The sequence below is a fragment of the Dermatophagoides farinae genome, chromosome 6 (genome assembly GCF_024713945.1).
Source record: "Dermatophagoides farinae isolate YC_2012a chromosome 6, ASM2471394v1, whole genome shotgun sequence".
NCBI lineage: Eukaryota > Metazoa > Arthropoda > Arachnida > Sarcoptiformes > Pyroglyphidae > Dermatophagoides > Dermatophagoides farinae.
Window position 1 is genome coordinate 3,712,392 of NC_134682.1, and position 132,763 is coordinate 3,845,154.

The 132,763-nt window shown below is 29.9% G+C and overlaps 38 protein-coding genes across 73 annotated transcripts in view; 23 read left to right on the plus strand and 15 right to left on the minus strand.

The window, feature by feature from the left end:
- Window positions 1–7,054: 7,054 nt before the first annotated feature.
- Window positions 7,055–12,018, plus strand: Cat (Catalase). Of its 11 annotated transcripts, none has more exons than XM_075732327.1 (6): window positions 7,055–7,381; window positions 8,556–8,816; window positions 9,397–10,108; window positions 10,181–10,511; window positions 10,582–10,990; window positions 11,820–12,018. In XM_075732327.1, the coding sequence occupies exons 2-6, from the start codon at window positions 8,739–8,741 to the stop codon at window positions 11,829–11,831; spliced, it is 1,542 nt and encodes a 513-aa protein (XP_075588442.1). In that variant the 5' UTR covers window positions 7,055–7,381; window positions 8,556–8,738; the 3' UTR covers window positions 11,832–12,018. The 11 variants fall into 11 exon arrangements, with proteins under 11 accessions (XP_075588442.1, XP_075588445.1, XP_075588443.1 ...); XM_075732330.1 differs by having other exon boundaries at window positions 7,058–7,381; window positions 11,133–12,018; XM_075732328.1 differs by lacking the exon at window positions 7,055–7,381 and adding an exon at window positions 7,470–8,334 and having other exon boundaries at window positions 11,133–12,018.
- Window positions 12,019–12,768: 750 nt separating this feature from the next.
- On the plus strand, window positions 12,769–19,791 carry LOC124494073 (inactive dipeptidyl peptidase 10). 5 transcript variants are annotated; one of them, XM_075732334.1, is made up of 11 exons: window positions 12,769–13,161; window positions 13,278–13,390; window positions 13,463–14,686; window positions 16,192–16,833; window positions 16,942–17,174; window positions 17,247–17,993; window positions 18,072–18,224; window positions 18,293–18,372; window positions 18,431–19,182; window positions 19,240–19,383; window positions 19,458–19,791. In XM_075732334.1, exons 4-11 carry the CDS (start codon window positions 16,383–16,385, stop codon window positions 19,637–19,639), a joined length of 2,742 nt encoding a protein of 913 aa, XP_075588449.1. In that variant the 5' UTR covers window positions 12,769–13,161; window positions 13,278–13,390; window positions 13,463–14,686; window positions 16,192–16,382; the 3' UTR covers window positions 19,640–19,791. The 5 variants fall into 5 exon arrangements, with proteins under 5 accessions (XP_075588449.1, XP_075588448.1, XP_075588452.1 ...); XM_075732333.1 differs by having other exon boundaries at window positions 12,869–13,161; window positions 16,195–16,833; XM_075732337.1 differs by lacking the exons at window positions 12,769–13,161; window positions 13,278–13,390 and having other exon boundaries at window positions 13,519–13,541.
- Window positions 19,792–19,910: 119 nt separating this feature from the next.
- On the plus strand, window positions 19,911–21,858 carry LOC124494076 (beta-glucanase). Its single transcript, XM_047057226.2, has 3 exons — window positions 19,911–20,852; window positions 20,915–21,238; window positions 21,344–21,858. Exons 1-3 carry the CDS (start codon window positions 20,120–20,122, stop codon window positions 21,685–21,687), a joined length of 1,401 nt encoding a protein of 466 aa, XP_046913182.2. The 5' UTR covers window positions 19,911–20,119; the 3' UTR covers window positions 21,688–21,858.
- Window positions 21,859–22,090: 232 nt separating this feature from the next.
- LOC124493522 (UDP-glucose 4-epimerase) lies at window positions 22,091–23,612 on the plus strand. Its single transcript, XM_047056611.2, has 2 exons — window positions 22,091–23,169; window positions 23,248–23,612. The coding sequence occupies exons 1-2, from the start codon at window positions 22,306–22,308 to the stop codon at window positions 23,464–23,466; spliced, it is 1,083 nt and encodes a 360-aa protein (XP_046912567.2). The 5' UTR covers window positions 22,091–22,305; the 3' UTR covers window positions 23,467–23,612.
- LOC124493521 (uncharacterized) lies at window positions 23,473–29,913 on the minus strand. 8 transcript variants are annotated; one of them, XM_075732339.1, is made up of 4 exons: window positions 29,806–29,913; window positions 28,274–28,681; window positions 24,502–25,549; window positions 23,473–24,431 (listed from the first exon to the last, which is right to left on the minus strand). In XM_075732339.1, exons 3-4 carry the CDS (start codon window positions 25,437–25,439, stop codon window positions 23,717–23,719), a joined length of 1,653 nt encoding a protein of 550 aa, XP_075588454.1. In that variant the 5' UTR covers window positions 25,440–25,549; window positions 28,274–28,681; window positions 29,806–29,913; the 3' UTR covers window positions 23,473–23,716. The 8 variants fall into 8 exon arrangements, with proteins under 8 accessions (XP_075588454.1, XP_075588453.1, XP_075588455.1 ...); XM_075732338.1 differs by lacking the exon at window positions 29,806–29,913 and adding an exon at window positions 28,987–29,690; XM_075732340.1 differs by lacking the exon at window positions 29,806–29,913 and having other exon boundaries at window positions 23,473–24,428; window positions 28,274–29,711.
- A 2,305-nt stretch (window positions 29,914–32,218) lies between these two features.
- On the minus strand, window positions 32,219–45,136 carry LOC124493917 (stearoyl-CoA desaturase 5-like). 4 transcript variants are annotated; one of them, XM_075732345.1, is made up of 5 exons: window positions 34,845–35,056; window positions 34,138–34,494; window positions 33,680–34,041; window positions 33,033–33,602; window positions 32,219–32,980 (listed from the first exon to the last, which is right to left on the minus strand). In XM_075732345.1, exons 3-5 carry the CDS (start codon window positions 33,966–33,968, stop codon window positions 32,766–32,768), a joined length of 1,074 nt encoding a protein of 357 aa, XP_075588460.1. In that variant the 5' UTR covers window positions 33,969–34,041; window positions 34,138–34,494; window positions 34,845–35,056; the 3' UTR covers window positions 32,219–32,765. The 4 variants fall into 4 exon arrangements, with proteins under 4 accessions (XP_075588460.1, XP_075588461.1, XP_075588459.1 ...); XM_075732346.1 differs by lacking the exons at window positions 34,138–34,494; window positions 34,845–35,056 and adding an exon at window positions 44,997–45,136; XM_075732344.1 differs by having other exon boundaries at window positions 34,138–35,074.
- LOC124493451 (retinol dehydrogenase 7) lies at window positions 37,272–38,637 on the plus strand. Its single transcript, XM_047056528.2, has 2 exons — window positions 37,272–37,967; window positions 38,035–38,637. Exons 1-2 carry the CDS (start codon window positions 37,370–37,372, stop codon window positions 38,517–38,519), a joined length of 1,083 nt encoding a protein of 360 aa, XP_046912484.2. The 5' UTR covers window positions 37,272–37,369; the 3' UTR covers window positions 38,520–38,637.
- LOC124493452 (retinol dehydrogenase 7) lies at window positions 38,837–40,241 on the plus strand. The gene is made up of 2 exons (XM_047056529.2): window positions 38,837–39,602; window positions 39,684–40,241. The coding sequence occupies exons 1-2, from the start codon at window positions 38,999–39,001 to the stop codon at window positions 40,157–40,159; spliced, it is 1,080 nt and encodes a 359-aa protein (XP_046912485.2). The 5' UTR covers window positions 38,837–38,998; the 3' UTR covers window positions 40,160–40,241.
- On the plus strand, window positions 40,554–43,733 carry LOC124494022 (short-chain dehydrogenase/reductase family 9C member 7). 2 transcript variants are annotated; one of them, XM_075732343.1, is made up of 3 exons: window positions 40,554–40,586; window positions 42,135–42,779; window positions 42,850–43,733. In XM_075732343.1, exons 1-3 carry the CDS (start codon window positions 40,580–40,582, stop codon window positions 43,332–43,334), a joined length of 1,137 nt encoding a protein of 378 aa, XP_075588458.1. In that variant the 5' UTR covers window positions 40,554–40,579; the 3' UTR covers window positions 43,335–43,733. The 2 variants fall into 2 exon arrangements, with proteins under 2 accessions (XP_075588458.1, XP_046913112.2); XM_047057156.2 differs by lacking the exon at window positions 40,554–40,586 and having other exon boundaries at window positions 41,860–42,779.
- On the plus strand, window positions 40,586–41,836 carry LOC124494024 (retinol dehydrogenase 7). The gene is made up of 2 exons (XM_047057157.2): window positions 40,586–41,226; window positions 41,282–41,836. The coding sequence occupies exons 1-2, from the start codon at window positions 40,623–40,625 to the stop codon at window positions 41,755–41,757; spliced, it is 1,080 nt and encodes a 359-aa protein (XP_046913113.2). The 5' UTR covers window positions 40,586–40,622; the 3' UTR covers window positions 41,758–41,836.
- On the plus strand, window positions 43,531–44,982 carry LOC124494025 (retinol dehydrogenase 7-like). Its single transcript, XM_047057158.2, has 2 exons — window positions 43,531–44,387; window positions 44,454–44,982. Exons 1-2 carry the CDS (start codon window positions 43,745–43,747, stop codon window positions 44,924–44,926), a joined length of 1,116 nt encoding a protein of 371 aa, XP_046913114.2. The 5' UTR covers window positions 43,531–43,744; the 3' UTR covers window positions 44,927–44,982.
- A 126-nt stretch (window positions 45,137–45,262) lies between the features above and the next one.
- Pex2 (peroxisomal biogenesis factor 2) lies at window positions 45,263–46,928 on the plus strand. Its single transcript, XM_047057159.2, has 4 exons — window positions 45,263–45,308; window positions 45,549–45,599; window positions 45,676–45,744; window positions 45,812–46,928. Exons 2-4 carry the CDS (start codon window positions 45,549–45,551, stop codon window positions 46,562–46,564), a joined length of 873 nt encoding a protein of 290 aa, XP_046913115.2. The 5' UTR covers window positions 45,263–45,308; the 3' UTR covers window positions 46,565–46,928.
- Window positions 46,929–47,020: 92 nt separating this feature from the next.
- On the plus strand, window positions 47,021–47,764 carry LOC124494027 (uncharacterized). The gene has a single exon (XM_047057161.2). The coding sequence runs from the start codon at window positions 47,183–47,185 to the stop codon at window positions 47,669–47,671; it is 489 nt and encodes a 162-aa protein (XP_046913117.2). The 5' UTR covers window positions 47,021–47,182; the 3' UTR covers window positions 47,672–47,764.
- Window positions 47,651–50,007, minus strand: LOC124494021 (uncharacterized). The gene is made up of 2 exons (XM_047057155.2): window positions 49,739–50,007; window positions 47,651–49,670 (listed from the first exon to the last, which is right to left on the minus strand). Exons 1-2 carry the CDS (start codon window positions 49,792–49,794, stop codon window positions 47,771–47,773), a joined length of 1,956 nt encoding a protein of 651 aa, XP_046913111.2. The 5' UTR covers window positions 49,795–50,007; the 3' UTR covers window positions 47,651–47,770.
- A 40-nt stretch (window positions 50,008–50,047) lies between these two features.
- Window positions 50,048–58,751, minus strand: Sbf (SET domain binding factor). Its single transcript, XM_047057154.2, has 9 exons — window positions 57,726–58,751; window positions 57,542–57,646; window positions 57,389–57,474; window positions 56,462–57,325; window positions 56,086–56,391; window positions 55,886–56,014; window positions 50,792–55,825; window positions 50,613–50,714; window positions 50,048–50,539 (listed from the first exon to the last, which is right to left on the minus strand). Exons 2-9 carry the CDS (start codon window positions 57,597–57,599, stop codon window positions 50,447–50,449), a joined length of 6,672 nt encoding a protein of 2,223 aa, XP_046913110.2. The 5' UTR covers window positions 57,600–57,646; window positions 57,726–58,751; the 3' UTR covers window positions 50,048–50,446.
- Window positions 58,752–59,094: 343 nt separating this feature from the next.
- Window positions 59,095–60,911, plus strand: LOC124494280 (alpha/beta hydrolase domain-containing protein 17B). The gene is made up of 3 exons (XM_047057454.2): window positions 59,095–59,752; window positions 59,829–60,501; window positions 60,572–60,911. The coding sequence occupies exons 2-3, from the start codon at window positions 59,879–59,881 to the stop codon at window positions 60,792–60,794; spliced, it is 846 nt and encodes a 281-aa protein (XP_046913410.2). The 5' UTR covers window positions 59,095–59,752; window positions 59,829–59,878; the 3' UTR covers window positions 60,795–60,911.
- A 236-nt stretch (window positions 60,912–61,147) lies between these two features.
- Window positions 61,148–62,746, plus strand: LOC124493242 (alpha/beta hydrolase domain-containing protein 17B). Its single transcript, XM_047056310.2, has 3 exons — window positions 61,148–61,432; window positions 61,506–62,158; window positions 62,248–62,746. The coding sequence occupies exons 2-3, from the start codon at window positions 61,542–61,544 to the stop codon at window positions 62,486–62,488; spliced, it is 858 nt and encodes a 285-aa protein (XP_046912266.2). The 5' UTR covers window positions 61,148–61,432; window positions 61,506–61,541; the 3' UTR covers window positions 62,489–62,746.
- A 4,719-nt stretch (window positions 62,747–67,465) lies between these two features.
- Window positions 67,466–73,385, plus strand: AcCoAS (acetyl coenzyme A synthase). 3 transcript variants are annotated; one of them, XM_075732348.1, is made up of 8 exons: window positions 67,466–69,325; window positions 69,460–70,277; window positions 70,374–70,522; window positions 70,923–71,162; window positions 71,282–71,741; window positions 71,852–72,098; window positions 72,361–72,606; window positions 72,835–73,385. In XM_075732348.1, the coding sequence occupies exons 2-8, from the start codon at window positions 69,759–69,761 to the stop codon at window positions 73,047–73,049; spliced, it is 2,076 nt and encodes a 691-aa protein (XP_075588463.1). In that variant the 5' UTR covers window positions 67,466–69,325; window positions 69,460–69,758; the 3' UTR covers window positions 73,050–73,385. The 3 variants fall into 3 exon arrangements, with proteins under 3 accessions (XP_075588463.1, XP_075588464.1, XP_075588465.1); XM_075732349.1 differs by having other exon boundaries at window positions 67,466–69,133; XM_075732350.1 differs by having other exon boundaries at window positions 67,466–67,635.
- Window positions 73,386–75,675: 2,290 nt separating this feature from the next.
- Window positions 75,676–77,476, plus strand: LOC124493631 (serine hydrolase BPHL). Its single transcript, XM_047056731.2, has 2 exons — window positions 75,676–76,439; window positions 76,521–77,476. Exons 1-2 carry the CDS (start codon window positions 76,346–76,348, stop codon window positions 77,168–77,170), a joined length of 744 nt encoding a protein of 247 aa, XP_046912687.1. The 5' UTR covers window positions 75,676–76,345; the 3' UTR covers window positions 77,171–77,476.
- A 164-nt stretch (window positions 77,477–77,640) lies between these two features.
- On the plus strand, window positions 77,641–78,729 carry LOC124493627 (putative sugar lactone lactonase YvrE). Its single transcript, XM_047056726.2, has one exon. It carries the CDS (start codon window positions 77,655–77,657, stop codon window positions 78,678–78,680), a length of 1,026 nt encoding a protein of 341 aa, XP_046912682.2. The 5' UTR covers window positions 77,641–77,654; the 3' UTR covers window positions 78,681–78,729.
- LOC124493621 (spectrin alpha chain) lies at window positions 78,646–87,320 on the minus strand. Of its 2 annotated transcripts, none has more exons than XM_047056719.2 (8): window positions 86,270–87,320; window positions 85,641–86,217; window positions 82,463–85,578; window positions 80,540–82,399; window positions 80,164–80,472; window positions 79,771–80,093; window positions 79,099–79,696; window positions 78,646–79,031 (listed from the first exon to the last, which is right to left on the minus strand). In XM_047056719.2, the coding sequence occupies exons 1-8, from the start codon at window positions 86,798–86,800 to the stop codon at window positions 78,906–78,908; spliced, it is 7,440 nt and encodes a 2,479-aa protein (XP_046912675.2). In that variant the 5' UTR covers window positions 86,801–87,320; the 3' UTR covers window positions 78,646–78,905. The 2 variants fall into 2 exon arrangements, with proteins under 2 accessions (XP_046912675.2, XP_046912674.2); XM_047056718.2 differs by having other exon boundaries at window positions 79,771–80,102.
- Window positions 87,320–88,679, plus strand: LOC124493626 (coiled-coil domain-containing protein 174). The gene has a single exon (XM_047056725.2). It carries the CDS (start codon window positions 87,322–87,324, stop codon window positions 88,657–88,659), a length of 1,338 nt encoding a protein of 445 aa, XP_046912681.2. The 5' UTR covers window positions 87,320–87,321; the 3' UTR covers window positions 88,660–88,679.
- Window positions 88,680–90,838: 2,159 nt separating this feature from the next.
- Sec61alpha (SEC61 translocon subunit alpha) lies at window positions 90,839–93,169 on the minus strand. The gene has a single exon (XM_047056724.2). The coding sequence runs from the start codon at window positions 92,339–92,341 to the stop codon at window positions 90,917–90,919; it is 1,425 nt and encodes a 474-aa protein (XP_046912680.1). The 5' UTR covers window positions 92,342–93,169; the 3' UTR covers window positions 90,839–90,916.
- A 502-nt stretch (window positions 93,170–93,671) lies between these two features.
- On the plus strand, window positions 93,672–95,785 carry LOC124493630 (uncharacterized). 3 transcript variants are annotated; one of them, XM_075732352.1, is made up of 5 exons: window positions 93,672–94,069; window positions 94,132–94,167; window positions 94,252–94,412; window positions 94,482–94,649; window positions 94,728–95,785. In XM_075732352.1, exons 1-5 carry the CDS (start codon window positions 93,796–93,798, stop codon window positions 94,767–94,769), a joined length of 681 nt encoding a protein of 226 aa, XP_075588467.1. In that variant the 5' UTR covers window positions 93,672–93,795; the 3' UTR covers window positions 94,770–95,785. The 3 variants fall into 3 exon arrangements, with proteins under 3 accessions (XP_075588467.1, XP_046912685.2, XP_075588466.1); XM_047056729.2 differs by having other exon boundaries at window positions 94,132–94,412; XM_075732351.1 differs by having other exon boundaries at window positions 93,712–94,069; window positions 94,132–94,649.
- Window positions 94,846–97,232, minus strand: waw (Translation factor waclaw). Its single transcript, XM_047056720.2, has 3 exons — window positions 96,982–97,232; window positions 95,836–96,908; window positions 94,846–95,780 (listed from the first exon to the last, which is right to left on the minus strand). Exons 1-3 carry the CDS (start codon window positions 97,135–97,137, stop codon window positions 94,985–94,987), a joined length of 2,025 nt encoding a protein of 674 aa, XP_046912676.2. The 5' UTR covers window positions 97,138–97,232; the 3' UTR covers window positions 94,846–94,984.
- LOC124493623 (uncharacterized) lies at window positions 97,140–99,210 on the minus strand. Its single transcript, XM_047056721.2, has 6 exons — window positions 99,000–99,210; window positions 98,807–98,940; window positions 98,641–98,747; window positions 98,246–98,588; window positions 97,507–98,187; window positions 97,140–97,442 (listed from the first exon to the last, which is right to left on the minus strand). The coding sequence occupies exons 1-6, from the start codon at window positions 99,208–99,210 to the stop codon at window positions 97,272–97,274; spliced, it is 1,647 nt and encodes a 548-aa protein (XP_046912677.2). The 3' UTR covers window positions 97,140–97,271.
- Window positions 99,211–99,231: 21 nt separating this feature from the next.
- Window positions 99,232–100,164, plus strand: Trmt112 (tRNA methyltransferase subunit 11-2). The gene is made up of 2 exons (XM_047056732.2): window positions 99,232–99,464; window positions 99,541–100,164. The coding sequence occupies exons 1-2, from the start codon at window positions 99,387–99,389 to the stop codon at window positions 99,823–99,825; spliced, it is 363 nt and encodes a 120-aa protein (XP_046912688.1). The 5' UTR covers window positions 99,232–99,386; the 3' UTR covers window positions 99,826–100,164.
- Window positions 99,864–101,714, minus strand: LOC124493624 (uncharacterized). The gene is made up of 4 exons (XM_047056723.2): window positions 101,429–101,714; window positions 100,634–101,367; window positions 100,150–100,567; window positions 99,864–100,089 (listed from the first exon to the last, which is right to left on the minus strand). The coding sequence occupies exons 1-4, from the start codon at window positions 101,581–101,583 to the stop codon at window positions 99,864–99,866; spliced, it is 1,533 nt and encodes a 510-aa protein (XP_046912679.2). The 5' UTR covers window positions 101,584–101,714.
- A 160-nt stretch (window positions 101,715–101,874) lies between these two features.
- On the plus strand, window positions 101,875–102,921 carry LOC124493628 (beta-1,3-galactosyltransferase 1). The gene has a single exon (XM_047056727.2). It carries the CDS (start codon window positions 101,875–101,877, stop codon window positions 102,859–102,861), a length of 987 nt encoding a protein of 328 aa, XP_046912683.2. The 3' UTR covers window positions 102,862–102,921.
- On the minus strand, window positions 102,853–106,034 carry LOC124493633 (uncharacterized). 2 transcript variants are annotated; one of them, XM_075732354.1, is made up of 4 exons: window positions 105,743–106,034; window positions 105,572–105,672; window positions 104,903–105,504; window positions 102,853–104,359 (listed from the first exon to the last, which is right to left on the minus strand). In XM_075732354.1, the coding sequence occupies exons 1-4, from the start codon at window positions 105,817–105,819 to the stop codon at window positions 102,923–102,925; spliced, it is 2,217 nt and encodes a 738-aa protein (XP_075588469.1). In that variant the 5' UTR covers window positions 105,820–106,034; the 3' UTR covers window positions 102,853–102,922. The 2 variants fall into 2 exon arrangements, with proteins under 2 accessions (XP_075588469.1, XP_075588468.1); XM_075732353.1 differs by having other exon boundaries at window positions 102,853–104,632.
- Window positions 106,035–106,287: 253 nt separating this feature from the next.
- Window positions 106,288–107,532, minus strand: LOC124493529 (uncharacterized). The gene is made up of 3 exons (XM_075732039.1): window positions 107,380–107,532; window positions 107,259–107,321; window positions 106,288–107,196 (listed from the first exon to the last, which is right to left on the minus strand). Exons 1-3 carry the CDS (start codon window positions 107,530–107,532, stop codon window positions 106,384–106,386), a joined length of 1,029 nt encoding a protein of 342 aa, XP_075588154.1. The 3' UTR covers window positions 106,288–106,383.
- Vps20 (vacuolar protein sorting 20) lies at window positions 107,518–108,792 on the plus strand. Its single transcript, XM_047056620.2, has 5 exons — window positions 107,518–107,769; window positions 107,831–107,940; window positions 108,011–108,251; window positions 108,315–108,465; window positions 108,541–108,792. Exons 1-5 carry the CDS (start codon window positions 107,518–107,520, stop codon window positions 108,606–108,608), a joined length of 822 nt encoding a protein of 273 aa, XP_046912576.2. The 3' UTR covers window positions 108,609–108,792.
- Window positions 108,793–108,894: 102 nt separating this feature from the next.
- On the minus strand, window positions 108,895–112,026 carry LOC124493527 (sodium/potassium-transporting ATPase subunit beta-1). 3 transcript variants are annotated; one of them, XM_047056619.2, is made up of 5 exons: window positions 111,282–112,026; window positions 110,775–110,870; window positions 110,394–110,693; window positions 109,943–110,336; window positions 108,895–109,864 (listed from the first exon to the last, which is right to left on the minus strand). In XM_047056619.2, the coding sequence occupies exons 2-5, from the start codon at window positions 110,829–110,831 to the stop codon at window positions 109,518–109,520; spliced, it is 1,098 nt and encodes a 365-aa protein (XP_046912575.2). In that variant the 5' UTR covers window positions 110,832–110,870; window positions 111,282–112,026; the 3' UTR covers window positions 108,895–109,517. The 3 variants fall into 3 exon arrangements, with proteins under 3 accessions (XP_046912575.2, XP_046912574.2, XP_046912572.2); XM_047056618.2 differs by having other exon boundaries at window positions 111,832–112,012; XM_047056616.2 differs by having other exon boundaries at window positions 111,160–111,894.
- Window positions 112,027–112,847: 821 nt separating this feature from the next.
- On the plus strand, window positions 112,848–115,042 carry LOC124493723 (glycoprotein 3-alpha-L-fucosyltransferase A). The gene is made up of 3 exons (XM_075732037.1): window positions 112,848–114,037; window positions 114,110–114,234; window positions 114,305–115,042. Exons 1-3 carry the CDS (start codon window positions 113,159–113,161, stop codon window positions 114,846–114,848), a joined length of 1,548 nt encoding a protein of 515 aa, XP_075588152.1. The 5' UTR covers window positions 112,848–113,158; the 3' UTR covers window positions 114,849–115,042.
- Window positions 115,043–115,059: 17 nt separating this feature from the next.
- On the minus strand, window positions 115,060–123,484 carry LOC124494284 (ABC transporter G family member 20). 3 transcript variants are annotated; one of them, XM_075732036.1, is made up of 4 exons: window positions 122,273–123,484; window positions 117,311–117,708; window positions 115,727–117,237; window positions 115,060–115,641 (listed from the first exon to the last, which is right to left on the minus strand). In XM_075732036.1, the coding sequence occupies exons 2-4, from the start codon at window positions 117,652–117,654 to the stop codon at window positions 115,343–115,345; spliced, it is 2,154 nt and encodes a 717-aa protein (XP_075588151.1). In that variant the 5' UTR covers window positions 117,655–117,708; window positions 122,273–123,484; the 3' UTR covers window positions 115,060–115,342. The 3 variants fall into 3 exon arrangements, with proteins under 3 accessions (XP_075588151.1, XP_046913413.1, XP_046913412.1); XM_047057457.2 differs by lacking the exon at window positions 122,273–123,484 and adding an exon at window positions 121,100–121,451; XM_047057456.2 differs by lacking the exon at window positions 122,273–123,484 and adding an exon at window positions 118,438–118,998.
- Window positions 123,485–126,251: 2,767 nt separating this feature from the next.
- LOC124493494 (uncharacterized) lies at window positions 126,252–127,577 on the plus strand. Its single transcript, XM_047056571.2, has one exon. It carries the CDS (start codon window positions 126,262–126,264, stop codon window positions 127,564–127,566), a length of 1,305 nt encoding a protein of 434 aa, XP_046912527.1. The 5' UTR covers window positions 126,252–126,261; the 3' UTR covers window positions 127,567–127,577.
- An 82-nt stretch (window positions 127,578–127,659) lies between these two features.
- LOC124493492 (nose resistant to fluoxetine protein 6) lies at window positions 127,660–130,592 on the minus strand. The gene is made up of 4 exons (XM_047056570.2): window positions 129,603–130,592; window positions 128,930–129,533; window positions 128,663–128,859; window positions 127,660–128,598 (listed from the first exon to the last, which is right to left on the minus strand). The coding sequence occupies exons 1-4, from the start codon at window positions 130,307–130,309 to the stop codon at window positions 127,854–127,856; spliced, it is 2,253 nt and encodes a 750-aa protein (XP_046912526.1). The 5' UTR covers window positions 130,310–130,592; the 3' UTR covers window positions 127,660–127,853.
- A 1,819-nt stretch (window positions 130,593–132,411) lies between these two features.
- The window catches only part of LOC124493393 (uncharacterized), a 1,513-nt gene continuing 1,161 nt past the window's right edge, over window positions 132,412–132,763 (minus strand). The window contains exon 1 of the mRNA XM_047056472.2: window positions 132,412–132,763. This exon is cut by the window's right edge and continues 1,161 nt beyond it. Coding sequence (XP_046912428.2) covers window positions 132,653–132,763 — 111 coding nt within the window. The 3' untranslated portion in view covers window positions 132,412–132,652.

Sequence of the window (132,763 nt, forward strand, 5' to 3'; positions counted from 1 at the left end):
CTCACTTGATGAACATTCGTGTTTTTTTTCTCAATACAGCTTTATTAAAAAAAATCAGAAAAATTTCTCTCTTTCTAATTCACATTCGTTTTGTACTTGTTGTTTGTTTGATTGATTAATTGATTTATATGTTTGATGAACGATCGAATCGAATTGTTGATCATCATTTCGAATGGTTCAATATGCAGTAACAACAAAAACAGCCAAACAAATGACAGGAACAAATCGATTCGGCTATTATAACAACTATTATTACTACTGTATATATCATTTATTCTACATTTAGGTTAAAATAGAAATTTTTTTTATTTCAGATCATCATTGAATCAATCAATCAATCAATCGATCGATCGATCGATTGATCGATCCATCAGAGCAATGGGGTTTTTTTTTGCTGCTGTTCATCCTGGTTAGAATCAATCAATCATTAATATGGATGAGAACGCTTTTCGTTCATTTATAAATGTCATCACTTTTATCGATCAGAAGAATTGGATTTATTTGGGATGATCGATAATTTTTATTTTTATTTTCATTTTCATTTTTTTTCTCTATTTACTTCGATATTATCGAAAAAAAAATCGATTGATTAATCGAAAATCGTTATCGATCAAACGAATTTTGGCTAAATTTCCAAACAATTTCACACACACACACACACATACACAAACAATCGAATCGATGACATTTATGTGTGTGTGTGTACCATTTTTTTTTTGTAAAGAAAATAAAAATTTATCAGGTCATTGAAATGTGATGATGATAATAATGGAAAGAAAATATGTGCATCGTGCATGTGTATATGTAATCGAGAATCATTTAACAATCAGAAACTCGTTTCAAGAAAAAAAAATCCATTTTTTTTCTTCTTCTTCTTCGTCTTCATTTTAAATTGTTCAAGTTTTGACTTTTGGGGTATTTCAGTACAGAAATCCAAATCGATTAAACTCGATTTTCAACAACAACAACAACAACAAAAATCAAAATTTCTTTATTGTATTAACACACACACACACACACACACACACACACACACAATTGGATTTATTGACCGAAATTATCATTTTCCTCAATTTATTTGAATTGTTTTTTTTTTGCTATGCAGAAAAAATGATCAGTGATGGACGAAAGTAAAAATATGAAAAAAAAATTCGAATGTTTGAATAAAAAAAAACTAGTCGCCCATCACCGAATGGATTTTACCCGAAATGGTGTGATGAGAATAATGATGATGATGGAGCAGACAAAAAAAACGTTTACGTAATGTATCCCATAGTTTCCATTTTTTTTTTATTTATTTGCTCCAAGATGATGATGTTCATTGTATATTCTCAATCCATGTGTGGGTATAAATTTGAACAAAAAAAAAATTCGTCCATTTTGCCTTGTGTGTGTGTGTGTGCACGATTGTTCCATAGAAAATCTTTGTTTTTTTTTCATTTCCTTTTTTTTCGTATAAATTTCAATAGCAATGTTGATGAAGATAATAATAATCATCATTATTACAATCTCGTGATCAATTAGAAAATGATCGATTGTTGTCAGCCAGCTATAGAATAGAAATTCGAAAAAAAGTGTTCCACAACATCAACAAGATCAGCAGCAGCAGCAGAAGCGGCAGCAGTTGTTTAAATTCCCATGGCCATACGTGTGGTGTTTGTTTTTATTTGTGGTGTGTCAACGACTTTGATAATCGATGCCCCCAAATGATAATGATGATCACGAATCTTCGATTCAATAATGGGAGGCATCATGGCAACAAATAAAAACAAAATAAAAAATCCTTGGCTTATACAACACAGATTCACCCATCCACCTACATTATCAACATAACAATAATGATGTTGTTGTTGTTGTTGTTGTTCATTGAATGATTTATAATGATGTGTCCCGAATATCAATGCATTGAAAAATTTGTTGTTTGGCCCAAATTTTATTTCATTTCATTTTTTCTTAATTTTCAATTCACGATATATTATTATTAGTTTTTTTTCATTCAGGTTTGTATTGAATTGATTGAGTGTTTAATTAATTAATTAATTAATTAATTCATTAATCAATTGGACAATAATGATGATGATGATGATCATTAATTGTGTTTTTTTTCCCCAATCGAAGGCTGTATTTTCTACAATCAAATTCGAATGAAGAAGCGAACGATGATTATCAAATCATTTTCTATAATGATGAATTGAAACTTGAATTCGATTTCGATATTTTACTCATCATATTTCATCACCAGCATCATTTTTCAACATTTTTTTTTGTTTGGTCGTTGTATAAATATCCCGTCAATTGTCGTAACGGACATTATGTTTTGTTTTCATCATTCATCACATTGAAAATATGAAATGAAATTGACTTTTTTGAACGATGTGTTTACATAATCTCTCGGTCTATTTTAGTCTCTCTCTCTCACACACACACACAAAAACATCGACAATTTATACACACACACACAAAAATGTCGCTTGATTGATTTTTATTCATTCATTTTTTTTTTTGAATATCAAACACATTCATTATTATCATTGCTCTCAATGTCTGTCTGAAAATTTTTTTTTTTACTGTCATAATGAAGAAAATGTTCAAAAACAACAGACAGATGACAAAAAAAAAATTGTCATTCGAATTAAAATTCAATTCACTATGATGAACGAAACAATCGATTATTGTGAATTCGAATTTGATAATAAAACGATTTCAATTTTTTTCCATTGTTTGTTTACTCGCTTGTTTTGGGTATTAATCGATTTGAATAATATTATGCAAAACAATCACCATATGTCAATCATGTTTTGTGACAAATATGCAAACAAACAAACAAAAAAAAATTAATGTCAATTTGTGATCCATTTTTTTTTGTTGAAACTAGTTCCAAATGAACACATTCATTATTATCATATAATGGCTGCCATTTAAAATTCATATGTTATGAAATATGATCAAATTGATTACAAATTTACCCAGTGAATATATATTCATTTATTATTCATTATTCACCAGTAAACATATATTTGAATAAATATAATATTCATTCATGAATTTGAATTATCATTATATACAGAGTGTATTTCGATGGATAAAATAACGATAAGTTTATTATTATTCACATTGAATGTCAAGATTATTACTACTACTACTGTAACTACTCAGTCCATTTTTCATTTGTTTTCTTCTCTCACTTTATTTTCCTTGATTAAATATTACATCGATATCAGATATATATGAGATAATTGGATTAAAAAACATTAATCCAAATTAGTTGTTGTTGTTGTCGTTGTTGTTGTTGTTGTTTACATCATGCGATAAAAATGGCCAGACATTGAATAAAATAATCTATAGAAAGTGAAAAACAATTTTTCGAATGTTGTTGTTGTTGTTGTTGTTGTTGCTGTTTTTTTTAACATGAGCAAAAGTTCAGCAAGTTTTTTCTTTTTAATTTCATGATCATGATCAACAAACAGTTAACATGTTATCATACACACACACACAAAATATTATTCAGGTTATTAGTGAATGAAAAAGAGAAAAAGGTAAAGGAGGAAAAAAAATAATAATCAACAGCTTAATAAATGATTGGAAAAATGAATTACACGGAAATTGTCATCATCGTCATCATCGAAAAGAAAATCGATTGTATCGAAAGATAATGATTTAATGTTTTTTTATTTTGAACAAAAAAAAAATCACGTGCACTAGTAATAATAATCAGGTTTTAATGATGTAGATTATTTTAAAATTTAAATCAAAAAAAAAAAAAAATTCAATTACGTGTCAATGTGTCTGTGTTGTTCCTGTTGGATTTTCTTTTTTGTTTTCTTGCAAGAAAAAGTTCATGTTCCAGAAAATTGTGTCGAAATATTAAATTTTTTTCGGGTTGTTTTTTTCGGTGTCACCAAAATTATCATTAATCTACCTTCTTCTCAGTGCGTGCGTGCACATGTGTTATTAACGTTCAAGTTAATTTTTGAATTTTAACACTGGCTGCCTAATTCAGATATATGTGACAGAAAAAAAATTGGGGCAAAATATAGACAGGAACAGAGAAACAAAATAAAAAAAAAATTTTTTTTTTGACCTTTTTTTTCGTACGACTTTTGTTGTTGTTGTTGTTGTTGTTTTTCATTTCTTCAATCAGTCGATAATTATCTTCATTTTACTATGTCACCACCACCTCTGCCACCATCAACAACAACAACAGCACTGTGTCAGGATCAAAGAAATACAAAAAGAAAAAAAAAACACACAAATCTTATGAGACAAATTGCAAACAAAAAATTTGTCACCAATTCCATCCACAAACAGCCATTTTTGTCCACATATCGGGCATTAATCTGAATTATTATCCAGTACTTTCTATAGTAAATGGATGCTTCGTTTTTATTTTGTCCAACATCATGAATTCACTTTGTTTTTTTTTTCACTGGGTTCCCATATGGGATTAAAAAAAAAAAAATTTTTTCTTTCATTTTCATTCGTGTTTTAGTTTTTCAATTTAAAACTTTTTTTTGCTTTGTTTTTCATTGTTGTTGTTGTTGTTGTTGTTGCACACTTGAATTCACTCGAATTTTGGCTTGTCTTTTTTTTTCCTGAAAACATTTCGAAAAACCATATTGATCCAATCAAACAACAAAAAAAAAAACAAAACAAAAACAAACTGATACGGATATTCGAGTGTGTATCTGGTTGTAAAGATGACAAAACAAAAAAAAGAAAAATGTCAAACAAATGTGAATATATAAATCTTGTCACGTCATTTACGAGTAATAATAAAGAAAGAACTGTCATTTTGAATCTATTATTATTATCATACTATTTGCACACAAAAACAAGATATCATTTACATAAACAACATGTCATCTGTGTGCTGTACCGGAAAATCATGGTATTCATACACAATCGGTAATTGGTTTGTTTGCCCATTTGTATAGGAACAACCGAACAAACAAACAAACACACACAAAACAAACGAAATTTTTTTTTTGTTTCCCGAAACAATTTCATGTCTCTGTGTGTGTGTTTGTGTTTGGTATGTAAGTTCCGGATATTGTTCCTTGTTTGTTTGATTTTATTCACTGGCCTATTATTATTATTAGCAATATGATGATGATGATTTGTTGTTGTTGTATGTTTTTTTTCATTTCACGATTATCATCGTCATCATCGTCATCATCATCATCATCATCATCACAGTCGAATGATCTCATCTTTGTTCTGTTCTTTTTGTTGATTGTTGTTGTTGTTGTTTCACAAACAAACCATGAATTATATGCTTATTTTCTTTCTTTCTTTTTTCACATTTGAAAAAATTGAAATTGATTACTGGAATAGTTTTTGTGTAAAAAAAAAACAAAACGAAACCAACCATACACACCCATTTTTATACCTGCCCAAATTATTATTATCGAATAAACACTTGTTAGACAGCAGTGTGTATAAACATTCATCATTATATGACCGATACGACATCTATGAATTTTCATTTGGAATATTCGAATGTTTTTTTCTTTCTCTTTTTTTTGCCATGACCATTCATTGAACATCATTAAATCTATCATCGATCAAAATCAATCGGTGTGTGTTCAATTCACAATGTATTGTCAGTCTGTTTGTCTGTTTGTTTTTTTTTCTTTATAATAATAATTCAATTAAAGTTTTTTTTTCATTCATTCATTCATCATATTCATGTTTGTTTGAAATGAATGATTAATTTTTTTTTATTATAAATCAATTAAGAATGTGTCAATCCTAATCATTAATTGAATTGAATTGAATTGAATGTTTGTTTTGGGTTTTTACCCAGAAAATTTTTACCCAATAATCGATTGGTTTTTTTTCTGTCCAATCATCAAATACATCCATCCATAAATTAAGGTGTTGTTGGACAACAACAACAATAGCAACTTGAAATTTGTTTTTTCATTGTTTTTTTTGTGTGTGTATGGTTTATAAACATTGTTTTCAAGCCAAAAACAAAAATTATGAATCAGAAAAAAAACGCTAGATGGATGTTGAATGTTTCCAAATGATAATGATGTTAATTGATGATTTAAATCATCATCATCATCATAATCATCCTTTGTTCAGTGAATAGTGATTAATTCAATTTTTGCTGTTGTTGTTGTTGTTGTTGGTGTTTTAGTTCCTGTTTTAGCACCACCACCACCACCACCACAACAACAACAACAATGAATTTGTAATTCAACAAAAAAAAAAGAAAATGAATACAGAATTCAAAATGAACAAAATTCAGAAATTATGAAGAAAAAAATTTTGAATTCCTTTACAACCAGATGATTAATTAATAATAATTATTGGATAATGAAGGTGAAATTTTCTTTTCTCTTTTTTTTCATCATCATCATCATCATCTATTTGTATATTTGTCATTCATTCAATCAGGTTTTTATTTTGCAACATTAAGATACAAAACAAAAACAGAAAAAAATAAAAATTGAAATCATATGGCTTCAGGCTTTTAATCTTATGATGATCGCATAATTTCTTATCACATCACATCACATCATACGCACACAGACTGTTAGAGAGAGAGAGAGAGCGAAAAAAAGACAAGAAAAAAAAACAATCATTTTCCACATGATAAAAAGTCCGTGTGCGTGTGCGTGTTAATCAAAATTATTATTCAAAACAAAATGAATGAATAGAGAGACAGCAAACATTCAATATCAACATTGAAAATTTTTTGTTTTTCAAACAAAAAAAAGATTTTATCTCAAAAGATGAACCAAAAAGTTTTTTTTCGGGTTTTTCCAATTCAATTCCGATTTCTTTTAAAAAATTTTTCTAATTTTTTAATTGGAATTGAATAGAATTCAAGGTTGAAAATGAGCAACAACAAAAAAAATTCGAATTTTTAAAAGTACATGCCCGTGGCTACAGATGGCGACACTGGGGCCATCATCATCAATATTGATGATGATTCGAAATTTCCGGCTAGTCAAGATTGTTGTTGTTTGGTTTTTGTTTTTTTTTTTTTTTTGAATCAAAATCAAATCAAATCACCATTGGATACTACAACACACAAAATACTGACCAAATCGGTATTATAATAATTACTATATGCATGCATCAACATAACAACAAAACACGCCTTCCAAACGAACGAATGATGAATAATTCCCGTGAATATTGACCGAAAAGAAAGAGCATGCCTCATATGAATCTGAAAATCTTTTTTTTCTCATTGCTGGTCAGTTTGTGTGTGTGTGTGTGTATATATATGTCCGGACGGTTTTAACCATTTTTTTATCATCATCAACATCATCCAAATTGCATTGTACAATTGTCCGATTGAAAAAAATCAAATATTTCATTTTGCCATTCTTTTTTTTTTCTTCTTCTTCACATTGATTTATTGGTAAGTTTTTTTTCTCTTTCCCATTCTTTGTGTTTTATCTAAAAAGAAATTTTTTTTTTTGGGAGAAAGATGAAAATAAAAATCTTTTGCCATGAATCTTTCAAACATTACACACACACCGAGAGACACGAATTTTATTGTACGAAACATTCAATTATCATTTCAAAAAAAAAAAAAAAAAAAATTACAATGGCCAATGATGATTTACAGTGTAAATTTTACATTCTATGTGATCATCATAATCATCATCATCGATCATTCGATTATTTGTTGGTTGTTTTTTTCAATTGCTTTTCAAAATAATAGCAATTTATGAACAAACAAAATTGTACAAGAATTGAACTTTAATCATAAAAAAAAAATTCAATTGAATGTCACGAACACACCATGAAACGAACGATGAACAACAAACGGTGGACAAATTGTATGTGTTTGTGTGTGTGTGCGTATGTCCGACAGAAATTAAACCAATCCAACCGTAAATTTATAAATCGTCATCATCACACAGAGAGAGAGAGAAAAAAAAAGTTGACAATTGTTGACGACAACATACCGACACCACCATATCGACAACAGAATTTATCCATCCAACCAATTTTTGTGACAGGAAAAAAAAGTTGTAATTTTAATTTGTTGTGTGTGTGTGTGTAATGTGTGTGTTTCTATTTTCTTCGTGGTTGATCAAAAATCCAATTGCATTCAAAATTATCTCCTCTGTTTTCTAGTGGATAAAAAGAGGATGTATTAATGAGAGAGAAACACACAAATGATTTTTTTTTTTTTGATACTTTGGAATTGTTTTTATCATTTTTTTTTCTGGTTATCACATTGACAACATTAAAATCAACGACAACTATCATCAAGAAATCAAGCTTTATATTTAATGATGATGATGATGATAATGATGATCCATAGTGTGTTTTGAGTTTATTCATGTTTTTTTGATTGTCAATGTAATGATTTTCAATTATTCTTTGCTGCTGCTGGTTGTTGTTGTTGTTTAGACTAGTTTTTCTTGTTTTTTTTTCTTTCACAACAATTGTGTGTGTGTGTGTGAATTTTGTGTTGTTGTGTTTTTTTATGCAACTGGTATTATCAGTTTATACCACACCTTTATATGTTAAAAATAAAATTTTTTCCATTCTTTTTTTTTATTTGGATTTTAATTTTCCAGATTTGATTGTATATAAAAGTTCATCCAGCTGTAAGGTGTTTATTTATTTTTACACCCCAAAAAAAAGGTTCATCAACACATCATATCCGAATTGACCATTCGATATAAAGGACGGACGGACAGATTTTATTGTTTTGTTTATTTATCATTTTTTTTTGACATTTGAAAACCGTTCGAAAAAAAATGTCATCAAAAGATTATGCAGCCGAACAATTGGCGCGATTGAAACGAATGAATTTATCGAATCATAATGATAACAAGGTATGTAACCTTTTTTGATTTCATAATTCTTTGATTTTTTTTGTGTGTTTGTGTTTGGGTTTTTGGGTTTTTTTTTGCATTATGTATACAAATTGTATATTATATTATATGTTTAATAATAATCACAAATCGATTCGATTCGAAATCCAGGTCAGCCACTAATAAAAGTATAGCAAAAGCAAAAAAAAATTTTCTAGTCGCGCTTCAGGAATTTCTTGATCCAATTCCATCACAAACACACATACATACAGACATATCAAAACTTCCATGACAACCGTGATTATCAAATTTGTCAAGTGAAACATTACCGATTATAACTGTGGTTAATTTTTGTTATCATAATAAACTAGTTCATAAGGTTCATTGTAGTTCCAGGATCTTTTATAGTAAATGGAACAAAAACTGTCAGACGCCACAGAAAAAAAAAATTTCCATTAACCATTGTAATTGGTGATTGAAAAATTCTTAAGAATTCTCCACTATCGAAACAATCGCGATTGTTATTAATTTTTTTGACATTTGATTAATTGATTTTTTTGACTTTTATTTTTTTCAAATTTATAATTTATTTATCATCAAGAAAATGGATGAAAAAGAAGAAAATATGACAACCATATTCGGTAAACCGGTTGCAGATTTAAAAAATTCACTAACTATTGGACCACAAGGACCTATTCTATTGCAAGATGTTCAATTTTTAGAACAACTTGCACATTTTGATCGTGAACGGATACCGGAACGTGTTGTACATGCAAAAGGTGCCGGTGCTTTTGGTTATTTTGAAGTGACATCCAATGCCATTACCAAATATTGTAAAGCTAAATTATTCGATACTGTTGGTAAACGTACACCGGTTGCTGTAAGATTTTCAACTGTTGGTGGTGAATCTGGTTCCGCAGATACTTTACGTGATCCACGTGGATTTGCTGTTAAATTCTATACGGAACAAGGCAATTGGGATCTAGTTGGAAATAATACACCGATATTTTTTATTCGTGATCCAATTCTATTTCCATCGTTTATTCATACACAAAAACGAAATCCACAAACAAATCTTAAAGATGCTAATATGATTTGGGATTTCTTTTCACTTGTACCAGCTACTACACATCAATTTTCATTTTTATTCTCCGATCGTGGCATACCCGATGGTTATCGCCATATGAATGGTTATGGATCACATACATTCAAATTGGTCAATGGCCAAGGTGAAGCTTTTTATACGAAATTTCATTTTAAAACACAACAGGGTATTAAAAATTTGGATGTCAATACTGCTACACGTTTGGCAGGTTTGTGTTTTTTTTCAATTTGAATTTTTTTCCCATTCATCATTGATTTTTGTTGTTGTTGTCAATATTTAGGTGAAGATCCTGATTATTCTATACGTGATTTGTACAATGCAATCGAGAATAAAAATTTTCCCAAATGGAAATTACACGTACAAATCATGACATTCGACCAGGCAAAAACATTTAAATATAATCCATTTGATTTGACTAAAATTTGGCCACATAAAGAATATCCATTGATTGAAGTTGGCGATCTAGTTTTGGATCGAAATCCACAAAATTACTTTGCTGAAGTTGAACAAATGGCTTTCTCTCCGGCTAATATGGTACCTGGTGTTGAACCATCACCTGATCGAATGTTACTTGGTCGTCTTTTTTCCTATACTGATACCCAAAGACATCGGTAAATTTCACTATTCAAGTTAAAAAAAAATTTATTGAAAATTAATTTTTTTTTATTTAAAATTAACTAGACTTGGAGCAAATTTTCATCAATTACCAGTGAATCGACCAAAATGTCCGGTTATGAATCCAACAATACGTGATGGACCATATTGTTATGATGATAATTGTGGTGGACAACCAAATTATTGGCCAAATTCATTTTCAAATTGGAAAACTGATCAATGTCATCGTGACCATTGTGATCAGACCGCTGGACATATTGATCGTCATGATAATAACAATGATGATAATTTTGAACAGGTTACTGAATTTTGGAACAATGTACTATCGAATGATGAACGTGAACGTTTAGTGAATAATATTGCTGAACATATGAGTCAAGTAGATCCAATGATACAGGAAAAAGCAGTACGTAATTTTGAACGTGTACATCCGGATTTTGGTGGCAAATTACGTACAATACTAAATCTTCATAAAGTAAGTTGCCACAAACATACATACAGAAAAAAAAAACAATTGTAATTTCTTTTTGCATGAAAATTCGGTTCCATTTTTTTGCTAATTTTTTTCTGTTTTTTATTTGTTTTGCATGATCATTTTTTTTTTCGTTTTTGTCCAGTGAATGTGTCCAAACAAAACAAAACAAAACAACAACAAAAAAATTATCATCAAACCACATCATAATTTGCCCACAAGATTTAACGTAGCAGTAGATGTTCCAGAAAAAAATCATAGATAACATTCCATTGTCTTCGTAACAAAATAACTAAACTAAACTTTTATTTCATATTTTCTTCTGTCTTTTAATTCGATCGTCATTTTAATTGAATCATTTTTCACATTAGTAGAATATAATCGATGATGAACATTTTCATTCAAAACGACATCATAATAATCTAGAAACAAATCTAAATTTTATAAACAATAACAATAATAATGATGATGATGATGATAATCATAGAATACATACATTATATAATCTAGCTCGTTTGATCTTTACAACATCACAACGTTTAGCACCGATTTGTCGTACAGTTAATTGTTCATCAATATCACAAACACAAACACAATCATCACCAGCATCAAGAGCTATTTCGGAGGCAGCAACAGCTGCCACACGATCATTGTTACAATCAACAATATGTGGTAGTACAAATGATATAAATGAAACAACAAAATCAAAACAACGATTCAAATAATAAACTAATTATACTAATACCGTAATACAGGAACCGGAATGACAGGAAAAAAAACTTGAAAAACTTTGATTCATTTCAATGATTTCTTTTTTTTTTAAATTTTTTAGGCAAAATTTTAAAGTCAACATTTTTTTTTTGGGGCCGGAAATTTTCAACTATTTTAACTCAGCCTGACACACACACACATTTATGATTGTAATAATAATAAATAAATAATTGAATCATCATGTTCGATGTTTGAAACAATTTATTGAATGATTTTTTTTTCTGAAAATAAAATAAAAAAAAATTTATTTCAAATCAAAATATTGTGTCTTACCATTTGTTTACTTATCGTTTATTTATCCATGAATTCAATTTTCTATTACTACTTATCATTTCAAAATTTTCAATCAAACAACGTGTTTTGAATTGTACATTGGAAAATTTATGTGTATACACAACATGATCAATAAAATAATAGTTGAACAAACAAACGAAATATGTTGATGGCAACAAAAAAAAAAAAGAAAAAATTCTTTGTCGAGGACACAAAATGAATGAATAAGTTGAATTGAATTGAATTGAATCTAATGTGAAATGTATGCCATTATTCAACAAGTTTATTTTCATTTGTTGCTGATCAATTCATTTATATATACAGGTTTATTTTTTTTTTAATTGCTGCCCTGGCCGATCATGTTTCCGCAATTTCAAGAACATATAATAATGCTCATTGAATCGATTCATTTCATTCAACAATATGATTCATAGTTGAATGAAATTCATGAAATATAATGGATTAGCATATATATTCATTTTTTTTATTCTACATCAAATCAGACATTTCATTTACAGCCAAAAAAAAACCAAAGTATGAAATGAAATTATCATTCTTCTGGTTTGATAATGTGACCAAATCATATTCGAAGAATTAATCATGTTTCAATGTTAATATTATTATGTGTTGGTAAATATCATTGTAAACTATTCTTATTGTCTTCTCATTTTTTTTCTCTTTCCATTCTCTCTCTCTCTCTCTCTACAAATTCACAATCATCAATAATGATGATCAAGGTTGATCAATCATTCATTCATGCAACTTTTTTATTTTTTAATTATTACTCATAAAGTAATGATGATGATAAAGCATGATGAACAACGAACAAACGAGGAAAACAACAACAACATTTCATATTTATTTTTCCTTGAACATTACTGTAGAAAGATGGATTCAATTTTTTTTTTTTTTTTTGGTACAAATCAAAATGACCAACGATGAAAAAAAGATTGTCAATTTTGACATTATCTAAAAGCGATATGTTCCAAAAAAAAAAAATCATCTTTTTTTTCAATAATGGTCAAGACATTGAAAGCCTGATAGATGAATGGATAACATGACATGACAAAACAAAAAACAATCGAGAACATTTTTTTTTCTGTTTGTTTGACCGCCAACGAACTATGTATGTATGTTTTTTTCGCTGGGATTTACAAATTCAATTTTCTGTGCGCATCTTGTTTTGATGTCGAAATTTTTTTTTTTGTTAAATTAAAAAAAATCATAATTTTCGTTTCATAAAAAGGTCATCATCAAATTTTGCAAGAAATCTTGAATCACATCACTATTGAAAATCCAATGACCACACCGCATTGACTTTGATCCAAATTTTTTTTTCCAATGATCATCATCAAATATGTATTTTTTTTCAATGATTTGATTAGTTTTCATTGTTTTAATTTGATCATTTTTTTTTCTTTTGTTGTCTAGATAAATTGGATCGAGAAAAATTGAACAAAATTTGTTTGGAAATCAAAGAAAAAAAAACCAATTATATGGATAATAAGAGGTGAATCAACTTTTTATCATCATCATCATCTTTATCGTTTTCAAGACCATTTAATGATCATTAGCTTTAATTTTTGTTTTTGTTTTCCCGCTTACAACTCTCTTCGCTTCATCTTATTTTCAGAACAAAACAAGAATTTTTTTTTCTACAAATCAAACAAAAATTATCTGGTTACAACGATCAAATGAATTAAACGAGGCGCCTGCCATGATCGAAGTTTTTATAATTCGAATCATTAATGATCATCATCATTACATATCATCATTTTCAATTCTAAGTGAAGAATACACACACACACACACACACATAACTTTCTCCTTTCATTCATTATCATCGTCATTATCTTTGAGAATGAATGTTTGTTGTTGATTGGTTCTCTTTTAATTCATTCATCGTCTATATGTACAAACACGAACACACACACACACACACACACATAAATTATCTTGACGAATCTTTTTCAATGTCTTGGACATCATCATCATCATCCTCACATAGCAACGACGGCTACGACAATAATAAATGGTGTATAACCAGCAAAAAAATAACAACGACAGACGACGACTACTATGATCATGATCAAACTAAGAAAAAATTGTTCTGTAGATTGATCATATTCATTGTAATCATCATCGTTAATATAATTATCATTATATATGACGGTGTTTGTCTGTTGTTGTTGTTGCATCGGAAACAAAACATTGATCTCATCTCTTGTTCGGTTGCAATAAATTTTTACCTGTGAAACAGATTTTGTGTGATGAATAAACCAGATTTCAATGGGGAAAAAAATGGGCAACGACGATCATAATGTTTGTGTTTGTGATCAATAATGATGGTTATCATCAAGGATAATGTGATTGTTTGTTTCAAAACCAAAGTGTATTTTTTGTTTTACCTATGTAAATGTTGAATTCAATCAATTTGAACATCACCATTGTCATCATCATCATGATTGTTTGATTGTGGTTCCGTTTTAAACATTCCGATTGAATTTTCAAATCGGAAAATAATTGTCACCATTTGAAATTCTTTTTTTTAAAATCGTTTTTTTTTGTCATTCATTCAATCATTCAACCATCATCATTGAAATCACCACATGAAACAAATATAAACATTTGAACATCTTTGGTTTCGCATAAAAGGTTTGTTTACGTTTTTTTTTGTATCTCTTTTTGCACTAACCACAATCAACAATGACGATTGATGATGATGGTGATTGACAAATAATCCGGTATGCATAAATGAAAATGGCAAACATTTCCGAATATGAAATGAAAATGGTAGTAAAAAATAAATTCAATTTCAAATTGAGTATATAAAAATGATTCAAGCAGAGAGGCAGATGTTTGAATTTGTGTGAGTAAAACAGCAGAAGCAGCAGCAGCCGCAACAAACAAAAAAAACCGTTCCAAATGTGATCCATAAAGAAAGCCCTAGTTTCTCTCTCTTTCTCACTCTTCCATTTTTATAATCAATTTTTCCGAGCATCTTCATGATGGACAAAAAAAAATTTTTTTTTCATTCAGTCGATTTAAATTGATTCGATGACTAGCTACTAAATCCAGAAACGTCTATTCGTGTCTGTTTCACACATTTGAAACAAAAAAGTTTTTTTTCTTGTATTTTCGTCACACCTACACACACAGTTTTTTTTCATATATATTGTCCGATTGAACGAACATTGAAATTATTGAACGACTAATTATTATTATTTCATTGATTTCAAATTAATTTTGTATATTATGTAAGTTGACATTTTTTGCCCATTAAAATTGAAAATTAATTAATTTCATTGTTTCCACATCATAAAAAAGTCACAATTATCCATTATCATTAACGATCAAAGACTCATGGCCGGTCTTTGATTATTTATTGATTAATCAATCAAAGAATGTTGTTATCCTCGATATTCATTGCTAAACTGTAAATGTAGTAGTATATAGTGATTTTTATTTTCTTTTTTTTTCGAAATAATTTGCTTGTAAAGAGAACACATAGTGTGTGTGTGTTTTGATTTATTTATCAACAACAATAAAAACTGCCACCATTCGATCAATCAGTCAACAACAACAACAACAACAACAATAACCGTCACCCGAAACAGATTGGATTTTTTTTTGCTGAAATGGAACAAAACAATTTCGTCTTTGCTTGACCAAAAAAAAAATTATTCATTTCATTTCATTTCTTTTTTATTCATCTCAGTACAAATTAATTTGTCATTATTTACAACCTGACCGACTACGACTACGACGGGCAAGTGAACCGTTTCCATTTTATCATCAACCTGGTTTCTTTTTTTTTTTTTTTTTGGTTCTCATTCCTTGCAAAAAAAAAAATCTGATCAAACTTGAAAAAAAGAGTTTTTTTTCACCACCAATTTTTATCCATGTGTGTGAAAAAAAATGTATCAAGTTTTTGTTTTTTCAATTTATATATCGAGATAAAAGAAAACTTTTTTTTCTATTTTGAATTTAATATGATTCATTTTCTATTCAAAGATCATGATGATCGCATGAATATTTTTTTGCGATTTATTCATTTTTTTGCCACTTTTTTTTGATTCATAATCTGATAATCAATCAATTTTTTTTTGGTTTTACTAATAAAATGCATCCATTTTCATTATATTTTACTGATAATATAGCAGATAATGATGATAATCGCCAAAATACAACGGTTATTACGGCAATAGCTGAAAATAGGACAAGAGAAAGATATTTATCATCATTGTACAACGACGATCGTAATCAATCAATATTTATTCATAATCCGATTAGGCAGAAAATTTTACAACAAAATTTCAGTGATCAAGCCGATAATGTTCGATTGATTTCTATGTCTCGTTTTCATCCATCTGATCATAATGATTGTATATTGGCCACTGAAATTATTAACGATAATAATAATCACCATCAACAAACGATTTCAACATTGAATCAAATTCATCAACAACAACGTAACCACCGATCAACAACACAGTCATTATCGTCAACCATATCTACATTATCATATCATTCTTCTCGTCATAATCATTGTAAAAACATTCCAATAGAATCAAAATTCTTTCTCATTAATCTAATACGGAATGTATTCTACATGCCGTCGACAATACCAAAAAAGAGAAAATTTTTATCAGCAATCACATTGCTTATACTGGTTTCAATATTTTGTTTGATATCCAGTTCATTAGTCAATGTATTGATCTCATCATCATCATCATCATCGTCATCGTCATCGTCCGCATTACAGCATTCATCATCATCATTATTTCCATATTTAGCTAAAGGTAATCACAATTTGATTACATTTTTTTTTTTTGAAACAAATTCAATTTCATAAAATCATTTAATGACAATTATTTTTTTTCACTTTGCTTTTGGCCTGAATTTATTAGCCAATGATAATGATAATGATGAATTGGCCAACAATATTGACACCCGACTACAATCATCACATCAACAGCCAATTCAATTGAATGAAATATTTCGTGATGAATTATCAGCAAACTATTTTAATGGTTCATGGATTTCCAACAATGAAATCGCCTTTTATGATGTCGAATACAATCTTTGTTTGTATAATGTTGAACAACAGATAACGAAACAATTTATTCATTTTATACAGGTGGTAAGTAATTCTAGTCATTCTAATGCATTTGATTTTATATTCAATTCATTCATATTACATAATCATGTTTAGTTGACCAAAAATCTTCGTGGATTACAGCTATCGAAAGATAAACAGTATTTATTATGGTCAAAAACGGAGCCAACCGAATTGTTTCGTTATTCGAAATTATCTAAATTAAAAATCTATGACATTCATAATGATACGATCATACAGTTATTTGATGGACCACTATTTGTTGATGCACGTTTTCAATGGGCTGAATGGGGTCCAAAAAATTCTCAACTGGTATTTATTTATGATAATAACATTTATTATCGCCATTCAGCACGTTCGGATACGATTCGATTGACCGTGACCGGTGTTTCTGGTGTTATATTCAATGGCCATTGTGATTGGCTTTATGAAGAAGAGATTATGAATCAGGCTAAAGCATTTTGGTTTTCACCAAACGGTGATTATCTAGCCTATTTACAGATTAACGATACATTGGTCAATATGGTTGCATTCAAACGTTTTGGAGAATATTCAAATGTAACAACAAATCAATATCCACATTTACAAACGATTCGTTATCCAAAACCTGGTCGACATAATCCACAAGTAACAATTTATGTGGTTAATCTTCATTCGCAGACTGAACATATTCGTATGGTACGAATTGATCCACCGATGAAAATATTCAATGAACGTGATTATTATGTTTCCCGTGTGATTTGGTATGATGATAAACGTTTATTGATTGTATGGACTAGACGTGATCAACGGCGATCATTATTAACAATTTGTGATAGTAATTATCAATGGAAATGTCAAGAGGTTTGTGTGAAACTGAATATCATTAAACTAATAAGTAAAACTAATCCTTCTTTTTATATTTAAAAAAAAACCACTAAGCTTTACGATTTATTTTCCACAACCGGTTGGGTGGATGGTTTCGAAGATGGTTTATTGAGCGCTGCATATGTTGATAAAGTTATTATTCGGACACCGAAATTTGGTAGTAAAATTCGTGGTGATTTTTATCATATTGCTGCCATTAATATTAAGGTAACATTGTGGAAAAAATTTATCTGATTTTATTTTCCATTGAATGAATCTTGTGCATTTTTTTCCAGGATAAATCGATTAATTTTCTCACACAAGGAGATTATGATATTATCAAATTGATTCATTACTCGCCCATCACCAATGAAGTGTATGTTTTTTCCTAATCGAATAAAAAAACTTGTTCACCATCTATATTTTCATTTCAGATATTATGCATCAACATTGAGTAATCATCCTGAAGTACAGCATATAATGAAAACTTCATTAACAATTAAATCTGATACAGTCTGTCTAACCTGTTATCTTGGTAATAGTTGCCGTAATAATGATGCTCATTTCAATGAATTAGGCACATATTATATACTCGAATGTAAAGGCTACGAAATACCACGTGTTGAACTTCGTAATGCACAGACAAATGAATTGATTGAAATATTTGAAGAGAATCGTAAATTGTATCGATTTTTGCAAACAAAATTTATTCCTAGATATGAAAAAATTTATGTAAAATTAGCAGATAATTTTGATGCTATTGTTGAATTTATTTTACCACATGATTTTAATGAAGAAAAACGATATCCAATGGTGATTGAATTGTATGGTGCACCTGGTACACAGATGATCAAAGATAAATATGAAATGAATCATTGGAGTTCATATTTGACTAGTAAACATCAATATATTTATGCTAAAATTGATTGCCGTGGTACTTCGAATCAAGGCCTACGTCATTTACATCAATTGTATAGGAATGTTGGTCGTATCGAAGTTGATGATTTAATCAATGTTGTTTGGTTCTTGAAAAATAACCTAACCTATGTTGATCCGGATCGTATTGCTCTTTGGGGTTGGAGTTACGGTGGTTATTTTTCATTGATGGCTTTAATTAAACAATTTGATCATCGATTATTTTCATGTGCCATTGCCGTTGCTCCGGTTTCCAATTGGATGTTTTATGGTATGATTTCCATTCGCGAGACCATTTTGTTGATTTGATTTATTTTTTTTTTTACAGATTCTGCTTATACGGAAAAATATCTCGGTTTACCAAACAATGATGATCCCAGCAGTATTCAACCATATCAAGATGCCAATCTATTAGATTTTGTTGCCGGTTTGAGAAATCGAAAATTTCTATTGATATACGGAACAGGTGATGGTAAGTTGAAAAAAAAATCTAATTCAATCAAATCAATAAAATGATGAATACAATTAAATTCATTCTATTGACAGATAACGTACACGATCAACATACATTATTATTGATGAGACAATTGAATAAATTAAATATTGATTATGATGTACAAATCTATCCTGGTGATAATCATTTTCTTTCACGATCAAGTGCACATCTTTATCCACGAATGACAAGATTTTTGCAAGAACAATGTTTTGGCCAATCACATCAATTATAATAATAATAATTTATTTTAATTGATTAATTTAATCGGTCTGTTAATTTTTTAATCTTTATTTATTTGAATTTTTTTTTTGCTGGTTGTTTTCGTTTTTTTTTATTTCTTTTGAAATTTGAAATCAATATAAATGTCACATTATTATTGTATAATACTATACAAAGCAACTAAAATTTGATATATCATATCCGTGTGAAAGGAAATAAGGCATTTTTTGATTTTATCGACAAAGGAAATCTTCGATTTTGATGCTTTGAAAGTTGTTGTTGATGGTGATGGTGAAGCTCGTTCGATTTTGGGCTTCGTTTTCTTTACGATTGAACGCACAACCACACAACCAAATTGAATGAAATAACATTGATTGAAAAAAAACTGCTAGATCCATATTGAGATTTTTTTTTACTGTGAATCTTGTATGTGTGTGTGTGTGTTATGTGTCTGTTGTTTTTTTCTGTTTTAAATCTCTCAACGTAATCAAATATGATCATGATTTTTTCCCATATAATTCGATTGTTGTCATTATTATGGCCATCTATCATCATATTGGCTGATCAATCTTCATTGCCCAGTTTGAAACAACCAATTTGTAGATGGACTACTAAACCATACTTTGATAATGATGATAATAAAACAAAAATTTCCGAATGGAATCTAGTATGGCATGATGAATTTGATTCGAAAATAACATTGGATAACCAATGGACAATTGAACATGAAGTGAGTACCTGTACTGGTAATTGGTTACAACAAGAACATTGTAATACAAATCGTCCAGAAAATGTACAGATTATTGATGGTTATCTAATGTTAGCTGCACGGCGTGAATCATATTATGATCATGATTTTACGGCAGCATCAATGACAACGAATCAATATTTTACACACGGTAGATATGAGATTCGTGCATCGAATCCTATTGGCAATTTTCTTCGTACATCTATATTCACTAGAAATCATGGAGAATCATATTGGCATGAAAATGGACAGATCGATATTTTTTCCTATGTACAGGGAAATAACATCATTCGTGGTATACATTATGCTGATTCTACTAATTTCTATGAACCTGTTGATCAATCATTGGAGGCTGTCAACATTACAAATGCTAGTTCTATGAATGATTTCCATCTTTATGGTGTCGAATGGAATAATGGAAGCATACGATTCTTTTTCGATGATTATTATAGCCATAAAATTTGTTTTTGCAATGAAAGTAAGTGTGTTAAATACATTATTATACAATTTTTCTAATGAAATTTTTTTTTAACCTCATAGAAAAATATTTAAAACCATTTCATCAGCTACGATTACAGATTGGTGTTGGTGGAATATTTTTTCATGTTAAGAATTTATCCGAAAAAATTCATTGGAATTGTCCAACATTAGTTGTCGATTATGTTCGAATTTATCAATATGTTGATCATATGAATAATAATGATACACAGATTCCCGATTGTCATTTTAATACATTGCTAGAATCAACAACAAAATATGATATAGTTTTGAATAAAATCTGTACAATGACCAGACAATTAGATCAAACGGATTCATCACTTTCTGATTATCCTTCATCATTTAAATTGACAAATTTTCAATTCGGTATGTTTGTTTGTTTTATTATCAATATATTATTTTTATTATTACTCGGCTAATTTTATTGATTTGTTTTCATTTGTAATTCTATTTCTAAAAAAAAAAATCCAGTAATAATATTGATTAGCATATTAATCATCCTATTTGTTGCCGCATTGATCTATCTAATTGTTCAAATGAAAAAATTTGGTGCTAAAGTTGAACATCAGATTGATTATTATAGTGTACCACCGCCAAGAAATTCCTATACAATTCCTGAAGATCGTGATGAAATCTATGAAATACCTGTCTATGATTATGATGCATTAGAAACACAATTGGAAAGAACCATACAGAATACCATAACCAGTAAAAATGAATATCTAGAGATTAAACCAGCCACCGGACAACAATCAGATCCACCAGCATATGAAACAATTATTTCAGAAAAATCATTTACCATTGATCATTACTAGATGGCGGAACATGATGGTTGTCAACCTTGAAAAAACAACAACAAAAAAATGTTCAAAATTAAATTTCGAACTTTGATTTTTTTTTCCACAAACACTCCGCACAGATGCTTGGATATATTGTCATTGACATTAAACTAAATAAAATAAATGAATGATGATGAATTTATCATTTATACTTGTTTAGATTATTTGAATGATGATTGACATTTCGAATGTGTAGAGAAAATTTTGTTTGCCAAAAAACTGTCATTTAATGTATTATCGATGTTTAGAACCAAGAAATTTATCTAATCAATGATGATGATCGAATTGAATTGAATTGATAATATTCATGGTCACTGTTATCGTTTCAGGTGTTGGCTCAATACGTTATTAACACCATCGGATTTTTTTTTCTGGATTTAAACATTATATTGAGTGGCATTTGTTGTTGGGGTTCTCTGTTCTATATAATTTTCAGACAAGCCTGCTCCTGGTTAATTCGATCGAGTCGATTTGTTTTTGTTTTTGTTTTGTTTTGTTCGTTTTTCGGTTTCGATTTGCGTTGTCGTCATTATTGTTGTTTTTTGTTGTTTTTTTTCATCAAAAGAAATTAATTGTTTCAGTGTTTGTACATAGATGGATGCTGCCAAAATTCTAATTACCGGTGGTTCCGGATATGTTGGATCACATTGTGTGGTTGAATTATTGGAAAATAATTTTAATATTATCGTAATCGATAATCTTGTCAATTCTATACGTTTGGATGGTGATCCGTTACCCGAAAGTTTACGACGTGCACAACAGATAACTGGAAAAAATATAGACAAATTTTATAATGGTACAACAGAAGATGCTGAATTATTAGATAAAATATTCATTGAAAATAGTCCTATCGATGTTGTTATACATTTAGCTGCACTTAAATCTGTCGGTGAATCCGTTCAACAGCCATTACGTTATTATCAAAATAATGTTGGTGGATCTATCACACTATTGAAAGCTATGGAAAAATATAATGTTAAAAAATTCATTTTTTCATCATCAGCAACCGTTTATGGTGAGCCACAATATCTACCATTAGACGAATCACATCCAATCGGTATCAAATGTACAAATCCTTATGGCCGTAGTAAATGTATGGTTGAACAGATTCTTGAAGATGTATGTCAAGCCGATTCTGAATGGTCCATCATATCGTTACGTTATTTTAATCCGGTTGGTGCTCATCAATCAGGATTGATCGGTGAATATCCAAATGATATTCCGAATAATCTAATGCCTTATATTAGTCAAGTAGCGGTTAAGGTTCGACCATGTTTAAATGTATTTGGCGATGATTATCCTACCGTTGATGGTACCGGCGTACGTGATTATATTCATATCGATGATCTATCCAATGGACATATTGTAGCCTTAAAACATATGCTATCATCGCCAAAAGAATGGTTCGGTTATAATCCTATTAATCTTGGCACTGGTTCTGGCACAACTGTTTTACAGGTGTGTTGTGGTTTGATTTAGAATTTTCCATTTCCATTTTTCATTTTCAATCCTAATTTTTTCATCCAAAATATATAGCTGATTGAATCATTTGAAAAATCTACGGGCATTAAAATTCCATATAAAATTGTCGATAGACGACCAGGAGATTTAGCCATTTTATTTGCCAATGTTAATGTTGCGAAAGAAAGACTTGGCTGGAAAGCAAGAAAAACTATCGATGAAATGTGTTCATCCACCTGGAATTGGCAATCAAAAAATCCAAATGGTTTTCGTAATAATAAAATTGCTCAATGAATAAGATTTTCTTTTTGCATAATTTATTCAATTAAAATCTCACTCCTATAAATATTTTGACAATTGAAATTTTAAAGATTGACATAATTTTTAACAAACATCTTTTTTTAATTTAATAAAAATACAATTGAATTAGATATCATCATATTTAAATAGGATCTATTAATTATTTGAATGAATCAGACATTTGAAATATATAGGATGATAATTAGGACTTGATCAATCATCGGTTGGGCCATGATTCAATTGATCAATTACTTGTATAATAATGACGTGGTGTGATCAATGATTCTAATTGTCCATCAATTACTGATGAACCACCACCACCACCACCAACGCCACCAGCACCAATATTTGAACCATTCGGACCATTATTACGGCCAAGTAATGATTGATCAAAACGATCTTCACCCGATTGTATATCATCCAAATAAGTATGAGTGATTAATTCAGCGCCATCGCTCATCATATTCAATAGACTTTTTAAACAAATTAAATGATATTCCAATTTTTCTTTGATTTTCAACAATGAACAATCAGTTATAATTGGTGTACCATATTGGCCACCTGAATCATTATTGGCTCTCATTTGAATAGATAATAATTGGCCATTATTACTTGAAGCATTGCTATCGGGGCTATTACTTCGATATTTATTACCATTATAATTATAACTTCCTGTTGTTAATTGACGAACAAGCGAAGGTTTTCCACCCATTATAGATGATTTACCATTATTATATGTGTTTATTGTTGATTCATCTTTGATGATAATCGATTCATCGCCCCCAGTTTCATTTGATGATATTTTGCCACTATTCTCATCGATACTTGCAATAGTCAATCGTCGTCGTGGATTGTTATTTTTATCATATCCATGTCGATGATGATGATGATGATGATCAATGTAGCCACCACAACAATTTGTTGTATTTGATCGTATCGATGAAGGAAAATTTCGGCTACTAAATAAGATCGATGAAAATCGGGTAAAACATAACGAAAATTTTTTTTTAATGCATTCATATTTCTTACTTTTGTGACAAAATTGTGTCAGATGATAGTATTTTATCGATCAATTCTAACAATTTAAATTGTTCATAAAGATTTTGTTGCTGTCCAAGTGGTGTCGTCGATGCTGTCTGTTGCTGTTGTTGTTTAATGAGAATCAGATTATCATTATTGTTGCTGTTGTTTCTACCAACAGCAACACCACCACCATTAGGCAATGTTTGACTACGTTGTAATATGGAATGATGATTCTTATTTTGATTACCATCGCCATCATCATAACAATCATCATTATGATTATTAACCGTCGATAAATTATTATCTAGATTTGAATCCGAATATCCATTGGCAATTTTATCATCATTTTGAAACAATGTATCATCCATTGAAAATCTTGGTTTCGTTTGACGATGATGATGATTATGATCATCCATAGGATTATCAGATGTAGAACCATTATCGATTGTTGATGTAGCCAAATCATTTAAACGTGTAGGTATCAATACCGTTTCTTTCATATTTTTAACCGAATTTTTAAAACGATTAATAGCCATTATCAATGATAATGATGATGGCGATGATGATGATGATGATGATGGTACGGATGTAGATGATGTTGATCTATTATTACGGCTAGAATTATGATTTTGTTGATTATAATTATTAGTCTGATGATGATGTCCATTTAATAAATGATTATGATGGTTATGATGATTATTTGTATGATTATTATTAATACTAATATGGCCATTCATCGTTGATGATAATAATGCTGATGGAACAGACGGTGATTGTTCATATATTATCATATTTCTCATCATCATTCGTGATCGATTTGAATTTATTTTATTTTGTTGTTGTTGTTGTTGATGATGATGACCATTCATCATCGCAGTATTCACAATGGTCGTATTCATATTATTAGCCATTGATGGAATCTTTACATCACAATTGATGGGCATGATGATGTTTTTTTTCGTTGTTTTTATTGTTCAATTGGAAAAAAACAAAGAATATAAAAATGATTCGTTCGAAGAAACCCCACAACAGTTGACAATAATATATCAGGCGTCTAAAAACGAGAGAAAAAAAAAGAAATTTTGTCAATAAAATTGGTGACAATACATTCTTTTATTATTGGTGGATAAATATGAGATATTTCAATTTTGTCAACACCCAAACACATACATCGTTTAGTTTTTCATCCGTTGCTGAAAACAATATCTTTACTACTTTTATTTTTTTTTTCATTTCATTTTCTCAAATACAAACATCGATTCGTTACGGCGTAATATTATTATTATTAATATAATATAATATATATAAAAAAAGAAACGAACAAAAAACCCATATATACAAAATAACAATTAATCAATCAATCAATCGAACAATCTATAGCTATAGCTAGCTAGCTATAAATGTGTCGAAGCCGGCTGTAACATCATCATACACAAAGAGTGAAGAGATCGATTTGAAAATAGGAAGAAAAATCACAAATACGATCATATTTTCATAAGTAAAACTCACTTTTTTTGAGAAAAAAGCTCTTGAAATTTTTGTTTTGTTTTTTTTTTGTTGAAGGCGATGATAAAAATTTTGAAGAAAACAAAATGTGTAGAGATAAAAGAAAATCAAAACATAAAATGAAAAAATTGAAAAAAAATGAAATGGTTAAATCATCATCGTCATCATCAAACTATATGTGGTGGCTGTAACCATCATCAGCATCATAATGATGATTTAAAAAAAAAAATTTGAATTTGACTCATCAAACAAAAAAACAAACAATAGCTACTTTTATTTGTCGAGATGTTGATAATGCAATTTAACAACAACAACAACAACATATAAAGAAGCAAAAAGAGCTTTCGAATCAAATTTCAAACATGATGATGATGATGATGATGATGATGGAAAAGAACAAACCAGAAAAAAAACACCGCTCATAGCATTTTGGTTTTGTATTTTTCTTGACGATACTTGGAACATACAAAATATTTATCGACAAATGAAAGGGAAAAAAAATTATTTATCATCATCATATGTGTAGACCAACAATGGTGGTGGTGTGGCAATAGGCCCTTTGGCAATGATGGTGGTTATTAGTTTGTCTACCACATTGTTGTTATCATTAAAATTTCGATTGCTGGTTCGATAATAATAAAAGACAATAGGACCAGTACATTATGTGGACAAGTCACCACAACTTTCGAAAGTTTATATGTGCACTATTGCTCTCTCTCTCTCTCTCTCTTTTTCACACACACACACACAATGACCTAATAACTCATTATTTTTTTTCGATTCGTTTGTTTCAACATACACACACACAAACACAATCTTCGTCATCATTATCATAGTAATAATCACCATCATAAGATACAAAAAAAAAACAAAAAAACAAACAAAAAAATGGTAAATAATCTTTTTTCTTCTGCAAATATTCCAAGAAATTGTCACACCACCACCACCAATGATAAAAATCGTTTCAACATCCAACACCAACACCCACCACCATATACTTACACAATTCTCTTATAAAGGAAAAAGATGTGATGAAAAAAAATAAAGTTTTGATATTTATGATGGGTAGTATCTGAAAAAAAATCAGATTGAAAAACCCAATCATACACAGCAAAAACACAAAAAATTTGATCAAGATCTCTAAAATGAAATGATGATGTTTATGAAGAATGTGCGTGTTTATAAATAAGTGTGTGTGTGTGTGTGTAAATGAATGAATTGATTCTCAAAATACTGCTAAAACAAAAACACACACACACACAACGAGAATCGAAAAAAAATCGAAAGAAAAAACTTGAAATTTATTTTTCTATTAAAAAAATAAAATTCATTGGCAGTTTTTTTTAACTATAAATAAAAAAAAGATGAAATTACGAGGAATTAACCTGAAAATGTTTCAACTTGTTTACAGACACACACACACACAAAATCTTATGTATTGAATAAAAAAAAACGAACCAGTTCAAATGGAATGATGACGATTTAGAAAAATTCTTAAAAAAATAATTATCGAATTTTGATTTCATTTGAAAGAGAGAGAGAGAGAGAGAGAGAGGAGAGGAACTGGAAATAACCAGATGTTATTTTCATCAACAATCGATTGTTTTCGGTTCGAAATCGATAGTCAATTTTCATGAACATATATTTTACTCATTCATTCATCTTAATTGATTTGTAATTTTGAAGCAAAAAAAAAAAAGAATGCTTTAAGATAAAAAATGGCAACAATCAATGATTAACACCATCATCATCATCATCATCGTCAAGAGGGAAAAATGATTTCCGTAATATGAACCATTACCATTACCTGGTCGACAGTAGTAATCAAGTTATCGACATCATCATCATCATCATCTCGACAAAAAAAAAATTGAGAAAATTTTTACTTTCGGAAACACACACATGGCAACAAGTTGTTGCCAGCTAAGAAAGCTTACCTCACGATAAAACAAACTGAATGATTCGATTTAAAGTTATTTTCATTTTTTTTTTTTGAAACTTGAAACTCAACTCATTCCACACAAACATGATCACATTTATTTTCACTTTCTCTAAAAAAAAAACTTTTTCTTATCATTGCAATAAAATCATTAAAATCAATAATTTGTAGAGCCAATAGGTAATATGACTATTGCAGATTGACTGACTTACTACTGACATAAACGATTCATCGGAAATCAATAATCAATGATAATGGATGTTGATGAAATGAAATGAAAAAAAAACAGGAAAAAAACAGCAAATTACATTCAATCCAAAGCATATTACATACCTGGTATATTAATAATAATAATATATTTTAAAACGATAATTGATTATCATACGATGATGCAGTTCAGTTGTGGATGATGATCATAACGACGATTTTTGTTTCACCAGAAAAAATTTAATTGAGAAAATAATGGTGATGATGAATACTTCTTTGGCGTAGTTTTTTTTTGTTTGTTTCAATTGATGAAAACAAAAACAAAAAAAATTATCGAATATTGGTAATTGAGAATTTGAAATTTGTTAATTTGATCATGTTCAATATTAATCTATATATATATTCGAATTTGATGATATAAGATTTTGTTCGATTCGATTCGATGATCAATGATTCGAAATTCTAATGAAATCCAGAACAACAACAATTATGATGATGATGATGAGGGAAAAAATCACATTTATAAAAAAAAATCTAGAATTGAAAAACAAAACAAAAACAAAAACAAAAACAGAATAAAAAAAAACAAGATCAAATCAGAAAAAAAATCGATTCGAATGTATGTTACTAGGGGAATGTTGTTGTTGTTGTTGTTGTTGTCGGGATAAATGCATGTTTGTGTGTGTGTGTGTGTGTGTGTTACTGATGATCAAAGGCAGAAAGAAAAAAAAATGCAAACAAAAAAGGATAACAAGGAAATCCAAAGACACATAAACACACACACAAATAACCGGCTGTCCGAGAAAAAAAATAACCAACAAAAACAGCAAAATACTCACACACACATTAACCGTGAGTATATACGCGAGTATACCCGTTGTTATAGCGGCTCGGCAGACAACATTCAATCCAACAAATATGATGATGATGATGATGACGATAATTGATTCAGGAGAAGGAAGAAGCAAAGAAATTACGGATATTCTAAATGCAGCACACAAAATACACACTAGAAAAAAAAACATAGACCGATCCACCGACAATAATAACGATGAACAGAGGAAAAAAAACCCAACCCGACTCTGTTACTGCTAATGTTATGTTATTATTATAACCGACTCCAGAAAAAAAAACTTTGGCGTCGGCGTCGTAAAAAAAACCGAAAAACAGACAGAGAGAGAGAACAGAAAACGAAAATAAAAGTCAAACACACACACAATAACAACAACAACAACAACAATATAATGGAAAAATAGATACAACAAAAACTTTGAGAACGTGTAACAAAGATATGCAAACGATGGAAAAACGAGAGAGAGAGAGAGTGAAAGAGCACGAAAAAAAAGATCCAAATTATTGCAATGAAATTTTGTAAAGAGAAATTTATATTTGCATGAATCGAATCGAGCACACACACAAACAAACACAACACAACACTGCACAACATTGACAAATGGATTGAAATATAATAAATATATATATATGACTCACACATGTAGACAGGCACATTTATTCTACATTCTTAAATGGATAAATAAATATCATTTGTGACAGTAATAGTAATAACAATAACAATAAAAACAGAAAAAACAGAAAAAATGGAATGGAAATGCACGCGAAAATAAAAAAAATATGAAAATGTTAAGTTTTTCTCTCACATTTTAACTGTTTGTTTGTCTCAGTAATTTTTTTTTTTTTTTTTGAATATTGAAATCATCATCGAGTGAACGAAAATGAAAACGAGAAAGTCAAAAAAAAAAAAAAAACCCGAATGATCGAAACACGCAGTCGCATCGAATATTTTTATTTTCTCATTTTTTTTTTTGAATTTTTTTTTTAAACTTTTTTTTTCTCCCTACATAACAATGAAATATGATGAATATGTTTTTTTTCTGAATGAGGCCGAATAATAATGATGATGATGATGGCAATTTTTGTGTAGAAAATATTCAAATTTGGGAATATCCTCTATTGTGTGTATGTGTGTACGTATGTATGTACAATGTACATCATTTCAACATCCGAATTTTTGTATTATGATCGTGTGTGTGTCTGCGTATGTTTGGCGACAATAATAATAATAATCAAAAAATCATCATGATTGATTGATTAGTTCAAAAAAAAAAAATTTGAAATTTTGTTTATTCCATTCATTCATTCATTCATTCATTCATTCATATGATTAATGTTTTATTATATTTACCTATTGTGTTTGTATATATTTTGTCGCAATTGATCAATTGTCCTTGTCCACATTGTGTGATCACTATTATCATTTTGATTTATATGAATGAAATCAAGTAGGAAAACAAAAAAAAAAAACAAAAAAAAACTGACCATGATGATATTTCCGAATCGATTAGTTTGTTTTTTGTTTTTTTTTAGATGCGTATTTTTTTCTGATGGATGTCGTATTTCTGCTGTAATTAAAAAAAAAAATAAAAAATTTCTCGATGTTCGTGTGTGTGTGTGTGTGGTGACATTTCCGATTTGTGTGATGTTGATTGGTGATGGTGATGGCGTGTTGTCGCCGGTACAATATATTAATCCAAAATATAAAACTACCCGTGTGTGTGTGTGTGTGTGTGCATGTGTTTGATGAATTTAATTTCCGGTATCAAAAAAAAAAAAAAATTAAATCAGTAAACGGTAATGTCATCATATGATTTTTTGTGGTTTTGCTCGAAATTTTTTTTTTTTGTTGTTTGTTTTGTTTTATCTTCTTTTTCTTCTTCTTCACACACACACACAACATCCAAATCATCATCATCATCATCAGATTATATTGGATTGCTTTATTGGAATTGAATATAAATCTTGTGTATGTGTGTGTGTGTTGTTGAGTGCAAAAAAAAAATTTTCGTTTTTTTTTCAATTTAAAATTGTTGATGATGATTACCATAAATGACATCAACAAAAAAAGAGAGAGAGAAAGTGAAAAAAAACAAAATTTATTAAATATTATCCATCAATGTGGAAGGATTATTATCATTATTGATTTTCATCATTGACGTTTGTTGCGCTCATTTCTTGTTCTTTAATCGATGATGATGATGATGTTGATTTTTTTTGCTTTTGCTTTGTCGACAAATTCTGTAGATAATCGCTTAATGAACTAAAACTTTGTGATGATACACCAATACTGTTATCATCATAATTCTCATCATAATCATCATCAACATCATCATCATAATGATGGTCTTTTTCGATGTTAACCAATGATAATGTTGTTGATGAAATTTTTTTTTCTCGTACACATTGACGATGATAATCATGTGATAATAAATTGATTTCATCATCATTATGATGAATATCAGAATCATTTTGATCATCATCATCATCATCATTGATGGAATCACTTGAAATCAATGTTGATGGAAAATCATAATCATCAATAAGAATATTTAATGATGGATGGCGGTCATTTTCTTCACCATATTCTTTTGATGATGATCGTGATAAAATCGGTGAAATATCATTAAATATTTCATCATCATTATTCAAATATATTACCTTTCCATCTATGCGGCTAAATCTGATTTTTGTCTTGTTGTTTATCATCAAATTCAATGTACGATTATCATCATCATCATCATCACCGTCATCATCGTCAACAATAATATGGTTATAATTATAATCAGTTTGATGATATTTATTAATTGTCACTGTCGTTGTTTTGATTTGTTTTTTCATTAGAAATAAATCATTTTGAATAACAGGTTTCTTCGGTGTAATATATGATGATGGTAATGGTTGTTGTTTTCGTTGTTGTTGTTGTTGTTGTTGTTGAATTGATTGGAATTTTTGTTGCAATCGTACATCATGATCATGATGATCATCATCATCATCGATCATTTGATTTTGTCCATTCAATGGTGTTGTTAATGTTGGTGATAAATTTATACTGACATCTGGATGATTAAAATAGAATTTATAATCACCATAATCACTATAATAGACAAGTTGATGATCCAATGGTTCATTTCGGCCAATTTCAATTTCATCATCATCATTATCATCAATTTCATTATGATTATCAATGTTAGTAAATGAATCGTCCATATTACAAAATTTTGTTTGAATAAAAAGTATATAAATATTTATATTCTGCGACGATTAAAAAAAAGAATGAAATTCATTTTCTAACGTTTTTTTCGTGTGTTATATAATCCATAAAAAATGTTGTTGTTGTTTGTTTGTTTGTTTGTTTCTTTTATAAATAATTTGATAATTAGGAAAAAAAATTGGAAAATTGAAAAAGTAATTAAGTGTGTGTGTGTGTGTGTGTGTGGGTGTTTTTGTTCCAAATTCAATGTAATTATTCCTTTCCATCACCAATATACCGGGTTACCACCACCACCACCAACACCCAGAAAAATTACAATTTAAAAAATTACAAAATGGAAAGAAAAAAAAATGTCTAATCGTGTAATCGTTTTTTCATATCTAAATTAGTTGCAATAATTGAATTTCAATATAAATTATCTTAAATAAGGACAATTCGTGCATGTGTGTGTGTGTGTGGGTGGGTGTTGGAAATTGTTTTTTGTTTTTTTTTTTGCTGAATTGAATTCGAAATAAAAATTGGAGAAAAAAAAATCAAAAAAAAAAAGAAAAACTAATAACCAAGTTCTTGTGCTTCGTAATGTTTTGTATTTCCTGTACGATTTTTTCGTGATAGTATCATCTCTTTGGTTGCAAAACGACGATCAAATGCCCAACCAATACGTGAAAATTGATCCAAAATGAATGTAGTAAGATTAATGTTCCAACCCCATTCGGATGTAGAATAATCCCATGGAAATACATGATGATAATTATGATAACCTTCGCCTGTAATATGAAAGTGAATGAATGAATGAACAGAAAATATAGATAGTCATACCTAAGGTCAAAAATGAAACGGTCTTATTTTCAGCTGGTGCAATATTAATATCATAAGGACGATTTCCATACATATGTGCAGCCGAATTGACAAGCCAAGTGGATTCCAATGCCAATGTATAACGAAGAATGGCACATACAAAAAATGCGGTCCAAAAATTTTCACCCCAATAATACCATGGAATAATGGTGGGCAACAAGAAACACATAACAATTACTGATGGAACATAATATTTATGTTGATAATAAACAACAGGATCGGCTTTAAGATCGCTAAGATCTAAACGTAAACCAAATGTTTTTACATCCGGATGTTTACGACACATAAGCCAACCAATATGTGCAAAAAAGAAACCACGTTCAATATTAACAGGATCGGCATTAGTTTCCGAATATTTATGATGTACACGATGATCTCTAGCCCATTCAAATATTGAATTCTGATAGGCCATTGAATTACAGAATGCAAGTAATATTCGTAATGGTAGTTCAGCTTTATATGCACGATGAGACCATAAACGATGTACACCAGCCGTAATACCAAACAATGAAATATTATAGGTGAGGATAGCTAAATTGAATTTTGATCCATAGGAAAAAAAAAGAAAGATTATCAATCAAGAAAAAAAACAATGAAACCAAATTTACCAAATAAAATGGTCAATATTTTTGCATCAACAAACAATAGATAGGCTCCATAGATGGACAATGTATGTAACAATGCAAACCAGAAAACATTCATCCATATAATATGTTCAAAACAATTCCAATCATCTTTTTCAGAACGATCACGTAAATAATCACGGCTTACAATACGTTTTGGATCGATTTCATTTTCATCTACAACAACATGATTTCCATTACGTTTAATAACACCATTACTATTGTTATTATCATCATTATTTTTCGGCACAACAATCGATGAATTTGGCGGCATTGTTTTTGTTTTTGAAATTTTTTAAATTTTCAAATTGCAAATTGCTTTCCAAAATTTTTCTATACTTGAAAATCTAAAAAAAAGAGAGATGAAAAAATGGATAGAATGAATGAAATGAAATGAAATGAAATTTGATTATTGATTAAATCACTATTTATATAGATATTACACAATGGAAAAGGTTAAATGTTGGGTTATTTAGTAACCGGATAATAAAATGATGATGATGATGATGATGATGATAATTAATTGAAGAAAAAACTAATCATTGATGATGAACGAACACTATACACGAGAAAAGAGAGTGCCAGAGACAGAAAAAAACGAAAGAAATTTGATCCTAATGAAATTTTTTTTTGTTTTTGATATTTATATATAATTGTTGAATTGAAACGAAGTGTACAAATTCGATTTTCAATATTATATATAGGTTTATGCATATACATTTGCCATTTTAGTGATTCGAATGGATTGATAATTTTATAATGATTTTGATTGATTGATTGATTGATTAACTGCCAATCAACTATAGAGAAAAGAAAACAGTCCAGATTCGAATTTGAGGTACACAAACGCACACACATACACACACACTCATACACAAAAATATCGTATATTAAATTCAAATTATTCAACAAAAAAAAAAAAAAAATTTTTGATATCAGTAAAAATATCAAAGTAACACCAGAAAAAAAAATGTATAGACATATATAATAATTAAGCATGATATACAAATCATCATGCAAATAGAAACAACAATAAAACAAATTTCAATTCAAAAGTCCATGATCATAATCTATCAATTTTAATGCGAAATATATAAATTCTGAAGAACTAAACGATATATCGATATTTTTTGTGTGTGTGTGTGGTTACCATTATTTCAATCAAACAACAATTGAAGTGGAAACAAAAACCATGATTGATATCGTGTTTTTTTTTGCGTGTGTGTGTATGTTGAATTAAATCATCATCATCATCATCATTATCATCAAGATTAATAAACACAGAAAAAAATGAGACCATAAAACATACACAGATAATGAAAAATCAAAAGAAAAAAATATAATAACTGTATGTATGTGTATTATTTGTGTGTGATATATTATTAAACGGGTTTATCGCGTTTGTTTGTATAAAATGTCTCTGTGTCAATGTTAAACGGAAAACATTTAAAAATTCAGCATGTTTTATATTATAATCCACCTCAATGATCATAATCACAAATCATCATCATCATCATCACCATATAGAACAACGTGGTGGTCGTCATAGTTTTCATTTTCATTTTCTTTTCATTTTTTTTCATCTACCAAAAATCTTTCTATAGAATGAAATAAAAAATATAGTAGATATATGTATGCTATATGCGTATACAGGCAAGCTATATATATACCGAAATATTATTTATTTTTAAGTATACGTGTACTAAATACCAGTGGTTAACAATGGTAATCCGTTTTTTTTTCCATTATTTGAAATACGCTACAATATTTTTAATCGAATATAGATGGCGCCTTCGTTGCGTTTGTGTGTGTTAATTTTGAAGATTCGAATCTGATTCAAAAAAAAAAAAAAAAAAATTCATAATCATCACCATCATATTGATGTGTATTGGAGAGAGAAAAAAAAAGTGAAAAAATAAAATATACAGAAGCAAATTTTGTTTGACAAATTTTATTTCAATCAATCAATCGATAATGATGACCTTGATCATCGTGTCTGTGTGTGTGTGTGTATTGCTGGTATGTACATGATTAAACTGGATTGATTGATTTTATCGTTATCACACAATAACAACAATGGTGAAAATCATTATCAAAACCAACAGATTTTTACTTAACTTGTGATATATAATTCAATTCAATAATATATATACTCTATATATGTGTGTATGTGTGTGTAATAAAACTAAAATCATCATAACAAAACAAACACCTGTATGTTCTAAATTTAAATTATCAATCACTGTGCATTGTATGGTGTTTTCAGATTTTCAGAAAAATTTCTCATCAAATTCAAAAAAAAAAAAATATTAAATGATTGATGTTTGATTGTAAAATAAATGGTAAAAATGGCCAGAGAGAGAAAAAAAAAAAGAAAATCCGGAAACAAAACAAACATTTTACAAGCAACCAATTGTGTATGGTATGAATAATTTTTTTTTCTTTCTTTCTTTCGATTTAAAAATGAAATCAAAAAAAAAAATTTCTCATCCACACACACATACACACATGATTCAACGGGTAAACAACAAGATTTTGATTGTGTGGAATTATATATAAATATTATTTTTAGAAGAAAAAAAACGAATACACAACAACAACAACAACAAACAAACAAACGAACGAATGAAACAATCAAATTGATTGATGTGTCAAAAAGTGATCAATCTGAGCAAGATTGATACAACAACAACAACAACAACAACAACAACAACAACAAAACATCAAAGCGGTAAATTTGAATCTCATTCGAACCAGAAAAAAACACACACACACAATGGGATAAATCAAATAGCAAAGAAAAACTGATACAACACACAGAGACAAAAAAAAATGGAAGATACAAATCGAATTGCAATAAAAAAAACCTCTTCAAGTAAAAAAAAAATCATTCCATTCATAATACAACAACATCATTTGATGATGATTTGAAAATAAAAACATGGCCACATTTTTTTTTTTTTTTTACTCTCTCATTACATCTATTGTTGTTGGCAGTGATTATGGTTGTTGTTGACTAAAATTAGAATCATGATGATGAAGAAAAAAAAAATTTTACAAATTTTAATGACAATCATCATCATCATCATAATCACATATATGGTGGATGATGATTATTATTACCAAATGGTCATTATGGTAAAAAAAAAAATCCAAATTCAACAATTGGTCATTTCATCCACATATTTCAACATATTCATGATCATAATTTTTTTTTCTTTCTATGAATAATCAAAAAATATAGAAAACACATCTCTTTCTTTCTTTATCTTTCCATAATTTTCACTATTTTTTTTTCTCTATTTTTGTGAACAGAGTCATAGAGACAATATGTTGGTGGTGGTACAATACAATTATCGAACAACAACAAAAAAAAAATCTCAACCAAAGATTTGAGAGAGAGAGAGAGAGAAAATCCAAATATTTCATATATTGAAAGCTGATATAAGATTTGATAGATATAGTTACAAAGAGAGAGATGATCATCAGATTGTGAGATTTTCAATTCAATCATCAATAAATATTGTACATCATCATGAAGATCTCATATATAATTTTTTTTTGTTGTTCATTTCAGTCAACGTTTTCCATCTCAAAACATCATCATCAATAATAATAATAATAATAACCAGAATTTATTTATTGAAAACATACATAAAAAACAAGAAAAAAAGAATGTTTTATCGATTATTAAAATATGTAATACCATCATTTATTGGTACATATATTTTATGGTATCTAATGAAACCAGAATGGTTGAATCAATTTTGTATCATTTGTTTTCTATTGATCATATCATGGACAATTGGTTATTATTTTTATGATTTATTTGAACAAAAAACAATTGATTCAATGATGAATAAAATTATATTGATAACCGGCTGTGATACTGGATTTGGTAATCGATTAGCATATCGATTAGATCGTATGGGTTTTCATGTTTATGCTGGTGTACTATTCCCCTTGGGTGATGATGTTCAACAATTACAGCAAAAATGTTCAAATCGTTTGAAAATAATGCGTATGGATGTAACCAAACCAGAAGAAGTGAACAATGTTGTCGAACAAATCAAACAATCAGGAATGCCATTATGGGCATTGGTCAACAATGCTGGTATCGGTATTTCGGTTCCATTTGATTGGGGCAATGATATTGATGTTTATCGTAAAGTATTCGATGTCAACATTTTCGGTGTAGTACGTGTGACCAAATCTTGTATGCCATTATTACGTCGATCCAGAGGTCGAATCATAAATGTGGCCAGTGCAGCTGGTATGTATTGTTTTGAAACATTTAAAAATTAGATTGAAAAAATCAAATCCCATTTTGTTTTGAATAGGTCGTATGCCAGCACAATGGATGGGACATTATTGTATGACCAAACATAATGTACGAATATTTTCCGACATATTAAGACGTGAATTAATCGGTACCGGTATTAAAGTGATTACAATTGAACCATCATTTTTTCGTACACAAATCGTCAATTTCGATTTGATCGATAAACAAAGAGCAAAAATTTTCAATGAAACACCCGATGATATTCGACAATCATATGGTGGAGAAAAATATCTTAAATGTATGAATGCAAGTAATCAATTAATAATGAATATAACACATGATGGTATTGATCAAGTGATACAAGCAATGATCAATGGTATAATAAGAAAGTATCCAAAAATTTATTACCGTTGTTGTACGAATATGGAACTGTTCACAATATGGGCTGCATCACATTTACCAGAAATTCTATTAGATTCATTCACACATATTTATAATGATCGATTATATAGACAATTTAAAATTGGTAAATATTCCGATTAATTATAATTATAATTAACTAATTAACGTTCAGAAGGAGTAAATTAAAAAAAAAATAAAAATAAAAATAAATATTGTCCGTTCATATAAAAGATGATGATATAACAAAAACAGAAATAAATATCAAGTTTTCGAATGAAAAACCATGTTTGTATATGTATTCTGTAATCAATCAATTGATTAATCAATTTTCATGCAAAAAAAAAAGAAATCAAATACATTTGGAGACAGAAAAAAATGATGATGATGATCATCATGTTATCATTGGTTATTGCCGTTTGGTTATTATCATCATATCGTATAAAATGATTGATTTACTTGGAAAATGACAATCAATAGTCACTGATAAGGCAATCATCATCATTAACTAAAACAGAAATCTAAATGAGTTAATGAGTCTTTGAAACAATAAATGGCTATAATACACACCCTTCAATACTAATTTAGTGAATTGTTTTCATGTTTTTGTGTTGATCATCAAAATGATGTCCATGTTACGTAAATTATTTCGTTATTTTATACCATCATTCATTGGTACATATCTATTATGGTACCTATTGATTCCCGTTTGGTTCAATCATTTTTGTATCATATGTTTCTTGTCGATTATATCATGGACATTGGCATATTATTTTTATGAAATGTTAAATCAAGAAACAATTGATCCATCTGGTAAAATTGTATTGGTTACCGGTTGTGATAGTGGTTTTGGTAATCAAATAGCCTATCGTTTGGATCAATTAGGTTTTCATGTTTATGCTGGTGTACTATTCCCCGATGATGATGGTGCTCAACAATTGCGACAAAAATGTTCAAAACGATTGAGAATATTAAAAATGGATGTTACTAAACAAGAAGAAGTTGATAATGTTGTTGAACAAATCAAACAGTCGGGAATGCCATTATGGGCTTTAGTAAACAATGCTGGGGTTGCAATTCTCGTACCATTCGATTGGGGCAATGATATTGATGTTTATCGAAAAGTATTCGATGTCAACATTTTCGGTGTAGTACGTGTAACTAAAAGTTGTATGCCATTATTACGACAATCCAAAGGTCGAATCATAAATGTGGCCAGCGTATGTGGTATGAAAATTATTCACAAAAACAAAACAAAAAAATTCTTTCAAACAATTACATAACTAATTCTGTCAATATTCTTTACAGATCGATTAACTATGACTTGGACTGGACATTATTGTATGACCAAACATTGTGTACGAGTATTTTCCGATGTCATACGACGTGAAACGATCAATTCAGGTGTCAAAGTGATAACATTGGAACCAGCCATGTTTCCCACAAATATGACAAATTTTGAACGATTACGACGATTACGAGAGAAAATATTCGATGAAACACACGAAGAAATACGACGAGTATATGGAAAAAATTATATGCAAAATTTTAACGATATTTATTCAAAGTTAGCATTAATGGAACATAAATCACTCGATCTAGTAATCAATGCAATGATTAATGGTATCGTATTATGTCATCCAAAATTATATTACCGTTGTGGAAATTATAAAGATTTATTAGTGTTCTGGGCAATTTCATATTTGCCCGAAATATTGTTGGATTGCCTTTTCGATAAAGCGTTTACTTATTGTACACAAGGAAAATATAAAAAATGGAATTGAAAATTGTCAATGAAAACAAAACAAAAAAATATTAAAATTAGTCATTAGTGATAATAAAATGCATTATTATTATATACCCAAATTACACGTGTTCTAAGAATTTTTTCTTCTTCTTCATACCAAAATTGTCTATTTGGACTCAAACTGCAAAACAAAATGAAATTATCTCGTGTTTTATAAATTTTTGCCGTGTTTCTCCGCAAATATTATCATTATCGCCACATCAATAGTAATCAATCATCATAATTGTACTTGGAACGTAAAAATCTAAATCTAAACCTAAAATGTTGATTGTTTTGATATTTTTGTATTGGTGGCTCATCATTATGAATGGAGATTTAGATTATCATAGACTATCTATAAAGCCATTTTTATCAGAAAAAAAACTCATATAAATACTTGATTTAACAAATATTTTAAATGATTAGTAAATTGTTTTCATGTTGTTGTGTTGATCATCAAAATGATGTCCATGTTACGTAAATTATTTCGTTATTTTATACCATCATTCATTGGTACATATCTATTATGGTACCTATTGAATCCCGTTTGGTTCAATCATTTTTGTATAATATGTTTCTTGTCGATTATATCATGGACAATGGCATATTATTTCTATGAAATGTTAAATCAAGAAACAATTGATCCATCTGGTAAAATTGTATTGGTTACCGGTTGTGATAGCGGTTTTGGTAATCAAATAGCCTATCGTTTGGATCAATTAGGTTTTCATGTTTATGCTGGTGTACTATTCCCCGATGATGATGGTGCTCAACAATTGCGACAAAAATGTTCAAAACGATTGAAAATATTGAAACTGGATGTTACTAAACAAGAAGAAGTTGATAATGTTGTTGAACAAATCAAACAAAGTGGTAAGCCACTATGGGCATTGGTCAATAATGCTGGTATTGCAATTTCAGTACCATTCGATTGGGGCAATGATATTGATGTTTATCGAAAAGTATTCGATGTCAATATTTTCGGTGTAGTTCGTGCAACTAAAAGTTGTATGCCATTATTACGACAATCCAAAGGTCGAATCATAAATGTGGCCAGTATATGTGGTATGAAAATTATTTCAAACAATTATATAACTAATTCAGTCATTATTCTTTACAGGTCGATTAACTACAACTTGGACTGGACATTATTGTATGGCCAAACATTGTGTACGGGTATTTTCCGATATCATACGACGTGAAACAATCAATTCAGGTGTCAAAGTGGTAACATTGGAACCAGCATTCTTTGCCACAAATTTGACAAATGTTGAACGATTACAACGATTACGAGAGAAAATATTTGATGAAACACACGAAGAAATACAACGAGTATATGGAAAAAATTATTTACGATATTTCACCGATACTGATCCAATGATTGCATTAATGTCACATAAATCAATCGATCTAGTAATCGATGCAATGATTAATGGTATCATACTATGTCATCCAAAATTATATTACCGATGTGGAAATTATATAGATTTATTCATGTTCTGGGCAATTTCACATATGCCTGAAATATTGTTGGATTACCTTCTCGATATGGCGGTTTCTTACTATACACAAGGAAAGCATAAAAAATGGAATTGAAAATTGTCAACGAAAACAAAAAAAAATGTTAAAATTAGTGATTAGTGATAATAAAATGCATTATTATTATATACCCAAATTACACGTGTTCTAAGAATTTTTTTTTCTTCTTCATACCCAAATTAAGTCTATTTGGACTCAAACTATCAAAACAAAAATAAAATTATCTCATGTTCAATGAATTTTTGCCGTGTTTCTCAGCAAATATTATCATTATCGCCACCACATCAATACTAAATCAATCATCATAATTGTACTTGGAACGTAAAAATCTAAATCTAAACCTAAAATTGAGTGCATTATATGTTGGTGATAAGCGAATCAACCAGAAAAAAATCATATAAATACTTGATTTGGCAAATATTTTAAATGATTAGTAAATTTATTTTTTTTTCATGTTGTTGTGTTGATCATTAAAATAATGTCCATGATACGTAAATTATTTCGTTATTTTATACCATCATTCATTGGTACATATATATTATGGTACTTATTGAATCCCGGTTGGTTCAATCATTTTTGTATCATATGTTTTCTATCGGTTATTGCATGGACAATGGCATATTATTTCTATGAAATGTTAAATCAAGAAACAATCGATCCATCTGGTAAAATTGTATTGGTTACCGGCTGTGATACTGGTTTCGGTAATCGTACCGCTTATCGATTGGATCAATTAGGTTTTCATGTTTATGCCGGTGTTCTATTTCCTGATGGTGATGGTGCTAAACAATTGCAACAAAAATGTTCAAAACGATTGAAAATATTGAAAATGGATGTTACTAAACCAGAAGAAGTGAAAAATGTTGTCGAACAAATTAAACAATCAGGAAAACCATTATGGGCATTGGTCAATAATGCTGGTGTAGGCGTTTCTGTTCCATTCGATTGGGGTAATGATGTTGATATTCATCAAAAAGTATTTGATGTCAATGTATTCGGTTTAATTCGTGTGACTAAATATTGTATGCCATTATTACGACAATCAAATGGTCGAATTGTCAATTTGGCTAGTCTAGCTGGTAAGTTTTTTTTTGACATTTTGAAAATTGAAATTTCATTGATTTAAATTATTAAACAAAAAAAAATCAGGTCGTGTTCGTGTAGGATCTCTATCTAGTTATTGTATGGCAAAACATAGTGTTCGTGTATTATCCGATTGTATCCGCGCAGAATTGATTGGTACCGGTATCAAAGTGGTTACATTGGAACCATCATTTTATAAAACAGAAATCATTAATTTCGATCTAATGGATCAAAAACGACGTAAAATTTATGATGAAACACCTGAAGATATACGTGAATCATATGGTGAAAATTATCTAGAATATTTGAGACAACGTAATTCATTGGTTCAAAGTGTAACGAAAACAAGAATCGATGATGTAGTCGATTCAATCATCGATGGTATTATTCGTGAATATCCAAAACTATATTATCGTTGTTGTTCATATCAAGAATTATTTACAATGTGGGGAACAAGTCATTTACCAGAAATTCTTTTGGATTATGTAATGACTAAAAATGCTGATTCATTATTACGTAAAACTAAAGCTGGTCCATATCATCACAAGTGATATGAATGAATCCAATCAAATCTTGATTTTTTTTTTTTGGATGTACAACGGATTTATTATGACGATAATCGATTGAAAAAAACAACAACAACAACAAAAAATTTTTTTTTCTACAATTTCATTTCCATAAAATCATTTGGGAAAAAAAGAACAAAATTTCCTATATATACAAGGAAAACATGTGCAAGACAATTTTATGTTATGCTTGAATTGTTTTTCTGATTATCCTCGATCTTTGCATAAAAAAAATAAATATTTTTTCCCTGTAACATATATATATTCGAATGAGTTCAACTTTGTTGACGTAATGATTCTCTTTCTCTATCTCTATCTCTTTCGTTGTTTACGTAAATTTAAAGTAGAAATTAAAATTGTCAAATTGAGAAAAATTTTATATCCTGTTTTTGTTGATGATTTTGTTTTTTGGTAGTATTATCCACGAAAACGAAATGATACGGTTAGATCATCAAATTTTTTTATATTTTTTTTCAACATTTTCATCATCATATATAATATGGTTTTTATGGAATCCCGTTTGGTTCAATCATTTCTGTATTGTATGTGGTCTATCCATAATATCATGGACATTGGCATATTATTTTTTCGAAATATTCAATCAAGAAATGATTGATCCTGCTGGTAAAATTGTATTAATTACCGGTTGTGATAGTGGATTTGGTAATCGATTAGCATGTCGATTAGATCGTATGGGTTTTCATGTTTATGCTGGTGTACTATTGCCCGATGGTGATGGTGCTAAACAATTACAGCAAAAATGTTCAAATCGTTTGAAAATAATGCAAATGGATGTAACCAAACCAGAAGAAGTGAACAATGTTGTCGAACAAATCAAACAATCGGGAATGCCATTATGGGCTTTGGTCAACAATGCTGGCATTGGTATTTCGGTTCCATTTGATTGGGGCAATGATATTGATGTTTATCGTAAAGTATTCGATGTCAACATTTTCGGTGTAGTACGTGTAACAAAATCTTGTATATCATTATTACGACAATCAAATGGTCGAATCGTTAATGTAGCAAGCTTGGCCGGTATGTCATTCAACCATATTTGTTTTCGTTTTTTAAAATTTTGATTTTGTTTTCCACTTCGAAAAGCTCGAATAACATCACCATTATCATCACATTACAGTATGGCTAAACATAGTGTCCGTGTATTTTCCGATGCATTACGTCGTGAAATTGGTTCATCATCAAAAATGAAAATAATCACATTGGAACCATCATTCTATCGAACCGATATTATCAATCATGATTCAATGAATCGTATGAGACGAAAAATTTTCGATGAAACACCTGAAGATATACGAGAAAATTATGGTGAAAAATATTTTCGTATATTCGATAAATCTAATCAAATGACAGAATCGATTATAAAAAATGACTATGAAGCAGTTATCGAAGCAATGATTATGGCCGTTGCAGGTGAAAATCCAAAATTATATTATCGTTGTTGTAATTATTATGAAGTGATTGCATTCTGGGCTTTATCACATATGCCCGAAATAATTGTCGATTATTCAGTAAAATACAGTGGCAAACTGAATAAATTATTATGGATTAAGAATTAAATTCACAGTTTTTCTTTTGTTTGAATAATTTGTATCAAAATTAATATAATGGAAAAAAAATTCTACTTACCAGTAGAATTGTTGGATTCTTCAAAAAAAGAAATTCTGTTAAACACTCAAACACAAACATAGAACCTAGAAGAGCAGAATACTGCAGCAAACACGTGGTTAGTTCATTGAGAGAGAGAGAGAGAGAGAAAGATATGCTCTAATTAGAATATATATATTTGAATCGAATGAATAAAAGAATAATGAATCCACTAATTTAGACATTGGCCAATGATATACCTGCATGGTATAAATTTATGAAACATAATGTTTTTTTTTGTTTTTGTTTATTTTTTCAATTTATTTTTTCGTTTTTATCAATCATCCATTCCAGGTAAAAATCATTTTATTCTTTTCTAGGGAATTTAACATTTCGGGAATATGAATACGCGGTACAACAAATGGAGAAAAAAAATCTATCAAGTTTACCGTCACTTTGATTCCCAAAATTAACACATACAACTCTCTTTGATGAGCGAATTCGAGAAAAAAATCACGAATATCATTTCGTACAGATACGGAGAGTACATTTCTATAATGAATGATTAATATATAATTTTCTATTCAATTTTAGATGTCATCATTATCATCGAAAAATCAACATTATGTCGGCCGAGCTATTCAGGTTTGTCTTAATCCAAAATTCTACAGTACGGATCTTTATCTAAAATTTTCTTTTTTTTTGCATTCAATTTTCATAGCTTGAAATAGCCGAATTGGATAATTATTTTGTCAACAATATAGTATTTCATTTGAATTCCATATCTGAAGTAAGTGATACTTTCGAATGTATAACAATTCTCTTATATTCATCCATACCATTTTGTAAAAATATAGTCAACATATCGATTTGTTCCAGAATTAAAACTATTAATACAAACCTTATTATGGTATCGAAAATTATATGGCAATGATTCATCCATTGGTCTCGATATTTTTAAATGTCGATACTACTCGTGTACAAATCAATCATCATCCAATGAATTATCATTGATTCAGAAATGTTCATATCTACTTAAATATTCGTTACAATATCTCCAAGACCGATTAGATCAATATCCATCAAATCGACGATGGACACAAATGATTGAAAAATTTCTACTCTATTATCGAACACTGGAAATGTTAAATCTTTATGTTTTTATTTACAATGGTAAATATCGAACAATACATGAACGATTGTTTGGTATTCGAATTGTCAGTCAACGACAACAATCATCAGATTCAATATTTAATCATTCATTTTTAAATCGTGAACTAATGTGGAATGCTATAATCGAAGTATTGACCATATTGATTCCATTCATCACCACTACATCGTTGTATCGTTCCATTATCAAACGAATTTATTATCCAATTCGATTAACAGGTCAACAACAAAATCTACAAGAAAAAGTTCAAACGAAAAGTAACCGGTGTCAAATCTGTGATCTACCAGCAGTGAATGCACAGGCCATTCCGAATTGTCGTCATATTTATTGTTATTTTTGTATCATACACATTCTATTCGAAGATGGTATTGTTAAATGTGATCATTGTCAAGTATCAATTGATTCGGCTGATAAATTATTACGAACATTTCATAAATAAATTTTTCATTTCATTTATTCATCATTTCATGACCAACATAAACATAGAATTTTTGTGTAAACAAAAAACAATATAACTCACATTGAAAAATGAAAAAATTAAAAAAAAAACCTTGTTGAGGTTCGTCTTGTTGTTGTTCTGTTTATTTGCATCCCATTCAAAAGTTGCTATATGTATTGTCCATTTATATTCGTCCAAAAAACAAGTTGCTGTTTGAATGTTTATTGCAATTTATGAAAATTGTAATAGACAATTGATGACAGTGATTCACAAGAAGAATCAACACTCAAAACGGTTGATCATAATATGGCAATATTGGTAGCCATACTTGATTGAAGGCAAACGCCTTTTTTTTCTTTTTTTCAATTTTGACATCAAAAATCGATTGCATCGTTATGGATACCACTCAATATATATGCTGATGATGAGGATGTTTATTTGTGAGAATGAAACACCAATTGATTTCAACCACACACTGTTAAAACACATCTAAACAACATTGCAATCGTTTGTTTTTCTTGTGGTTGTGGAAATAATTTCCGTTTTTCTCCAATTTTTTTTTTAATTTAGAATCTATGAATTTGAAATTAAACTGAACAACAACAACAAAAAAAAATAATGGCTGATCAAAATCAAATTGAAGATGGTGCACGTGGCACACTTGAAACAATCGGAATGACATTGTCAGCAATGCGTAATCTATTGACCATTGTAAATGGTTTGGTTATATTTTTCTCATTATATTTCCTGATTTCGGGTAAAAATCTTGGCTGGGAACCATTACAAATGGCCATATGGATTCGAATCATATTATCATTGATTGTAATCATATTGGCCATTTACGGCATAATGGCTGCTGTTTGGTGGGGTAAAAAATCTAAATTACAACTGAAAATGCTCACTGTATATCTGATCGGTATCATTGTCGTCACTGTTGTTGCCATCATTTTATCAGCCATTTATGTTCGCCATCCTACTAAATGGGACATTATATTCATTGTTTTAGCTTGTTTAGCTACAATCATATTGATTACATCGACATTATCATTTTCATATGGATTGAAAAAAACACGTTTATTACGAAGATTTAAATTGTTTTCATTATAAATTTTTTTTTGTCAGAGTTATTTGTCACCAAAAAAAAAGACGATTAATTAATTAAAAAACAAACAATTCAGTTGTGTTCAAAAATTATAAAAATGACATTTAAGCTCGTGTTTTCTTTGGTTTTGGTTTTTGTTGAACATTTTTATTTTTTTTCATTTTTTTCTTTTCTTTTCGTTTTGAATCATTGTTGTTGTTGTTGTTGTTGTTATTGTCGTTGTCATTTTTATCTACATTTTCAGTTCGTTTACGACGTCGATCTGATTGACATGTGCAGATTTCTCTATGTAAAAATGATTGTATTGAAATCAAAATAGGACGATTTGATTTTAATGCGAAATAATAGAAATTTTCACCATTCGGTATTAATACCAATGAAAAATTCAATAGTTCAGAATATGTTTCTTGGCTATCATCACCATCATCATTTTCAACACCATTGAGAATTTTGTTTTCTTGTTGTTGAAGTTTTTTCTTTCCACCATTTGATTTATCAGTTGTTTTTGGCTGATCATTATCAATTTCCATACTAGTTTTTTTAGCCACAATCGATGACGATATATTACTAGGTCCTGGAATATTTGGATCAAATTTTACGGCCATTCTTTTGGATTGTTGTTGTATTTTTTCTTTTCTTTTTTTCTTTTTCATCTCGAATGTATAATCAATGATAGGAATTATTTTTTTCTGTTTTTTTTCTAAATATTCTTTCAATGTTTTTTTTAATGATTCTGCTGATATATGTTCATTGATTTTGATCAATAGATATCCATCTATTGCTTTTATTGAAAGTTTTTTCTCATATAATTCGTTGAATTTTTTGGTTATAATATCGCCATAATATACCATTAGATTGTAAAGTAGATCTTGATCATTGGATTCGAGTAGCGATCTAATGATGCAAAGACAAGGAATGATTGGCACATACATTCTAAATAAATTAACATTTTTCATAGTCATAAATTTATGGAAATTCTTTCCATTACGGAAAAAATTGTCATCTTTTGTTTTAAATTCTTCACATTGTTGAATAAATTGATTGAGTTTTGTAAAGGAAACATTTTTCGAAATATTTCGTTCCAATTCGAATGGATCTTCCAAACACAATGCATTTGTCATTTTAAAATCATAACGTCCATTAATGATTGTATCGATAAATTCATTCTTTCGTATTGGACAGCCTAATCGTGGACTGATGACAAAATGATAATAATCAAATTGAGAATAAAATGTGAAAAATTTCAGCAACAAATTGAAAATTGAAAGTTCAGTATCATTAACTAATGCTTGACATTTGTCATGAATTAATAGCTTGAATGAATCAGGATCTGTTTCATAGTAATGATCAGCGAAATTTACATCAAGTTGTTCGATTGGCAGGAATATTTGTTCGGATTGAAAAAAGAACAAAACCAACATGGTAAATGTATAGGAATTCATTCCCTCATAACAAATTAGCATAGTATTTTTGGCCCATAAACGTAACAATACGGTGAGCATTTGAAATTTTGGACAGAATTGACAGAGAAAATTTAAAAATATTGAATTATAGATGCCAAATGGATTCGTTACATTTAGATCACAGCTAAATATTTTATGTTTGATTCGATTTCTCGGAAACGAAGTCAATTTAACAATCGGGCATGATGCGTTTATGAAAATGGTATGAAAATAACATCGAAGTTTTTCACGAAAAATTTTTAACATCTCTTTTAAAGGAGCTTCAGCTTCTTTATTATTTAAACGACGAATGCGACCATTCGGAAGGAATAATCGTACATGAAAATCAATATCAGAATCATATGAACTAAGACCACTTGTGGTTGATCCAAAACTATATACTTGACATTCAATTAGATTTTGTCGTAACATTTCTTCAAAAATTCCACGAATAATTTTACGTTTACTCAGATCTTCTTGATTGAACATAATTTTATCCAAACATTCTTTAATATCATTATTTGTAATTTGTTGTTCACTGTCCAATCGTTTCCAAATTTGACTAATCAAGAGAAAAGATTTTTGAACAAATTAATCAAAAAAAAAAAAAATTCCATTCAAAAAACTTACTCAACATTGATATCTCGAATCGAGAATAATTGTTGATAGAATTCACTATCATCCATTTTGTGTTCGAAACGAAAAATCACACAAGTCACACTAACTCCCAATTGGATTTAATGGAAATTTTGTTTTTTATATTACTGGAATGTAAAAAAAAAAAATTCCACCAATCTTATCGATAATTTATTGAGCAATTTAACAAATAAATAATCTTTAAACAAATTACAATGGACAAAAACCTTAAAATCATTTATTATTGAAATCAAAACCAGCTCGTATCATTTTATCATGAATAACTTACAACGTATAAACTTATCGGGACGTAATAAAATTGAAAAAAAATGAATTTTTTTTTTCTTTTGTTTAATGGAAATTTATATACTCAATTTAAAATTACAATTTTCATTTTCATATATATATGATATGATTATCAAATTCTATCAACAATATAAACAGAGAATCGAAAATTATATGTGGACATATAACAATTATTATTATTATTGTAGACAATTAGAATTGGAAAAAAAAACATTTTAACAGAACAAACAATCATCTCTCCTATAGGATTTGTAAATTTATTCAAATGTTGTTAGTTTTATGATAATAAGAATAATGTACAAAATGGAATTATATATGCATGTGTGTGTGTGTGTGTGTATAGATTTTTCATATATAATAGTGATTATTGATCAATTTTTGTAATTTTTTTTTCAATTATTGTAAACAGGCACTGATACGTTCAATCCAATCGTGTGCAACTTTATCATCGATGGCCATAAAATTATATGTTCGTTTGGTCAATTGTAGCTATTTAATTTGAACAAAAAAAAATGATTATTAAAAACAAAAATAGTCCAAAAATAACAAAAAACAAGGTTACCTCAAAAACAAGTGGATCATTGGTAGACATGACTGAGACAACATCACTGAGATCAATATAACCTTTACAGTTCATATCCAATTCGGAATCATAGTATCGTAACTGTATGGAAAAAAATGAAATATTGGATAAATTAAAATCTATGATGATCGATGAGATTAATTAATGATTGATCATACCTGATGTTGTGTCGTATCCAATACGAACCATCGTTGTTTCCATGCTTTTAATAGGGCACCTTTTTTAAATAGATAACCTTTAAATGTACTATTATCACGATGATGATGATGATGATGATTATGATTTTGACGATTATGTTGTGAACGGCTAGGTAATGTTGACATATCTGAATGACGAAATTCAATAGATGATGGATCAACATCATCACTATCACTATCCGATCGTGTTGTTTCACTGCTAAATTGTTTATTTAATGTATTTGATTGACCAGAATTGTTGACAACAACCGAATTAGCATTGTTATCGTTTCTGTTGTTAGTGGTAGTGGAGTTGGTAGAAGTGATAACTCTATTTGGATTAGAAACTACTGTTTTCGATGAAGAAGCAGCTATCATTTTCGAGCGCATACGATTACAAGGATTGGTTAAACCATCACGACAATTTTCATGGCAAACAATATCACATTCTGAACATTTAAATCCATTACGTTTACTGATCAATAGGGCACAATAATCACATTTAGCTATTGGTGCCGAAAATGTTTCAAATATATGATGTGAATGAGATTTCATTTTCAAAAATAAATCTGAATTCATCAATCCAATGGAATATGATGTCATAGCATCCAACGGCAGCTTAGTCGATGGTGATCGTAATTCTTTTAGTCGTTTTTGTTGTGAAATTAATACAGATTCAATATCCGTAGTGATTGGAATTTCAATTTTGTTCCAGATTTTTGACCATTTTTGCGAAGTACAAAGTAACTCTCCTTCAAGTAGCTTTATTTGATCCAATAATTGAATAAAACAATTGGGCAGTACATGATCAACTGAATCATATATGGCATTCACAATTAAACGTCGAGTTCCAGATTTATCATTATCATTATGGATTTCGATATCTTCGGCTCGATGACGTTCCATATTCATCACTTCTAGATCATAGCTTGGACCATGTGCTAATTCTTCACCAACATAATAGTCCCAGATTCGTAAAGATGGCAGATTAAACAATGGCCGCAATACGGCTGCATCAGTGAAACTTTCTTCAATGCTTATGATCGGTACGTAATAGAAATTATAAAAAATTGGTGATTTCACCCAGATTCGTGTACAATAATCCCAGAATGAAGTTCCAGTACAATTGAATGCATTTGATGTTGCATTTTTATTTGGACTTGAATTCGACATTGATGGTGTTGATGTATTATTACCCAGCGATTCTTCTGGTGAATCCTCATTATCATCATCTTCTTCGGTCATCAATTTTTTCAATGTTAAATTCAATTTTATATCATCTTCAATCCAGCCACATTCAGATCGATCTAGTTCACAATCTTGTAGGAATGTACGAAAACGACACGATAGATGATGATAGGCCAAAAATTTGATAAAATATTGATTAAATTCAAATGATAATGGAAATTGGGAATGTATCTGATGGACAATATCAAGAAATTGTAAAAACATTGGAGCGAAACCAGATGATATGGTCGATGCTGTTAGATTTGATCGATGTGTAAAACGATGACCGAATGCAAGCCATTCTTTTTCAATTAATGTACGAAATCCTTCAAATGTACGATAATATGGATCAAGACATAGTTGTGCGATGGAAATGATTTGTGGTACAATATCGGAACCATCTTCCAGACTTAATAGAACCGATGATCGTCGTACATCGACAATTTCAACAATCAATGCAGCAATCTCCATGATTGTTTGTATCTGTTTAAACCAATCGGTTGCATAGAAATCTTTTAAAAACGTACCAGTCATTGGATTTTCAGCCATTTTTACTTCGGATGAGATACAAAGTTTAATCACTTTTTTGAAACTATTTTTCACATGACGAACTTCATGTATTTCAATCGGTAAAAAATCATATGAATTATTTTGTTCATTCATTTTGATGAAACGCATATTATTATTCTTTTCACCAATTATGTACAACGGTGAATGATATTGATTCAATGATGTCGTACTAACTGATGATGAATTTGGTGAATTGAATGCTTGAAACAATTCACTCGATTCTGACAATGCTGGCCGTTTTATTGGCTGATTTGAAATTGAATTTATTGAACTTTTTCGTTGATCTGAATTACGGCCCATTGCTTGATTAGACCATTTCTGTAATTGTCGACCCATTGTATGTCCAATAGTGGATTTTCCTCCAGATGTACGGAATGTATTCATTGCTCGATTAAAAGTACTACCAGATGCATTAGATTTTTGTGATATATTGCTACCAGAAATTTGTGATGGTGGTTGTGGAAGAAATTTTCTATAAGAATCTGGTGAATTTGAATGAACACTAGAATTATCAATATCGGATATCCTTTGCATATAACTATAACGTGATTGTGATAATGAAAGTTTTGATATTGTTTTAAGAAGATTTTCGTGTTCAATATGAATTTCGGAATTGAAATTTGTACCAGAAAAAATTTGTGGTGTTGATGAATTGGCCAGATTGGAATTTCCACCTGGTGTGGTTTTGAACAAACCCATCACACTTTTTATATGCGACGCACCTGATCTTAGAATCAATGCTCTAGTTCGTGGATGTTTCCACACAATGGCCGGAAACCGACCTTGTCGATAGCAACGGGCAATTTTTTTAATCATTTCATCCGTAATACGTGCCGGTACGACAATCATTCCTGGATATGTTCGACAAATTGAATAATGCATATTCCCTGATGAGATTCGAAATTGATCACTACTTGGCTGTCCGGTTGATTGCATTTTAGGCAATTTAGATCCAGTCACTGACATTAGATATAATTGGCTATAATTTCCAAATCCAAGACGTTCATAATCTTTAACATAAAGCATTTCATGAAGTTTATGACAGGATTTATTTTCCGGTGCTTGAAATGTTGATGTTTTGGCCAGATGAACATTGGATAGATTATCAATTGAATTCGATATTGGTTCATCCATACTTTTATCATCGGAAAAATATTTTGATGATTGTTGTACACCACCAGAACCTTGATACATTGTATAATAATTATTCATCATCATTTGTTTATTATTTTTACCAGTCTTGACATTTTTAGTCTTTAAACCAGCTTTCTCTACCGTTCGTAATAAAGTTTTCTTGGCCATTCCATGAATAGTTTTCTTTTCTTTATTTTTTCTTTGAAATAATTGTTTTGTATGTAGAACACCAAGTTGTGATGTAAAAGTGAAATGATGAAATATGGTTGGTGGTGCACGTTCACGATTGAGAATTTTTCGAAAAACTTCAATCTTTTCATTGGATACCTCTTCATCTAAAGCAATTTTTATCAATTGAAATGTATTTGATTTAATTTGAAGACCTTCAGGTAGATATTGATCTAACGATGGTATTGGATTAATATTGATACGTTTTTCTTTGAGTATTGTTGCAATGGGAAAACAACGAACAATAATCGATTCCGATGCAAATGGATCTAATGGACGTCCTTTGAATATGACACGATAATTGGTTAAAAATATGGCACCTTCAGCGGGTAGAAATTGTGTACCAGAAACAAATCCTGTTCGACTTTCATCTTTACCATCAGTGATTAGGTAAGCTCTCAATTCATTAGTTGTAAATTCTTCACCCGGCAATGTATGTGGAAATAGAATTTTAGGTTTAGGTAATGGAGGTAAATGCCGTGATTCACGCCATACAGGTTCAAGACTTTCAATTTGAATTGAAACCAAACTTGATATTAGGCCATGTAATTGTTTGATTGAATCCTCTCCAACAGAAGAATCATTACAAACTTTATCGACAAAACGATAGATGAATTTGATGACATTGTTAGCAATTTCTGAACTTGAATAATTATTTGGTGATGTATTCGAATCTTCTTCAAAACCGGATTCATTATCATTAATAATGGGTTCCTCATATGGATTAGATGGATTAGTATAATTCGATACCGAATTCGTATCAATATCATCATTCGAATGTTTTGAATTATTTAGCTGTGATGAATTTCTATCAGATATATCGAATGGTATTTTGAATGCAACAATTATATTGGCATAATGTACGGCTTGTGCATAGATTGTAGCATTTTCTTGTTGAGAAAAATTTTCAATACGATTCTGATCAAGTTTATCGGCCAAACGCATCTGTTGTGCGGCAATCTCCAGTGCCGAATCTTTTAGAATAAAATCTGAAAATTGTTTCGAAATATCCACATCTAATTTCTCGAAATTTGTTCGGCTATTATTATTATGATAAAGATTTTTGATATCACGTTCAACATCTAGATAAAATGTTTGTTCCCAGAATTGTAGATTGGACCAAATTAAATGATCTTGTATACAGGTATAGGCGAATTGTATGACATTTGTTGATAAACGTCGACAAAATTTCATTGCTAATGGTACTATTTGTGCGGCAATTTCATTGATATCAATTTCACTGTTTTCTTGTAAGGCACAGTTCATTAATCGTACAACCAGATCAAATTGTTCATGTTCCAGAATGGCTTTGTTACCAACAACATGATTGTTTAGCTCTTCACATAATGCTAATCGTGCATGTTTAGTACGTAATGCCAATATGACAGCATTCAATGTTTTTCTTGCATCTAGAATTTTTTTCTCAAATATAGAATTGATACATTTACGCATCACTTCTAATCGACGTGCAGAATTCGAACTCATACTTTGGATACCAATCATTTCGTTGTACAATGGAATGGGTAATCCCATCGGAACAATACGTGGAATTTGTGGATTTTTTATCAATTCTTTACGTGATGGATGAAGTTCTCGTTTGATACGTTCATTTTCCAATAGTTCAGTTATACGTTCAGCATTAAGTAATGGAAAACTAGGTAAATGAATACGAGTGAATGCATTTTCTGTTGGCATCGGTATTTTTGTCACTTGCATTTGGCTATTCGAATTTGTTGGACTTGATGATTGTGGATTTTCATTCAGATAAATCTGTACGGCCAATTCACGAATATGTTTTAAGGTTAGAGTGGGATTTTTAATTTCTTCTTTAATAAAATTATGTAACGATGAATATAACTGAAAAGAGACAGGAAATATGTTTACAAAACTACAACACTACCACTGTATATAGTTTACCTCATCGAATAGATCACAAGGTCTATAGGGTATTCCACGTTCTTGTACGAATGTTAAGAAAAATGTACAATCCAATAAACGTTGAACAAACTCATTATTAATGTAGTTTCGTTGGCTTAAAAATGATGCCTTTTTTATGGGAATAAAATAAAAAATTTTGTTAATTGAAACAGCAAAATTTTCACAAAAAAAACTCATACTTTGTTGAATGTAATGATTGGTTTTGGATAGATTCGAAAGACGGTCAAACAAGAACGATATCCTTGTAGTAATTGCGTGAAAACGCGTAAAAATATGGCCCGTATTTCTTTATCAAGAATATGTGGTGGTGATTTTTGTGAATGACTAGTTGAAAATGCATTATCCGCTTGGAATAGATCCGGACTCAATACAAGACACAGTTGATTAGTTAATTGAGCGTAAAGATTTTCATCAAATTTAGTTATGAGTAATCCATCCGGTATTTTTACATAGCCTTCATCAAGATCAACGACGATGACATCGATCTAAATTTATTAATATTCAATTATTTATTAATAATCAAAGTAAAAAGTTTTTCCGAAAAAAAACACTTACAGTTTCGACAGCCTGACTTTTTAATGATGAATGTATTCCCATCAAAAATGGTGTTGGTGAAGCAATAAAATCCAATAATGATGATGGTAGAATTGGTATGAATACATGGCTATAAACAAATGGATAAATCAACGAGATGAGTGCATGACAAGCATTATATATTTGAGTATATGAACGTGAAAGGACTATTATTTTATTTTCAGTCATCAATGCAATCACCAGGTTAACGGTTGCATGTATTTTCAATTGATCAAATAGATCAAGAACACAGGTCGAGGTAATTGGTATTGTCGATGATAATGGTGGCTGTAATAGTTGCCTATCCATAGCGCCCAATGAGAATGTTATCGATTTTGATCCAGGTCTTGGTATTTCGATCGATGCCAATAGATTCGTTATCAATAATTCTAATTCAACATCAATATTATCAATGTAAACAGTGTATATGACAGTTAGACAATTCTTCAGTATTTCTGGATAATTGTGTCGAGAAATTAATAATAAACATTTTGGTGCATATGCCATTTGATGGATGGCAATGTTTCTAGTGGCTGTTGTTGGATGTCCAATCGGTACATAGCTTCCTTTTATAATTGAATTCGAATGATGATGATAGCTACCACCACCACCACCATTACCACCAAGTAAATGAGTGGCCGAAGTTGGATAGGATAGATCAATCGAACTCAATGATTCATCATCAACATCTTCATCATCATGTTTGATCGGATGTATTGATATTGGTTCATGGAACGTAAAACAGGCACAATAATGTAATACATATAGTTCATCAGTTAGGACGAACATGGAAAATTTTGGCTGCTGTTGTTGTGTGGATAGACGCCATGATTGTGGCTGACAAAACTATGGTTTAAAAAAAAGAATTTTTATTCAATTATCTATAATAAAATAATGACATTTTTTTACCACAGGAATCGAATCAACAAATGGTGATTCATTCCATTGTTTTTCGGGAAAACCTTGGATCACTTTGCCAACGCTACAACCTCCTCCTTTATGGAAAATAAAACAAAATTAATAAAAAACAAACAAACAAAATCGAAATCAAAATGAACATACGTTGTTTTTGATGATCAAAACCAACAACAACAAAATATTCGGCTAATTGATCGGTCATGATGGTCGATGGTAATTTTGATAATTTAATAATTTAGGTATTTGTATCTATAAGTAGGATATAAATATGAATTTTTATTTAATCAATCATTGATAATCAAAAATTAAAAAATAAATATTTATTTACCACAAAAAAATTGAATCATAATCTTGGTCGTTGTTCGGATAATTGCATCGTTTCAGAGAAAAGAGAGGGAGAGAGAGAGTGAGAAAAAAATTGTGATAATTTGATATTTTTGGCAACTGAAAAAATGATGATGATGATGATGAACACCAGAAGATTAAGACACAGTGCAAGGATTCTAATTATTCACATTTTTTTCAAATCGAAAAATGGTGATAATTTTATTTTCAATTGGGCGTTCAACATGTTTATTGGTCGTCGTCGTCGTTGTTTGTTAGAAGGAGAAAAAAATTGAGGTGTGAAAAACCAGAAAATAACAAACAAACAAATAAACAAATTCGAATTTCTTAAATAAAACCATTTAACACGATCAAACAAACAAACAAACAAACGAAAAAAAAGAACAGAAGAAAAGAAAATCGAAATTCAAGGTAGGCGTGTTACGATGATGATGATGATGATTATATGATCATGGTGTGGTGATGAAAATGTCGATTGTTGTTTTGTATAAACAACAACAACAACAACAACAAAAAAGCGTTTTTGGGTGCATGCATATAAGTGTATTATATGCATGTAACAATCAACCAACCAGAAACAATTGACCAACCATCCAAACAAACAAACAAAACAAAACAAGGTTTCTATCATCAAACAATCTATTATATGTCAGGCGATACCAACAGCTTTATACTACTATGATGTTGATGATGATGATGATGATGACACTAATTATTATTCGTCTATCCAGAAAGACCATCATTTTTTTTTCTTGTTTCATTTATTATACAACAACGATCATCATCATCATCACAGCCGTCAAGTGTAACTATAACAGAAAAAAAAACATTGCGACAATCGAAGAAAAAATCTCAGCACATCAATTATTATTGTAAAAGTAAAAAAAAAAAAAAAAAATATTAGAATGCCAGGTTTATACGTTGCAAGTATACAACAACAACAACAAATTTGATTATGATGATGATGATTCATTCGATTGTAATGATTTTCGGACAAAAAAAAAAAAAATTTCCGGGCTCATTGTCCTCGAACGCACGAAACACTAATTATTATCATCAGTCATCTCAAGTCGAAAATTCAAACTGAATCTTTTTTATTCTCTGTATTTAAAAAAAAACCTAACCTATTATTCCGTGTTTGTTATAAATGAGAATTGCAATGTTTTACCGACCGACCGGCTTTTGGACATTCTGTATGGTGGTTTCCTGTTGAATTAATCTGTTTTTTTGTAATAAATTAAAAATTTCTTTAAATTATCCCAATGATTAAAGATTATGATGGTGGTCGTTTTTTTTTTGTTTCCAAATTGATCGATTGACGTAATTGAGAAGAATGAATCAGAGATGAATCACCTTGACGATGATGATGATGATGATGATCAGATCAAATAATAAAAGGAAAAAAAAGTGGAGAAAAATTACTTTCAACCGAATGGAAATAACGTGTGTGTGTGTATTATTCGAAATTCGAGCTTAAATCAAGCTTAGCAAAAATTTGTCGAGGCCGTTATTTATCATTTCATTTCTTCAACGATCATCATCATGATTATTTAGTAATACCATTACACGATATATATACAAGGTGATCAACAATTAATCTATAAGCCTTCGGCCCCTACAGATCATTTAAAGATTTTTGTGGATTTTTCTATTTCTCTTTTTCAATAATAATAACTGTATGTATACAGTTGCTGCTGCTTTTTTTTTGTTGTTGTTGTCGATGATGTTCAACCTTAAACTCAACTAAAAACAAAAAAAAATTGCTATTTCGTCGAGAAGGATAAAATTCAGCTTTTTTTCCATTTACTACATTGGTTCTTTACTCATGTTTGTTTGTGTATGTGATTTAATTTGGAAAATGAAATTTTTCAAAAGACAGAAAAAAAAACTCGTTTCTGGAGCCTCAACTGTTTTGTTGTTTATTTTGTTGTTTTGAGTCATGATCATTTGGAATGAAAAATATTTTGATTTTGATTTTTTTTTTCGTTCACATTTCAATCCACTAAGTTTGTAAGTTTTTAAATAATTATATAACGTATATCTGTGTGGTTGTTTTTTTTTTTAATTTTTTGTTCTTTTTTTCCAGAAAATCAAAAATCGATCATCTTGAAATAATATTGAAATTGAAAAATAATCATGTCATTTTTTCGTAATCTATTCGACACATGTATGTCAATATTTTTGAAAACAATACCCGAACAATCATATACAATGGAATTTGATCCAATATCAAGCCGTTATGATGTACGTTTAAAAAATGGTAACGATTATTCCAATTGTCATCGTTATCGGCAACATTGTGATGCGTTTATAGAAAAATCTAATAGTGATAATGATATTGCCTGTCTTATGTTACGGCCAGTACAGCAACCTAAATATACGATATTATTCAATCATGGTGGTACAGTGGATTTGGGAAAAATTTGTAATTTTCTTTACACATTAGCTAAACGTCTTGAATGTAATATATTTGTTTATGATTATTCTGGTTATGGACAAAGTACTGGCCGGCCAACAGAAAAAGTTGTTTATGCTGATGCTGAAACAGTTTGGTCATTATTATTGAATAAATATCGTTTACAACCACAACAGATTATAATCTATGGCCAAAGTCTTGGTACTGGACCAACATTATATCTTGCTAGTATTCATCGTCAGGTTAAAGGTGTTATATTACATTCACCATTTTTATCCATGGCTAAATTATATATGCCTGGACAATCATCGAAAAAATGTCCAGATTTTGATGTTTTTCGAAAGTAAGTCATTTTTTTTCCTTTTTATAATGAGAAATGTGAATGAAATTATTTTTTTTGTTTCACTTTTCAGTATCGAAATGATCGAACAGGTGGAAGCACCAGTGTTATTCATGCATGGTAGCCGTGATCGTGTTGTACCAATATCACATGCAAAAAAATTATTTGAAAAATGTTCAAATCCTGTAAATCCATTATGGATTGATGGTGGTGGCCATGATGATCTTTTTACATTTGAATCATATGTAACAAGATTGAAACGTTTCATCAATCATGATCTTCATTTATCATCATGAATTTTTGGATGGAATGGAATGGAATTTTTTTTTGTACATAAAGAATTGATATTTTTTTTAAGAAGAAAAAAAAATTTTCAAATAAATTAGATGTAATCTAAATTTCATTCCATTTTGAATTTTATGTTTGATGTTTATTGGTTCGATTTTTATCAAAAAGTTATCAAGTAAAAAGTTGAGAAAGTTTTTTTTTTGTTGTTTATTTCTCGTTTTTTTTTTTGTTTTTTTTTTTATTATTTCAGCACATGTGTGTGTGTGTTGAAGTTAATTTTATTATATCGATGGTTTTAACCAGTAGTTATACCAAGAATTTTCATCTTATCTACCATTCTTATATTTTTGATCGTTATTTAGTACGATAAAAAATGGTGAAAGGAATTATTGCGAAAAATGATAATAATTCAGCTTTTTTTTCGCAATATTCAGGTAATTTCATTAGCGGTTGTGTGTGTGTGTGAGAGAGAATTATTTTTCCAGTTAAATTTGGATTATATTCGACGAATTTGGTGATACGAAACAACCATGATGAGTATAAAAGCCACAAAAAATTGGTTCGATTTGATCAACAAAAAAAAAATTTGCGAAAGAAAAATCAACATTTTTTTTGTTCTGAAGCATCCATCCAATGTTTTAATTCTGTAAGTTTGTTTGAAATTATTATATGAATGTAATGAATTATTTTTTATTTTATTTTATTTTTTTTTTTGGTAGAAAAACAAAATTCAACAATAGTGAATACGATTGAAAATGAACTTAACACGGCAACAAATCGACATGTACATGTCGATTTTTATGAAAACAATGCCCAAACAATCATATACAATGGAATATGATCCAAAATCAAATCGTTATGAGATCCATTTAAAAGATGGTGATGATTATTCCAATTGTCATCGTTATCGTCAACATTGTGATGCATTTATTGAAAAATCTAATAGTGGTAATAATATTGCCTGTCTTATGTTACGTCCATTGCAACAGCCTAAATATACGATATTATTCAATCATGGTAGTACAGTAGATTTAGGAAAAATTTGTAATTTTCTTTACACATTGGCTAAACGTCTTGATTGTAATATATTCACTTATGATTATTCTGGTTATGGACAAAGTACTGGCCAGCCATCAGAAAAAATGGCATATGCTGATTCGGAAACAGTTTGGTCATTATTATTGAATAAATATCGTTTACAACCACAACAGATTATAATCTATGGCCAAAGTATTGGTACTGGACCAACATTATATCTGGCTAGTATACATCGTCATGTTAAAGGTGTTATATTGCATTCATCATTTCAATCAATAGCTAAACTATATATTCCTTGGCTAAAAAAATGTCCAGATTATGATGTTTTTCGAAAGTAAGCGTCCGATTTTTTTTTTGTTCGTTTATTATAATTGAAATTTTTTTTGTTTGTTTTGTTTTGTTTTGTTTTGTTTAACTTTTCAGTATCGAAATGATTGAAAAGGTAGAATCACCTGTACTATTCTTGCATGGTAGTGATGATCGTAATGTACCATTATCGCATGTTAAAATATTATTTGAAAAATGTCCAAATCCTGTCATTCCATTGTGGATAGAAGGTGGCCATCATGATGATCTTTATACATTTGAATCATATGTAACAAGATTGAAACGTTTTATTGATCAAGATCTTGAATATGAAACATCTGGATTTATATTCTGGTGAAAAAAAATTGGATTTTTTTTTTGATTTTGGTTCTTCAAATATAAATTAATATGCAGTGGATTGACATTAAAAATCAATAAGAAAAAATGAAATTCCGTTTTCTGTTTTGATTCACACCCACACCCACACACACACTGACACACAAAATAATTGTATGCTGTCAATTTGAATGAATGAATAAAATCACGCGAACCTTGATCAATAATAATCGGATATATATAATCAAAAGATTATTGGTTTTGGTTTTAAATTCTAAATTTCATTGAATTCAATTCAATTCAATTCAAAATTTTTTTTTTGTTTGAAAAATTAACTGGGAAAGAAATAATTTCACATTGAAAAAAAATGCGATCCATTGGCCATGAGAAACATGTAAATCATCATCATTTTTTTTTTCAATTTTTTTTTCATTGTTTTCGCTACAATTACACACACACACACACATTGTCATCCTAAACGTCATGTAATGTTGATGATTGAAGAAAAATTGTAAATAATTCAACCACAACAAACCAATGAAATGGTGAAAACAGAAATTGGTTCATCGTAAATGAATGAATGAATGAATGAACAGTAAAAAAAACAACAACAACAAAAAAATTGATGGCTATAGATTACCTTGAAAAAAAAACAAAAAAAAAATGCTGAAAATTGAAAAATTACAACAACAACAAGAAGAACAAGAAGAAAAATAATTCAACAGCGAAAATGCATTGAAATTATCATATCTCAAACTTTTTGTGTTATGCATCTGTTTTTTTTTCTTTTTGTGTGTGTGTTGGAAAGAAATCATTGGATTATGTTTCATTCGTTCCATCTTTGTTCATCATCATCAACATTATAATTGATTTACATTTTTTGATCACATTGGATCAAAACTGAAATAATGATGATTAGAAAAAAAAACAGGAAACGCCTCTTCATGTAGACACAAACAATTCCAAATGTAATGAACGATTATTCGATGTATCGATAAATGCCAAAAAAAAAAAAACAGAACAAGAAGCCATTGAGCCATTTATTATTATAATAAAACCACCACTATACAATGAAACAAGCTTCATTGATTCATTCATTCATTCGTCGTCGTCGTCGTCGTCGTTAACGTCTTTATTCATTCATCGTTTTTCATTGCCATTCCATGACGATAATGTTATATATATAGTACGGCTATTTAAAAAAATTCATATTACCATTGTCGTATATGTTTGTCATTGTAATATATCATCATCATCATCATCAAGTTTAATAACCGAAAAAGGATGACCATTATACATTGATGAACTGAGGGGAATGGAGGGGGATCTCATTAAAACAACCTGTTTTGATTTATGTTCATGTAGCTGAAATCCAAAAATCAATAAATGCCACTTCTATACTCTTTCCGTTGAAATATTTGAACAATAAAACTAAAAACAAAAAAATAACAACGCTATATATAATAATAATATGATTTTTTTTTCTTTACCTTTTCCATTCTATTTAAAATAATCAATGACAATTGAAATGAAGAGAGAGAGAGAGAGAGAGAGAAAAAAAAGAGTGATTTAAAATGATGATGAATTCAACAACTCAATCCAAAAAAAAAGCAAAAAAACAAAAACAGATTCATGGACAAAACATCATCATCATCATTATTATTATTATTATCCAAAAATGATAATAATGAGATGACATTCACAAGTACTTTTTTTTCGACAATGGCAAACACGATCAAAATAACAAAAAAAAATTATTTGTTGTTGTTCTTGTTGTTGTTGTTGTTATTGTTGTTGTTCTTGTCGTTGTTGTTGTTGTGGTTGGAAAGAAACAAACAAAAATCTGAAAAAAAATCTCCATGAATAACTTCGAATCGATAACAAAAAAAAAAAAAAAAAAAAAACAATGATGATGATGAAGTTAATTTATGTTAAATGATGTGACATATATTAACAAAAAAAACAAAAAATTTGTTTACAATCATCAATTTCAATTTTGTTTTTGTTTTTTTTTCTATTACAACAAGAACAAACAAGATTTGATATTTGTAAACTAAATATTGCAAATGTAGCCATTTTCAGTATCAGAGTGTTAAGAAAATAAAAAAAAAAAAAAAAAATTTCGAACGTTTTTATTACGTTATATCTGAACAATCATTGTTTTATCATAATCATCATCATCATCAATCTATCTATTATCGAATATAAGATAATGAAAATAGCTTAGACATTTAGATAAATCTTTTGCTGTTGTTGTTGTTGTTGTTTTTTTTAATGATGACAATGATTGACGATTATTTATTGATTATTTGGCAATCATATCATATCATCAATACTATATCATAGATTGATTGATCGATAAATATTTTTGATAAAACATTCGGGATCAAGATGATAATGATGATGATGGTGATGATTACTTTGCCACCCTTGTTGTTGTTGTTGTTGTTGTCCTTCAATGTCTTTGATGTCATGGTCATCATCATCATCATGAATATGAATATGAATACATGTAGTGAACAAACGAAATTGAAATCACGTGTAAAAACTAGAATGAAAATGAGATATATATATATAAACAACAAACGAAAAAAAAAACAATCAACAACACAAAACCTTCAATCATTGTGAATGTCTCATTTCATAATATTTAACTAATTCAATTATCATCATCATCATCATCAAGATTAAGATGACAATTTATCTTCTACATTTACATTTAATGATTGATTTAGTGAAAAGAACAAACAAAAAAACAAAATTGTTTCAATAGTACGTGTGTGTTGTAGCCAATCGATTATCCATTACAAATAACAAAACAAAAGCATAAAAACGCGGTTATTATGGTTGTTTTGAAAGGCGGGAATTATTTTACATCGATTATGATCGAGATTAGTGTGTAACTTCCGCCTATTTCATTTATGTTTAATAATAACACACACATACACACACACACACATTATCATATTATTATTAGTACATTATCGTTGATGTAAAAAATAAAACAATCAATCAATCAATCAATCAATGAGAATACACGAGAGATTAAGGAAAAATAAAACAAAAAAAAACAAAAATTGATAATGACAAACAACAACAACAACAACAACCTGAAAACAGATTATCGCCAAAAAAAAACAAAAAGAAACGATTAACAAAATCACATTAATAAATAAATAAATTGTGGATGAAGGAGAAAACAAAAAAAAAATTGATCCATTACCGATTACCGATGGAGAGAAAACACTTGTTGTTTTTCAATGTATATAATATCCGGTCATGTATGTATGTATGTCATGATTATATATATATCGTCTAATGTCTATATGTATGTCTGTTTGTTAATTCATATATAATCAATCAATGAAAGTAGTAGCAGGTCGTTTATTATTATTTTTTATTTTCCTTCTCCAATGTTTGTCTGGATGTTCGCGTGTGTGTGTGCAAGTGTTGGATTACTTCCTGTGTTCCAAGATAAATTTTTCGATTTTCATCTTCTTGCGTTTTTTTTTTTGTTGCGTACACAATTTTCCTACGTGAAAACGTGAAAAAAAACCGAGATAATTATTATTATTTTTTTTTAAATTAATTTAGAAGAAAAAAAAATCAAATCAAAACACCATCATCATCGGTATCCAGTTTGACCGGATTTTTTTTTTTGTACGGAACACTTTTAAATTACCGTGTGTGTATACACGGATTATTTATGAATCATCATCATCCACAACAACAAAAAAAATGGATATCGATAACCAATCAATCAATTTTAATGTTCTAATACTAATGTTTATCATCTGAAATTTTGTCTTGAAATAATCTACATAATTGATATATATGTACAAATGAAACAAAAAACAAAAAAAAAAGTTTTTCTTTCCTCTTTCAATACACCTGATATTACACCCTTTATCCAATCAATGAGTCAAATGGCAAAGAAAAACAAACAATTTTTCTACTAATTTGTTTTTGGTAATGATAATCGATTTCGGTAATTTTCATTGTTTTGATTATTTCAATCTTTCAATCATTATCATCAAAGGCGACAAAAGTCTTATTTTTAAAAAAAAAAATGTTGCAAAATTTTTCTTTATTTTATAAAACAAAATTGTCGATTGATGATACAATGATGATGATGATGTCTCATTCAAAGACAATGATATAACAAATATGTAAATGAGAAAAATCTAGCGGTCCAAATCTTCAAATGCTGTGGCTGCCGCTGCCGCTGCCGCTGCTGCTGCTGCTGCTGTTGGATCCATTCACCTGTGTTATTCTCTCTTTTTGATCTTTTTTTTTTGTTATGTTTTTTTTCTCATTTAGAAAACAAAAATTCATTAAACATAAAAAAAAACATTCATCCACTCTCTCAATCAATTGCTTTTTGACAATTTTTTTTTTGTTTTCATTTTAAAATTTTAAAAAGTTAAACAAACGACTCCTACCTGTTATTTGGTGCTACTGTTTTTTGTTTTTGTTTTTTTTTGGATTGAAATTTTTTTTCTCTTATTATTATTGTTTTTAATCGTTTTAAACTAATAATTATTATTATTATTATTATTGCTACTACTTAACCAAGTAAGTTATTAACCGTTTCATCATCATCATCATCGTCATCGTTTGGGGCCTTCGACATCTCTTCTTTCTCTTTTTTTCTCTCTTTGTCTTTATGTGTTGAATTTAAAAATATGAAACAAGTATCTTGGAACAGCAGCAGCGGCATTGGAAACAATAACCAAGAAAAAAACACTAAACGTTCGAATACTTTGCTTTTAGCTAATGATAACTTACTTTTTTTTGTGTATGTATGTGTGTATTTGGTGATGATGAATTTGTTTTAATTTTTTTTTCACTGTTTTTTTTTCTTATTTTGATTGATTGAGAAATCGATAATCAATGTTCAGCATACACACACAAATATTGCTCCTATCTATCCATCTATCTATCTATCTATCTCAAATATATTATATGGTCATACTCACGTATCAATCGAATGAATAAATCGTGAGAAAAAGAGAAAATTTTTTCATGAAAGAAATGTTTTCATGAATTATTATGTTGATTACAAACATAAAAAGTTTTAAGAAGTTTGATGATATACCACATAACAAAAACAACAACAACAACAACATCAACAACAACAACAACAACAACAGCGAATAATATCAACAGGTATGATGATGATGGTGATGATGATAATGATGATAAGGTGGCGATGTGGTTGTAGTGGTAATAATGATGATGGTGGCTATGGTAAATAATCTTCTACAACAGATAACTTAGATATTCAGCATCTTTTCTTTCTTACATTTCAATTTCGTACGAATTCATAGAATGTGGAATTGCTGATTTTTTTTTCTCAAAGTTGAATAGTAGATTAATGATCGTTGCTGCTGGTTAGTTGAATGTATGGATGGATGTGTGTCGGTGGACAAACAAATCGAACTTTTCGAATGTTCTTTTTTTTTCTTCTTTCCTGTATGTATGAGACACACACACACACACACAGAGAGAGTGAGCCATTCATTAAAATAATTATCATATCGAATGTTATCGCAATAAACATTCATATATATCATATATATCGACAAAATTCTGGCAATACAGAAAAAAAACAGAATAATAATCTCTAATCATCATCATTATCATCATCGTGAATTTTATTCATTATACAATTCTTATCTTCTTTAAATGAATTTTTATTCGAATTCTAATCAATATTCGTATATTATGCACACATGATGATTTCATTTTTTCTTTTTTTTCATTCATCCATATATAAAAACACGTGTTTGTTCTTTTTTCTGTTTTCAATCATCGATATTTTTGATCAACACACATCAACCAGATTATTCTTGATTAAATTCAGTTTATATTGTTCGATTTTATTTCAAATGATGATGTGATATAATGAAATCATTTGTGAGGTTTTTTTTTAAAAAAAAATTTCGTCTATCTTGTTGTTGTTGTTGTTGCTCCAAGTATTTCACGTCATCATCATTATAATCAGCATATTCATAGCCGATTTTATATTTTTATGTGAAATTTTTTTTTCAATTTATATCTTTGTGTGTATGTTTATCTATGTTTGTTTTTTTTTTTGGTTCGAATCAAAGGGTGGAAAAAAACAAGGGGGCCAAATATATCTATATATATATAATGGAAATACAAACGTGAAATGATCATCTTAACTGTGGCTCTCCCTCTCTCTCTCTCTCTCACTCTCTCTGGTCTGACTAGATTTTTTCTTCACCACTTCTTCTATGTTTTCGTTTATTTTTTTTTCTTTCATTTGAAACTGGACATTTGGAAAAAAACAGCTATAATCATCATCTCTAATCAAAAAAAAAAAAAAAAAAGACAAAATCCAAATATATACTATACTTGGAACTAGAAAGGAAGAAAAAAACATCAAACATACTAAAGCTCCAGAAAAAAAAACAACAATCTATCAAGCGACTGACCGTTGTGACCGACTCATAATCATAATCACCATTTAGACATCATCATCATCATCATTCGGCCAATTTCAGCATCGCAAAAACGTTAATTTCTGGGATTGAAAATATCCAAAATATTCAATTCAACAGAATAATGGTTCATTCAATCAACAGATTTTTTTTTTCGATTTTAATTCAAATATATATCTGTTGAAAACAAAAAGTAAATGGTTGTTGTTCATATTACCATTCATTCGTTTATTTTTTTTTTTTGTTTTGTTTTGTTTTTCAATTATTTGCCACTGGGCTGTGTGTGTGTGTGTGTTCCAATATCACATCAGTTAGTGTATCTGTTTGTTTGTTTGTCTCTTTCTTTGAATTTTTGTTTTCTTTTATTTCAATCTTCTTCTTGTTCTTATCTTGTATGTTTGTGTTATAGTATTTATGTGTCTATTTTGTGTCTCTTGTCCATTATGTTGTTCTTGTTGCTCTCGTTTTGTGAATAATTTTTTTTTCTTCTTTTTTCACTTTCCTTACACTTTTTAACATTTTTTAGATGATGAATGAAATGAAATTGTAATCGTAAATGAATGTGAAATGAAACAAAACAAAACAAAACAAAATTTCATCACAGTTCTTATTTCTGGTTAATTATTAATACTGTGGTTTTTGTGAATTCTGGTTCCAATTTCATCAAAGAATCATTGTGCAATGTGTTTGTGTATAAAGTTAAATTTTTATTCGAAAAACTACAACCACGACTAGACATCATTGACTTTTGACCTCCATCAACATCGTCGACAACTATAACGATTTAAATATCAACGATAAACAATAAACAATAATTCAAAGATAATGGCCATTTCAGATTTTTCCAAAGACCAAATGGTCTATCCAAGTGATGATTATAAAAAAGATGCCTATATAACTAATATGGAAGAATATAGACAATTATATAAATTATCTATTGAAGATCCAGTAAAATTTTGGCATAATTTTAGTAAAAATTTTCATTGGGAAATACCACCAAGAATCGATGATTTTCTTGATTATAATTTTGATCTATCAAAAGGACCAATATTCACTAAATGGATGAAAGGTGGACGTACAAATATCTGCTATAATGCATTGGATCGTCATATCCAAAATGGCCACGGTGATCGTATCGCATATTATTGGGAAGGAAATGAAACACATGAATCTCGTACCATTACCTATTCACAATTATTGAAAGAAGTGTGCAAATTTGCCAACTTTTTATTAAGTAAAGGCCTTAAAAAAGGTGATCGTATTGCCATATATATGCCAGTCACCATCGATCTTGTTGTTGCCATGCTTGCTACCGTTCGTATTGGTGCCGTACATACAGTTGTTGTAAGTAATAATTTTCATCAATTCAATTCATTTTATTCATCAATAAATTTCCATTCATGTCATTATAATTAAAACTGTACATAAATAAATAAATAGTTTGCCGGATTCTCGGCCGGATCATTATCTGAACGTATAATCGATGCACGTTGTTCAATTCTAGTTACAATGGATGGTTCATATCGTGGAAAAAAATTCATCCCATTAAAAGATTTAGCTGATCAAGCATTGGAAATATGTCGTAAAAAGTAAGTGAAAACTCTTTTTTTTTTCATTAGTTTTTTTCCGTAACCAAAAAAAAAAAAAACAAAAACAAAGAAAAAAAAATTATTAACTTGATCAATTAAAATTATTTAATAATCTGGACATCATCATCATCAGCAAATCAAATCAAATCGAATCAAATCAATCAGAAATTTTATATAGTTGAAACCGATTATAAAATCCATTATTATCCACCATTAATTCATAATTGTTTCATTCCATTTCATTTTTCTTTTCTTTTCTTCTTCTCATTATTATTATTATTATTTGACGACCCCGATTTTTTTTTCTTCTTTTGCTTTGATTTTTTTTGGGCATCATCATCATCATCATCATCAATAACACATTGAATTGATACACACACACAAATACACACACATATAGAAATCATAAAATTAAATGCTGCATCGTACAACGACATTCGAATGCATGCCAAGGCAACAACAACAACATTATTATTAATGGCCATGAAAATAATGTTTCATCAGACATTAATAATAATTTTCCAATCAATTGGAATTGCGACATTGATATCTGGTGGGAATTGGCCATACAAAATATGTCTGAACGTTGTGAACCAGTTTGGATCGATTCTGAAGATGATCTATTCATTTTATATACAAGGTAAATTTTATTTGTTTGTTATTTTTTTACTTTTTCATTTTTTTTGTATCGATTTTTTCTTGAATACACACCCACATACACACACACACACATTTGTTATAAATTTTTTTTTATTTCAGTGGAAGTACTGGAAAACCAAAAGGCGTATTGCATACATTAGGCGGCTATATGGTTTATGCGGCAACAACATTTAAATATGTATTCAATTATACACCAGATGATGTATTCTTTTGTACTGCTGATCTTGGATGGATTACTGGCCATACGGTTAATGTTTATGGTTCATTATCTAATGCAGCAACAATTGTTTTATTTGAAGGAACACCATTCTATCCACATCCAGGAAGATTATGGGAAATTATTGATAAATTACAAGTTAGCATATTCTATACAGCACCAACAGCTATAAGATCATTAATGAAATATGGTGATGAATTGGTTAAAAAATATAAACTTGATTCATTAAAATTATTGGGCACAGCTGGTGAACCAATTAATGAAGAAGCATGGTGTTGGTATTATCAAGTTGTTGGTAAACGTCGTTGTCCAATTGTCGATACATTTTGGCAAACTGAAACGGTATGTATACATTACAACAACAATAACAAAAAATTTGATTGATTCATTGATTGATTATCGTCTTAATCTTTTTTTTCTTTTCGTTATTATTTTTTCTATTTAAAAAAAAGGCTGCACCAATGTTAACACCATTGCCTGGTTGTACACCGACAAAACCTGGATCGGCAACATTACCATTTTTTGGTGTCGTACCAGCCATTGTTGATTATAATGGCAAAGAAATAGAAGGAACAGGAAATGGAATTTTAGTGATTAAAAAACCTTGGCCAAGTATAGCACGTACTGTTGTTGGTAATCATGAACGTTATGAGATGACATATTTCCATAAATTTAAAGGATATTTCAGTACTGGTGATGGTAAGTTTTCTCTTTTTTTTCTTGTTTGATTATGGAAGTAAAAATAAAGTGCAAAGTGTATCCAAGATGAAATTTTTTTGTTTTGTTTTTTTGTTCCATAATTGAAATTCAATTTCTAATTATAAACTTTTGAATTTTTTATTTTTGTCTTACTTCCGTTTTTTTTCTTTCTCCATTTCCTTTATGTTTTTTTTCCCTGTTTCTTTTCCCGTTCATAACCAATTTTATCATCATTATAATTATCCTGTTGACACATCATTAGGCTGTTATCGTGATCATGATGGTTATTATTGGATCACTGGACGTTCCGATGACATGTTAAATGTATCCGGTCATTTATTATCAACTGCACAGGTTGAATCAGCAATTGTTGAACATAAAGCTGTAGCTGAAGCAGCAGCTGTATCAAGTCCACATCCTATTAAAGGCGAATGTATATATTGTTTTGTCGTTTTACATAATGATTATGAATTTAATCCTGAATTAGAAAAGGATATTAAAGATCGAGGTATGTCAAATTGATTATAAATAATAAATATAATATATGATACTATTTTTTTTTGTTCCAAATGGGACGAATCAAACATTTGCTCATTTGTCTTGTCACTCTTTTCATTTATATTCTTATTTTTTTTTATTCTTATTCCCATGACCAAAATTCATTATACACACATAAATTATTTCACGTTGACAACTTGAAAAAAACAACAACAACAACAACAACAACAATAAAAAGCACGTGAAAAAATTGGAGCATTAGCTGCACCCGAAGTAGTACATCCAACTAGTGCATTGCCTAAAACACGTTCGGGTAAAATAATGCGTCGCATATTATCAAAAGTCATACGTAATGATAAAGATTTAGGTGACATTTCAACAATGGCCGATGAATCAATATTGGAAGAATTATTTGCAACAAGAGATTTATATGCAATTGTTGCACTTGGATGATATTTTCATTTTCATTCATTTTTATTATTACTAATCTTTCATTACAAAAATCATCATCATAATCATCATCACCTTCACCTTCATCATCATCATCATCTTCATCATCATCGTCAAAAAAAAAAAATTATTATAACCTAATAACAAAAAAAAAATCAAAGAAAACATTTTATCCACTTAGCCACGAAATAAAATATATGGACACACACACACACACATATATATATATAAATATAGACAATATAGATAATACATTGATAATACTTGATGGTTGTGGTCAATAAAAATAATGACTATTGATCGATTGATTGATTGATATATGATTCAAATATTCAGATTCTAATTCGTTGTTTTTGTTTTTTTTTTGTTTGTTTGATTTATTCTGATTTAGAGATTTTTTTTTCTTCTCTTCCCCTTCTCTTATTCTTCTTGATCATTCTTATTAGGGTTTATAATATTGATGAATTTATTATTAATTATTATTATCATCCATTCATTTATAATTTGAACTAACAAACATTGAAATGATTGATTAATTCAAAATGAATTTGATCAATCAAACACAAACACACACACACACTCACACATACATGCATACTTACACCAGAAACCAGAAAAATAATATGTTTTTGAATCATCATCATCATCATCATCATCATCGTCGTCATCATCTTCATCATCATCATCGAAATTCTTATATAATCATTATCTTGTAAATGTATAGCCAAGAATTCAATGATAATAATAATAATAATATAGATATATAAGAAAAAAAAATTAACAATTCTAATTATCAATAATTTCGATCAATTTCGATCCGTTTAGATATAGATAGATTCAATATATCAATATTGAATTTGGAATAATAATAATATTTTTTTTTTGTTCATGCTGAGCTAATCGATTAATAATCGATTGATATGTATCAAATATTATTAATAATAGTGATTACGTCACCTGTTGATGGCTAATATATCATTTTTTTCATAAAAAAAATGAATGTAATTTTTGTGTTTGTTTGTTTATTCGCTTGTTTTTCTTGTAATTCAAATATTTATTTTTTTTTAGTTGTTGCATAAATTAGGCAACAAGTGTTTTTTTTTCTATTTACCCTAAAATCGCAACTACAATGATTATATAAGACGCAGATGTTCTTTTCTACCACCATAACTAAGTAACTATTGTGTTATAAGTCGCAATTTTAAGGTAATTTCAGCAATGTTCGAATTAATTCTTTCCAAAAAAAAAATTTCACGTTGTTTTTCCAATTCTTGTTGTTACATGTTTGTTTATACAGTTATGTGGTTGTTGTTGTTGTTGTTGTTGTTGTTGTTGTTGTTGTTGTTTTATAATTATTCAGATGACAATTTTTTTTGCTTATTACATACCTTGTCTGAAATTTTTTTTTTTTTTTTGTTTTGTTTTCATCATAATTCCAGCTGCAACACATATAAAGATGTATTGCATTCGTTTACTCGCTCATTCGAAATTCGAGTTTGTTATCATTTTATTTTTCTCCAAACAAAAATCTTATCTATAAGTAAAAAAGAGAAACTAGCCATTAGGCAATGGCAAAAATTATCCATACATACACACACACACAGTGTCTCTGGTGATTAATTTCTCTCCTTTTTTTTCATTAATCTATACTATTACTGATATTTCGAAATTTCAAAGAAGAAGAAAAAAAAACGAGATAAATCGATCAATTTTCTTTCACCAGAAAATGTGAATGAAAAAAAAGCCCGAAGGTGATCAAATGAATTTCATTTTTTTTTTTCATTTACAAAATTCTCGAAATTCACCAAAATGTACAGTCACGTATTTCGTATCATTGCATTGTACTGGAACGTTAATGTTGTTGTTGTTGTTGTTGTTGTTATCATGGTGAATCGAATGTGAAATTTAATGGATCATAATTATTATTATTATTATTATATGTATGAATGGCCCTTTTTGGAACATCTTTTTTTCATTTCTGGAACACTGATAGAAACATTGAACAAATGAAATGACAAAGAAAACTTGATTTTCAACTTTTTTTTCTTCTCTGTTTGTATGCAATTGATATTTATTTTATTTTTTTTTTATTTTGATTCAAAAATTACTAATTATTATTATCCATCATCAACAACGATGACGACAAAGAAACATTAAAATGAAAAAAAATAAGAGTTGGCCCAATAAGTGTGTGTGTGGTTCCATCAACAACAACAACGACAAAGCAGAAAAAAAACAATTAAAAAAGCGAAAGAGAAAGGAAAAAAAATTTCAATTAAATAACTCTATGATGATGTATCTCTCTCATTTATCGATCCAAAAGGAAAAAAATCCCAATGGTGAGACATTAATCTCTAAGGCCAACAACAACGACAACACAAACGAACAAGGAAAATGAACATTCATTGTGTTTCATAAGCTTAAGAGAAATTTTTTTTTTTTGGATCCTCATGTGATTTTATCATCATCATCATCATCATCATTATCATTCTATCTTGCATCTGATTACATTAGACTTAAACAAAAAAAACACGAAAAAAAACTGGTTCTTGCTCTAAGGTCTCTTCTTTTACTATTTTTTTTTTCTCTGAGATTTGGAACATTTTTCACAAACACGTTCTAACATTCATTTGTGTGTGTGTGTGTGTTTGTATCTTGGACATTAGTCATTTTCATTCCATTCAGTTTGGATTTGGAAAATTTTTTTTTTTTATTCAATTTGTTGCTGCTGTTGTATTTATCAACGAGAAAAACTACAAACTAAAACTGGACATAACTGGGCATATAAAACTAGTTATCTCATCCAATATAAGAAAAATAAAATCCTTACAAAATAGCTAGGACTGTTGTATTATTATATTTACACGTAATAGTATCATATGATGATGATGATGATGATGGTGATGATGTTCGAATCGAACCATACGATGTATCGACAATGACGACGTATCGATGAACGTGTTTTTTTTTATTTCTCTTGAATTATTGAAGAAAAAAAAACAAGAAGAACAAAAAAAAAGAAACTAATCTGAAATTGCAACTAATTTTGTTCGTGTGTTTGTTTGTGTATGTATATGTCCATTTCTTCCGTCATTACTTTGGCCATTTCTGGATTTTATTTTTATAAACAAAAATCAAATAATAACCGACAACGATCACCAACAATTTCCAAATCCATCGTTTTTAATCATTTCATTTTGTTCACTTGTGGTGTGTGTGTGTATGTTTATTTGAATTTTTAAATAACCGAAAATCAATTATCATCATCATCATCATCATCAACATCATAAACAATCAAAATGCCATTCACAAGTTTAACGGGTTACGAAAAAATTTTCTATGATGTACAAGGCAATGGTGATTGTGTATTGCTCATGTTACCTGGATCAATTGGTTTGTAATTCATAATTTTGTTTATTTTTTAGTTTTCATTGAATTTTTTTTTTCGTTTTGTTTTGTTTTGTTTACAATAAGGATCCACTAGACAAGAATATGGCCAACAATTTGATTATTTTGATCAAGAAAAATTTACATTAGTATCATGGGATGCACCTGGTTTTGGCCAAAGTCGTCCACCAGAACGTGATTATAATGATTGTTATAATCGTGATGCAAAATTATTGATCGAATTAATGGATCAATTAAAATTGACTAAATTCAATGTATTAGGATTTAGTGATGGAAGTCGTACGGCTATCACTATTGCAAGCCAATTTCAGGATCGTGTGAATAAATTGGTTCTGTTGGGTGCTACCACATTCAACAGTCCAAAAGAATTGAAAGTATTCGATCTTTGTCGTGATGTAAGCGGTTGGACTGATCAACGACGTGAAATGTTTGAAAAAGTTTATGGCCAAGATTTGCAAAAAATGTGGGCCGGTTGGGTGGATATGAATAAAACGTTGGATGATTTCATGACACCGGCATTGGCTAATGTTCAATGTCCAGTATTGTTATTGTATGGTGAAAATGATATTATTGCACCAATCGATCCACATGCTGCACATATGCGTAAAAATCTGAATCGTTCACGTATACATATTTTTCCGAAAAGTTCACATCAAGCACATCAAGAACGTACACGTGAATTTAATAAAATTGTTGAAAAATTCATTAGCTCATGAATGACACATTTTTTTCCATATATTTATTAATTAACATTCATTCATAAATTTTGACAACACAATCATTTCATTCATTTTCAACAATGACATTCGGTCGATCAATCGATCGATCGATCGATCGATATTATTTCCTGTATGAGCAATAAAAAAAAATATTTTTCATTTTATCAAAAAAAAACATACATTATTTCAAATCAATTCAATTTTCTGGTTGTTAAATTGTTATATATCGTTGTTTGACGTCACGAACAAAAATTTCTTGTCTATTTCTTAAATGATCATCATCATCAGAAAATTGTAAACGAATATCCATTAGTAAAGTACGGAATGATCGTCAATACTTGAAAAGTTCATGGTCATACACAATGATATCAGGATGATTTCCAGTGCTGCACTGTTGCATTTGTTGTTGATAAGAGAATGTCGCCATTTGATAATAATAAAACTATATAGTTACTATATATATTATATAGTACATGAGTACATGATGATAAATGTGTCGAAAATGTTGTCAAGTGGAAAACAAAAGTTACTAATAAAATTATTATTTATTTGTTTCTTATTTCATCAATCGATTTTAGCCATGAATTTGACCGTAGAACCTATTTTAACCACCGATGTTTCTGATCTTGGTGAAGGACCACATTGGAATGATCAAAATCAACAATTATACTATGTGGATGCATTCGCTGGTTATGTTCATCGATATTGTCCCCGATTGAATTTGGATGTCAAAATTAATCTTGGAGATTTGGTTACCATTATCATTCCAATCGCTAATGATACAAATCATTTTCTAATAAGTTTACGAAATAAAATTATCAAATTCAATTGGATTCGTGAAACATTTGATGTCATAGCTGAATGTGCTGCCGAACATAATGGAAAAGAACGTTTCAATGATGGTAAAATTGACGCCGCTGGCCGACTTTGGATTGGTACCGTTTTAGAAGGACCAGATGGTGTAATTAAATCTGGTGGATCACTATATCGATTTAATGTGGACAATCTAAAATTCATTAAAATGACCGAAAATTTTACCATTTCCAATGGAATGGCTTGGAATCATAATAATACTTTAATGTATTTCAATGATTCAGAAGATAGAAAAATTTGGCTTTTTGATTTTGATCTCCATAAAGGAACAATAAATAATCGTCGAATATTTTTAGATCTTGATAAACATTCAAATTCATTCAAATCAGATGAATATCCTGATGGTATGACAATCGATTCAGATGATTATATATGGACATCAATGTATAATGGTGGCCGTATAGTACGAATCGATCCAAAAACTCGACAAGTGATGATGTCGATTTCAATTCCAGCTCTTCGTACTACATCATTAACATTTGGTGGTGAAAATTTGAATGAAATTTTCGTTACAACCGGTGCTGATACAAATGAACAGGAAAAATATCCAATGGCGGGTAAAATTTTCAAAATAAAATTTAAAAACAATAATGAACAGATAAATGGTAAAAAAGCATTTCAATTTAAATTTTAATTCATTTTGGATTAAAATTATAATTTTCAAATAAAATCAAAAAAAATGTATTGCACATGACTAGAATATTCACTCATCGTCGATTCGAATCAAATCGAATTGATTATTGATTATTGATTGCAGAGAAAAAAATCTAAATATAACTACAGTCTAGACTAAAAAGACTATAACTAATAAGATAATAAAATTGGTAAAACACAGACTTGAAAAAAAGTAATCTGCTTTTCAGCTAAATAATCGTTGAATGAATGCCTCATAATCATAGGCATTTTTGATTTCACGATTCGTTTTTGGATCAACATATGGTTTCATATGTTTAATACAATAGTCCACTTTATCCCATGGTATATTCTAGATTCAAAATTAATTGGATGAAAAGAATGAAAAAAAAATTCCAAACAGAATTGATATTATTTACCGCTTGAATCTCTTCCAATGTAACATATGGCCGATCATTGGCAATATATCTGAATGCATTATACATTTCTTCCTGTGTGGAAATATTTTCCGTTTCTTTGCTAATCATAAAGGCAATGAAATCATGTAGAAAAACGTGGCCACTACGATATGGATCAACTTCATCAAGTATTTCATCAAATTCAGAATCCTGTTCACCTTCATCCATCAACGGTAGATCATAGCCTAATGCACGCATACAAGATTTAAAATCTTTATGATTCAATTTGCCCACACGTTCCTTATCAAAATGTTTGAACATCATTGTAAATTCACGTAAACTTTCTTCACTGACACCTGATTGATTTTTCGCTTGAATTTGTTGTTTCAGATTATTTTGCATACGCATTGCTAATTGATTGATTTGATCCCATTGTTGTGCCAGACTTAATGCACTATGATTAGTGTATTTATTGTCCAAAATTAATCGCTCTTCAAGTGTTGCCGTTAATCCTTCAATCTTTTTCAGATCTTCACGTTTTTTCATTATTTCTTCAGCTTTTTGTTGTGCTGATTTTAATTGTTCTTCCAATGTTCCTTGCGCATCCATCAATGCAACTCTAGAAGAATCGAGAAACCGAATTAACCAAAAAACAAAAAAAAATTGTTTGTGAAATTAAATAGTTCAAATTACCTGATATATGAAAGCCATTGATGAAATTTATCGGCAATCAAAGCAAATTCTTTTCGTAATTTATCATTTTCCACTTGTCTTTGATATTCTTTTTCCAATTCTTTATTACGTTCAAGTACAATTTTCTGTAGATTACGCCATGTATCATTAATGGCTTCAATAGTGAACCATGTATATGGATTCGGTCCTAATTTATAGGCTTTAATTTGCCTATCTAAATCCAATAATGTTTGATAATCATTATGTGCTTGTGATAATGAATCAATAAAATTCTGATGATTTTTCGTCAATGTTTGCATCTCTTCCAATGAATTACAACGAACCTGTACAAACTAATCAATTAAAATCGAATTGTTCCATACAAAAAAAAATTGATAATGAATTATAGTTTACCGGATCGGTCAAATCTTCTTCGGCATTTTCGAACCATGAATTAAAAGCTGATGCTTTTTTTGCAAATGACAAGAATAAATCCTCAATTTCTTTGTATTGATTTTGAACATTCAATAATCGTTCACGTCGTTGTTGTGCCAATGTGTGAAGATTTTTCCAACGATCCATTAGGCATTCATATCGTTTGTTAATGTCATCACGTTTAACATGATCACGACCAGGCGATACTAATGCATTCTTGAATAATGTTAAACTTTTCAAACTTTCCTGTTCGAATGCTTGTAGACTATTGTCAAAATTGTTTTGTTTCTGTTGTTGATGAGATAGAAAAAAGAATTTAGTCAAATGATCAAACATTATCAATGATAATAATTACCGATAATGAAGCCGAAACTGCCGAAAGATCTCGGCCAATTTCATCATTCTTTAAACGTTGTTCTTTGTTGGCGATCCAATTTTCAACAACATCAGCTTTCCACAAGAATCGTAGATAATCAAAATTATCAATCAATTTTTGTTTTCGTTTTTCGGCCAATTTTTGCAGATTATTAAGTTTATCATGTAGTTGATCCAATTTCTGTTCAACTTTTGGTGAACAAAAATTGCCTTCATTAATAAGACCACGTCCAGTCAATGTAATATCTTTGTATCGATTCATATGGTTTTGAAAATCTTTTTCAAATATTTCATGTTTTTTCAACAATCCTTGTGCCGCTGCAATCGAATCACCACAATTTGGATCACAAAGTAATTTATATTTCTCTGTGATCCAGGATTCTTCTTCTTCAACATCGGTCATAAATTGTTGAAAAATCAATGCCTCTTCCAGTTTATCGGCACGATCCTGTAATTTTTGTTTCAAATCTTGCCAATTATTTTCTAATTTTTCCAATTTTTGTTCAGTTTCTGGTGCATTCGGTGATGTAGTTTCGGCCATTAGTTTCTGTCCAGTTGCAATGATATTTCTAATCAATGGTTCATGTGTCAAAACATCTGCTTCTAAACGTTTTTGTTTTTTTCGTAAATTATTCACACCAATCAAATCTTTACCAAAATCATCCGAATCCTGTAATAATTTCTTCTCGTTAATCCAACTATTTTGATCGTTGATATCTTTGAAGAAACGATATGTAGTCAATGCATCATCAAGTTTATCATTACGATAAGCGGATAGATTTTTCAAACGTTCATAACGTTCATTCACTGATGAACGTTTATCTTGTAATGCCTGTTTATCACCTTGATCTGATTCCATCAATGAATCGGCCAAATTATTCATCTTTTTTATCTTTTCATCTCTAGCAGCAATATCAGCATCAAGATTCTGTTGTTTTTTAATCATATTCTGTACGGAAGCTAAATCTTTACCAGTTTCTTCATTTTTCAGCAAACCTTCCATTTCATTTAGCCAAAAATCTAAATCTTTGATGGCAGCATTGAAATCTCTACCTTTGTTAGCTTCACGTAATTTAAATGTTTTCAATTTGGTTCGTTCGATTAAAAATTTCCATTGTTCAGTAACGGCATCCAATCGTTGTTTGACAGCATCTTCATTTCCTGCACATTTTTGTTTTTCAATCAATTTTTTACCATCATCTAACATTTGTCGAATTCGTGCTTCATTGGCACGTAATTCAGCTTCGAATGATTGTTGTTTTTGATTTTTGGATTCAATATTTGCCAGATCACGATAGGGTGATTCATCCAATGCTGTTTGCAGTTTTTCATTGATCAACAATTCAATTTCGTCAGCATCACGAGAAAATTGTTGTAATGATTGTGATTCACCAAGCTGTGATTTTTTATCCACTAATTTATTTTTCAATTCTTTCCAATGTTTCAATAGTTCATTGATTTTGTTCTGTATCGGATCCGAATTAAAATTATCATTTTTGATTAATTGATCACCAAAATTGGCAATGGTAGCGATTTTCTGTTCCTGATTATCGATGGCTTTTCCAAGATCTTCATGACGTTTGATCATTGCTTCAACATTATCATCATCATCGTGTGGTGATTCCAAAAATTGTTCTCGTTTAGCCATCCAATTATCAGCTTGTTCACATTCTTTTTTAAAATTCAAATATTCCAACACTTGTTCCAGAAATTTTTTCTGTTTCTTTCCTTCATCTTTCAATTTCTGCCGTTTGACTTTCATATCATCTAATTTATTCTGAATTTCAGGCGTTGCATAATGATTTTGTTCAATCAATTTTTGTCCAAATTTTTCGAAATTCTATTCCAAACAAAAACAACGATTAGTTTTTCAAAGAAAAAAATTTCTAATAAAAAAACTTACATTAAACGGCGTTGAATTGGCTTCGATTTCTTTGACCTTTTCTTGATGTTGTTCCAACAAAGCTTCCGCTTCAATCGGATCATTGGCTTCATGAGCTTTATGATCTTGTAATCGACTCAACATAGACATAATCCATTGTACAAGATCATTGAACATTTCACGGAATCTTTGTAGATCATATAGATTAATTATCTTCTTTTTACGTTTCTGTGCCTGTCCAAGAAGTTTATCCCAATCTTTATTCACTGTTTGTTGTTTATGTTTTGTTTGATCAGCTTGTTCTGGTCGATTGTTAGCCAAACGCGAAGAAGTTTCTTTCATTCGTTTGATCTTATCATTCAATGCCGCCAAATCCCGTTCAAGACCATCATATTTTCGTTTTAATTTTTCCACCGATTTAATATCATCTTCATCGATATTGTCCAAATCCTTCAGAGCATCTTCTTTCTCTTTAATCCAATCAATTGTTTCATCAATATCACGATTGAATCGTTGTACTTCATTTGCACTTTCTAATTGTTGTGCCTTTTTTGCTGAAATTTGTTGCAATTCATTCCATTTGTTATTCAATTGATTCACTTGTTGATCAATTTTGGCTGCCGCTTCTTTATCACCTTGATTCCTTAGCTTATCGGCCACATCCTTCATTTCGGCCAATTGAACTTCATTCTGTTTAAGTTCATCGAAAAAATCATCAAATTTCTTCTGCATCATTTCCACTTGTTCCAAATCATCAAGTTTCTCATCAATAACTTCGATTGTAGCAATCTGTTCTTTATCTTTGATCCATTGTGCTAATTCATTAGCTTTACGAGCTGTTTGTAATGCTTTACATGCATCCTCTAATTTATTCTTTCTACGACGGCCATGATCCAATAGGTCGGCATATTTTTTTTCAATTTGTTTCTGCCGTTGTGGAATCGAATCTCGATCCAATGTTCGTTGTTGATCTTTATCAGCAGGTATGGCCGTTTCAGTCTTACGTAAATAAGCAGCCGGTACGAAACCTTGTCGATCATTGATTTCAACTTTCCACCAATCTTTATTATTAGCATTTAACAATGTCAAAATGTCACCTTTTTTCATTGATACTTCACGTGGAGATTTTTCCTGATAGTCCATTAATGCTACGACCACTTCTTTGCGAGTTTCCATCGGAACCGGTACTTTTCGTTGTTTAAAATCTTCTGCTCGTTTACGAAGATCTTCGATTGTATTTTTGAATGCATCAATATCATCCATAAGTGCATCATGTTTTTTCAACAATGCTTCAATAGCATCTTCTGTTTTGGCAGAACCAATAGATGGATCACTTGCTAGTGGCTCTTTTTCATTCAAACATGTTTCGGCTTCATTCACATCCGTAAAGTATTGATGAATTGAAATGGCATCATCCAAATCATCTTGACGTTTATTAGCACGATCCAGTAATTCATTCCATTTATCTTTCAAGATTTTAATCCGTTCAATAATTTGATCTATACCAGATTTAGGCATCGATCCATCTTTGACCAATTGTTCAGCTTGATCAATTACGGCCTGAATTCTTGGCTTGTGATTGTTTATTTCCGAAAGAATTGCTTGATGTTTCTTGTTCAAATTTTGTGCGCCCATCAGATCACGGCCACAATTTGCTGATTTAACTAGTGGTTCTTTTTCGTTGATCCATGCAATTTGATCATCGATATCACAAAACAATTGTTGCGTTTTGGCCGAATCAACCAAACGACGACGACGATTTTTCACCGGTATTTTGATATTATTGAAACGTTTGACGAGGCCATTCTTTTTGGCTGCAATCTGATTTTTATTGAAATGATTTTTATCAATCAATTCGTTTGCTTTGTTAATAATATTATTAACTGTTTCTTGACGATCGGACACTTCCAATTCAATGGCCGATTGTTTTTTCAACAAATTCTGAACATAATTCAAATCTTTTCCCTTATCTTCAATGGCTAATTGACGTTCGATTTCATTCAACCATAATTCAACATCTTCTACTGATCGATTAAATGCCTGTTCATCTCCGGCATCATCCAATTTGGTACCTTTATTTTCAGTAGCATTGATAAGATCATTCCAAATTTTATTGATATCATGCGTTTTATCACGAATATCATCCGATGCATAATGTTGATCATTAATTAATTTTTCACCTTTACCGATCAATTCATCGATACGTGGTTGATTGGCTTCGATTTCTTGTTTAAAATTTTCAATCTGTTTAACCTTTCCACTTAAATTAGTCAAATCACGCCATGTATCATCCAATGACATTTTCAATTTTTCAACGATCCAAAATTTTTGATCATCATAATCAATGAGAAATTGATGGTAACGATAAGCATCTTGCAATAGATGATGACGTTGACGTGCTCGTTCAAGTAGATCATTACGTCGTAATAAAAATGCTTGTCGTAGTTGTTCAATATCATCCGAAGCATAATGATTATTTTCAATTAATCGTTGCGCAAATTCATCCAATGCATTAATCTTTTCCTGATGTGCTATCATTGTTTTTCCAAAATTGTCATGTTTTTTGATCATCGATTCCACCTGATCCAACGATTCGCCAAGATCTTCGTTCTCCAGGAATACATCTTGTTTATTCATCCATTGTTCGGCTTGTTCAGTGTCACGATAGAACAATTGCAAATCCATACATTGTTCATAAAGAATTCGTCGTTCTTCCCATAACATGACCAAACCCATTTTTTCATCATTTAAATGTTTCAGTTTTTCTTTCACTTCGGGTACCATAATTTCATTTTCAATCAATTGTTTACCTTCGTTTTCTGTCATTTGAAAACTGTCTTCACGAGCATCGATTTCACCCTTATGTTCTTGATGTCGTTCGAGTAGAATTTCAGCACCGGCAACATCTTTGGCCAATTCTTCAGCATTAATCATATCTTTGACTAATTGAATCCAAAGTATCAAATCTTTATAATCGGATAAAAATTTTTGCACCTGATATGCTTCATCTAAACGTTTTCGGCGTTCATCCGATTTTGCTTTCAATTGTTTCCAAGCATTCTCTAAATTGGCCTTTTTGCTAGCAATATGATCATTACCATGCGAATGTTTTTTCGACAATTTATCTGCTTGTTTGACTGGAAAAAATATGAAAATTGAAATTTAAACAAATTATGATCAACGGAAATAGTCAACTTACTTTGATTATCAACTTTATCGCCTAGAGCGGCCAAATCTCGTTCAAAATTTTCATGTTTACGTTGCAACGCTTGTACGCTCATTAAATCTTTGCCTAAATCATCATTGGCCAGAGTCTGATCTTTGTCGGTAATCCAACCAAGCGTTTCCAATGTTTCCTGTGTGAAATCATGAATTTCATGACCTGCACCAAGTTTATCCTTACGGTTAGCTGCCATGTTCTTTAAATTTTCCCAAGCATCGTTGACCTGTTGTTTATTTTTACTGATAACTGCAGCATCTGGATGACCATTCGAAATTAGCTTATTTGCCTGGTCATTGATTTCCAATATACGAAATTCTTCACCGCTCATATCTTTGACTAGATCTTCAAATTTACGAGTATGAACTTCAATATGATCAATATCATCAATACCGTCAGTTCCAAGCTGGGATTCTTTGTCCGTAATCCAATAGAGAATTTCATCACATTTTTTTGAAAATTGTAACAAAATTAGAGCTTCATTCAGACGAACACCACGAAGCTGAATTTTCATAAACAGCATGTCCCAAAGTTTGTGTATTTCTTCCAAACGTTTCTAAAATACGAGAAATTAGACATGAGAGAAAAATTAATGCAAAATAATCTACCTTGATTGTATCGCTGGCAAAATGTTGACTCTGTATCATTTGATTGCCATTCTGGTCCAATGTTTCGATGGCTGATGTATGTGCCTGTACTTCTGCTTCAAAAGCTTGATGTTTTTGGATTTTGATCTGAAGATTTGTCGTATCTTTGTGCCATTCTTCTGAAGCAACTTGTAGCTTCTCCATGATCCATGCTTCCAATTCATCAGCATCACGTTTAAAATATTGAAAACGTTTTGAATCTAAAAGTTTGTTCCGTTTATCTTGAGTATCGGCTTTGAATAGGACATATTTGCCAAGTACTGTATCACGACGATCTTGAATATCATCGACGGTTTCTAAAATTTTCACCTCTTCCGGTACCAAAGTTGGCGACAAAGGTGGACTATGTACTGGACTGAATGGTGATCGTTGTTGTGAATCCAATTGTTCAGGCTGTGGATTTAAGTTTAAATTTTTAGGTTTCGGTGGAATTTTTGGTTTTTCCGAAACTTTTGGCTTCTCTGGTTTAGGTTTTTCTTGTTCCATTTCCATTATTCAATTGGTTGGTGGAGAACAACAACAACAAAAAAAAACTCAAAAATTAAATTTATCGGTCATCGCTGAACGAACGAATTTGGCGAATGAATGAATGCATGAATGAATAAAAAAAAAATTCTTCTCCTTCAGAATCGTATATGCTGGTTATATAAGTTTATTCATTCAGCAGCAATATGGGTGTGTTAAGTGCCGAAAATAGCATCCATCATTACTTCCCTAGCATTATCATCATCATCGTCATAGTTGCTATATGTGTTGCATACATTGCAAAGAACGAAATTCAATGCGTATTTGATGCCAACATTTTCATTTCTAATGATTTAGTCATGTTTAACATGTTTAAAAATTTTACCACCCATACTAGCTCACTTTGATCATTAGTTGGACAGATTCTATAAAAAGAATCATAATCATTAAATTGATCGTAAATCTTTCAATATTCATTTCGGAAACGTTGTATATGAACAGTATAGCTTTATTTTATTTTTTCAGAAATGTTTGTTTTGAAATCAAAAATGTCTCAACTGAATAAAGATGTGACGAAATCACAAAAATTAATCCAAATAAATTCATCATCGATTGTTGATTTGAAAGCCGAATTATTTAGAAAACAAGAACAAGTTCGACAGCTAAAAAAATCCACAGATTCGACAATACAAAATGATCAAAGTGATGAACATCTGTATGCTCAAGGAGCCAACAAAAATATCACATTACCAAAAAGACTTTTGGAAGCTACACAACAATCAGATGGTGACAATAAACCAAACAAACGTGCATTTATCAAACAGAAAGAAGATGAAATTAGAAAAGAATTAACCGAAGCTGAAGAACGAGCTCTACAGAAAAGTCGGGAAAATCTCGAAAGAAAAGCCAAATTGTATGACCAAATTTCTAAAGGTCAAGTTAAAATTGATTCTGATGATGAAAATATTCTGGTAAATTTTAATCAAAAACATTCCATGTATGATTCTGATGATGATGAAGATGAAGACCTAGTTGAATATGTTGACCAATTTGGACGAACTAAAATGGTCACTCGACATGAATTGGATCGGCTAGAAAAAGAACGTGAAGAAGAAGAACAACGTGAATTGAAGTTACGATTGCAGGAAAAATCAAATTCAGATTATGAATCGGAGCCTAATAGTGTACCAGATTATGAAGCGAAGCCAACTGTATCCAATATTCATTATCAACATGTTCTTGAAGGTGAAGTTCGTGATCATGGTGTTGGATTCTATTCGTTTAGCGAAGATGAACAAATCCGTCGACAACAAATGGAAATGCTTGAACAATTACGTAAAGAAACTGAATCGAATAAAAATGAAAAACGAAGAATCAAAGAAAAACGAAAACGGATGTTAAGAAATCGTTTGGAAAAAATTGCAGCACGAAAAGGCATAACATTGCCAGCGGTTCAATCGGATGATAGCGATGATGATGATGATGATGATCATGATGGTGATAATAATGAAAATCCAGACAAAACAATCCGTTTAGAAAAAGCTTCACTGGAAATGAAAATTCCTCAATCTACTGGTCCAAGAGAATGGGATCTAGGAAAAGAAGGTGTTCCCATTGATATACACATTCGAAATAAAACAACATTCTATTCACAGGAAAAATATAAAGAAAAACAACGTGAAGAACGTAATCCAGATTTTGCACCACCACAAATATATCATCATCATCATCATCATCAATCTAAGAAATCATCATCAAATGAACAACAACATTCCAGATCATCATCACGTACAAATGAAAGTGATACTGTTGATTCAAAATCTGAACATTCGGAAATGTTTAAATTTATAACGGAAAAAATTTCTGAAATACGTAAAAAATCTTGATTAAATTGTTTTATTTTAAATGATTGTTTTATTTCATCAATTTTAATTGATAATTTAATGAATTTTTTTCTCATCAATCGTGAAATCAAATTCTCTTGCATCTTCAATATTTGTTGCTGATCCTTTTCGAATAAGTATAAGTGTAACTTTGGCCAAAGTAAATGTCCAATAAATATTGGTTATGTGAATAAAAATTGATAGACCATGAAGAAAAAGATAAATAGAACCACGTTCTAAATGGCAAAGTTGATAAAAATTTTTCATTAAAGGTGGTGATAAAATCAATGGATATGCATATAATCGGCTAAAACACCAGACGAATAGTGAAATGGAGAAAAAAATGATTCGCACATGATTGATATATTTTTGTATTAAATGAATTTGTAATTTTAAGGCGAATTTCGAGAAAACAAATATATCTGTTATTTCCATCATAAAAATACCTGCCACAATAAATAAATGTTGTCGAATAATATAGGATAGAATTAATATTAAAACGCCAATCAAATGATGTATGATCCAAACCGGTGCATCTTTGTCATGATGATAGCCAAACAATAGAAGACCAGTAGAATGAATATATTCGGATATACTAATTAGATAAAGAAAACGAATTTTGAATGGAATAATCATATGAACATTTCCCATATTTTCGAATGTATCCGTTTCATTGTAGATATTCCATGCTAATAGATATACAGGTGTACGAAAAATAAAAATCCAAAAATCATGACAAAATTTATTTCGATGTTTCTCAAAAACATATCCATTGGACACTAAAATATTACACATCACATCGAATATAAGATATCTGATGAGAGAAATGACACATAATGTTGCGATAATATAAACGAATTCAGTTCGATAATAATTATTGATTCGGCATAAATTTATGATTGAATGGAAAAAATCCGACCAAAATGGTTGTCGATATGATTCATTTGATGAACATTTCATTAAATTATATGAATCATTCATAAATTCAACATAATCATTGATGAGACCCATTGGTTTGGATGATTGGTTTGGATAATAATTTGAATTGAATGAAACAAATGAATTGAAGACTGTTTTGTTTTTGTCCTTTTTATTCAGATCATTCATTCATTCATAATCATTGATGAGACCCATTGGTTTGGTGAATTTACAAATGAATGAAGATGTTATTTCATTCATCCATGTTTTACATGATGTTATTATCAAACTAACGAATTATCATTATCTACTACAATTTTTAAAACAAAATTTTCAAAATGATAAAAAAAAACAATGATCTTGATTATTGTTCTCATGCAATATTTCATATAATTAGAATCAAAAAAAAAAAAAAAAAAAAAAAATCCAGCTATCTGCATACCATATTGTGACACCATGTTGAATGAAATAATAATCAAGAGTTTGTGTCGCGCAAAACCGTGGATAACCAAATTAATCAATTTTCATTCGATAAATGTGAATGAAGAGACATTGTTTTTTTTTTGACATAAATCAAACAAGGAATAGGAAAAATTGGCCATATTGATCTATCAAATGTTCAAATTGATCGAATGATTCAATTAATCGATCAATAGAGCATGACGGCTCGTTGAAGGCATGAGATTTTTTTTTCTTTGATGATAAAATAACTCGGATTCATTTGATTTTTTTTTCTCGGTGAATTTTCATTAACAAAAATAGCTACCACCCAATCTAACCCATTACTCAAATGATGATAAATGTGAAAAAAAAAATTCGAATTTTATGTGCATCCACCACCATCTGGTGGTCATTTGTTCATTAAATTGATAATTTAAATTTTTTTTTTAATTTTTATTCATTAAAAGACAAAAAAAAAATTAAGGAAAATGAAATACACAAAATGGATAATCATTCAAGATATATTTTCAAGACAAGATATTCTTATTCATACATACATTAGTTTTGTGTGTTTTTTTTTTTTTGTTTTGTTTTTGAATAAAATGTTAATGTGAGCATTGTGGTGGTGGTATTCATTGCTTTTTTTTATATATCTAACTTATTTTATCAAAAATATAAATCTCTCTCTCTCGCTATAAAATAAAATTGGAAAAAAAAATTATAATAAATTCAAAAAATGCTGCTTGAATGTAGATTTTTTTTAAGGAGGGTTAAAGGTATTGGTGGATTGTGGATTGACGATGATGATGATACACACCGATTGTTTTTTTAATGGATCATCTTTATTGTTATTTTATTTTTTTTTTCTGTTATGGAATAAATTCTTTTACATTACATTTCTTTATGATAGCAATGTACTCATGCCGCCCAATTCATTTTGTTCTTTGACAAAAATTTCAAAATATTGATAAATGATTGTGACAGCTAATAGGATACCGGTTCCGCTACCGATTGCTCCAAGAAAATCGGCCAATACCGATAAAGCGCCAATACAAAGACCGCCAAAAGCAGCCGCCGTCGGTATGTAACGGTTAAGTTCGTGAATCATTGATTTTTCACGATGACCACGCATTACCATTTGTTGTTCTTTCAATTGTTTTGCCACATCTTTGGCGCTCGAACCGGAAACTTCGATCCAGGTTTTGGAAAAGAATGCACATGATCCTAACATGAATACAATATACAGGACGGCATGTACTGGATCTTCAATAATATGGCCCAATGTTTCTGGTGGTGATAAATAGTAACAAAGGCCACCAACCGGATAGGCACGAGCAGCGCCAGCTGAATCGGACCAAACACCAAGTAAATTGACAAAGAAATTACCACTAAATTTAACGGCCAACATTTGCGAAATGACATATAGGTTAGAAACCAAAGCGGATTGCAAAATGATCGGGATGTTCGACGTATAGAACAATTTAATCGGATATGAACTGTATTGACCACGATAACGAGCTGATTTGATTGGTAGATCAACACGGAAACCTTGGAAATAGATAACAATAGCAAAAACCAAAATGGTGGCCAACAAATTCATCAGATTGGGTAGATTGTTACGATAGAAAGCTTCACGAAGTGCACGAATTTTGTCATGACGTGTGGCCAACAAATGGAACAAAGCGATGATGGCGCCTTCGAATTCAGTACCACGACCAGTGTTTACTGTTGCTGGAGAGAATGCCTTCCAAACGATAGTTTCACAAATGTTCGTAGCGATAAACAATGATATTCCAGATCCAAGACCATAACCTTTTTGTAATAATTCATCCAACAGCAGAACGATCAAACCAGCCACAAATAATTGAATGATGATCAACATACAAATACCAGCACCAATATCACTGGGATCACCATACATTCCTGTCATGACGTAAACAATAGCCTGACCTATCGTGATGACCATACCGAAAAGTTTTTGTGCACCATTGAACAAAGCACGATCTTTAGGCGTATCACCAACTTCAATGATTTTAGCACCGGCCAACAATTGCATGATCAATCCAGATGTAACAATAGGTGATATACCCAATTCCATAAGTGTACCACGATTCGAAGCCAAAATAACACGCATCCAATAGAATGGATCAGCCGAATCCGATGACATTATACCAAATAATGGTATCTGGCAACATACCAAAAAAATGAACAAAGTGATAGCTGTCCATAATACTTTTTCACGGAATTGAATTTTACGTTCTGGTTTGGCAACTTCGGGCAATATGCCGCAGAATGGTTTGATCACTTCCAAAAATTTTATGGCCATCTTGGCAACAACGATAAATCAATCAATAAAAAAAATAACAAAATGTAACCAGTAAAAAAAATTTCTTTGATAGAATCTTAGATCTTCAAGAATGGAGAAAAAATGAGATAAACAAACGATTCCAATTTAATAACGAGTTTCTATACGAGAATCATTCATTCATTTGAAAAAGAATTCAATGATGAATGGGAAAAAAAAAATTTATTTGATGTGCTGGCGGTGGTGTTTTTATCGTCGTGGTCGTTTTCTGATGATATAATTTTTAATGGTCGTGGAGCTGATTGATTGGTTGGTTTGACTTGATTTGAATAATTTTCAATGATTGTATAGAAAAATAAGCTTACGTTCGCTTATTTTTCTTCGATGAGAATTGAATCAAAATCGAATCGAATTTTTTATTTTTATTTTTTGTAATTCAAATAATCAAGCCAATGATTTAATTCAAAGGAACAGAAAAAATAAAAAATCTCCTGGCCGGATTGAATGGTGATGATGATTTTGATTTTCCACGTAGACTCTTCTTCTTCTTCACCACTCGATGATTGTATGTATGTCTGTCTGTCTGTGTGTGTGTGTGTGTATAGCGGTTGTGACGTCAGGCTGATTATGATGATGATGATGTTGATGATGCTGACAATGTTTTTCAACGGTACTGTCAATAAACAATGTATTGAATACCATAAACATATGACGTACAAGTGCCAGATTAAAAAAAAAAAAATTTCCACTAAATTCTATAATTGAATTTTAAAATTTAAATAATATCGATCGATCGAAAACATTGAAAAAATAAGTTCTTAAAAAAAATAAACAATCACTTGTGCATGGTTTTTTTTTCATTTCATTTTTTTTTTGCTAAAATTTTTAACTCTAAAATGGAAGTAAAATGGATCATAACAATAATCAAACGATTGTCAAATTTTTCACAAGAGATTTCACAAAAATATTGGACAGATAATGCCGAAAGACCAGTGGAATCAACAAATAACAATGGTTTGAATGATGATTATGAGCAATGAATTTTTTTTAATTTTTGAATAAATTCTTTTCTTGAAATTTTTTTCTTTTTTTTTTTTTTTTTTGGTCCAGCATATCGTTCGGCCGTAGCCATCGTAATCATTTTTGCCATTTGTTTCACTTTAATTGAAATCGGTCGATTAATTTTATATCATCGATATAATTTACATTCATCAATAGATGAACAAACCGATCTTAGTTGAATGATGAATCAAGATTTCAAAAGTAAAAAAAAATGAAGTTAAGAATCAATCAAATTTAATGGGCACAAGATGGCACCATCATCATTTAAATTATTGATTGTCTTGTTAACCATTTATTGCAAAAAAATTCTTTCGATATTCGGTGCTTGATTCTGTTTATCGTGTGTGTGTGTGTGTGTAGTTATCTTGTTCAACTTTTTACCACCACCTCCACTATTTTATAATATTCTAGTCATGAATAATTGTGCATTGAAAATATCGAGCATCTTACGCTGGAATCATAATCGATCCATTATTATTGATATCAAAAAAATTCAATCAAGAATCATGTCTCAAACTTATCAACATTCAAATTACTGTAATAATCATAGCATCAACAACAGTTTGAATCATGATAATAAAATTATCAATGCAATTGTCGTATGTGGACCATCCGGTTCTGGTAAAACTACATTGCTTAATTTGTTATTTGAACATTTTAAAGATAAACTTAAATTCTCCATATCACGTAAGAATATTTGTCATTCTTTTAATTTAATGTTTATTAATTTTCAAATATAAAAATATTAGACACTACAAGAAAATCAAGACCAAATGAAGTGAATGGTAAATCCTATTATTTTGTAGATGGTCCTACATTCGAACAAATGATTGCCAACAATGAATTTGTTGAATATTCACAATTTTCAGGCAATTATTATGGAACCAGTATTCAAGAATTAATTACCAATGAAAAAAGTGGCCTTCTATCCGTTCTTGATGTTGATCTACGTGGTGTGATTAATTTACAGAAGAAAGATATTCTAAAGGCCAAATATATTTTTGTCAAACCTCCATCATTACAATTTCTGGTAAGTTTTCTGGTTATTTCTCTTTGTTTGTCCTGTAATAACTGTACAAATCTATGTAATTCTCTGAAGGAAATGAATCTACGAAATCGTGGCACCGAAAACGATGACAGTATTAGTGTTCGATTAAAACATGCGGCTGAAGATTTAAAACAAGCAGAAACCATACATTTTGATCTCATATTGGAAAATTTTGTTCTGAAAAATTCATTCGAAAAACTTCGACAATTCGTTCAATCGGTTAGTCATGCATCATTGTTGTTGTTGTTGTTGTTATGAAGATAGATTTTCATAATGAAATTTTTTTCTTTGTTCCAGGAACTGACACGATTCAACGAAAGTCATCGTCATCGTGAATAACTGTTGATTGTATTATATAATTGAATCAAAAGATGCATAATATTTCACACATGTGAAATGATATTTACAATATTAATTCGAACAAAAAAAAATTGTTTTTTATTTTGATTAAAAGAAAAATCATTGTTAAATTATTCAAAATGATTTAATCATTGAATGGCTGAAATTAAATTCCACAAATCAATAACGATTTTTATTTTTATTTTCATTGATTATCATCTCTTAAGAACATTGATAAACGTTTCTGGATCAATCTCAACATTGCCCACCATACGCATTCGTCGTTTACCTTCTTTCTGTCTTTGCAATAATTTTATTCTTCGAGTTTGATCACCACCATATAGTTTGGCTGTCACATCTTTACGATATGCTTGTACATTGGTCCTTGCCAACACCTTTGAATTGACAAGAGCTTGAATTTTAATTTTAAATTGTTGACGATTTAAATGTTCTTGTAATTTTTCACAGATTGATCGGCCATAAGAACGGGCACGTTTTGCATGTACAAGCATTGATAATTCATCCACTGGTTTGTCATTCAAACGGAAATCCAATTTAACCAGATCGGCTTCTTCATATTTATCATCTTCATAATCAAACGATGCATAACCAGAGCTAATCGATTTGAGATGATCATTAAAATCGATGATCACTTCATTCAATGGGAATCGATATTCCAACAATAATCGATTATTATCGATATATTGAGAATTAATCTGTTCACCTCGTCGTTCCATACATAATCCTGTTATTGGATTAAGATAATTATCCGGTGTTATGATTGTACCTTTGATCCATGGTTCATAATATTTGGTGATAATTTGTGGATTAGGCATTTGTGAAGCATTTGTTATGACTAATTCATCTGTTTTATATTGTTTAATATTTTTTTCGCCATGAATTTTAATTTTATATGGAACACTTGGAGCGGTTACCACTACTGGTGCATCAAATTCATCGTCTAATCGTTGACAAAAAACTTCCATATGTAATAAGCCTAGAAATCCAAGTCTGAAAGAATGAGAAAATTTATTAAAAATATGAAAATTTAATTTATCATAGTTACTTGAATCCATTGCCTAGAACTGGATGTGATTCTTTGCTCATCTGTACGCTGCTATCATTCAGTAATAATTTTTGTAGACTTTTATTCAGATCCAAGAAATTTGATTTTTCACATGGATAAATGCTAGCATAAACCATTGGATTTGATTTCAATGATTTCGTCTTTGATTCGTTATGATCATTGAGCAGTTTCATACCATTATCATCATTATGTACTAATAGGTCACCAATCGATATATCATCATTGTCATGTATGTTGGCAATCAAAACACCAACCTGGCCAGGATAAAGAGTACCAGGATCACCTGCAGCCGGTATCTGATTTGGATGTAAAATATTCAATTCTTTGACTGTATGCACTTTGTTCGAATTTGTGGTGAATACAATTTGATCACCAACTTTGATTCGCCCATCAATGATTCGAATTAGCAGAATGATTCCTTTAAATTTTTCATACCATAAATCAAAGACGACAGCTTTCAATTGTTCACTATTGGTGCTTTTTGGTGGCGGCAGTCGTTCAATGATGGCATCCAATACCTGTTTGACTCCATCACCTGTTTTTGCCGATACTTTAAGAATTTCATCTTGATTGAATTCAAACAATTTCTTCAATTGAGCTGATACAGATTCAACGTTAGCATTTTTAAGATCTATTTTGTTCAATACAGGAACAATGTTTAGATCGGCAAGCAAAGCATGATTAAAATGTGCTATTGTTTGAGCTTGTACACCGGAATTTGCATCAACCAATAGTATAGCACCTTCACAAGCAGAAATTGAACGCCAAACTTCGAATGAAAAATCCACATGACCAGGTGTATCAATCAAATTCAACAAATATTCTTGACCATTATGATTCCAAAACAGTGAACATGTTTGTGCTTTGACTGTGATGCCACGTTCACGTTCAACTTCGAGATTATCTAAAAATTGATTTTCGATCGAACCTTTTGCAACCGTACCGGTTGATTCAAGCAATCGATCCGATAATGTACTTTTGCCATGATCAATATGTGCTATGATACAAAAATTTCGGATACGATCTGTACTGAATTTTGAAACATCGATTTGCTATAAAAAAAAAATTGTTACCGTTTATTTAAATTTCATTATAAAGTAAATTTAATTTAATTGAAAATATTACATCTTTTTTGTTTTGTTGAGCTTTTTGTACTAGTTTTTCATTTGATGAACAAAATCTTAAAAGACAAAACGAAGGATCAGTAAATGATTGAGATATTGGCAGTGATAATTGTTTTAATCGACTACGAATTCGGAATAATCGGCTGTATGATAACATGATTTTTTTTTTCAAATAAAATTTTAATATATTCAAAAATTATATCGAATCACATGCAGCTGTGATACAAGACGATGGTGTCATCTATCGCAAACAATGAAAAAAAAAATAAAAAAATCCCAAGGCCCGCCAAATTAAATGCTCATCAAAAGTTCATTGAAAGGCGAATGACTCTTGTTGATTTGCATTGTTTCACGAAAAATTTCAATAGCTTGATTATAATCATCGATTAAATGGCCATCATCATATTTGGTTATCATTAATTGTTTGCTTAAATCAAGGATACGATTTATAAGATTGAAATTCTGTATGAAACAAACAAACAAACTTTAGGTAAATTTAAAAACTTTGAATTTTAAAAAAACTTACAAAAGTATTTTTGATGAACAAGTCATTGATTATGGCCAAAAGTGTGGACATATGAAACCGTTGTATATTATCAATATCAGCAATCTGTTTAACATTGGTGAAAAATTGATCCATTCGATATTCAATACAAAACTTGACGTATGTATAGAAAATACCAGTAAATCGAATCAGTGAATAAAGTAAAAACCATTGAGTAGATTTATGCTGGCCACCTTTATCGACATTATTCATGTGATTTTTTCGTTTAAACATTAGAACCTGTCGTTTCCAATATTCTATCAATTGCCAACGAGTAAATTTGATTTTTTGTAAGAATATAAATATCGATTGATATTTACTCCAAACTTTATCTGTGATGATTATTTTGACTAAACTAGGTAAACGAAATGTAATCTTGAAACCAATATCATTTGAACTATGCGCCGATAATGATTGTCGGTGATTATTATTCTCAATGATTCGTTCTTTGATCGAAATAAGATGCATATAAGTTTCAGCTTCATAATCATCAAATGTTCGATATATTGCTAGATTGAATGCTTTACGAATACCATCATCTTCAATGGATTTTAATTCCAGAAAATTTGTCCATAAAAGTTCATTACCATGAAGATAGAAAGCTTTCAAATGGTGAATAAAATTCATTGAATCCTCTTTCAATGATGTTTCTTTCATTATATACTAAAATTGAACGCGGTTAGTTTTCATGAAAAAAGTTTTTAAACAAAAAAAAACATACCGAAAATACCATATTGGCTAAATCAGCCAAAAAATAACGAAACAAAATCGTTATATCATATAATTCCATTCGTTTTTCATAGTTTTGCCAGAATAAATCAGCATCAAAAAATTTAACCTTTGAATTCATTTGCATTATTTTCCGCACTAATTGACCAGTATCATAGATTTTGATTGCATTGATTGGATCAATTTGTTGTGGTACTTTACTCAGATCAAGCGATGTATTTGAATCAAGGCTACTTTTTTGGATAAAAAATGATTCATTTAACGAAGAGTTGAGTACTCCACGAGTAATCCAGGTGAAAATTTTCTGATAAAATAGATCATATTCTAATTCGATACTATGATAATTTACATGATTAGTTTAACTTTGGAAAAATCAATACTGCTTACGTTATCATATATTTATCCTTGAGAACTTGAAATAATTCAAACAATGTTTGGCAATGCGGTCTTTTTGTCGTAATTATTCGTATAATATCATCAAATAGGGGGTTGTACTGGAAATCAGAATCTATTAATTCATTTCATTCAATCAATAATTTGAAAAAATACTCACTTTAAGTAGCCCATTATAATTGCAAAATTTTTTGCTTTCAATCAATGTCTCAATTATGCCCAAATCTTTACGAAAAGTTTGTTTAATAACCGACGACACGAAGCGGTAAATGGTGAATGTGAACTCATCGATGGCTGAAAAATAATCTGATAAGTTTTTTTTTCTAATTCAAAAATGAAATTTAAAATTTTACCAGTGGAAAAATCGACTAGAATTCGGTTCAATTTCTGATGCAACACAATCAACGTGGCCAATTCTTGCCGATCGAACGGTGACAATTGATTGCCAAAATTTCTATCACTTAAATATTCATGACTTTCTCGGATGAAAGGTGAATCAAATTCCAAAAGAATTCGATATAAATCGATTTCATTTCGGCCAAAATGAATCAATTTTTCCATCATGATCGTTAATTGAAAAACTGATGAAAAGTGCCGCCAAACTAATTTATCGATAGTATCGCGATTGTCATTATAATAACGAAAATTCGGTTGCATTGAATTTTGTATGGACACATGCCGTTTTGTTATTGTGATTATTGTGGAATAACAACTGGCAAATTCTATTAGAAAAATCAAAAATGAAACTTTTAACTCATAATTTTCTTACATCTAAATGTCTAAAAGGCGTTGTCACTGGTTATCCATTAAAATTAGTGGTAAGTTTTGTTTTAAGAATTTTAATCTCAATCAAATCAAAAATTTTTTTTTTCGTTCCATTCACGTTGTAATTAGGTAAACGAAATGAACCAAACAGAAGTGGATTTTAATCCCGATTTTATCAAACGAATGTTGCCGAAAATGGAATACGACGCACTTCGAGAAACGGCAACAACAGTCGGTGTGGAATTACCGGTTCAAAAAGATGAAACAGGCAACGAAGATTTTCTTCGACAATTACATCATGCATTGCTCGAAATTGAAATCATTAATGGTGATCTAATCTGTCCGGAAACGGGTCGAAAATTTCCCATCAAAGATGGAATACCTAATATGTTATGTAATGAGGATGAAGTTTAATCCATACAATGATTGTCATGGTTTTCATTTTTGAAAAACTAAAAAAAATAAATCGATTCATCACCATTTCTCATCTTTTCCTGTATTCTTTCTTTCCATCTGATTACTTGTCGACCTATTGCACCTTGTCGATTCATTTGTTGTGCACCTATCTTCATTGCTCGTTGATCCTCTCGTAATCGATGATCTTGTGGTCCTTGTCTCATTTGACAATCTGCACCAGTTCGAACGCTAGTTCGCCCCAATCGTTCATTTAGTTTTGTTCTGTGTATCATAAAAAAAAAATTTTGATTAATAAATTTTGTTTTAAAAAATAAAACTTACATTCTGTTGTTTGAATCTGGTCCTTTTTGATTTTCTTTATCAGGCCCATGTGCAAGTTTATATATTGTCTTCACTATAATGCCATCCTCTTTGGTCCATGTAGATTTATCCACCATTTTCCGGTCTTGTTTTTTTAATTCTTGACCATCATCATCATGATCGAAAATTTCAACAATGACTAAACGTCCAAATAGATCTTGAGTTATAGAATTTGTTTGAATTTGTCGAGATACCAGAATGAATAGTTTCGGTTCAATTTTATCCGGTAATGTACGTATTAAATATTTTTCAGCATCTTGTGGTGTCATTGTATCCAAAAATGAGCTGGCCAATTTTATATCAAATTTTGTAGCTTCAAGAGCCCAATTAACAAGGAAAATATCCACCGATGGATACATTTCAATTAGATTTTTTCTGACTATAAATGAAATTGATTACATACAATATAAGAATTTGAATCGAGTTTTACATTTTTTCTACTTACTATCCTCTTGTTCCCATAAATTAGGATGGTATTTATCCTGGAATATCAAACTTTTTGGCCTTGGTGCTTGTAACCGTTCATTTGCTTCTTTAAGCAAAGCAGTCTCCGACAGCTTAGACATTCTAATCTCGATAACTTCAGAATGTTCATGTCCGATCGATTTCAAATGTTTGATCACACGGCCAGCATCGAATTCATTTTTAAACAATAAATCAAGCAATACAATTTCATCAATGTCAGGAAAGGCAAATTTTAGATATTTTAATTTTAATTGTGGCCTTTTTGAATGCTTATATCTGGTCGTATTGAATAAACCGAATAAATTGAGCAATGCTTCGATTGTAGAATGTTCACGATTTTCATGTTGAATAAGTAATTTTCGAATGTATTCCGGCTCTATATGTGGAAATGATTGTTTGATCTTATAGAACAAAGCTTCATCCACCACAATACCGGTTGCCGGTTGTCGAATATGATTTTGTGCTAATAATGCACTGATTACAAGATTTTCACGATTTCTATAGATTCTAGTCAGATGTGCAATGTATGATCGATCGACATTTGGAAATTGTATACAAATTCGATCAATGTTTGCTTGCTCTTCACTGGTTGCTCTTATCCGTCGAAATGATCTCTTGTCAGGTGATGGTTGTAATTCACCATATTCTTCTTCTTCGTTCCATTCCTCTGATGATGATGAGGAGCTTTCATCATCTGATTCACGTATAAAATAACTATGAAAATGGATAAATCAATCACTTTGTTTTTGAAAAAAAAATTATTTACAAATCTTACTATCGTTTGGTTTTCGGATCAAATTTACAAAACCATCCAACCGGCAGGATATGATCATGAGTGGCTGTACGAAATGTGGATAATCCATTGCTTGATGATCGACCACGAATTAATTGTTCGATCCGATAACGATTACTATCAAGTATATGTGTCATTTTGTTATTCTTTTCTCAAAGAGAAAAAATTCTTCTATTCAAAAACATTGAATCCAACGCCCAGAATTGAGACTGTTCCAATGGGAAAGAATCCGGGGAATCCCGATAGTGTTTACAATGTACGATAAATAGATGGCAGCACAAACAAGAACGCCCGCGTTCTTTGAACTTGAACAGAGAATGTGGATCTATTATGTACAATAATATCGATCCATAAATGGAAATTTGAGCCATTCGAAACTCCGTATCGTTGAAAGCGTTGGCCATCATCATTTCGTCAAAAAAAAAACAATGTTACAATGTTTAAAGTTGAAAAAAATCTTCTTATTCTCCATTATAATTCTAGCAATTCTTTCGATTGTTTTCTGGATCATTCCTATGTCGAAAAATCAAGAATGTCACTTAAATTATCATCAACAACAACAACAACAAAAAATTTACAATCATATTGTTCAAAATCCAATTCGATTAAAATCCTGTAATAATCATACCAGCTTAATAATCATTGTTCATTCTGCATTAGATCATTTTAATCATCGACAAACGATAAGAAAATTCTTGCGTACAAATAAAAATTGGTCAATAGTGTTCATATTGGGACAGCCATTAGCAGGTGATAAAACCTTGGAAAGAAAAATAAAATATGAATCCAATGTTAATGGAGATATTCTTCGTATGGCATTCATTGATACTTATCGTAATCTTACGTTAAAACATTTATCCGGTCTATTTTGGGTGATTCAAAATTGCCATCATCATGATCGAATAATTTGGCTATTGAAAATGGATGATGATATTTTTATTGATAAAATTTTATTACAAAAATATCTAAAACATTTATCACAATCAGATGAACGAAAAAATCAAATATATTGTTATCGAATGGATAACACTGGTCCATTACGTGATCGAATGTCAAAATGGTATGTATCGAATGTTGAATATTCATCCAATCATTATCCATCATATTGTTCTGGATGGACATACATTACAACAATCGATACAATCGAAAAATTATTATGCCCATTAAATGATGATGATAATAATGATGATAATCGTCAATTATTTTGGATCGATGACATTTTTATCACTGGAATTCTTCGACAACATACTGGCATCAATTTGGTTGCTATTAATCATCTGTTCAATTTGAACACACAAACATTATATCGTTGGATCGAAAATCGTGGACAAACTAAATGGTTTTATATGTTTAGCCAGACTAACAATGATTGGCATCTGATGCATGATGCTTATCGTCAAAGAAAATTTTTTTAATAATAATTATTTAATCATTGCTATAAATAACAAAAAATTATTCCTTCTTTTTTTATTCAATTCAATGACATTTATGTTTTTTGAGCAATGTTTTTGCATCGAATCGGTTCATGTATGTAGATGGAACAATAACAACATTGTCATCGAACAAGAAGCAATCATCTTTTGGTGTTTGTTTGACAAACATTAACAAACCAGAAGCTGTTTCCATTTGTGGACATGTTTCCAAACATTTTTCGTTCAAGACGAATTCATAATTTTTGTTCAATTGTTGATCATCGTTTGATTTGAGCTCTTTTGTAACGTTAAATTTGAAACTATTTTCTAGTTCATCAAATTTGGTTTCGAAAACATGGCTGTAGTCGCAGATGCCTTCAAATTCATCATCGATATTATCGAAACATGTTGGACATGAGGTCGGTTTGTTTGAGCAAACATCGCTGACGTTGTATGATGATGCGTAATAATCCTCGAACAAGTTCGAACCACGGAATAATGGGAATTTTCGAATCAATGATCGTTTGTATGATGATGGCGCTGAATATCCGATTGCGACTGGAGCCATAGGTCCATATGTTGGCAAAATGGGAGCCGTAAGGTTGTACGATTCTATTTTTTTAGAATAGACAAGTTTTGGTGCAGGAGCAGCAGGAACAAAACTAGTAATGGTAGGTGTGTAAGCAGGAAGTTTGGTATAAGATGGTGGTGGTGGCGGAGGTGGGGAATAAGTGGGTTGTGGGGCATAAGATGGTGGTGGTGGTGGTTGGACATAAGTTGCTGGTGGTGGTGGCGGTGGCGGTTGGACATAAGTTGCTGGTGGTGGTGGTGGTGGTTGGGCATAAGTTGCTGCTGGTGGTGGTGGTGGTGGCGGTTGGACATAAGTTGCTGGTGGTGGTGGTGGTGGTTGGGCATAAGTTGCTGCTGGTGGTGGTGGTGGTTGGGCATAAGTTGCTGCTGGTGGTGGTGGTGGTTGGACATAAGTTGCTGGTGGTGGTGGTGGTGGTGGTTGGACATAAGTTGCTGCTGGTGGTGGTGGTGGTGGTTGGGCATAAGTTGCTGCTGGTGGTGGTGGTGGTGGTTGGGCATAAGTTGCTGCTGGTGGTGGTGGTGGTGGTTGGGAATAAGTTGCTGCTGGTGGTGGTGGTGGTGGGGGTTGGGAATAAGTTGCTGCTGGTGGTGGTGGTGGTGGGGGTTGGGAATAAGTTGCTGCTGGTGGAGAATATGGTCGCATTACATAAGTTGGCCGACTTGGTGGTGAATATGATGGCGGTGTTGGTGGTGATGCTGAGGCATAGACTGGGTTTGAGGAAGGTGGGGAATAAGTTGCAGTTGGTCCAGGTGGGATATAAACTACTGCTGGTACATTATAATTTCTGCTATCAATTGATGCTTCATTGGAATGATCGATTGATCTTCGATATGAAGAAACTTGGGGGTAGGCTGGTGGTGGGGATGCTGGAGCCGGATACGCTGGTCGAGGCGGTGGCGCGTAAACTCTCTGTGGCGAATGATTAGCATTTTTAGTGATTTCATAATTAATTTTGAGTAATTTGGGTGGATTGTATTTGGGTCCTTTAGAGTTAACACGATTATAGCCTTGATCAGGATAGACATCGGGCACTTGACTATACAGCTTATATTTGGCATCAAAATAACCGGTAGTCAATAATCCTGGAGGTTTTGTATAGATATTGTTATGTGCATATGAAATATCTTTCTGGCTATGTGGATAATCTGCCAAAGCTGCAACCGGAGATGGCAAATAATTTGGCTGCGAAAATCATATATGATAGAAATCAAACATCGATAATAGAATGAATAAATTTCCTTGTTTAACACACTCGCGTCGGGGTGATACTCACTCTGTTGATTAAATTTTTTTTATCATCATCACTATATTCACTACAAATGCAGAATTTGTTTATTTAATTCCAATAATAATGATGCAGCTGATGATTGCCCCGGCGTAAGTGTGCTAACCCATAAACAACCCGAACGAAGAAAAAAAAATCTACTAAATTGAAATACTTTGAATACTTACCGCATTACGTGTAATTGTAGCCTGATTACCGTTGGCAATTAATTGTTGTAGTAATGCAATTGCAGCATCACGAGTTAAATTTGTTGTTCCCGATGGTTGAACTGCTGGCGGTTGTATCGTGGCATCAAATTTTTGCGGTTGTGTTTGATCTTGAGAATTCAACTGTTGATCTGGGGATAATTGTTGAACGGGCAATGATTGTGATGTTTCTGGCTGTGTTGTTTGTTGACCACTGACCAATTGTTGAACTTGTTCACCAACATTTTGAACAGTTGATTGAATATTGGCAGCTATTGAACTTAATGGATTGGTTGAAACATCGGAATTCGAAGCTCGTACAGCTGAACATTTACTTAGATCATCACAAGGACCCAATGATAACATTGCAACATGATCCAATGTAAGTAAATTTTTGGTTTCATCAAAATTTTTCTTATCCATTATTAAACAATATTTTTCATTAAAATTTATGGAATCTGGACATTCAAATCGTGCTGCAATTTGAGGAGTTTGAATTGTTTTCATATTATCTGAACCATGTTTAACATCAAATGATTTCAATGTTAAACATCCATCTTGATTGACAAATTCAACTTCGGATACTATAAATATGAAAAAAAATGAACAAAAATTAGAAAACTAATCCTCTTCGTTTAAAGTTAACTATACCAATGTTAGCGAAGCAGATCATATTTTTAAATTCATCTTGTGATTTAACATTATAACATTGTTGTGGTTCAGGTGGACATGATGAAATTGATCGAAAAATACTGAAATCGAATTAAATAAATTAAATAAATACAAATTGATCAATGTAAAAACAAAAAATAAAAAACTTACTCGCCAAAACCATAAACGGTAGTGGTGGTGGTGGTGGCCAAAACGAATGCAAACAACGAGATAAACAACAATCGCATGGCCGAATATTTGAATTAATTAAAGAATGGCCAAAAAAAAGTAAAAATTATATTTAAAAAAAAAAAATACAAACAAGGTATTCGAATTTTATTCTTTATATTTATCCCGAATATCCAAACGATAATAATAATCAATAATGCTGAATTGACAATTACACAACCTCTTTTTTTTGGTAATTTTCGTTAACGTTGACTTTTATATACGATTGGATTATGAATTTGAAATTGTGATAAATTGTTGCTTAGTATCGGCATTTTTTTCTCGTTCATATATATATGCTTATTAAGCATTTCAAATGTAAAGAGAGAGGGAGAGAAAAAAATGTTGATCCAATTTTTTTTGTCTTCATTTCAATATTTTTTAGATATAACATTGTAATAATGCTGACCTAATCATCATCAATGCAAACATTGGCAGCACCGATAATCAAGATTCAAACAAAAAAAAATCTACAAATTTTTTCACAATTAAACCAAAAAAAAAAAATTCTTTTTATTTTGTACAAATGGAATGGAAAAAAAATGATATTTTACATGTTTCAAATAGGATGAAAAACATAAGTTTCAATTATCAAGATTGGTTCGATTACGAATATTTTGTCGATGTAATGGTCTTTGTTTTCTTTGTTTGAAACCAATGTTTATGGTTTTATCATTTGTTGTTGATTGTTTCAATTTTTTTGTATCCAAACTTTCTACAGTTCGTTCTTCAAATTCAAATGCAGGGCGTTTCCCAATGCGTGATTCACGTTCTTCTTCTTGTTTGGTTTGTTCAATATCGGCTACGATTTGAGCTACATTTTGTCCAGGCAACTGTAGATCGACCATTTTGGATGTATCATATTTATCTACCGTTCTCCATCCACCGTATGGATCAATCCGATATACTCCTGGTCTGACATCATCATTATTATCATCTTTTGTAGATGGACCAGCCTGTTGTGTAGCCATTTTAAACTGTTCCTGCTCCAAAATGGTTAGAAATCCAGATTTCGGTGGATCTTTTCGTGTTTCCATTGTTTCTTTGTTCCAATAATAAGATTCACCATCGGAAGTTTTAGCTTCAAGCCATTTACTTTTCTTTTCAAATGATTTGGCTATAGTTTCGAGTGCACGTCGTTTTCCATTCGCCAGCGTTTCCGATTCAACATTATCGAAATCCTCACCAAACCTGTTGGTCGTGATAACTTTACTTTCTGTGGATGGACGAATAATTTGGGATGCTATCGATTTGGTTGTAGCGAATTCCGATGTTAATGATGAATCACGGGATACATCGTTCGCCTTGAACGATTTCAATGCAGCAGCTTCAATTTTGAGCATCTCATTTTGATATTTTTGCCGTTCACGTTCTTGAATGGAACTGTTTTTCTGGATCTATTGGATTAGAATGGATTAATAAATTATCGGTGATTCAATATTAAAAAAAAATGACTTACATCATGAACTCTACGACGAACATTTGCCTGGTGACGAAATCCTCTTTCATGAAAATCTCGACTCTATACAGATTGTAACAATTAAACAATAAAAATTGACATTAGAAAAAAAAATACTCACAGCTTTATTATCGGTGATCCAACATTTACAAAAATCACAATATTTTTTCGGTAATGATTTCCAATAATCGGCCATGATTAATATGATGATAATGAATTTATCAGCTGTTTGACCAGAATATATAATTATTTTGTTGTTATGATTTTTTACCATTTCAATCTAAACAACAAAAAGAACGGCTATTTAAACCTGATTAGAGTGATTGAAATTTCATTGAATTTTGCAATTTTGTGGGCGGTCAATGAAATTTTTCAATTTTTTTTTTTGATAAATTTTTTCTTCTATAAAACAAAAATAAATTTTCTAATAATTATGGGAAATTTATTCGGTCGAAGTAAATCACGAGCGGCCAAAGAATCAAAAGTTTCATCCACTGATCGTGCCATTCTGGTAAGTTTGACAATTTACCAAACATTGAAATTAATATGATATGATATGATATTTCGAATAGCAAATTAAACAACAACGTGATAAAGTGAAAAAATATCAAAAACGATTAACAGCTCAGATTAATAATGAAGTGGAACTTATTCGAAAATTGGTTCAACAAGGCCAGAAACAGTAAGTCTAAATTTTACATCGCACAGTGATTCCATGGTAACAAAAAAAAATTGATAAAAATCCAATCCAGAAAAGCATTGTTGTTGTTGAAGAAGAAAAAATATACGGAAAAAGTGCTGGAAAAAACGGACAATGAATTGATGACCATTGAAAATTTGATCATGGACATTGAATATAAAAATGTCGAACAAAATGTTCTGAAAGGTATTGAAGTCGGTAATGAAGCATTGAAAAAATTGAACGCCGTATTCAGTATCGAAAAGATTGAAGCATTGCTCGAAGAGACAGAAGAAGGAATTGAAAAACAACAGGTAAATCATTTTGAATGATCATAAATGATCAAATAATTTATATTTTAAATATTTCATTTAAAGGAAATAAACGAACTTATAACCGGTATTAAAGTTGAAAATGAATTACCCGATGATGATGAAGAATTGAATGAAGAATTGGAAAATATTCTTGGCCAACGAGAAAATCCAATTGAATTGCCTGAAGTTCCTGGTGAAGATTTACCTGAAATTGGTAAGTGTTACAGACTGATATACAAAAATCAGTCAACAAAACTTTTCAATTCATTTTCATTTCATTTAAACACAGAAAAACCAGAAAAAATCAAAGCAGCTGCTAATGAAAAACGGGAACGTTTATTGGTTGAAGCTCAATAGCAATGGAAAATGAATGTTTAAATTCTTTTTTTTTAAAGCCAACCATTTGTTTTATATGATGATACTGAATTATAAAGTTTCAGAGATTTTTTTTTCATATACTATGATTATAATCGAATTCGCTATACAACACCAATACAATAATCGAAAAATTCCATTAAATGAGAGATAAATTTTACATAAATCTTTTTTCGATTTTTACCCAAGAATATTTTGATTTCAATTCTGCATACTACTGAAATGACATCTGGTAGAAGTTGAAATAAATTTTAATGTGAAAGAGAGAGAGGGGAAAAAATAGAATTTATTATGATTTGAAATGATATTATCATTGTTTGTTATGTTTAATTTATATATTTTGTGCGGGTCAGGAAAAAAAATAAAGTTAAAAAAATAAAAGTCTAAACAGAATCAATGATGGCCACAAATGATGGGGAGACAGAAAAAAAAACAGAGAAAGGGTATGTGTGTATGGGAAAATTGTCAAAATAATAATCAAAGTTAGAAGAGAATCGACAAATGGAATGATCAATTATATTATGATGATAATGATGAATAAATGAAAGATTGAGTGTGTGTGTGTGTGTGTGTGTGTGTGTGGGTATTCACAAAGTGATAAATCTTCATTTCCGTTAATTTCAATAATAAAACGCACACGAATGATTGCCATTCAAACACGAGCAAAAGTGAACTTTAAACCATGATTCGTATGTGATGTCTAAAGACTAGTTGATTGAGTTGATATATAGATGTTGATGATGACGATGATATAGTTTGAGTATATTTAGATAGAATATATCAAAAAAAAAAAAAAAGAAAATAAAAGTAGTGAGTAGTAAATGTGTATACACAACATGATGTGATAAGGAATGCATATAGAAGAAGAGGATCGGATTCAGATCGATTGATCTATTCAATATAAATGTTGAATGGTAAATAAGGTACTGGTTCCTGAGTATAGTAATCATAATCAACAGCTGTTGTGATCATATTCGTAACCGTGGCTGTTGTTTGATTCAACAATGTCGATGGTGGTGGCGTTGGTGGCTGTAATGATGATGATGGTTGAAGATTTGATGCCAATAAACGACAAGTAAGACCAATTCCGACGTTTTGTGTGGGTGAAGGCAGCCGTAAGGCTACAAATGGTGCCATATAGTTAATCTGTTTTTTGTACGGGAAAAATACAGATGAAAATCCTTGATATGGAGTAAATTCCATGGGTCCAATATTTTCAGCATCGAATTGTGTGTTGGCTAAAAGTGAAAAGAAAAAAAAATGAATTTAAATTAAAAGAAAATTGAACAATTTTGAATGTACACATGCTGACATACTAGTACATTCCAATTCGACAACACCGGTAGTGTCTGATGTATCATTTGAGCCAGCATTTGGCATCCAATCGGTAATATTATTGAATACGATAAATATGCATGGGCTACCCGACATGTAGCCATAATCAGGTTTCAAACATTCACTGGCAATGGTATTCAAATCAAATAAACAGACCGTATCGTCTGGTATCGATGATCGATCATTAACAGCACAAAGTGATGCATTTATAGGTCGTCGATATGGTGCAAGAAATTCATCAATCTCTTTAACCATTTCCATCCATGATCGGATGCCAGATTCTTTTTTTAGGTCACCATGACGATAGTAGACAAGGTTCGTAGGACCACGAGGTCGGGGAACAATTCGCAAAAAACGGTGAGTTTTATCGTCGTTCTATAGCAAAGAATAAATCAAGGATAAAAGTTCAAACCCTTAAAACATTAAACTTACATTAGCATTAAGAATCAACAATGTAATGATGACCGCAATAGCCAACAATAATAGAACACAACCAACAATACCAATGATGACACGAATTTTTTGATCTTGAAGTATTTCTTCAACATTTCCAAGATTTATAACGGTTCGTTTTGTATTCTGATTGGCTGCTTCGTTATCTTTTTCCAATGATGATAATTTTTCCTCTAGACCAGTCTGTTCTTTGCCGACATTATTTTCACCACCATTATTATCATCATTATGTTTCGTCAATGGTGTTGTTTCATCAGTTTTTGTTGATGATGAATTCATCTTTGAAAATTACAAACCGAATGATGATAATAATTTATTTTAATTAAATTTATTTTGTTTTGCAATCAAAAAAACACTTACATCTTTGAGCGGATATGATTCATTTTTCTTGCCATTTTCTGTTTGTGATGATGCCATCTTGTCTACTTTTATTGGTTGCTGCTGCTGTTGATGTTTCTGTTGACAAAGAAGATGAATGAAAATTTTAATATTTTTAACATACAAAACTATATTCAATGTCGAATTCAATCAAATCTATTTGTTCATTCAACAACAAATGGAAAAAAAACTGGATCACACACACACACAAAGCCAGAAAGAAAAAAATTGGTCGATCATTAAGATCAATTTCCGTGCCACGACAATACACAATATAAGAACATTTTTTTTTAAAGAAAATCATATCCGGCCTATATATCTGAATTGGCAATGAGATATAATGATGATGATGATGATGATCACTTACAATAGATATACACCATATATAAAAAACAAAATGATAAATTTGTAGGCAAAGAAAAAAAAATGCATCCAATCTAATGCACCTCTCCTCAGGGTATAATTTGTTTTCAAGTCAAAAAAAAATACCTATTTCAATGTATAAATTGATACAGTAAGTTGTAGATATGAAATTGGAAATAGAAATGATTATCAATATTATTCACTATAGAATCATACGATTCATTTATTCACACATGATGATGATGGTGATGATATGAAGAAAGAAGTCAAACAAAAAAAAATTGTGAACAATTGGGCCAGAAAAAAAAATTCGATCGATATAGAGAAAGAGATTATCTCGATATCGTAATCTAAGTACACTTGTATAAAATGTGCATAATAATAACAATAATAATCATTATCAGAATCAGAATCAAAACAAGGTCACAATGTTGATTCTATCAAATGAACACACGCATATATACACACACACATGCACGTAACACACAACACAATGACAATTTAATGACGAAATTTTTTTCATGGATCGATCCACTAAGAATCAGTAACATACAAAAACAAAACAAAAATAGAAGCCAATCATGATGATGATCACAAAATCACACACACACACACACACACAAAAAAAGAAATAAAGATAAAGATAAAAATAAAACCACAATTGGTGGACCGTTACCTTTTCACTTTATTCCGGTTTATTTTAGGACAAGAAATATATCCTCCTCACAAATGAATGAATTCAAATACGATCGATTTTTATTGTTATTTTTTATTATTTATTATTTTAGGGGTGAACACAACTGAACTCTGACCGAAATGTATGGAGAAAAAAAAACAAACGAATAACAAAAAAAAAAAACGAAACGAAAAAAAAAATTCGATGAAAACTCTAACAAAAAAGGGCGGTGGCATATCAGTGGTAGTAGCAATGGTTATAATGGACAACAATAGTAAATAATGATCCATGATGATCATCTTGATATACTACCACCACTACAACATTGATATTGATGATATGAAAAAGGGGAGGCTGTTCAATCTGTGGCTTCTGAAATAATGAGAGAAAAAAGATTGTTAATCGGTGGTGACTCACTCACAAACACAAATTCGAATTTTATATGCGCGGCTTGTCATTTGTGTGTTTTTTTTTTTTTTTTTTTAGAAAAAAGGTATCCGATCCAAATGATATCCGATGATTTCGTACTTTTTTTTATCGTTTTCTCACTCAAAATATACATTGTGTGACATAATCAACGTGTCATTTTTTTTTTTGCTGAAAAATTCATCCATCAGTCGGATCTAACATTCATTGGGAGAAAATGACAATAGATCCATTGAACAATTGAAAATATGAGTGTGATTAAAGGATTCGGATTTAATATTACACACACACACATCTGTTCGGCTAAAAATAAAACATCCTGACCGTTTATTTTTCTGTTTCAAATGATGGATTTTCATACATTCCGAGAACTCTTGAATTTTTTTTTTTTGTTTTCGCATTGAAAACCCACTTTATAAACAATGATGATGGAACATGTGTTTTGAATACCATGCCATGCATATTGATTTATCGAATTCTATCATATGTGTACCAGCCAATGCCACACCAGGAACACAAACACGCAAACTGATTTTCATATTATATAGAATATCATATGGATTCTTACATTATTGGATCGTTTTTTTTCTAATGGATGGATGAGTGTTGACCTCATATTGTTGGGTAGAAGTGGCAATTTGGGTATATTTACCAATGAAATGAAAATTTTGATTTTTTTTTTCTTATCAAAATCAAAATCTGTGATAATCACTAAGAATTATTATATTGTAATGAATTAGCTTAGATAATTTGTGTGTGTGTGTGTGGGTGTGGGTGTATGGAGTTACCATGGACAATTATCATCATCATTGCATTTCGGATTTTTTTTTCACAATAATCCGTTTGTTTGTTTTTTTTTGTTTCATTTGAATAACTAGAATCGAATCGAATCGATTTCATTATGTTACGTTATCGTTGTTTATTTTTGATTTGTGTACTATTAACCATTATATTTGTTATTACCATTAATACATCATTTCGTTGGCATCGAATCCATACAACAATGATATTACCATCTAATAATGGTAAAAGAAAGTTGTCGATTAAAAATGATGATCCAGATTATGATCAATTTTTAATGTATCAGATGGTTAAAACAACAACAACAACAATAGCACCAACCAACCAGTTCAATATGAATCAATTATCTGATGACAAAAAAAATTTGAGTAAAAATCAATTATTTCATCATTATTCATTACCATTAGCTATCATCAATGATCAATTACCTTGGTTCATGCCTAACGGTACTATAAGACCATCATCATCTAGTGATAATTATAATAATTTAATATTATGGCCTGAACAAATGACCACTGATGATGATACCGGAATGAATGATCGTATTGTCAATCAATTAATGTTTATGCCAAACGGTTATGATAAGAACCATTACTATCCAAAAGGTAGAAAACCATTGAAAAAAATTTTACTTGCATTTGGTAAACAAAGTTGGCCTGGCCTATCAATGGGACGACAACGTTTTATTGATGATCATTGTCCAGTAGATGCTTGTTTCATTATGGCTAATAAAGCATTGATTGATCAAGCTGATGCTGTTATATTTAAAGATCGTTTTATATGGCCATCAAAAGGACGGCCATCAATGAAACAAATATGGATTCTATTTTTACTTGAATCACCATTACATACACAGGTTTTTTCTAGTCTTCCAGCCAATGTGATCAATTGGACAGCTACATATCGTCATGATTCAGATATTGTTGCACCGTATGCAAAATTTTTTGCCTACAATAATAATAATTTCAAACATCAAACGGTAAGCCAGATAATTGATGATAAATTTTTTTGTTCTGATCAATAGAAAAATTTTTTTGTCTTTGTTCAATAGAAAAATTATGCCAAAGGTAAAACGAAAAAAGTCGCTTGGTTTGTATCGAATTGTGGTGCAAAAAATAAACGTCTAGAATATGCACGTGAATTATCACGTTATATCGATGTTGATATTTATGGAAGGTATGTATGATGGATAGACTGGGAAAAAAAAAATTCATTTGTAAAATTTTTTGTTTTCTTTTTTACATAGCTGCGGTCAACATAAATGTCCACGTATGCAAGCTAATGAATGTTTTGATATGTTGAATAAACAATATAAATTTTATCTTGCATTTGAAAATTCCAATTGTCGTGATTATATAACGGAAAAATTTTTTCTCAATGGTTTGGGTGAAAATCGACCAGATTTCAATATTATACCAATTGTAATGGGTGCCCATCCAAATGATTATCGCCGTTCATCACCACCAAATTCTTATATTCATGTAGATGATTTTGAATCACCATTACAATTGGCTAAATATCTACAACGATTAGATGAAAATGATGATGAATATAATCGTTATTTTGAATGGAAACAACAAGGAATATTTATTAATACTTATTTTTGGTGTCGTTTATGTACATTATTACATGCAAATGATAATGAACAACATAGAAAACCTATTGATAGTTATGAAAATATTCATCATTGGTGGACATCAACAAAAACATTTATCAATGATAATAATAATAATGATAAATTACAGCCAATTTGTATGAAAAATACCATTGAACATTGGCCAATTCAGTAATAACAACAAATAATACATCATATCATCATATGAACCATATTTTCTATTTTTTTCTATATATAAAAAAAACTTTGAATTTGTCCAGATTAGTCCAAAAATTAATCAAACAAACAAAAATACAAAAATTAATCAAACAAACAAAAACCAATGGCTGTGATTTTATCTAATAATAATAATAATAATTGAATTTATAATCAATAGATGGTATCAATTTTTTTTTCTCGTTGATTTTATTAATTATTCAAAAGCTTAATTTTTATTATTATTGTTGTTGTTGTTGAAATCAATGAATTAATAAAAATTATTCATCACCGAAAAAAAAGAAAACATGAAAAAAATATGGAAAAAAAACAATACAAATATTTCATTGAAAGCAATGAGGTAAAAGGCAGAATATATGATGAATATTATTATTATTATTCGTTTGATCGATTGATTTTTGAAAATGATTTTGGATTAATGTTTCACTTATATATGTGTGAAAATGATGAAATTTATGATTTACGTTTGAAAAAATATAATGCCACTAAACCAAATACAATTGTAGTGCCAACATTGGCCAATAATCCATGTAATACATGAAAACGATCCAGATTCCAACCACGTAACATTACATTACGTAATGATTCTACGGGCATAGCAATAGGTGTTATACTGAGAAAAAATTTTATAACCGGATCAAATGATACTATTGGAAAAAATGCACCACTTGTGAATAATTGACTCAATGTAACCGATAAAGCGATGAAAAATGCCGAGAAATTTACTTCACATGTAGCCGATATTAGTAGTCCTGTGAATGATTAATTAATTTGTAATTAAAAAAAAAATTGAATGAAATGTTTTTTTTTACAACAACATCAACAACAACAACTTACCAGTCATGATGGCACTTGCCGATTGTAATAAAACAAGAAAAAACATAAGCAAATAGGAACCAAAATTATTCATCTTATACCAAGCGAAACCAATTAAAAACATAAGAAGAATCTGAAAAAAAGCAAACAATAGATTGGCTATGAAATGTGAAAAAAACATAAGTGAATGTTTGGCTCCGGCAACAATAGCACGATCGAAGAATCCATCATTACGTTCCATGATCAATAATTGTGATGTGATTGTAACTAATGCTAGATATAAGAAACCAATCATGTAACCAGGTAATAAGAAATCGGCATGTATTATATTATCAGCATAGACAACTTCTTTTACAACCACAGGTGATGCTATAGCTACTTGGCCTTCATCACGAAATACCTGATTATACAATTCCCAGGTACCAAAAGTGAATAAATCCAATAATGGTCTAGCAATAATGGCATTTGCATTATCGGCAAATAATTTGATTGTACTAGCCATCAATGTTCGATTACTGATAGTCATTGGATCTTCTTCATCATTTTCGTTATCATATTCAGCTGAATCATCATCAGCATCATCATTATGGTTATAAGAATCAGCATTAACTGCGGCCAGCGCACGTTTAATCAAAGCGGATGAAAAATTCGATTGAAACCAAATGGCTGCCGTTGCATGACCTTTCCGTACTTGATCGACAGCCTCATCAAGTGAATCAAATTGAATGTAATTAATATGATAAAGGCTAAAATTCTTAACATGATTCTGAAATTCTTGGCTATAATGACGGCCAACATCTTGATTAAAAACGGCTGTATTTAATCGAATCATATCCACTTTGAATATGATACACATCAATAATGTACAGAATGTTGGTGAGAATACCATAACGCTGATGAATTTTGATTGAAAAAATTGATAAATATTACGTCGTACTAGAATAAACAATAACCATAATAAGGATTTTGTATTCAATTTGACATTCAATTGATTCTCATCGATTGTTGATGATTTACGGCGAATATAATTCGGTACGACTAGAAGATGGTTATTTGTATTGGTATTATTAGCAATACTATTTCGTTTATATGGTAAAAATGATGATAATTTTCTTTGTGTATTTTCCACTTTATCTTTGATTTCATTTTCCGTTGGTTTCTGTGTACAGATATGTATGAATATGGTTTCCAGATTTGTTTCCTGATATTTATTATATAATGTTTTAGGCATTCCTTCTTCAATCATTCGTCCACCACGCATCATACCAATACGATCGGCAAGACTTGCTTCTTGAATATAATGTGTAACAATGATTACAGTTAAACCATTATCAGAATTTTTACGAAGAAATGTCCATATTTGATCACCCAATACCGGATCAGTACCAACAGTTGGTTCATCAAGAAATACTAATTTTGGTGAATGAAGAAAAACCAATGCCAATGATAGGGCTTTTTGTTGGCCACCGGACAATGTTGATACAACTTGTTCATCATCGGGAAGGCAAAAAATTCTTTTTAGATTATCGCTTCTATAAAAACATATTGAAAAATTTAAATGTAAACAATAATGATTGAAATTTCCATAAAATTAAAACAACTTACATTTGTGAATATTTTGTTTCACTAAGCTGATAAAGGCTGGCAAAATAATCAAATGTTTCACCAATGGTTAATTCTGGTGATAATGCCTGTGATTGTGGCATATAACCAATAACACGATTATAATGGCCAGGTTTATTATTACCAAAAATTTCGATTGTACCATGTTCATTTTTTATACGACCAAGCATTAAACGTAATAATGTTGTTTTACCTGAACCACTTGGTCCTAATAGTGCATATATACAACGTTTCGGTACGGTCATATGAATATCTTGTAATACGTTTGCCGTATGATATTTAAATGAAACATTTTTCACTTCAATAGCAATATCACGTTTATCCATGATTGTTATTGATGATCGGTGATGATGCTATTAATAATTTATATAATTCAGGTTCTATCATCAAAACAACAACAAAAAAAATCAGAAAAATTAAACACAAATGCAAATTGATAAATTGGTTTCAAAAAAAAAAAAAAAAAAAAAAAAACAAAAGACACGAGGACACACAAAAAGTTAAGAAATATAAAATGAAATGAAGAATGAAATATCTGTGAATTGAACATAAAAAAAAATTCGAACACACCATATTGACACACACACACACACACAAAAAAACTGGCGAATTTTAGATTCTCAATAAAAAACAGACATGAAACATACAAACCTGAATATATGATATGCTTGTGATAATGAAATTATTATTATTACTACTGTTTCAACAGAGAGAGAGAGAGAGAGAGAGAGAGAGAGAGAGAGAGGAATGAAATGGAATGGAATGGAAAAGAAATATCGTTCAGCCTTGAAATATGTCTTGAGGGTATTATTTTTAATGGAACATAAAATGAAACAGAAAATAAAAAACATTTATTGATTGATAACAACCGGTGGATAGAATCATTTTTTGTTTTATAAATCATTTTTTTTTTGTTTTATAAATCGATCAAACAAACAAAACAAAACAAAAAATAAATTCAATGTTAACAAAGTTTGGAATTTGAAAGAATTTACAGGAAAATAAACAAATAATAATAGGAATAGGAAGAGGGGGAGGGTAATAAAAATTGTTTCATCGCTAATCAACAAACAAACAACACACACACACACAAACTATTAGTTTATTACTTTATATTCTCAATGCTATTCATGGAAATAATCTTGAATCAACAATTTGATGGTTGTTAATTAATTTCAAGTTCAATGATGATAATAATAACGGTGACAAACAATCAAACGACAATGATAATGATAATGAATGTTGTTGTTGATGATGATGAAACGCTTTCAATTTGGACATTGAATTGCTTTTTTGTTTTTTTTTGTTTTTTTGAATGTTGTTTTTTGTTGGCGGTTGCTGACTGTTTGTTGTTGGAATGGAATATTATTCATTCATTCATATCAGTAATGAAATCCAATCCAAAAAAAAGACATCATTTAAACGAATCGCAACAAACAACAACAACGACGATGATGATGATATCAAGGTTTTGGACTGTTCATTTTGATGATTAAAACACACAAACAAACACACACACACACACACACATAGTGAGATTTGAATTGCAATCAAGACATCAATGATTTTTTTTTCATTAAGATAGAAAAATTGAATTGTTCAAAGAGTCATAAATGAAAATGACATGAGCAACGAAAAAAAAAGCGAAATCAGAGACAGGGAGAGAGAGAGAGTGAGATCAGATTGGAAAACAACAAAACAGCAACAGGGGGAAAAAAATGTTTTGTTTGAAAGTGTTGATATTAATAATGGAAAAAAGGCGAATTTTTTTCATTGTAATAATGAAAAAAAAATCGAATCAGTTTTCATTTCGATGATGAAGTAGTGAGTAGAAAAATAGATTATTTGTTTGTTTGCTAATTTTAGTTTGATAATAAACATATAGATAGATTGATTATGATTTTAATAATTTCCAAATGGAAAGGAAATAGCTGATTAATTAATAAATCATTTGTATTTTGATTTTTTGATTTTTGTTTTTTTGGTAAATGAATGAATTTTCTTCTATATAAAAAAACAAACAAACAAAATGTACCAGGTTATCGAAGGTCACCGACATGCCAATATGTTGTATTCTGGAAATGATAATTTTTGATTTCATTGAATTATTAATATTTTCGCAGAATTTTATATTGATATCATCCGTTATTTTTTTGTTTTTGATTATTTTTTTTGGTCATTTTCAATTATCAATCAATCAGAAAATCAATCATTCGTTCGATCGATCTGATGATTTATAACAATAAATAGGAAAAATATCTTTTTTTTCAACATTAATCAAACTAGAAATGAAAGGATGAAAAAAAAAATTACAATCACAAATAGGATAGACCGGAAAATTATGATTGACGATTAGATCTAATTGATTAATCGAACGAACAAAAAAAAATTGGAGAGGATGATGACGATAATGAAACCGGAAATGGTCCAATATCTTTTTTTTAAATTTAACACTAAATAGTTATAAAGTAAATGGCCAAATATGTTTATTGTCGATAAATATAATTAAAATTTGATGTTGACGGTGATGTTGTTTATTTATTCAAATAAACACAAACAATGGACATTTTGAACATATAATGAATTAAGGTAAAAAAAGGTAAAAAGAGAATGAGTGATGAAAAAAAAATAATTAAACAATACAAAGTATTTATGATCATCATCATCATCATGTGTTGTTATTGACAAATAAAGAACAAAAAAAAAAATTCTCACCATAAACTCAACAAATTCACTAAAGGTTATACAAACACACACACACACACAGACACACAAAACACGTGTCAAACAAACATATATAAAAAACCAAAACCGGATGAATTAAAAAAATTTTCATATCAAAATTTTTTTTTTGATTTTTAATTTATTGATATGATAATGACATATACGCCTACAATAATTCATTATCGTCATCAACACCATTGTTCATCATCATCATCATCATCAAATAATCATCTATCAATCAATCATCAATAAAACTATTTGATGGTCAATTTTGGAGAAGAATGAAGAAGAAGAAAAAAATTGTTGGCAAATAAATGAAATTTTTTTCTTTTTTAAACGAGAATTTCGAATACGGATGTTTGAACAATAATCGAATGCGAATGAATGATGTACAATTACAATCGATAAAAAAAAGTGAGGGGGGTAATAATAATCGATATTGTTGTGTGAAATTATCTGCTTCTAAATATAATAATTTACAGAATTTTTTTCCTAATTTATCATTTGACTATAATTATGAATATAATTATAATAAAGTAAGAAAAATAATACCCAATAATAATAATTATTCAATGGACAGAATGAAAAAAAAAATTCTACCAATCAACAGGTTTTTGCATTTTGCACTTTTTTTTTGAGTAAACACATCACTCATTCAATCTTCATAAAGACAAAAAAAAAAGATTGACAACCTGAAAAACAACCAAGAGAGAGAGAGAGAGAGGGGAGATGGAATCTGACACTTATCCCGATGATGGCCATCAAAAAAATGTATTGGTGGTAGTGATGATTATCATCATGATTATTATGATGATTATCATTGTGAAGGATTGCAATAAAAAGAAAAAAAAAATGTTGAATATTTATCCACATATTATCTATGCAAACATCATACACACACACACACACACACACACAATTGACATTTTAAACATGAAAAAATTGAAATGAAAAAAAAAACAAAATTCAACTTTTGTTTTCGTGTAATAGAATAGAGAAAAAAAAAATTGTGAAAGAAATTGATAAGAAAAAAAAATAAAAACTTACAATTCAAAATGGGAAATCTTTCCGGAAAAATATATAACCACATTCGAAATGAAGAATGATATTCAAAGGAAATTAAAAAAAAAAATCTATCAACAACGACACTTTATAATCAAATAAATTAAAAATTCTTTTATCGATTATAATCAATATAAGGATTATCATGAATGTCAATCACAAAAATCACGATGATGATAATGATGATGATGATGATGATCGATTGATAGCTGATTTAAAATATCAAGAATCAGATTATACATTCACATTTCACATAATGTAAAGGTTAATTTATAAAAAAAGGAAATCATTCAATTCAAATTCAACAGATAAAATGCATATATAAAAATGTATGTGTGTGTATCATATAATCGTCATCATGGTCAATGTCAAAAAAAAAAAAAAAATTTTTTTTCTTAAGAAAACATCGAACACACACACACACACACACACACAAAAATCTCCTTATTGATGATGCCAGTTGCTGATAATGATCATATTTCAAATCTTTTATATTGAATGTAACCAAAAAATGATGAATAAATTCAAATTGAACGAATGAACAAACGAACGAACGAATTGAATAAAAATAAAATCGAATCACTGATGGTTATAATGACGACGAATATATTCGATAATTTAATGTTTGATTTTTCAAACCAAGTTATTTTTAGCATCAAAGTGTCCAGTCGCACTCGCACTCATAATCACAATTACACACACACACACACCTTAATTATCTCATACCACAGAATACACAGATCACAACTAAGTAATAATTTTTATTATTATTATCCTCAAGGTATGATTCGTATGAATTTTTTTTCTGCTTTTGCTTTTGCTTTTTTTTTACTGATGTTGATCATACTTTTTTTTTGTTTCTACTTTCGGATATATAGATTCATTATGATTATCGTGAAAAATAAAAACAAAAATGAAACAAAAACAAAAACCGGTATTCTCAATGGAATTCGCAAAAAAAAAATCAGATGATGATCATATGGCAACAGATTAATGGAACAAGTTTTTTTTTAGCAGCAGCAGCAGCAGCAGCAGCAACAATTTTCAACAAAAATCGATCAAACGATCACCATTGTTGTTGTTGTTTTTGTTGTTGTTGTTGTTGACCAGAATTTATCAGTGAAAAATAAAAAAAAAAATTTTTTTTGTCATAAATACCTTTTTTTTCTTGTGATAAATGAAAAATTTTCGTTTTTTTCTGCTTATTATTAATTGATTGATTGATTAAAAAAAAAATTTTCGATAGAATAAGATTGGAATGTCGCTTGATTAGCTGAGGAAAAAAAAATAAATGATGATGATGATGATGATGATGGTTGATTGAATCGAATCAAATCGAATCGAATGGATGCACACGATTCATTTCCCGTACATCATAATCATCAATTCTTAATAATAATAATAATAATAAATTGTTCACTGTGACAAAATGTGCTGATGATGATAATGATGAACGTTTTGTGTGTGTGTGTGGTTGTCTCTGTTTTTATACTGGATGGGTACAAATCAACCATACACACACACAAACACAATATTTTATTTTGGATGCAAATAATAATGACGACAACAAGTATTATTTTATCAATATATTCAAATATTTAGATAATAAAATAATAGAGATGAAAAAACATTCACAACTGATGATGATGATGATGATGGAAATGATGGAAATGACCACTTGTTTTTATGATTGTATACAAAATGATCAATTCTTTCAACACTAGGTGTTTTTTTTTTTTTTTTTTTTTTGGATAAACACACCAACACACCAACAAACACTAAATATGTATTCAGCATTCAGTAATGATTTTTTCGTTGATTGCAATTTTCATTTTATTATTGAAAAATTCAAAAAAAAAAAAATGAAAAATGAATATCTACATTATAGTATTGATAAATGATGCAATTGCATATGATGCTGAATCATTTATGAAACACACAACAGGCATGCACATGTATAATATGTTTATATATCCACCAAGTAAAACAGCGACAATATCAACAAAACAAGAAATAAAAAAAAAAAAAAATTCATCAACAAAATATTTTCCGGATGATTGATGGATCATCAAGAAATGAATTTATTTGTTTCATTTTTTTTTGTTGGATGGATGGATATTATTTCACCATCATCATGATGATGATTATTGACCATTTGGTAAACAACAAGTGATCATCATAATCATCATCATAATAATCATCATTGGTCAGATTTCATTCGTATCGATTTTTTTTAGTGTGTGTGTGTGTGTGTGTATGTTTAGTTTTTGTCGTTTGAAATATTCAATGTTGATCACAATTTCAATATATATACAGTGTATACATGAATTGATTATGCATGATGTGTTTTTTGGTTTTTGACAAGCTTATAGTATATGATCTTTATTTTTAGCATAATTATATATGTATATGTTGATGATGATCAGATGATAAACGAGTTTCATTTCATTTTTTGATGTTTTTCGCTGCTGTTGTTGTTGTTGTTGTTGCTACTATTGCAACAAATAAAAGAGAGAGAGAGAGAGAGAATTTTCAGTCGACAACAACAACAACAAAAAATTCATGCTAATTGAATAAAGAAAATCGATACATTCAATTGAGAATCAATCAATCACAAATCATTGTAGGGGGGTTGCGCACATTATAAATATATGTGTGTAAGAAAAAGAAAACATGTGTGTGTGTGTGTGTGATTTCAATAAAAACGAAATAAAAACAAAAAATTTATTGATTACTTCTGATGAGTTTTTTTTGTGTGTGTGTGTGTGTGTGTACGTGTTTCAAACACTATAACAAAATGAAAACGGAAATAGATTGCTGTTGACATTGACAAGAATTGAATGCGAGAGAAAGATGGAGATGAAGAGAAATATTTAAATTCAAATTTAATTTCAAGAATAAAGATTAACAATGATGGGGAAATGAATAATTTTTTTTTGTTTTGTTTCAATGTGTGGACACCAGAAAATGAATGACAATGGTGGTTGTGGTTGTGTGTGTGTTTTAAAATCAATGGGTGTTCGAATGATAAACGATGATTTTTTTTTTTGAAAAAAAATTGAAAAAAAATCACTTTGTTCACATTGGTCACACACACACACACACACACAAACACTTGTTGTATGTTTTTTTTTTCATTCATTCATTTATTCTTTAAATGATGATGATGATGATGATATTATCATCGATAGTCAAAATTTTTTTTTTGTTTTTTTTTCATTGACCATCAATACACATACACACAATAGTCGATGATCATCGACCGTGACAATGTTAAGAAAAAAAAAAAAAATAAATAAAATACAAACATCAACTACAACAGCAACAAGTGTGTATTGTTCACCAAAAAAAAAAAAAAAAAACCAATGTGGCCAAACACAGACAGCAGAACAAAGATTTGAATTTCTCACTTTGTTTTTTTTTCAATCAGTAAAAAAAAACAATAAATAAACAAAACACCAAATACGAGAGAACCGCAAATGAGAGAAACAATTCATAATTGAGGACGATATCAATGGATCATTTTTTTTTCGCATATTTTGAAACAAAAGATTTTCATCATGGAACAACAACAACAACAACGACACCAATATTATATTGTTCGGTGTTTTATGATGAAATAGAAAAAAAACATATCTTTTTTTTATATGAAATAATCATCAATGGCATCATCAATGGCCGTTTACATTGTAGTTTTTCTCTTTAGTTTACCTTTGTTTTTTTTACTTTCGTTTGTTAAATTGATCATTATCATCATCATTGGTTTTGTTCTAATCATTCAAAAAACATTGAAGATGATGGCAAGAAAAAAAAAATTCAAGCCTTAGGGCCAGAAATATTTGAAATATTCAACAAAAACACAAATAATTTGACGGTTGGTTTGTTGTTGTTGTTGTCGTCGTGGTTGTTAGTATTGTTGTTGTTATTGTGAATGATTTATGTTGAATAATTATTGAACATAACCAATTAATAATTATTTTTCTTTTTTTTTTGTTTGATCAATAACCAATTAATTTGATGTTTCTTGTATCATCATCAAACTACCTTACCTACCTGTCTTTGTTTTTTTTTATTATTGTTGTAATGGTCGATTAATTCGAATTATAATAATGATGATGATGAAAAAATTTGTTTAACATCAGATACAACCACCACACCTACACATTTGTGAAGCAGGATTAGTAGTAAATAGTGGTAGTAGTGGTTCTGGACAATTAGTTATTTGATTGATTTTTTTATGATTAAAATTTTTTTTTTTTTTTTTGATCATTTGAATAAAAATAATGACGATGTGTTTGCACAATTCGATTGAACGGTACTCATAATAATACCACTATATATTGAACAACATAAAGATAATAATAATGAAAACAATAAAGATTCACAATGAAGATGAACAATCATCAAATATAAAACTAAGAAATTGAGAAAAAAAAACAAATCCGGAAGAACTCAATATCAATATCTATCTAGCCATCTCTCTTTTTCTTTCTTGTGTATATATAAATGATGATGATGATGAGATCCAGGAACAAAATTTAATCTTTTTATGAACACAATTATCCAATGGAATGGAATGGAAAACAAAACAAAAAAATCTGAAAACAATTTTTTCCATGAATTTTCAAGAAAAGTAAAAAAAAAAATAATGAGCTTGATGTAGATGAAATCAGAAAAGTTAATTTTTGTAATTTTAAGACTGAAAACAAAAATTATCTTTACCGTAATGACGATGGAGATGATAATCAAAGCGATGGTGGTAATTATGATGATGATAATGATGATGATGATGAAAAACCATTTCTATAGTGGATTTACGACAATTATTGTCCAGAAACGTTCACATAGGCAAAAAAAAGGGAGAGGTTAAGAAGCAAAGTATTAAAAAAAAATTATGGTGGCCACTAGATTGAATTTAACCATAAAATTTTTTGCCTTACCCTTAAATTTCAATTTCAATCAAATTGAGAATTTTGAATTTTTTTTTATTTTCTTAATCATTTTTAGTACAAGTATGGCCATCTAGTGTCATGTGATTTTTTTATAATTAATTTAATTTTTTTACTCAGTTTGTGTGTATTTAAGTTGAAAAAATTTATGTATTTTCATTGATTTGTTTCCTATTAACGATCTTCAATATCGGACGAATGGATAATCAACAACATAATAAGAAAACTGGAACACGATCAACGCCAACAATCAAAAATCGTGAAATATTACGATCAAAATCATTGAGTGATTTACGTTCAAATGGCAAAAAACGATCGTCCAAAAAAAGTCTTGGCTTTCCTACCAAACAGAAAACACCGGCAAGTTTACCTAAAAAAAGCCTAAGTCGATCGGAATCACCTAAATTAACTGAATCAATGAAAGAAATGGCCAAAGTATTACAACAATGTCCATTAAGTAATTCCGAAGAGATGAGACGATTACGTTCGATAGAAAAATTGGCTAATCGAACAAGTTCATCATCGTTACGTCATAAAGATCAGCGAACAAAATCGATTAGTAAACATCAACCACAAAGGAAACCATCAAGCGAACAAAATGTAAATCTTTGTGAACGTGAAGCATCAACTGCTTGTCAGATAAAATTGGCTTTATTGCGTAAAATTGATGCAAAAACAACAACTACAACAACCAGTAGTAGTAGTCATCGTAAACGAAATCGTAGACCAATGAATGAACAACAACAATTACTACGTCCTGGACAGGGTATTCTAGAACGTGCACAAAAAGCTGAATGTACATTGTATGGCCTGAAAGTTGTACGTGAAACAATGACAAAAATTCTAACACAATCAAAACAGGAACAAATACGTAAAAATCCACGAACATTGGAAAAATATCGTATCCTGTTATCGGAACCATTCAATCAGATGTCAATAATAATGGATCATTTAGGATTAACCGGTGCATTCGGTATTACCAAGGAACATTTGGATTTATTTCAAAAATATCCTGTCCGTTGTTTCATTAATGTTACATATGAATTGCCATTATTTCAACCAAATGATTGTGAATCATATCGGGTACCAGTTGCCGATGATAAAGATGAAGATCTTAGCCGCTATTTTGATGATGTTACGGAAAAAATTGAACAAATACATCGCCATAATCATGCAACTATTGTACATTGTATGGCTGGTGTATCACGGTCAGCATCATTCATAATTGCTTATCTAATACGTTATCAACGAATGACAATGAAAGAAGCATTTGAACATACAAAACGTTCACGTTCATGTATTAATCCAAATATTTCATTTCTTGAACAATTAGTACAATTTGAACAAAAATGTCATGATAATAATCATCATAATAATCGTAATAATAAATCCATGATGACAAAAATGATTAAACATTCAATGAATGGTATTGAAAAAGAATTGCCAGATTTTATTATCGATAATTATCTAGATGAATATCTACATGAATTTGAATTGGATTAATATAGAAACAAAAAAAAAATTAAATTACACACCCATTACACATTTACATCAATCACATTAATCTTAATAAATCGATCATTTGACAATGATATATTAATATAATGATTATTGATTATGAATTTAATTCAATTAACTTTTTTTGTTGTTGTTGTTGATGAAATGTTTTTAACAAAAAAAAAATTAATTAATTAATCAATTTTATTCGAAATAATCAAATGTTACAATTTTCTTTGTCATTTGGTGATTCCTATTTCATTCAATCAATATATGTTCAATGATATATCACATCATACATTCGATTCTGAATTCAATATCAGCTGTTTTTCTTTTACATTCATATCGAATTCTGGTAGATTGAATTTTTTCTCATTTGTTTCATTATCATTATTATCATTTTTTGTTGTTGTTTTTTCTGAATTCATTATTGGCTGATTAATTAACCAACAATTTTTAAGATAATCAAGAAAATGTATTAGTGGACTTTCAACCAATACGGTAAAAATGAAACCAAATAAATATGAAATGACAATCGATGATGTTAACAAAGAAAATATGGCCGTCATACGCATATCAATAAGATTACGTCTTGATCCAAGAGCAACATAGAATACGAGAACATGTGTTAGATATACTGAATATGTCATACGTGATAATGGACGAAATACTTTCCATGAAAGAATACTGCCAATAAATGTACCATTATTAGTGATACAAAGCCAAATTATTAATGTTAATACCAATGCCCATATCGTACGATTCAATGGATAAAGAATAGCCGACCAAAATGGATCATATGGCCGACCATAAAGCCATGGTGATGTACTATAAATGCAGAATAGATAACCAGAAAAAGCTAATAACCAGCATAGATATTTTGTACTAGTTTTCATTGTCACCATTTGACGCCAATCCGAACGTTCATGTAGTTTGGCACCAAAAATGAAACCAATAAAAAATACATTTGCATGATTCCATGGTTGATAGAAAAATTTTAAAAATTCACTTGGTCGACCAAATTCATCGAGAAAATCACTGTCAAAAAAAAAAAAAAATATGAAAACTATAATAATTTCATTAAGAAAAAAACAAAGCTTACTTTTTAATCGTAACTACACCACCGGGTGGATGTTTCTTAATGAAAACAGTTAATGCACTGATACAAATACAGACTAGTATGACACATTTGGTGACGAGCATACCTCGTCTTGGATATCTTAATAACATTCCAATTAAAATAACTGACATATAATGTAGTTGCATATCGGCAGCCAAATACCATGTATGAAGAGCGCACTTTTTTTGTGCAAAAAAATAAACAAAAAAAAATTATTCAAATAATCTTTGGTTATGTATACGAACTTACAATATTTTGAACATCGATTATATTCTGTACATAGAGAAGATTATGCCACCATGTTATTGAACATTTATCAATGACAATATTCATATAGGTTGACCATAATGGACCATCATATAATGGTGGTAATAGGCTCAATAATAACATGAATGCTATCAATTGTGGTGTTAATCGAAGATAACGTAAAAATGTGTATGGAATATAACGGAATTTTCGATAATCATTTTGTGTATATTTAAATGTAACATAAGATGTTAATAGTCCACTTAGATAGAAAAATGTATCAACTGAATAATGTGCTTTGAATAATGGTTGATGTGAAAGTGATGATAGTCGTGATTTCATTATGAATGAATGTCGAAATAAATTCATCGGATTCCATTCAAGTGTATGGCCAATTATGATCCATACAAGTGTCAGGAAACGTATTCCATGAACACAGGCTAGATCATCATGTTTCGAGGTTTTTGTCGATACAAGTTTGGCTGCATTTTTGATTGGTGAAAACCATAACAATACTGTTTCGGATATTGAATCACTTTTTTTCATTACTAATCGATCATAGATTGCTGCCCATATGGTAATAGCTGATAATATGATTATGGTTATTCTAAGTTTTGGATAGAAAAAAAAACTATTAATAAAATTCAATGAAAATATTAAACACACACACACATACAATGCTATTTTTTGAGGTAAATTAGGTGTCCATTTTTCTGTCGATTTTATCGTACATGTTGATAAATGAAATTCAAGACCCGTTTCTCCAAGGTGATTATTTTTGATAACATTATGAATATCCATATCGGTACAGGAATTAGGTATACAAATACCCATACGTATGAAAATATGATAGAAAAATGATGATACACTGGCAAGATCATGAAAAATGGCTCCATTGGAAACCAAATCTGGACGATTTGTTTCATTTGGCAATGGTATAACAGGGAAATTTTTAACAATATTATGATGATCAGGCATTGGTGTTGGCATTGGTAAAGCTAAATCTAAGAAACAATATTTTGATACAATATCTGTATGATCAATGGATAAACATTGATCATAATCACCATAATCAGTAAATGTACCAGTCATCAAACCGGATGGTAATGAACGTGCCCATGAATTGAATAATTTAAATGACCACGTTTTTCGTTGATGAAAAGCAATCAATGCACGATTAATATCTGTACGACATTCTTGGCTTATATTATGATTATCAATAATATCATGATTCAGATCAATATAATGAGGCAGAATAGCTTTGGCAAATAAATCATCTGAAATATTTAACAATGGTTGCCATAAATATTCTTCACTACATGAATGATGGTAAGAATTTAGGATAAAAATCACAAAAATGGCAACAAAATTAAATTTTGCCATCTTGATGAAGAATTTAAAAAAAAACAGAAACAAAAACGATAAATCACAACAACAACAACAACAAAAAAATTCAAATATTAATCACCATGTTCGAAAAATAACGGCAAATAAAAAAATAATTCACAATTATGATAATTATCGAATGATGATGATGATGATGATGATGAAGAATGGGAAAGTTTACATTTGACAATGGTCAGGAAAGAAGATTTTGTTTTGTTTTGTTTTTTTTTCAATATCGATTGGCGGCCACCACCATCACCATCACCATCATCATCGCCACAAGATGGTCAAAATTATATTTGATTAAATGAATGTATGTATGCCAACAATGTTTGTCTTCAAACATTCAAATCTTTGTTTTGTTTGTGTTCATTCATATATAAGATGGTGATGATGGTGATGATGATGATGTTTGAAAATCATGGAACAAATCTTTGTATACTGATTTCATTCGAAACACAAAAAAGATTCTGATCGTCTCTGTCCACACTGTCCACTGTGTGTCTCTCATTCACTTTCTTACAAACATTTGTTATTTTTTTTTTTACTTTGTTCTTTTCTGTTCGATATTTGTATATTCACTTAAATGGATTCATCATCATCAACATTATCATCAACATCAACATCTCTTTGTTGTTTTTGTTGTATTGAGAAAACCAAATGACGACCACCACAATACTCGCCCAAACGATCAAATAATTAATCAATCATCGATTTTTATATTTTGTTATAATAATATTAGGCGTCGGTCATGATAAATAGCGGTAGTGGTGGTGGTGGTGGTGGTGGTGGTGATGGTTTTTCATCAATCAACAATTGTATTTACATATATTGATTGATTTCAACAATTATAAAAACACACACACACACACACATTCGATCAATATCGTTGCATTCCGGTTTTTTTTTTGCTATCATCAGAAGATTAGAAAAAAAATTTCATTGTTTTTTTTTTGTTTGTTTGTTGTTGTTGGTAATTTTAATTTCAATTTCAATTGAAAATAAATAAAAGGATTGTATAATCATCAAAAAATTTGCATATGTATGTGTGTGTGTGTGTGTGTGTGTGTGTATTTGAATCGGATTGATTGAATGACAATAAAGAAAGAATGAAAAAAACAAAAGGTGTGAATCACCAAAGGTGTGCACACCGCATTGTCTTTGTTTTTTCCTCGAAAACAAGAAAATCATAAAATTCATATTTTTATTTTTTGGTGGTAGTTTTTATTTTGTTCAATGATAATAAAAAAATTAATTTTTTATTATTATTATCGATCAATTGTGTGAATATTTGTCAAGTTTTTTTTTAAAGTGACCAATTGACATTGACAATAACAAAACAACATATGATTTTTTTTTTAAATTTTAATTTCAACCAAAACACACACACACAGACACTCATTCGATGATGATGATGATGATGATGATAAAAGAATTATTTATCAAAGGGGAAATGAAATGAAGATTTTTGATATTCTAACTTCCCCCCCCACCACCACCACATTGCATTCATCCATCAATCCATGAAATGAATGACTGAATGAATGAACGTCAAAATTTTTATTTGAAGTGGATTGTAAATTTAATTTTTTTTTTATTTTCACCTTTGTTTTGTCTTTCAATGTATGTGTGTAGGAGGAGGTGTGAAAAAAATTTTTTTTTCACTCTGTTTTGTCGTAATTAAGTTTCAATGTTTTGTTTTGTGACTTGTGATTAATGGCTAGGATTGATTGATTGATTGATTGATTTGATTTGAAACTAAATTGTAAATTAATCAATCAATCAATTCTACGGGATAATGGAATGAAAAACGGCATTCAATGATCCATTTTCATTATGGAGTAGTCAGAAAAAACAAAGACTTGTCTTGAACACACACACACACACATATGTATTCAACAAGTGTTTGACATTGTTAAACCGTTTTGTAAAGGTCAATTGGTCTTTGATCATCAAACATTTATGTGTGTGTGTGTGTGTGTGTGAAAAAAAAACATAAATCGTGTGTGTGTGTGTGTGTTTTCCTTCCGAAAAAAGACGATATATTCCTTCATTCATTCATTTCGCATTCAAGTTCAATGGAAATAGCAAAAAAAAAATTGACAGAACAAAACAACGAAAACTTTAACTTTATTTCCGCATCATCACTACAGGATGTCCCATGATCATGAGACATCATACAGTGATTTGTTCCAGATTAATTTAAACAATAAAATGAAAAAAAAATTTTTAATTTCATCAATGGATCGGCATGTGGTTGGCAATCAACAATGTTTGATGATATGATGAACATGATTTAAGATTAAAAAAAACAAAACAAAAATGTTTACAGATTCATTGTCATTGTTTAATAATGACATCGATTTGATCATCATTTTCCAAATCATAGGTATCGATTTTTTCCATTAAATTCATTGGTTCATAATCAAATTTTAGTAGAATTTTTTCAAT

Excerpts from the sequence above, each read along its gene's own strand:
- Cat (XM_075732327.1), top strand. The coding sequence starts at position 8,739 with ATGTCATCAAAAGATTATGCAGCCGAACAATTGGCGCGATTGAAACGA. Across the intron at positions 8,817-9,396 it reads CGAATCATAATGATAACAAG|AAAATGGATGAAAAAGAAGA; the intron begins GTATGTAACCTT and ends TTTATCATCAAG. Across the intron at positions 10,109-10,180 it reads TACTGCTACACGTTTGGCAG|GTGAAGATCCTGATTATTCT; the intron begins GTTTGTGTTTTT and ends GTCAATATTTAG.
- LOC124494073 (XM_075732334.1), top strand. The coding sequence starts at position 16,383 with ATGTCTCGTTTTCATCCATCTGATCATAATGATTGTATATTGGCCACT. Across the intron at positions 16,834-16,941 it reads ATTTCCATATTTAGCTAAAG|CCAATGATAATGATAATGAT; the intron begins GTAATCACAATT and ends TGAATTTATTAG. Across the intron at positions 18,225-18,292 it reads TTGCTGCCATTAATATTAAG|GATAAATCGATTAATTTTCT; the intron begins GTAACATTGTGG and ends ATTTTTTTCCAG.
- LOC124494076 (XM_047057226.2), top strand. The coding sequence starts at position 20,120 with ATGATCATGATTTTTTCCCATATAATTCGATTGTTGTCATTATTATGG. Across the intron at positions 20,853-20,914 it reads AATTTGTTTTTGCAATGAAA|AAAAATATTTAAAACCATTT; the intron begins GTAAGTGTGTTA and ends TTAACCTCATAG. Across the intron at positions 21,239-21,343 it reads ATTGACAAATTTTCAATTCG|TAATAATATTGATTAGCATA; the intron begins GTATGTTTGTTT and ends AAAAAAATCCAG.
- LOC124493522 (XM_047056611.2), top strand. The coding sequence starts at position 22,306 with ATGGATGCTGCCAAAATTCTAATTACCGGTGGTTCCGGATATGTTGGA. Across the intron at positions 23,170-23,247 it reads CTGGCACAACTGTTTTACAG|CTGATTGAATCATTTGAAAA; the intron begins GTGTGTTGTGGT and ends CAAAATATATAG.
- LOC124493521 (XM_075732339.1), bottom strand. The coding sequence starts at position 25,439 with ATGCCCATCAATTGTGATGTAAAGATTCCATCAATGGCTAATAATATG. Across the intron at positions 24,432-24,501 it reads GACACAATTTTGTCACAAAA|TAGCCGAAATTTTCCTTCAT; the intron begins GTAAGAAATATG and ends GATCTTATTTAG.
- LOC124493917 (XM_075732346.1), bottom strand. The coding sequence starts at position 33,968 with ATGCCGCCAAATTCATCGATTGTTGTGCCGAAAAATAATGATGATAAT. Across the intron at positions 33,603-33,679 it reads AATATTGACCATTTTATTTG|CTATCCTCACCTATAATATT; the intron begins GTAAATTTGGTT and ends AATTCAATTTAG. Across the intron at positions 32,981-33,032 it reads CGTTTCATTTTTGACCTTAG|GCGAAGGTTATCATAATTAT; the intron begins GTATGACTATCT and ends TTCATATTACAG.
- LOC124493451 (XM_047056528.2), top strand. The coding sequence starts at position 37,370 with ATGTTTTATCGATTATTAAAATATGTAATACCATCATTTATTGGTACA. Across the intron at positions 37,968-38,034 it reads AAATGTGGCCAGTGCAGCTG|GTCGTATGCCAGCACAATGG; the intron begins GTATGTATTGTT and ends TGTTTTGAATAG.
- LOC124493452 (XM_047056529.2), top strand. The coding sequence starts at position 38,999 with ATGATGTCCATGTTACGTAAATTATTTCGTTATTTTATACCATCATTC. Across the intron at positions 39,603-39,683 it reads AAATGTGGCCAGCGTATGTG|ATCGATTAACTATGACTTGG; the intron begins GTATGAAAATTA and ends TATTCTTTACAG.
- LOC124494022 (XM_075732343.1), top strand. Across the intron at positions 42,780-42,849 it reads CAATTTGGCTAGTCTAGCTG|GTCGTGTTCGTGTAGGATCT; the intron begins GTAAGTTTTTTT and ends AAAAAAAATCAG.
- LOC124494024 (XM_047057157.2), top strand. The coding sequence starts at position 40,623 with ATGATGTCCATGTTACGTAAATTATTTCGTTATTTTATACCATCATTC. Across the intron at positions 41,227-41,281 it reads AAATGTGGCCAGTATATGTG|GTCGATTAACTACAACTTGG; the intron begins GTATGAAAATTA and ends TATTCTTTACAG.
- LOC124494025 (XM_047057158.2), top strand. The coding sequence starts at position 43,745 with ATGATTTTGTTTTTTGGTAGTATTATCCACGAAAACGAAATGATACGG. Across the intron at positions 44,388-44,453 it reads TAATGTAGCAAGCTTGGCCG|CTCGAATAACATCACCATTA; the intron begins GTATGTCATTCA and ends CACTTCGAAAAG.
- Pex2 (XM_047057159.2), top strand. The coding sequence starts at position 45,549 with ATGTCATCATTATCATCGAAAAATCAACATTATGTCGGCCGAGCTATT. Across the intron at positions 45,600-45,675 it reads ATGTCGGCCGAGCTATTCAG|CTTGAAATAGCCGAATTGGA; the intron begins GTTTGTCTTAAT and ends CAATTTTCATAG. Across the intron at positions 45,745-45,811 it reads ATTTGAATTCCATATCTGAA|TCAACATATCGATTTGTTCC; the intron begins GTAAGTGATACT and ends GTAAAAATATAG.
- LOC124494027 (XM_047057161.2), top strand. The coding sequence starts at position 47,183 with ATGGCTGATCAAAATCAAATTGAAGATGGTGCACGTGGCACACTTGAA.
- LOC124494021 (XM_047057155.2), bottom strand. The coding sequence starts at position 49,794 with ATGGATGATAGTGAATTCTATCAACAATTATTCTCGATTCGAGATATC. Across the intron at positions 49,671-49,738 it reads ATTCGAGATATCAATGTTGA|TCAAATTTGGAAACGATTGG; the intron begins GTAAGTTTTTTG and ends TCTCTTGATTAG.
- Sbf (XM_047057154.2), bottom strand. The coding sequence starts at position 57,599 with ATGACCGATCAATTAGCCGAATATTTTGTTGTTGTTGGTTTTGATCAT. Across the intron at positions 56,392-56,461 it reads AAAGTCAGGCTGTCGAAACT|ATCGATGTCATCGTCGTTGA; the intron begins GTAAGTGTTTTT and ends TAATAAATTTAG. Across the intron at positions 55,826-55,885 it reads CTTGTGATCTATTCGATGAG|TTATATTCATCGTTACATAA; the intron begins GTAAACTATATA and ends GTCTCTTTTCAG.
- LOC124494280 (XM_047057454.2), top strand. The coding sequence starts at position 59,879 with ATGTCATTTTTTCGTAATCTATTCGACACATGTATGTCAATATTTTTG. Across the intron at positions 60,502-60,571 it reads GATTTTGATGTTTTTCGAAA|TATCGAAATGATCGAACAGG; the intron begins GTAAGTCATTTT and ends TTCACTTTTCAG.
- LOC124493242 (XM_047056310.2), top strand. The coding sequence starts at position 61,542 with ATGAACTTAACACGGCAACAAATCGACATGTACATGTCGATTTTTATG. Across the intron at positions 62,159-62,247 it reads GATTATGATGTTTTTCGAAA|TATCGAAATGATTGAAAAGG; the intron begins GTAAGCGTCCGA and ends TTAACTTTTCAG.
- AcCoAS (XM_075732348.1), top strand. The coding sequence starts at position 69,759 with ATGGCCATTTCAGATTTTTCCAAAGACCAAATGGTCTATCCAAGTGAT. Across the intron at positions 70,523-70,922 it reads TTGGAAATATGTCGTAAAAA|AAATCATAAAATTAAATGCT; the intron begins GTAAGTGAAAAC and ends ACACACATATAG. Across the intron at positions 72,607-72,834 it reads AAAGGATATTAAAGATCGAG|CACGTGAAAAAATTGGAGCA; the intron begins GTATGTCAAATT and ends AACAATAAAAAG.
- LOC124493631 (XM_047056731.2), top strand. The coding sequence starts at position 76,346 with ATGCCATTCACAAGTTTAACGGGTTACGAAAAAATTTTCTATGATGTA. Across the intron at positions 76,440-76,520 it reads CATGTTACCTGGATCAATTG|GATCCACTAGACAAGAATAT; the intron begins GTTTGTAATTCA and ends GTTTACAATAAG.
- LOC124493627 (XM_047056726.2), top strand. The coding sequence starts at position 77,655 with ATGATGATAAATGTGTCGAAAATGTTGTCAAGTGGAAAACAAAAGTTA.
- LOC124493621 (XM_047056718.2), bottom strand. The coding sequence starts at position 86,800 with ATGGAAATGGAACAAGAAAAACCTAAACCAGAGAAGCCAAAAGTTTCG. Across the intron at positions 86,218-86,269 it reads TTGCCAGCGATACAATCAAG|AAACGTTTGGAAGAAATACA; the intron begins GTAGATTATTTT and ends CTCGTATTTTAG. Across the intron at positions 85,579-85,640 it reads CGATAAAGTTGATAATCAAA|TCAAACAAGCAGATAAATTG; the intron begins GTAAGTTGACTA and ends TATTTTTTCCAG.
- LOC124493626 (XM_047056725.2), top strand. The coding sequence starts at position 87,322 with ATGTCTCAACTGAATAAAGATGTGACGAAATCACAAAAATTAATCCAA.
- Sec61alpha (XM_047056724.2), bottom strand. The coding sequence starts at position 92,341 with ATGGCCATAAAATTTTTGGAAGTGATCAAACCATTCTGCGGCATATTG.
- LOC124493630 (XM_075732351.1), top strand. The coding sequence starts at position 93,796 with ATGAATAATTGTGCATTGAAAATATCGAGCATCTTACGCTGGAATCAT. Across the intron at positions 94,070-94,131 it reads ACTTAAATTCTCCATATCAC|ACACTACAAGAAAATCAAGA; the intron begins GTAAGAATATTT and ends TAAAAATATTAG. Across the intron at positions 94,650-94,727 it reads TTCGACAATTCGTTCAATCG|GAACTGACACGATTCAACGA; the intron begins GTTAGTCATGCA and ends TCTTTGTTCCAG.
- waw (XM_047056720.2), bottom strand. The coding sequence starts at position 97,137 with ATGTTATCATACAGCCGATTATTCCGAATTCGTAGTCGATTAAAACAA. Across the intron at positions 96,909-96,981 it reads CTCAACAAAACAAAAAAGAT|CAAATCGATGTTTCAAAATT; the intron begins GTAATATTTTCA and ends TTTTTTTTATAG. Across the intron at positions 95,781-95,835 it reads GTTCTAGGCAATGGATTCAA|ACTTGGATTTCTAGGCTTAT; the intron begins GTAACTATGATA and ends TCATTCTTTCAG.
- LOC124493623 (XM_047056721.2), bottom strand. The coding sequence starts at position 99,210 with ATGATGGAAAAATTGATTCATTTTGGCCGAAATGAAATCGATTTATAT. Across the intron at positions 98,941-98,999 it reads TCTAGTCGATTTTTCCACTG|CCATCGATGAGTTCACATTC; the intron begins GTAAAATTTTAA and ends ATTATTTTTCAG. Across the intron at positions 97,443-97,506 it reads TGTTCATCAAAAATACTTTT|AATTTCAATCTTATAAATCG; the intron begins GTAAGTTTTTTT and ends TGTTTCATACAG.
- Trmt112 (XM_047056732.2), top strand. The coding sequence starts at position 99,387 with ATGAAACTTTTAACTCATAATTTTCTTACATCTAAATGTCTAAAAGGC. Across the intron at positions 99,465-99,540 it reads GTTATCCATTAAAATTAGTG|GTAAACGAAATGAACCAAAC; the intron begins GTAAGTTTTGTT and ends CGTTGTAATTAG.
- LOC124493624 (XM_047056723.2), bottom strand. The coding sequence starts at position 101,583 with ATGACACATATACTTGATAGTAATCGTTATCGGATCGAACAATTAATT. Across the intron at positions 101,368-101,428 it reads GATCCGAAAACCAAACGATA|TTATTTTATACGTGAATCAG; the intron begins GTAAGATTTGTA and ends CCATTTTCATAG. Across the intron at positions 100,568-100,633 it reads TTTATGGGAACAAGAGGATA|TCAGAAAAAATCTAATTGAA; the intron begins GTAAGTAGAAAA and ends TTTCATTTATAG.
- LOC124493628 (XM_047056727.2), top strand. The coding sequence starts at position 101,875 with ATGTTACAATGTTTAAAGTTGAAAAAAATCTTCTTATTCTCCATTATA.
- LOC124493633 (XM_075732353.1), bottom strand. The coding sequence starts at position 105,819 with ATGCGATTGTTGTTTATCTCGTTGTTTGCATTCGTTTTGGCCACCACC. Across the intron at positions 105,505-105,571 it reads GATCTGCTTCGCTAACATTG|TATCCGAAGTTGAATTTGTC; the intron begins GTATAGTTAACT and ends TCATATTTATAG. Across the intron at positions 104,633-104,902 it reads CTACAATTACACGTAATGCG|CCAAATTATTTGCCATCTCC; the intron begins GTAAGTATTCAA and ends TGATTTTCGCAG.
- Vps20 (XM_047056620.2), top strand. The coding sequence starts at position 107,518 with ATGATTTTTTACCATTTCAATCTAAACAACAAAAAGAACGGCTATTTA. Across the intron at positions 107,941-108,010 it reads GTTCAACAAGGCCAGAAACA|AAAAGCATTGTTGTTGTTGA; the intron begins GTAAGTCTAAAT and ends AATCCAATCCAG. Across the intron at positions 108,466-108,540 it reads TGAAGATTTACCTGAAATTG|AAAAACCAGAAAAAATCAAA; the intron begins GTAAGTGTTACA and ends ATTTAAACACAG.
- LOC124493529 (XM_075732039.1), bottom strand. The coding sequence starts at position 107,532 with ATGGTAAAAAATCATAACAACAAAATAATTATATATTCTGGTCAAACA. Across the intron at positions 107,322-107,379 it reads GGATCACCGATAATAAAGCT|AGTCGAGATTTTCATGAAAG; the intron begins GTGAGTATTTTT and ends CAATCTGTATAG. Across the intron at positions 107,197-107,258 it reads TTCGTCGTAGAGTTCATGAT|ATCCAGAAAAACAGTTCCAT; the intron begins GTAAGTCATTTT and ends CTAATCCAATAG.
- LOC124493527 (XM_047056619.2), bottom strand. The coding sequence starts at position 110,831 with ATGGCATCATCACAAACAGAAAATGGCAAGAAAAATGAATCATATCCG. Across the intron at positions 110,337-110,393 it reads TGTTGATTCTTAATGCTAAT|AACGACGATAAAACTCACCG; the intron begins GTAAGTTTAATG and ends TCTTTGCTATAG. Across the intron at positions 109,865-109,942 it reads TGTCGAATTGGAATGTACTA|CCAACACACAATTCGATGCT; the intron begins GTATGTCAGCAT and ends TTTCACTTTTAG.
- LOC124493723 (XM_075732037.1), top strand. The coding sequence starts at position 113,159 with ATGTTACGTTATCGTTGTTTATTTTTGATTTGTGTACTATTAACCATT. Across the intron at positions 114,038-114,109 it reads ATAATTTCAAACATCAAACG|AAAAATTATGCCAAAGGTAA; the intron begins GTAAGCCAGATA and ends TTTGTTCAATAG. Across the intron at positions 114,235-114,304 it reads GATGTTGATATTTATGGAAG|CTGCGGTCAACATAAATGTC; the intron begins GTATGTATGATG and ends TTTTTTACATAG.
- LOC124494284 (XM_075732036.1), bottom strand. The coding sequence starts at position 117,654 with ATGGATAAACGTGATATTGCTATTGAAGTGAAAAATGTTTCATTTAAA. Across the intron at positions 117,238-117,310 it reads GAAACAAAATATTCACAAAT|AAGCGATAATCTAAAAAGAA; the intron begins GTAAGTTGTTTT and ends ATGTTTTTATAG. Across the intron at positions 115,642-115,726 it reads GGCAAGTGCCATCATGACTG|GACTACTAATATCGGCTACA; the intron begins GTAAGTTGTTGT and ends AATCATTCACAG.
- LOC124493494 (XM_047056571.2), top strand. The coding sequence starts at position 126,262 with ATGGATAATCAACAACATAATAAGAAAACTGGAACACGATCAACGCCA.
- LOC124493492 (XM_047056570.2), bottom strand. The coding sequence starts at position 130,309 with ATGGCAAAATTTAATTTTGTTGCCATTTTTGTGATTTTTATCCTAAAT. Across the intron at positions 128,860-128,929 it reads TAATCGATGTTCAAAATATT|TGCGCTCTTCATACATGGTA; the intron begins GTAAGTTCGTAT and ends GCACAAAAAAAG. Across the intron at positions 128,599-128,662 it reads GGTGTAGTTACGATTAAAAA|TGATTTTCTCGATGAATTTG; the intron begins GTAAGCTTTGTT and ends TTTTTTTGACAG.